This window comes from Neoarius graeffei, chromosome 2 (genome assembly GCF_027579695.1).
Source record: "Neoarius graeffei isolate fNeoGra1 chromosome 2, fNeoGra1.pri, whole genome shotgun sequence".
NCBI classification, from domain to species: Eukaryota; Metazoa; Chordata; class Actinopteri; order Siluriformes; family Ariidae; genus Neoarius; species Neoarius graeffei.
In genome coordinates, this window is record NC_083570.1 from 17,032,401 (window position 1) to 17,176,579 (window position 144,179).

The following is a 144,179-nucleotide window of genomic DNA, read 5'->3' on the forward strand; positions in this document are numbered from 1 at the left end:
TTATGATTTGCTATTTTATAAATGAAAGGAGTATCCCATAATTGACTTAGTATCTCATAATCATGAAATGAGAAAGTATCTCATAATTATTACTTGCTATATCAACTTGATATAATAATGAAATATGAGTATCTCATAGGGCGGCATGGTGGTGTAGTGGTTAGCGCTGTCGCCTCACAGCAAGAAGGTCCGGGTTCGAGCCCCGTGGCCGGCGAGGGCCTTTCTGTGTGGAGTTTGCATGTTCTCCCCGTGTCCGCGTGGGTTTCCTCCGGGTGCTCCGGTTTCCCCCACAGTCCAAAGACATGCAGGTTAGGTTAACTGGTGACTCTAAATTGACCATAGATGTGAATGGTTGTCTGTGTCTATGTGTCTGTGACTACTTTCGCCTGTAGTCAGCTGGGATAGGCTCCAGCTTGCCTGCGGCCCTGTAGAACAGGATAAAGCGGCTAGAGATAATGAGATGAGATAATTGAGATATTTCCTCATATGATTATGAGGTACTCGTTTCATTATTATATCAAGTTGAAGTAGCAAGTCATAATTATGAGATACGTTCTCATTTCACGATTTTGAGATACTACAGTGGTGCAGTATGTACAGTGGTGGTTGAAAGTTTGTGAACCCTTTAGAATTGTTTATATTTCTGCATAAATATGACCTAAAACAACATCAGATTTTCACACAAGTCCTAAAAGTAGATAAAGAGAACCCAGTTAAACAAACGAGACAAAAATATTATACTTGGTCATTTATTTATTTATTTAGGAAAATGATCCATTATTACATATCTGTGAGTGGCAAAAGTATGTGAACCTTTGCTTTCAGTATCTGGTGTGACCCCCTTGTGCAGCAATAACTGCAACTAAACGTTTGCGGTAACTGTTGATCAGTCCTGCACACCGGCTTGGAGGAATTTTAGCCCATTCCTCCGTACAGAACAGCTTCAACTCTGGGATGTTGGTGGGTTTCCTCACACGAACTGCTCGCTTCAGGTCCTTCCACAACATTTCGATTGGATTACGGTCAGGACTTTGACTTGGCCATTCCAAAACATTAACTTTATTCTTCTTTAACCATTCTTTGGTAGAACGACTTGTGTGCTTAGGGTCGTTGTCTTGCTGCATGACCCACCTTTTGAGATTCAGTTCATGGACAGATGTCCTGACATTTTCCTTTAGAATTTGCTGATATAATTCAGAATTCATTGTTCCATCAATGATGCCAAGCCGTCCTGGCCCAGATGCAGCAAAACAGGCCCAAACCATGATACTACCACCACCATGTTTCACAGATGGGATAAGGTTCTTATGCTGGAATGTAGTGTTTTCCTTTCTCCAAACATAACGCTTCTCATTTAAACCAAAATGTTCTATTTTGGTCTCATCCGTCCACAAAACATTTTTCCAATAGCCTTCTGGCTTGTCCATGTGATCTTTAGCAAACTGCAGATGAGCAGCAATGTTCTTTTTGAAGCGCAGTGGCTTTCTCCTTGCAACCCTGCCATGCACACCATTGTTGTTCAGCATTCTCCTGATGGTGGACTCATGAACATTAGCCAATGTGAGAGAGGCCTTCAGTTGCTTAGAAGTTACCTTAGAGGTTCACATACTTTTGCCACTCACAGATATGTAATATCAGATCATTTTCCTCAATAAATAAATGATCAGGTATAATATTTCTGTCTCATTTGTTTAACTGGGTTCTCTTTATCTACTTTTTGGACTTGTGTGAAAATCTGATGATGTTTTAGGTCATATTTATGCAGAAATATAGAAAATTCTAAAGGGTTCGCAAACTTTCAAGCACCACTGTAAGTCAATTATAAGATGCTTTATATTTCAGTTTTATGAGCTAGAAAGTAAATTATGAGATACTAAATCATAATTGAGACACTAAGTCATAATTATGAGAAACTTCCTCATATTTCATTATTCTGAGATAGCAACCCATAATTGTGAGATCTGAAATGACAATGAGATACTTTCTCATATTTAATGAGTATGAGATAGCAAGTCTTCATTATGAGATACAAGTTTCTTTAACAGTTATTCCACAAAATTGAGTCGTACATGAGCTGATAGCCGACAAGGTGCATAGTGCCAAGTTGGCTGTTTTCAGACTTTATTTATAATGAGGGTAGCACTAAATAGCGATGCTAATGAACTTGTGGCCCTCCCTAAAATAAATGTATACAATATAAACTATAAAAACTATTTACACTAAATTACAATAAAAACAATACAAGAATCATATTAATAGATATAAATAAGAAACAAATAATTATAAAATTATATTACAAAATGATATAAAAGACACTGCTCAGAAAACGCCCGCTCTCTAAGAGATTCCTTAAAGGGCATAAGCTGTTCGATTCACCTTGTAGAGAGAGGGAGAGTATTCCAAAGGCGGGTAGCAGAAACAGAAAAAGTGCGCCCGCCTTCTGTCTCCCTTCTGTATTTCGGGCAGCGAAGATTAAGATCAGCATAGCGCGTGCATCTTTTATTGACGTAGCTATTTAGAACAAGTTGCTCACTTAAAAAGGTAGGAACGTTACCATAAATCCGCTTATGAACGAGAGCGCATTTGTTTATCTTAAACTGTTCGTGTACTGAAATCCATCCAAGTCTATTAAACAGTTCCACAGATGATGCTCGCGGTTCTGCGAAAAGAATAACTCTGGCAGCGCGCTTCTGTAATTTAAGAATTTGATTTAAACATTCTTTATCGCACTCAGACCATACTGCACTACCATAATTAATGATTGGTTGAATTAAAGCATTATAGTATTGTTTACGTTGTGCTAACGGCAAAAACGATCTTATTTTCCTTAGAATTGCAATACGGGAGGCCACTTTTTTACATATTTTTTCTACATGTTCTTGAAACGAAAGTTCACTATCTATATCAAGTCCAAGTAATGTTGCACTTGAGACATTATCTAGTGCTGTGGCGCTATTGCCCGCCTTAATGCACAGTTCTACACTTGTCTTCGAAGCAAGGCGCTTGCCCGTGATCGTCAGGACCTTTGTCGTCTTCTCATTTAGGAAGAGCTTGTTAGCATTAGCCCATGACTCGATCTCTCTTAATGACGTACTGAGGGAGTCATTCAGAAGGTGCAAATTGGTGACATCAGCTGCAGCAGAGAGAATGGTGTCGTCGGCATAAAGGTCCACTTGAGTCGAAACATGCACTGGCAAATCTCATCTCATCTCATTATCTCTAGCCGCTTTATCCTGTTCTACAGGGTCGCAGGCAAGCTGGAGCCTATCCCAGCTGACTACGGGCGAAAGGCGGGGTACACCCTGGACAAGTCACCAGGTCATCACAGGGCTGACACATAGACACAGACAACCATTCACACTCACATTCACACCTACGGTCAATTTAGAGTCACCAGTTAACCTAACCTGCATGTCTTTGGACTGTGGGGGAAACCGGAGCACCCGGAGGAAACCCACGCGGACACGGGGAGAACATGCAAACTCCACACAGAAAGGCCCTCGCCGGCCCCGGGGCTCGAACCCAGGACCTTCTTGCTGTGAGGCGACAGTGCTAACCACTACACCACCGTGCCGCCCCCACTGGCAAATCGTTTATGAATAATAAAAAGAATAGCGGCCCTAGTATAGATCCTTGAGGAACTCCGTAATCCATATGCATTTCCGAAGAAACTTCACCGTCCACTTGTACCACCTGTCGCCTGTTAAACAGATATGAACAACACCACGCCAGCTCTTTGTCAACATCCCCATACACCTTTAACTTCTGTAGCAGCAGTTCATGGTCCACCATATCAAATGCCTTGGTGTAGTCCACGAATACCAAACCCGACACCATATTATTGTCAAGATTACATAGGAGTTCGTCCACTATCTTGATTAGAGCTATTTCAGTACTATGATGTTTCCTAAAACCAGACTGCCTGGAGTAGAGAAGGTTGTTGTCATTGAGATAGGTATACAAAGAATCATGCATATACCGCTCAATGACCTTGGACAAGACAGGAAGAACCGAGATGGGACGGAAGTTGCTCAGATCAGTACGATCACCTTTCTTAAATAGTGGGGTAACCTTAGCTAATTTCCACCTTTGGGGGAATATTCCACTAGAAAATGATAGATTAATCAGCTTTGCTATACTCGGTGCAATAGCAGGAGCAGCAATTCGCAATACACGAGAACTGATTTTGTCAAAACCAGAGGCCTTGTTTGGATTGATCATTATTATACGGGCAACCTGTGTACTTGTTATAGCAGGAACCGAGAATAAAACATCCGGGTCTTTCCGTGATTTCACATAGCTCAGAAGTTTAGAAAGACAAAATGGCGCCTGAGCCATAGTACCTCTCAATGTGTCGGCGATCGTTGAGAAATACGCGTTGAACTGCTCCGAGATGTCCTTAGAATTTTCCACAGTACTCTCGCCAATTTCAAGCTTTATTACTCTTGCTAGCGCCTGTCAGAGTTTTAATACATTTCCAGATCGCACTCGTATTGTTCCTGTTTTCCTTGAATGATTTCGAATAGAACTCAGGCTTGGCTTCCCGTAAAGTGAATACTGCTTTGTTCCTGGCTAGACGATAATGCGCCCAATCATCTGGATTGTCCGTGCGCCGCGCCACCTTCAATAAATGATCCCTAGAGTGTAGCTCTTTTAGAACTGCCTTGGTAATCCAGAAGGGCTGCGTTTCACGCTTGACCCGTTTTTCGCGCCAAGGACAATGAGATTCAAGAACAGAGTTGAAGGTTTGTTCCCATACGTGAACTACATCATCAATATCTTCAAATACAAATGCAGCGTCCCAAGGGGCTTCTCGAATTGATTGTTTAAACTTTTCCTCATCAAGTCGCTTCATGTCACGGTAACATATTGTTTGAAAACTCTTGTATGGACTTGGATTTTTGCATGCATAATTATAATCAAAATAATAATTGCTGTCCTTGACTTGCAAGTGATGTCGGCCATGTTGGTGGAGATACAAATGCGGGGTCAAGCGACATTCCATACAAAACAGTCACGCGCGCACAACTCTCTTTGTTTTGTTCACTGCTTTAAGCGTTCTTTTAGCTATGCCATATCTTTGTGCTGTATTTTATAGTTGTGGTCACAACAGTACTTGTGACCGTGGCACGTTCCGATTTTTTAGATTCCGTCCATGATTCGGAAAGAGGGCAAGGAAACTCTGAGGCTTCGTATGGAGAGGAGACGAGGGGATCAGGACACTTTGTCCAATGACCATTTCATCCGATACTTAAGACATTCCGTCCAAAGCCTTTTTCAGATGCACTATCAATTATTGTATATTTCAGGTATTCCGGTGTTCATGAATGAAAGTCTTGTGAGAGCGCTGTCCACGCCTAAAGATTTAACCTGATGCAGCCGGCTTTAAAAATTAATAACACGGCCAACGGAGCTCACAGCAATGCCAAATTTGACAGGCACCTCCCTCTAAGCCTCCCACTTGGAAAGAGCACAATCTCGGGTTGGTAGGACCGTGCCTCGGCCTGGGATTCATGAACGAAGCCCCCATGAGAGCACTGCTCGGCGCCTAAAGAGTTCATATAATCCATACTATGGCACTCATTTGCTTTACAAAAATGTGTTTTGCTTCGGTCAAATTCCATTGAGAATTCTTCCTTTTTTCAAACAAACAAATACCTGAAATATAAAATAACGGATAGCGCATATGAAAAAGGCTTTGGACGAAATGACCTGTATTCGTACTCGATGGTCGGTAGAAGCGTCTTATCTCCAGAAAAGTCTGACTTTTTTGAAATAATATGGGTCAAAACCACACATATCTATCTTCTCTCGATCGTTCAAATCTTGGTAATACTGAGAAAATTCAGTGTTGTTTACAGACACGCTTTCAGCAGCTGCCATCCTCGTCGCTTTATATATCCACCATCATGGCGGACGCTCATGACCGAGCACATTTTGATCACGTGGCTGCAAGTCATCTATACTCCGTGTACGATGAGACTGAGTAGAATAACTGTTTTATTCTATCCACATTCAGTGGATTTTGAGAAACGAAGCATTTTTTTTTTTTAATTTGCAAACTCGATCAATAAGAACTTTATACAAAACGTCCGACAAAATCATTTTCGCTTAGAATGTAAACAAACCGACGAAATGACGGGAGCAATTTGTGAAAAATGCGATAAAGTCTTATCTTGAAAAATTAAAAAAGGACACGCTCTTGCTGTCAAATACTTTTATTCTGTATTTTGTTGCTTTTTTTTGTATTTTTAACGGTTTTCTTCTTCATTAGTGCTTTTTTTTTGCGGTGGGCAAAACAACTTAAAGGTCATAGGTAATGGTCGGAGGTGGAACGTAGAATATCAACTTTACTGTCTTGAAGAACGGCCCAAAAAGCGAATTCAATCTTCCTGGTGTCTAATTTGCAGCCTAAAATTGAATAAAACGCTTAAAATATACTGGTTTGCGCAAGTTCCGAAGGTTTGTTTACATCTCACTTATGCGCACTTTCACCGCCGGGGGCGTCGTCATGACGTCATTTAAGCCAAACAGACTGGGAGCAGCTCTGTGTTGACTTGCGAACCGAGCACACGTGGACGGACTTTGGTCGTGAGAGGTTGTGTAAAATGTCTGAAAGCGAGAGCGATTTTGAAGTAGGAACTCTCCAAATTGAATATCGAGAGGGGAAACCATATATGTATGAACCTATGGCTGTTGCGAAGCAATCGGTGAATGTGGCTCACTGGTTTGACCGTGCTGCCTCGGAATCGGACAGCGACTCGGCCGACTCTGATCGCGGTGACCCCGGACCTCAACAAGACTCGCGCCCAAACGATTTATCCTGGTAGTTATGATAAATTCCTACTTTCGTCGTAATACTAAATAAGAGCCCTTTTGAAGAATAATTAAACCGCCCTCCCTAGCGGATATAGGGAACGATTACTGGACAGTGCGCCGGTAGGCCACATTAGCCTGCCATCCGCGGCATTATACTATTTATAGCCGACTCTAAGCGAGGAAATATCCCTTTGTCTCATTTCCACAATGATTGTACAGGATCCCTCAGGATTCTTGACTTGTCAATTGCAAGCAAAAGTAAAAATGTTTACCTCCAATCTTCTCCTTTTTTGCTTGAGTGTTGCTGCTCCGTTTCTTCTTTGCTTGATTTTGTGTTTGAATTTTGTCAGAACACACTGCAAAAAATAAAAATCTTAGGAAGTTTGTCTATTTTCAAGTCAAAACATCTAGCCACCCCTATTATAAGACATAATTGCCCAACAAGCAAAACCTCATTTAGCTAGAAAGGCTAGTTTTTAGACAGTCCATCTTGAAAATCTTGTATAGACACAATGTCTTGAAAAAGTCTTATTTGGAGCACCTTTGAAAATAAAACAAGTTTTTTTAAAAAAACAAGTTTGGACATTTGTCAAATGCGGTTCATCTTGTTTCAAGAAAAAAAAAGTATGCTTGTTTTGGGAATAAATGAACTTTACTGAGGGGCGGCACGGTGGTGTAGTGGTTAGCGCTGTCGCCTCACAGCAAGAAGGTCCGGGTTTGAGCCCCGTGGCTGGCAAGGGCCTTTCTGTGCGGAGTTTGCATGTTCTCCCTGTGTCCACGTGGGTTTCCTCCAGGTGCTCCGGTTTCCCCCACAGTCCAAAGACATGCAGGTTAGGTTAACTGGTGACTCTAAATTGACCGTAGGTGTGAATGTGAGTGTGAATGGTTGTCTGTGTCTATGTGTCAGCCCTGTGATGACCTGGCGACTTGTCCAGGGTGTACCCCGCCTTTCGCCCGTAGTCAGCTGGGATAGGCTCCAGCTTGCCTGCGACCCTGTAGAACAGGATATAGCGGCTACAGATAATGAGATGAGATGAATGAATGAACTTTACTGAAATCAGGCACCAAACAACAAAACAAACAAATAGTCAGTGCCCCCAAAATGCATTGTTGCTCTGGCGTTGTGTAAGCACTGTAAGTCAAAATGCGTAGACGTTTGGGTCACCTTTCATATCCTAAATTTACTGCGACTGTTTTCTCAGTCATTCAGATTGAGCTCCTTCTAGACGCTGTACAGACTCTAGACCAGACAAGTGCCTTCAAAGAGGCTATGAGTGAGTGGAGGGCGTTTTAGTGAGGGCTTTTTGGAATGCTGTGAGTTAAGTTCAGTGTTTTGTTTTTTTTGTTTGTTTGGTTTTTTTTGTGCCTGATCTTATAAACCCCTTGTACACATGAATAGTCAGTGCTCCCAAAATGCACTGTTGCTTTGGCGTTGTGTAAGCACTGTAAGTCAAAATGCGTAGACTTTTATTTATTTATTTATTTTTGGTGCCTGAGGTCCTGGGGAAGTGCATACATGTCAACCTTTGGTCAATCAAACCTGTATAACCAACCTCCAAAATCCGTATTTCCCTTATAAAATCCGTATAAGATGCAAATTAAAATAATTTACCTAAAATTTGAATGATAATTAACAATGATATTATCCCAGTTACTTTTTATTCAATATTAATAACAATAAACCTTCAGAATGAATACAAAGCTCCAATGTTTGACAAAAACACAAAGTGTTATCAGCGTAGTTACGAAGGAAATACTTCGTTGTTTGGAGACAGGTTTCACCGAGCGGCTATTATGCGCGAGACTTCATATTAGCCACAAAGTCAGGAAAATTCTTTTCGTAAAATTACGTTATAATGACCAAATACAATGAAAAGTATTTTTCCAGTCTCACCTGTGAAAGGTAATCCCATGTGATCTCGTTTGGACGGTAAACCTGTTGGTACAGTTAAACGCAGCACATGAATGAGGCATCTTTATTCTCGGCTACTGTCTAGACGCTTTACCAGAGACGGCTGAAGAATCTCCACTTTGCCACATCCAATATGGCGGCGAGGATGACATATGATTCTACGCAGAAGGCGGCGTCTATGTTTATATGTCTATGACTTCACGGTTGGCGGGATTCTCGCAATGCGGTGTGCGCATGATCAAAAGTGTAACGAAGTCTCGCTACCACAAGATAACGCACGATTTCATAAGACTCTTTACTGGCTGTCTGTGGTGTACAGTACGGTTGTAAATGTTATGCGCTCTTTTATCATCATGGGAATTGATTATAGCTCTAAATAAATATTGAAGTTTTTTTAAAGAATCCGTATAACTTTATTTATACGCCCGTATACTACGTTTATTGAATCAAATCTGTATAAAATACGGACATTCCGTATAGGTTGACATGTATGGAAGTGGAATCTTAAGAGATGTTTTAATGTTTGAATGTTGAAATGGGAAAAAAATAAACTTGTTGCAATGCTACATGTGTCGTCAACTTGATTCAAGATAGTCTCTGGTCTCATATCTAGAGTATTTTACTAATTACAGGTCACAAAAGGAGAATCTTTTAAGCTGGCAATGCTTAGTTGTAGAATTTAACAATCCTAATATTAGTATATTTATCTTAAATTCAGTTTTTACTGCTAAGACTTTGTCATGAATTTAAGTGAAATACCCTTAAAATGAAATAAATAAGAATGACTTGAATGGCTAAATGTAAGAAGTACGATCTTGTTATAAGAGCTATTTTGATTATTTTGAGTTAATCAGATCTCGCATAATAAGTTCCCCAATCTTATTTTGGAATTATTTCATCTAAAAACAGGTTAGATTTTTCATCTTACTTTAAGAAATCTTACCAAGTCAAATTTGACTAGTTCCACTGGCAGATTTTTTCACCTGATTCAAGCAAATATGCTTTGTTTTAATCTTTTATTTCTTATTTTTGAAAGGCCATTTTTTGCAGTGCAGTGTCAGGTTTGAGCCTTCTCTGTCCGACACTGACATCTAAACTCTCCAACAGATGGGGATTCTTCAAAAAGTGATCGGCGCACAGAGCAGCGTATTTACCCGGCTGCCAACCCTTTCGCTTCACACACACAATCCACTCTCTCTGCCTCTTCTCCTCTCTCGGAAAAAGGTAAAAACTTCTTCCTGAACTGGTCCCGTTGTTAAAGTTCACTGCACAACAATAAGGCATGGGGGTTTTTCTTTGGAAATTCCCAAACGCACGTCTGCACTCAAGCTGAACGGCAATGCAAATAAACGGAAGTGGACTCAACTCAAGCGGTTTGTTTGCCGTGAATGACGTCGCACGCCGAGTGGTCACGAAAATCGCCGAGCAGAAATTCACCGCGATCCGCACTAACTTATTCTAATTTTTACTTATTAACAATACTTCTTGGGACCAGAAGAAAATTACAGAGGGTTTTTTAACATACAGTGCTCAGTGTAAACAAGTGCACCCCCTTTGAAAAGTAACATTTTCAACAATATCTCAATGAACAGGGCGGCACGGTGGTGTAGTGGTTAGCACTGTTGCCTCACAGCAAGAAGGTTCAGGTTCGAGCCCCGTGGCCGGTGAGGGCCTTTCTGTGCGGAGTTTGCATGTTCTCCTCGTGTCCGCGTGGGTTTCCTCCGGGTGCTCCGGTTTCCCCCACAGTCCAAAGACATGCAGGTTAGGTTAACTGGTGACTCTAAATTGACCGTAGGTGTGAATGTGAGTGTGAATGGTTGTCTGTGTCTATGTGTCAGCCCTGTGATGACCTGGCGACTTGTCCAGGGTGTACCCCGCCTTTCGCCTGTAGTCAGCTGGGATAGGCTCCAGCTTGCCTGCGACCCTGTAGAAGGATAAAGCGGCTAGAGATAATGAGATGAGATGAGATCTCAATGAACACAAACAATTTCACAAGACAAAGTTTAATATAACATCTGTTTAACTTATAACGTGAAAGTAAGGTTAATAATATAACTTAGATTACACATTTTTCAATTTTACTCAAATTAGGGTGGTGCAAAAATGAGTGCACCCCACAACAAAAACTACTACATCTAGTACTTTGTATGGCGTCCATGATTTTTAATGACAGCACCAAGTCTTCTAGGCATGGAATGAACAAGTTGGCGACATTTTGCAACATCCATCTTTTTCCATTCTTCAACAATCTCTTTTAGTGACTGGATGCTGGATGGAGAGTGATGCTCAACTTGTCTCTTCAGAATTCCCCAAAGAAAATAATTTCTTTCCACCACAAAGGTGAAGGATACAAGAAGATCAGCAAAGCTTTACTTATCAGTCAGAATACTGTAGCAAAAGTGGTACAAAAATTTAAGAAAGCTGGAACTGCAACCATCTCACAGAGACGTCCAGGTCATCCACGGAAGTTAACACCTTGACAGGAACGTCTTCTGATGAGAAGGGTTGAAGAAAATCGGCATGCAAGTTCACTGCAGTTATCTAAAGAAGTAGAAAGCCAAACTGGGGTGACTATTTCCCGTGACACAATATGGCGTACACTGCAGAGGAATGGCATGCATGGAAAGAAGCCTCTCCTAAAGCCCAGGCACAAAAAAGCCCGCCTAGAGTTTGCCAGGGCCCATGCTGACAAAGATGAAGACTACTGGGACTCTATACTCTGGAGTGATGAGACCAAGATAAATGTTTTTGGAACTGATGGCTTCAAAACTGTATGGCGTCGCAAAGGTGAGGAATACAAAGAAAAATGCCTGGTGCCTACAGTGAAGCATGGTGGTGGCAGTGTCCTTATGTGGGGCTGCATGAGTGCTGCTGGTGTCGGGGAGCTGCATTTCATTGATGGCATCATGAATTCACAGACGTATCGCTCTATACTGAAAGAGAAGATGCTACCATCACTCCGTGCCGTTGATCGTCGTGCACTTTTCCAACACGCATCTAAGGCCACTGTTAGATTTCTGAAGAAGAACAGGGTGAAAGTGATTCAGTGGCCGAGTACGTCTCCTGATCTGAACCCAATCGAACACCTATGGGGAATTCTGAAGAGACAAGTTGAGCATCACTCTCCATCCAGCATCCAGCCACTAAAAGAGGTCGTTGTTGAAGAATGGAAAAAGATTGATGTTGCAAAATGTCGCCAACTTGTTCATTCCATGCCTAGAAGACTTGGTGCTGTCATTAAATATCATGGAGGCCATACAAAGTACTAGATGTAGTAGTTTTTGTTGTGGGGTGCACTCATTTTTGCACCACCCTAATTTGAGTAAAACTGAAAAATGTGTAATCTAAGTTATATTATTAAACTTACTTTCACGTTATAAGTTAAACAGATGTTATATTAAACTTTGTCTTGTGAAATTGTTTGTGTTCATTGAGATATTGTTGAAAATGTTACTTTTCAAAGCGGGTGGACTCGTTTACGCTCAGCACTGTATAAAAGTTTCAAATGTGCATAAATTGAAAACCTTTGCCTATGAACTTTAAAGGTGCGTTACCGCCACCAACTGGGCTGCAACGTGGAACAGGAGAAATTGGGAGAGAAAAAACAAGACTAGGGCGGCACGGTGGTGTAGTGGTTAGCGCTGTCGCCTCACAGCAAGAAGGTCCAGGTTCGAGCCCCGTGGCCGACAAGGGCCTTTCTGTGCGGAGTTTCTGTCCGCGTGGGTTTCCTCCGGGTGCTCCGGTTTCCCCCACAGTCCAAAGACATGCAGGTTAGGTTAACTGGTGACTCTAAATTGACCGTAGGTGTGAATGTGAGTGTGAATGGTTGTCTGTGTCTATGTGTCAGCCCTGTGATGACCTGGCGACTTGTCCAGGGTGTACCCCGCCTTTCGCCCGTAGTCAGCTGGGATAGGCTCCAGCTTGCCTGCGACCCTGTAGAACAGGATAAAGCGGCTAGAGATAATGAGATGAGAAAACAAGACTACATTCTTGTAGCGTTGTCCGTTTCTTTTAAATATTCGATAATTTGGCGGGCTTTGTTTTTGAGTTTTTATTTCGTCCTCGGTTGGTTCAGTACCACGCTCTGCCATTTTGTTTTTATATCCTAGTAGCTGAGTAGCCAATCGGAGCACGCGATTGCTCATATCCAGTGAATGTGGAGAGAATATAAATTGTTATTTTGAGAAAGCGAGTCATAATTATGAGGAACCTCGTCATTTTTATGGTGCCCGGAAAAACAGGCTTCCGTACGAAACCAGAGGTGGACGGTAACAAAGTACATTTACTGAGTACTGTACTTACAGTACACTTTTTGAGAATCTGTACTTTATTTTTTTTTGGAAACTTTAACTTCACGACATTTGAAAGGCAAATATTGTACTTTTCACTCCACTACATTTCTATCAAGCTCCTTGTTACTATAAAGCTTTGAAAATGGATTTTTTTCTTTTCTTTTTTAAAACGTGATTGTTTTTTTTTTGCAGGTGACCCTGAGACAGCCGATCAGTAATCACTACGGTCACGTCACATCCACAGACTGAATAAAATCAAGTTCAGTGATTTCTCAGCAGCGTTATCTTTAACTCGATCGGTTGATGGCTGAATGGAAGGAGGCGGTTCTTCTGGAGAACGCACGCACTCATGGCCCATGAACCCATGTTTCAGTTTTCTGAAAGGATTAAAGATTCATTTTGTTTTAAACGTTTGCTTTGTTTGCCAAAAACAAACCACGTCATGGCCTACAGAAACTCGCCATCCAACCTGCGGAAGCATATTGACGGATATAAATGTTTTCTTCCAAGAGAAAGCTTGCAATGAAGTTGTCTGTGCTTTTAGAGCTAGCGATAACGTTGCAATAGCTATGCAGTCTGGTTAGTCAAATGACTTTCTATGGATTTGCCCACCAAGTTGCCGTAGCCTTGTCCACAGCTAACGTTAGCGCATAGCTAGTTAGCTTGGACACTGTTAGTTAGCATGTAAAAACGGAGTTACGCTAACATGAATAACGTCAACGTATCTGAAGTCCTTTCAGAAATTTGTTTTTGCATAATCTTGCCAAATCAACAAAATGTAGAAATCTTTATTTTCGAGTTCGAAAAGTTTGCTAGCATGTCAGGTGGAGCTTCACTGACTAGCTAGCTGAACGTTAAACCACCATGATGGCACAGCATGCGTTCATTTTGTGAATTAGCATTTCCCTTTGGTAACTGCGTTAGGTTTTGTAAGTGTTGTGGTGATAATACGATACGTTGACAGAAAAGGTACTTTCAATACTTAAGTATTTTTAAAAGCAAGTACTTCATTACTTTAAAGTGCATATCCTGGACCAATTTTTTTAATATGAAAGTATGTCTCTTTGGGCGGCACGGTGGTGTAGTGGTTAGCGCTGTCGCCTCACAGCAAGAAGGTCTGGGTTCGAGCCCCGGGGCCAGCGAGGGCCTTTCTGTGCGGAGTTTGCATGTTCTCCCCGTGTCCGCATGGGTTTCCTCCGGGTGCTCCGGTTTCCCCCACAGTCCAAAGACATGCAGGTTAGGTTAACTGGCGACTCTAAATTGACCGTAGGTGTGAATGTGAGTGTGAATGGTTGTCTGTGTCTATGTGTCAGCCCTGTGATGACCTGGCGACTTGTCCAGGGTGTACCCCGCCTTTCGCCCGTAGTCAGCTGGGATAGGCTCCAGCTCGCCTGCGACCCTGTAGAACAGGATAAAGCAGCTACAGATAATGAGATGAGATCTGTACTTTGATTTAAGTAACGAAGTTTGGTACTTTATCCACCTCTGTATAAAACTGACAGGAATTCCAGTTCTTTCTGAATTCAATGAATCAGATCATTTGATTCAATTCGTTCAGAAGTGTCGAGTCTGACACTTTTTCCTAAACCGGACAAGTTTGCGATGTTATGAGTGATACTACTACTATTTTTTTTTAAAACGTTATTTTTCCTGATCTCTTAAAAAAAAAAAAAAGCTCATGTATGCGAGTCGGCTCTCTCCGATCACCTAAAAGAACCGAATCGAAGAGTCAACTTGGTCACAAATGAGTTTGAAAAAAGACTCAGTGAAGGAGACGAAATGTAGTCGTGGTCCGAGACCTCATAAATACATTATTTAACACAGGTCACATGAGTGCAATACATGATCATGACACGATACAAGGCATAAATGACAGGTAGTGTATCAAAAAGTCTAGAAAACCACTGTAGTGTAAAAGTCGCTCAGCTTCCTCCTTTCAATAAACTACTATCTAAAGCATCACAGCACGAGTACTCTGGTCTAAATAAGGAATAAAAAGGAAAAGAAGTTACACAGAGAGAGAGAGAGAGAAAGGCACAACGTCAGAATAGCCTCATGACAGTATTTATCTAAAATGCTAACATGCCGGCAAGCTAATGCAGTCTAGTTAGCATCTCGCACACCTTTTTTGAAGTCACCTTTTCCTTAAGCACCTTATCCTGTCCAGACCCATCATTACCCATGTGTTATTGCTGTATCGCGAATACATTCATGTTTCTCTGCTCAGTTTGGCGACTGGATTTAACGCTACAATCAGTACGATGCATTATTTCCGATATGTTTTATTTACTGACATGACTGGAGGCACGATTATATTCTTGGGCACGGATTTCCTCCAGTTAATAAACAATTCGGTGTCTGAAGTTAGCTTGTGTAGGTTATAGCTACCACTTTAGCATCGTCGTCACATATACACACACGGTTTAAAAGGTATGATCATAGATTTTAGTATAAATACGGAAGCGATTATAGAAATTCGTGCGCTGATTGGTCGAGAAAGTCAGACTATTTCTCGATAAATCACAGCGAACGACTTGGCAGCCAAGTCGCTTTGAAAGAAAGTGCTGTTCTTAAAAGCACTAAAGATGCTACGAAGTTTGGTCTAGAACTATTTAAACAAAGTGGAATGATTTATTTTGTCTACGCCGAGTCTGTACACGTTACGTTTAAATAATCGCCTGTGTATTTGTTCGAAAACAATTATCCGCCTCAGGCTCTGTGAATAATTCTTAAATATAATAAATCAGGATTTTATGGAATCAATTTTGTGCCAAAATGTTCATACAATACTTTTGAAATATCAAACAAAAACGACAAATCAAAATACAAAAAAAGTCAAATTTTTTTTTTTAGACTGGCAAACAAATTATTCGTGTAATCGTGCAAAATCTGAGTCTATTACTCTTCAGAAACCTTTTATTTTTGTTCCGCGTCTTTCTCGGTTTTGTTTGACGTAATGTATTTTGGTTGCGATTCCAGCTTTCTCGTTTGCGCTCCCTGACTTTTTGCTTGCAGTTTTGGCACAAACTTCACGTGTGGGTGGGCTGTCCAGGAATGCATTCCTATTGGGTAACTTGTGTTTGACTGACAGCTACGCTCAGCCATTCCCTACTCGGATTCTGGCGGACTGTTTGACGAGTGACCGATCCGTTGACGGTAAACAAGGATTGAGTGGCGACTATGATATTGAATTTACACTTTGTTGAATTAATTCAGTATCATAGTCGCCACTGAAGTCCACTCGATCCTTGTTTACCGTCAATGGATCGGTCACTCGTCAAACAGTCCGCCAGAATCCAAGTAGGGAATGGCTGAGCGGAGCTGTCAGTCAAACACAAGTTAGCCAATGGGAATGCATTCCTGGACAGCCCACCCACACGTGAAGTTTGTGCCAAAACTGCAAGCAAAAAGTCAGGGAGCGCAAACGAGAAAGCTGGAATCGCAACCAAAATAAATTACGTCAAACAAAACCGAGAAAGACAACTGACAACTCAACTCATCTCATTATCTCTAGCCGCTTTATCCTGTTCTACAGGGTCGCAGGCAAGCTGGAGCCTATCCCAGCTGACTACGGGCGAAAGGCGGGGTACACCCTGGACAAGTTGCCAGGTCATCACAGGGCTGACACACAGACAACCATTCACACTCACATTCACACCTACGGTCAATTTAGAGTCACCAGTTAACCTAACCTGCATGTCTTTGGACTGTGGGGGAAACCGGAGCACCCGGAGGAAACCCACGCGGACACGGGGAGAACATGCAAACTCCACACAGAAAGGCCCTCGCCGGCCACAGGGCTCGAACCCGGACCTTCTTGCTGTGAGGCGACAGCGCTAACCACTACACCACCGTGCCGCCCCACTGAGAAAGATGCGGAACAAAAATAAAAGGTTTCTGAAGAGTAATAGACTGATATTTTGCACGATTACATGAATAATTTGTTTGCCAGTCTAAAAAAAAATTGACTTTTGTTTTTTTGTATTTTGATTTGCCGTTTTTGTTTGATATTTCAAAAGTATTGTATGAACATTTTGGCACAAAATTGATTCCATAGGATTTGTGATAATCTGGTCGCTATACGCTTCCATATGAAAGCGAAAGCAAACTTCGGGCACCGAATGTGTCTTTGTTCCTTAAAATAGAGCAACACTGATTAGTTTGCATGCAGCAGTTCAGCTCTAGGATATACTAATTGTAGCTTTATGAAAGATGTGGGTTTATCTAGAACGGCATTGTTGTTGTTGTTTGTGTGTGATGGAGGAAGGATGGTCATCCAGATGCTTGAGGTCACGTCCGGTCCAGATGTTACCAGTTGTCCAAGAAGTCGAAGCCAGTCTTCAGGATGGCGCTGCTCGTATTGTACTGCAATACAGATCAATAAAGAAAAAGAAAACGTTTAAGTCGTGGCGTTCTCAAATACATTTTTACTTCTATAGAATGACGGAGAGTATGTTTCAGGATGCGCTGTTACAATGCACTAGGCCATTATTAAAAAATGTTCGGTTTCCGGTCCACCGGCCGGGTGAGTGCCGTTTGTGCGGTTGAAATTTTTTTTTTTTTAACGCCGGTTTTGACATTTTTTCGGGTTCGTAAATCTAAACTGGAACCTGACATTTGCGCATTCCCAGGGCTTTCCACTAAGGCTCGTACTAGCCAGCCATGACAAATAAGTAGCCAGCCGGGGGGGAGTAAACACAAAATAAACTCCTGTGCACGCAGTTCCCAGGATTAAATGTATTTTCCACAGACCATTTATTTATTCACTTTACTCAAATACAAAGTAAAATGGCAGTAAATCTTCTTTCTTTTCTCGCGTATTGCATCATGAGGCGTTCCTGGCTTGTAAATCTCTTATTTTCGGTGCATGACACATTCACGCAGCTGAGCATGCTATGAATTAACAACGACAACGGTCTGCAGTGGGGCGACACAATCAAACACTCAGCCAACATTTCTCCATTTGTGTATGAAAATCCACTCCAACCACTCAGTTTGGGTTCATTTACAACCAACGGCGTCTTTTGATGCCAGCACGTAATTGAACGAGAGAAGACTGGTTTACCGGAGACAAAATAAGCGTCATCTCTGCTTCTGTTCCCTCCGACACACTACTGCCTCCGCCGAGTGCGCGCGCACACACCGCATGTCGGGGCCGCGGATGAGTTACTCTCCCCTGATCAACGAAGCCTGCGGGGAATTTGTGGTTATTATCGGTACAAACAGCGCGAATCACAACTTAAATGAGTGCGGTTCAGTTTGACATTATTGTCAGTCCGTTAGATAAACATTTAATTTTATTAAAATCGAAAATGAATACTTTGAGCCTGTGGGCTACAAAAATAATATAGTCATTAAAGTAGCCGGCTGGACTTAATTGTGTAGTCGGCTGTCTGGCTTGTGGAAAGCCCTGTCGAATCAGCTCTGCGCATGCGCCGTGCGGCACAAAAAAATGGCAGCCACCATGAAGGAAGGAGATCCGGAGTTTTCAAACATTTGCTTAAGTGTGAAATCGCAAAATGGTATTCTAGCGAACACCAAAATAGTAAAGATTCAGAAAAACAGATCATTCAGTGATCATTTTAATAGTGTAATTTCATCCGAACTCGGCCTAACGCTCGATTTAGAACTACAAAAAGTCCGTGTGTCGGACATTTTGGCCGAATCCCATTTCACCCCTTGGACCAACCCCTTGGCCCTTCCCCTCCATTTTGCACGTTCACGTGAAGGGGTAGGGGTATCCCAATCCCAGTTAACGCGGAGGGGTAGGGGAAGGGGTAGGGCTTCTGTACCCCTCCAAACGGAGATTTTCCTGGAGCAGACTCCGAACGAAGGGGTTTGAGTGATTTCCCACAATGCCATGCGGATTTCAGCGAGATTTCATGCGGATTTCAGAAAGATGGCGGTTCCCGCGGCGAAAGATTGTCATAAATGTATTTTCTCCATTATTTACGTGTTTTAAGTTGTTATCCAGAGGAAACACGCCGCTTGATTCGCTTTCGAGCTGAGAATGAGCAGCGATTTCTGAAATCCAAGCTGCTGCTAAAAAGCTTTGGGAGTGAGTATTGTTTTCGGTTGCTTGACTGCGTACGTTTTGTTCTGTTATTCTCGCTTTTATTGTTTACATGAGTGTTCTGACACCTCATTCTGTCGGATGTGGTGCACGAAGCGCCAAAGATATCCCATTCAGTGGTGTTAGTTAACAAATCACACCCTGCCAGCAGAGATTTCTGTTCTGGCTCTGACTGTAGCGGCTGGTCGCAGCCAATGACGCATTTGGTCGCGTTTTGCTAACGTAAACGCTGACGGAGGTACGCGATGACGTATGCGATCGTTGAAGGGCTATCCCAATACGTAAGGGTTGAATTTCAAGCCCTATCCCTTGTAGCTCAATTTCAAGGGGAAGGGCCAAGGGGAAGGCGGAGGGGAAGGGGGAGGGGTAGAAATTAGAATTGGGATTGGGCCTTTAAGTACCTTTTGTAAAAGTTTTGCAAATGTTGCAGTTAGCGTTTAAAATGCTAACTTAAAGTTTTTGTACAAGTTTCAGTTGATTAAACTGTCATTTTATTAAATGTGTCTGCTTTTGTAATAAAAAAGTACTGAAAGAAAAAGCAAACACAGCATTGCGATTTCTCATCCATCCATATATAATAAAAAAAAAAAAAATCCCTCCCTCCCGACTGAAAATTTTTTTGCTCACCCGGTGGACAGGAAACGAATTTTTTTTTAAGGATGCCCCTAGCTTGTAAAATGTGTTACTTGTGAAAAGGTGGGACTTCCAGCTGTCACGTTATCGTCCTTCTCTTTGTCTTTCGTCGGCTCCGACGGCGTTTTGGTGCCCAAGCCGGGACTGAACACATCATCCTCGAGTGCGCTGCTGACGGCCGGGAGCGTGCTCTGAGCTCTCTCCCAGCCTCCTTGCGGTGCAGCGGGTGCCGTAACACTCAGAGGTGTCTGAGTCAAGCTGATCGGGGCAGGAGGAGGAGGAGCCGGCGGTTTCGACACTCTCGGTTTGACAGGACGCGGTGCCGCAGGTTCCTGCGCTTCCTTGGATCCAGAGTCGGACCTCAGGTACGAAGGCAGCGGCTTCTCACCTTTCTCCAGAGACTTTATCTGGCTGGGCGTGAATGACTGGAAATCCGCCTTCTCGCCCTCCAGGCGTGACCTCTCGGCGCTTAGCTTCCAGAAAGATGACTCCTCGTCACGCCGCACCGATCCCGAGCCCTCGATCCCAGGCAGCTTGCTGCTTTGAGATGTTCTGGGTTTGGATTCGGACACCTGAGACGAGATGGGCTCCTGAGGGCCGGTGATCACACTGAATTCCAGCTGACTCTATGTTGAGGAAGAGAGAGAGAGAGACAGAGAAAAAAAATCATCATGTTGGTTAGTTAGTATGTGGGCCAGATGATTATTTTTAGTCACTGCGGCCTACATACTTTGGTCTCCCAAGAAAAGGGCGCAGAATGTTCATCCTGCCAAGTTAGATCCTAGAAAAGAAAGAAAAGTTATTCCTCAAGAATATAATTTTAAGCACATTATTATCATTGGCGGCAGCATGGTGGTGTAGTGGTTAGCGCTGTCGCCTCACAGCAAGAAGGTCCGGGTTCCAGCCCCGTGGCCGGCGAGGGCTTTTCTGTGCGGAGTTTGCATGGTGTCCGCGTGGGTTTCCTCCGGGTGCTCCGGTTTCCCCCACAGTCCAAAGACATGCAGGTTAGGTTAACTGGTGACTCTAAATTGACCGTATGTGAGTGGTTGTCTATGTGTCCGCCTTTCGCCCGTAGTCAGCTGGGATAGGCTCCAGCTCGCCTGCGACCCTGTAGAACAGGATAAAGCGGCTAGAGATAATGAGATGAATGAGATTATCATCGTCGGCGGTGTAGTGGTTAGCGCTGTCGCCTCACAGCAAGAAGGTCCAGGTTCGAGCCCTGTGGCTAGCGAGGGCCTTTCTGTGCGGAGTTTCCATGTTCTCCCTGTGTCCGCTAGAAGGGAATAGAACACGTTTTTATTCCATGGAAAAAGCGTCCTGTGTGTATAATAATAATTCCCGATATTTCACTCCGGTGACGTCACTCCCAGTGTTTTCCTGCTGACTTGGCAAACCGGTTCAAAATTTAAAAATTCTTTTGATTAATTTGCATGTATATTTTTTTGGGGGGGGGATGTGTCCATATAATATAAAGAATTTTACACGGTGGCATGAAGATATGAAGTTTATCTTTTCATATTGAAAGATCTACAGTCCTGTGCAAAAGTCTTTGACCCCTATTTATTTTTTCCCCCCCCCCATACAAACTTTGTTAAGGGCAGCACGGTGGTGTAGTGGTTAGCGCTGTCGCCTCACAGCAAGTAGGTCCGGGTTCGAGCCCCGTGGCCGGCGAGGGCCTTTCTGTGCGGAGTTTGCATGTTCTCCCCGTGTCCGCGTGGGTTTCCTCCGGGTGCTCCGGTTTCCCCCGCAGTCCAAAGACATGCAGGTTAGGTTAACTGGTGACTCTAAATTGACCGTAGGTGTGAATGTGAGTGTGAATGGTTGTCTGTGTCTATGTGTCAGCCCTGTGATGACCTGGCGACTTGTCCAGGGTGTACCCCGCCTTTCACCCGTAGTCAGCTGGGATAGGCTCCAGTTCGCCTGTGACCCTGTAGAACAGGATAAAGCGGCTAGAGATAATGAGATGAGATGAGGTTTAAATAACAATGCCGCCATTTTGAAAATGATTAACAGTACAGCAAAGCAAAAAAAAAAAAAAATCAATACTTTGAAACAGTGATGTGTTGTGCTGTGCTTAGCGTATGGTTCAATCCCAAATACCTCCAACCACACTACGTAGGTGCCCTATATAGTACACAGGAAGAATAAATACTCCGCCCTACATAGTGCACTCGTTATCCAGCACTAAGGCATTTGAGATACAGCCAAGCTGTCAAAACCCGCAAAAGCAAACTTGACACACGAGTAAACAAACAAATAAACAAACCGAACATAAAGTAAGAGTAACACCGACCTCCTCTCCGAAATGGACGATTTTCTGGCCGGTCTGGATCAGCATTTTGGGATAACACACGGCTTCTTCACGGTCCATCCGGTGCATAGCGTAGCGCGCGCGGATCCTGGGCTCCATCATGCCGTCGTCGATAGCCGTGTCCTGCTCGGCCGGAGACATGTCCTCCCACGCCGAGCCGTACTTCTCCTTAATCTTCTCTCGTTCCTGCATTATCTTCCTCGCCATGGAGTTGATGGAGCTGAAATACTCGTACTTTTTCGACTCGGTGAGCCGCGAATCAACCGCAGCGCCGTCCATCGCCGTGGCGGCCATTTTCTCCTCAGCTGGAGGATGAGGGGCGGGGCAACCCAAAACAACACTCAGTGACGTCAATACCAAGCTCAGGAGGCGGGGCTACGGCTGAAATCCACGCATGGCAACCACGCCCAGATTCCTCTTCCCACTTCCTGTTTTCAGGTCTTCCGGGACGGGATATGACTCAGCGGAAATTAATCAACAGTAAAGCCCCGTCTACACGAGCATACATTTGTCCATGGACATCGTCATACAAATGTATAATCGTGTGGACGGTTTTCCCAACAAACTTGAACAACGTCATACTTGTATGACGTTGTTCAAATTTTTAGAATCGTGTTTCTACTTTCCAACAAATGTTCACAACATCTTACAACATTTTGGGTCATCCACCAATCAGATTGTTAATTCGGGTCATGTGACATACAAAAATGTATGATCGTGTGGACGGGGCTTAAGGGTGTTTTCACACCTGGTCCCCTTTAAAGGAACCAGACTCAGTCCTCTTTAAGGGTGTATTCAGACCAGGATAGTTCGATAGTTCACTTGCTTTGGTCCGAACCAAATTTTTTTTTTCATTTTGGTGCAGTTCGCTTTCACACTGTACATTTTAGTAAGCGGACCAAAATCTGTCAACTTATGGCCCTTTTCCACTACCCTTTTTCAGCTCACTTCAGCTCACTTCAGCCCGACACGGCTCGCGTTTCGACTACTTCAGAACAGCACGACTCAGCTCGCTTCAGCCCTGCTTAGCACCCAAAACTCGCACGGTTTTGGAGTGGGGCTGAAGCGAGCCAAACCGAGCTGAGTGAGGCTGGGGGCGTGAGCAGACACTCCCCTGTGCACTGATTGGTGAGGAGGAGTGTCCTCACATGCCCACACACGCCCCGCGAGCACGCTGGGATCTGTAAACACCGTAAACCCGGAAGAAGAAGAATTACGAATTACGAGAATTTCTGAAGCCTTATGCGCCTCGCCTCATCTATACGCTCTTGCCAGTATCTGTTGGCGTTGTCGGTGACAACAAGCCACAGCACCAAGACCAGCAACACTAACGACTCCATGTCCTCCATGTTTATTGTTTACTATCCGGGTCGTGAGACTACCGCTTAAAAGATCACTGATGTCACTGTTTGCGCCGCTTAATGACATCACGTGACGTCCACCCACTTTCGCTAACTCCACCCAATGTGTCCACCCACTTCCAGCCAGCACAGTTCAGCGCGGTTGTAGTCGAAATGCAACTCCAACAGCCCCGCTCAGCTCGACTCAGCCCAACTCAGCCGCGTTGGTAATGGAAAAGCGGCAAAAGCCACGCGCCCTGAGGTCGTTCAGCTATTGGTCAGAGACGACATGCGCACAAAGCGTTAAGTTCAAAAGTAGTCACGGAGGATAGCGCTGATGAGCGCACATCATGTTGTGACAGTTCTGGCTCTTCACGCAAGTCGCTAGTACTGCCCTTTTTGAAAGAATGTCCCTGATTTTAATGTAGGTCTGACGGAGTTTCTTCACTTTTAGCCGACATTGTTCTGGGGAGCGCGTGAACCCCTTCTCCTTCATTTTCTCACTGAATACAGCAAACACGTCGGCATTTTTGTGTGTTCTCTCCAAAAGCTCAGATATGTGGACATCTGCCCAGATATCCACAAGGGTACGCGTTTCTTCCTCGGCCCACGTTTGCCCCCTACTCATTTTTTGTACTCTGTAGTCCAGCCTACCACTGGTCTGAATGACTGAACGACTGTTGTAAGGTTCCCTTGACAACCGAAACAGTGTTTGCACTTTGCAGTGGAGTGTCAAGACTCTGTTTCCCATAATGCTCGACAAACGACGGAAGCTCCCGAGGTACAAAAAAGCAAAACTGTCAGATTAGGTCCGGTCTGCTTTCACACCTCCAAAAGGTCCGCACCAGGGTTCCTTTGGTCCGGACCGAGTCCGACCTTGCAGCTCGGTCTCGGTCCGCTTGTTTGGTCCGGACCAGAGTTCGGTGGTTTGTATTCAGACCAACCCAAAAGGTCCAGACCAACCCAAAAGGTCCGGACCAAGGGAAATTTGGTTCGTTTGGTCGTTTGGTCCGGACCAAACAACGTAGGTGTGAATACGCCCTAACGCTACGTTCACACTGCAAGGCTTAATGCTCAATTCCGATTTTTTTGTGAAATCCGATTTTTTTGTGAGGTCGTTCACATTAACAAATATATGCGACTTGTATGTGATCCTCAGTATGAACGAAAAGTGACCTAAAAGTGTTCCGCATGCGCACTGCAGGATACGACGACGTCACACGCAGTGAGCATGGCCAGTGTTTACGGAAGTAAAACCGCCCGGTTGCGGTATGACCCATCCAATCTAGCTTGAATAGCTGTATCCCCCCAAATGGAAATCAGCTCCCTAACCTCTGCGTCCTTCCATTGAGAAGATTCAGAACCTTCACAGCCCGAAGCGTCCCTCGCATTGATGTCATGCGCAGGGGCACAGATATGTTTTTTGAACTAGGGGGGACAAAGCTGCCAGCAAACCAACCCCGATATGCCTGTCAAACTTGTTGTTAGTAACCATAGCAACCAAGCTCGAGCTCGCAACCTGTGCAGTCTGCGCAGCTCAACCAACCGAATATCAGTCTTTGTTTTGTTTTATGTGAGTTGTTGCAACTATATGTAGGCTATACACTGCTGTGCACCTCAATAAACCGAATGGTAATTAGTCTTTTGATTTTTCCGTGAGGTTTGCCTTATGCAAAGAAAGACAGCATAGACGTTTTTTCCTCCCTATAAGTAGGGGGGACCGAACGAGGTGAATTTAAATATGACTCGTCCCACCCTCTATCTGCGCCCGTGATTATGCGCCATGTTGTTGTAACTTTTTTGAGAGACCCACCGCCTACTTCAGCGCAGAATAGTGACGTTTGTGGCTTGTTGATGACGTGTAAGTCAGATGAATGCGACCTGGCGGTTCAGACTGAAGTCGCATATGAAAAGAGCGGATAGGAATCGGAATTAGCACCACATATCCAAACGGCCTGGGTCGGATTTGAAAAAATCGGATCTGTGTCGTTCATATTGTCAATAAAAGATCGGATACAGGTCACATATGGGCGAAAAGATCGGATTTGAGTCACTTCAGCCTGCAGTGTGAACGTAGCCTTAGTGGACCAAAAAGTGGACCAACAGAAAAAGAACTCAGTTCTTTTTGTGTTCACACTGTGAATTTATTACAAAGAGGACTGGGTTCTCTTTCTGGTCCAGTTAAGCTTTGATGGGGCCTCAGTCCTCTTTCTGTTCACACCAGGTCCTCTAGAGCCCTCAGACCCCCAGTGCACGGAATTCTGGGTAATTTTCTCTTGAATCAAAATGTCTGCTGCCATGCTTGCCCTGCTGTATTCTTTGATCAAAATAGTGCGGATTAAGGAAAATAAATGTATTATATTATTTATTTATTTATTTATTTATAATCGTCTCGTCTCGTCTTCTTCCGCTTTATCCGGGACCGGGTCGCGGAGGCAGCAGTCTATGCAGGGAAGCCCAAACTTCCCTTTCCCCAGACACCTCGGCCAGCTTTTCGGGAAGAACACCGAGGCGTTCCCAGGCCAGCCGAGAGACATAGTCCCTCCAGCGTGTCCTGGGTCTTCCCCGGGGCCTCCTCCCGGGGGGACATGCCTGGAACACCTCCCCAGGGAGGCGTCCAGGAGGCATCCGAAAAAGATGCCCGAGCCACCTCAGCTGATTCCTCTCGATGTGGAGCAGCAGCGGCTCTACTCCGAGCTCCTCCCGAGTGACTGTGCTTCTCACCCTATCTCTAAGGGAGCGCCCAGCCACCCTGCGAAGGAAACTCATTTCGGCCGCTTGTATCCGCGATCTTGTCCTTTCGGTCATTACCCAAAGCTCATGACCATAGGTGAGAGTCGGAACGTAGATCGACCGGTAAATTGAGAGCTTCACCTTTTGGCTCAGCTCCTTCTTCACCACAACGGACCGGTAAAGCGACCGCATCACTGCGGAGGCTGCACCGATCCGCCTGTCGATCTCACGCTCCATCCTTCCCTCACTCGTGAACAAGATCCCGAGATACTTAAACTCCTCCACTTGAGGCAGAACTTCTCCACCAACCTGGAGAGGGCAAGCCACCCTTTTCCGGTCGAGAACCATGGCCTCGGACTTGGAGGTGCTGATTCTCATCCCAGCCGCTTCACACTCGACTGCAAACCGCCCCAGTGCATGCTGAAGGTCCTGGTTTGAAGGAGCCAACAGGACAACATCATCCGCAAAAAGCAGAGATGAAATCCTGTGGTTCCCAAACAGGATTCCTTCTGGCCCCTGGCTGCGCCTAGAAATTCTGTCCATAAAAATTATGAACAGAACCGGTGACAAAGGGCAGCCCTGCCGGAGTCCAACATGCACTGGGAACAGGTCTGACTTACTGCCGGCAATGCGAACCAGACTCCTGCTCCGTTCGTACAGGGACCGGACAGCCCTTAGCAAAGAGCCCCGAACCCCATACTCCCGAAGCACCCCCCACAGAATACTACGGGGGACACGGTCGAATGCCTTCTCCAGATCCACAAAGCACATGTGGACTGGTTGGGCAAACTCCCATGAACCCTCGAGCACCCTATGAAGGGTATAGAGCTGGTCCAGTGTTCCGCGACCAGGACGAAAACCGCATTGTTCCTCCTGGATCCGAGGTTCGACTATTGGTCGAATTCTCCTCTCCAGTACCCTGGAGTAAACCTTCCCTGGGAGGCTGAGAAGTGTGATTCCCCTATAATTGGGGCACACTCTCCGGTCCCCTTTCTTAAAAAGAGGGACCACCACCCCAGTCTGCCACTCCAGAGGCACTGTCCCTGACCGCCACGCGATGTTGCAGAGGCGTGTCAACCAAGACAGCCCCACAACATCCAGAGACTTGAGATACTCAGGGCGGATCTCATCCACCCCCGGTGCCTTGCCACCGAGGAGCTTGCAAACCACCTCAGTGACTTCGGCTTGGGTAATGGACGAGTCCACCTCTGAGTCATCAGCCTCAGTCTCCTCAGTGGAAGACATGACGGTGGGATTGAGGAGATCCTCAAAGTATTCCTTCCACCGCCCGACAATGTCCCCAGTCGAGGTCAACAGCTCCCCACCCGCACTGTAAACAGTGTTGGCAGAGTACTGCTTCCCCCTCCTGAGGCGCCGGACGGTTTGCCAGAATTTCTTCGAGGCCGACCGATAGTCCTTCTCCATGGCCTCCCCGAACTCCTCCCAGTTCCGAGTTTTTGCCTCCGCAACTGCCCGAGCTGCAGCACGCCTGGCCTGCCGATACCCGTCAGCTGCCTCGGGAGTCCTGGAGGTTAACATGGCCCGATAGGACTCCTTCTTCAGCTTGACGGCATCCCTACTTCTGGTGTCCACCACCGGGTTCGGGGATTGCCGCCACGACAGGCACCGGAGACCTTGCGGCCACAGCTCCGAACAGCTGCGTCCACAATGGAGGTAGAGAACATGGTCCACTCAGACTCAATGTCCCCCGCCTCCCTCGGAAGCTGGGAAAAGCTCTCCCGGAGGTGGGAGTTAAAGACCTCCCCGACAGAGTGCTCGGCCAGACGTTCCCAGCAGACCCTCACCATACGTTTGGGCCTGCCAGGTCTGTCCAGCTTCCTCCTCCGCCAGCGGATCCAACTCACCACCAGGTGGTGATCAGTTGACAGCTCAGCCCCTCTCTTCACCCGAGTGTCCAAGACATAGGGCCGGAGATCAGATGAAACGACTACAAAGTCTATCATTGACCTCCGACCTAAGGTGTCCTGGTGCCACGTGCACTTATGGACACCCCTATGCTCGAACATGGTGTTCGTTATGGACAAACCGTGACTAGCACAGAAGTCCAATAACAAAACACCACTCGGGTTCAGATCGGGGAGGCCGTTCCTCCCAACCACGCCCCTCCAGGTGTCACTGTCATCTCCCACGTGAGCATTGAAGTCCCCCAGTAACACAATGGAGTCCCCAGTCTGAGCACTCCTCAGTACCTCTCCCAGGGACTCCAAGAAGGCCGGATACTCTATACTGCTATTTGGGCCATAGGCACAAACAACAGCAAGAGCCCTCTCCCCAATCCGAAGGCGCAGCGAGGCGACCCTCTCGTTCACTGGGGTAAACTCCAACACATGGCGGCTGAGCTGGGGAGCTATAAGCAAGCCCACACCAGCCCGCCGCCGCTCACCACGGGCGACTCCAGAGAAGTGGAGAGTCCAGCCCCTCTCGAGGAGCTGGGTTCCAGAGCCCAAGCTGTGCGTGGAGGTGAGCCCGACTATCTCTAGCCGGTACCTCTCAACCTCCCGCACAAGCTCAGGCTCTTTCCCCCCCAGCGAAGTGACATTCCATGTCCCAACAGCCAGCCGCTGTGTCCGGGGATCAGGTCGTCGAGGCCCCTGCCTTCGACTGCCACCCAATCCACATTGCACCAGTCCCCTACTGCTACCTCTGTGGGTGGTGAACCCACAGGAGGTCGGGCCCACGTCACCTCTTCGGGCTGAGCCCGGCCGGGCCCCATGGGCAAAGGCCCGGCCACCAAGCGCTCGCATATGAGCCCCAACCCCGGGCCTGGCTCCAGGGTGGGGCCCCGGCTGCGTCATCCCGGGCGACGTCACGGTCCTCGGATTTTTCTCCATAGGGGTTTTGGTGAACTGCTCTTAGTCTGGCCTGTCACCTAGGACCTGTCTGCCTTGGGAAACCCTGACAGGGGCATAATGCCCCCGACAACATAGCTCCTAGGATCATTCAAGCACACAAACCCCTCCACCACAATAAGGTGGCAGTTCAAGGAGGGGTTTATTTATAATATAGTTATATTATTGTGGCTGACTCGTCAGTCAGTAAGTTCAGAGAACTGTAAAGCGGCTGTGGTAAGTTCCAAAAGGAAGTTGAGTTTCCCTGCTACAGTCACGTGACCAACTACGGCAAACAAAGAAGGTTAAACTACAGTGAAAAAGGCGAAGTGAACCCGGTGCGCTTTTTGTTCACAATGCGCAGATTAGGCGAACCGTACTGAGACCACCTCCTGAGGTGGTCTCAGTTTGGTTCGCTTTAAAGGGGTCTGGGTACGGTTGGAGTGTTCACATATGCGCAAAAAATGCTGAGTCATCGATCTGAGTTCGGTTAGATGGCTGAAAGGGACCAAGTGTGAAAACACCCTAAAACAATGTTATATCAAGCAGAGTCACTGTTATCACTGATTATTTACATCATACCGACAGGCGTTAAGTGGAATATCAGATATATTCCATTCAGCTAGCAGGATATTGAAGACAAGTAGCTGAATGGAATATAGAAGAAGAAGAACTCAGAATGAAAATTCTTTGTATATTCGAAGTGCATTCGAGCCCATTCTTGTGGCCGGCCCAAATGTTTTATCGAACGGCATTCAAAGTGCATTCTAAATATTCTTACGGCACTCCAACAGCATTTGAAACATTCTGATCACGTTCAAGGGAAAAATCAAAATGGCAAGCCACTTCAAATCCTGCCAGAATGTCCCGAATGAGCCGGAATGCCGTCGGAATGAAAATTCTTCGTATATTCCAGGATATTCGAAGTGCATTCTAAAAATTCTGACTGCATTCCAAACATTCGAGCCCATTCTTGTGGTCGGCCCGAATGTTTTACTCATGCTCAAAACATTCGAAGTGCATTTGAAGAGGAGAAATATCGAACGGCATTCTGACTGCACTCTAAATATTCTTACGGCATTCGAAACATTCTGATTGCATTCGAGGGAAAAATAAAAATGGCGAGCCACTTCAGATCCTGCCAGAATGTCCTGAATGTGCCTCGAATGAGACGGAATGCCGTCGGAATGAAAATTTTTCGTATATTCGAAGTGGGCGGCACGGTGGTGTAGTGGTTAGCGCTGTCGCCTCACAGCAAGAAGGTCCTGGGTTCGAGCCCCGGGGCCGGCAAGGGCCTTTCTGTGTGGAGTTTGCATGTTCTCCCCGTGTCCGCGTGGGTTTCCTCCGGGTGCTCCGGTTTCCCCCACAGTCCAAAGACATGCAGGTTAGGTTAACTGGTGACTCTAAATTGAGCGTAGGTGTGAATGTGAGTGTGAATGGTTGTCTGTGTCTATGTGTCAGCCCTGTGATGACCTGGCGACTTGTCCAGGGTGTACCCCGCCTTTCGCCCGTAGTCAGCTGGGATAGGCTCCAGCTTGCCTGCGACCCTGTAGAAGGATAAAGCGGCTAGAGATAATGAGATGAGATGAGATGAGATATTCGAAGTGCATTCTAAAAATCCTGAGGGCATTCGAGCCCATTCTTGTGGCCGGCCCGAATGTTTTATCGAACGGCATTCAAAGTGCATTCTAAATATTCTTACAGCATTCCAACAGCATTCGAAACATTCTGATTGCATTCAAGGGAAAAATCAAAATGGCAAGCCACTTCAAATCCTGCCAGAATGTCTCGAATGAGCCGGAATGCCGTCGGAATGAAAATTCTTCGTATGTTCCGGGATATTCGAAGTGCATTCTAAAAATTCTGACTGCATTCGGGCAATTCCATGTAAATGTCAACCTCACCATGCAAAAATAAAGCAACATGTAATACATCAAAACCACTCCCAGAGATCTCACCTAGGCCTGTATTTTACAGATGTGAATAAGTTGAACCAATTTGTAACCAACCTAATATGTCACTGTCAGTCTTTCTTTCTTATAATGTAAAACCCAAGCTAAAATCAACTTTGATCATGTACAATTCTATATTATTGCCACAAGCCACAGAAATGTATGCTAAAATCCACAAAACAGCAAAACAATAGCCATCCTAAATATTATTTAAGAACTTTGATAGTTTTAGCTGATGTTTAGAGAGTTTTTCAAAGGGTTATGGTGGTTAAATTGCTGATTTTCTAAACATATGCCATGTCTATTTCAGACGTGTCACATCCATAACGGAATTTCGTCACATCCATAACGCTGACTTTTCCTTCCGAAACTCTGCATGAAATACAAAATATTTTAAACAAAGATTTTTTAATATTCACCTTGGACCCCTCTATCAAATGGATATCTCCATTTCGACATTAGGTTTACAATTTCACAGAGTTTGATAAAAATGTACAGTCACCCAAGAAAAGTGATACTTTTTCTGTCACGTCCATAACGCATCTTTTATTGGCATTTTCTGGCATGCCCTAGATGTACTATGGGAATTGTTCTTGTTCTATCACTTCTCCAGTATGGTACAGCCTTAAAATATGCAACACCTGTTTAAATACTGGGAGACAATAAAACATGCACTGGGTCATTTGTTGCCATTTTGAGTTCAAGTGTCGCGTCCATAACGCTGGAATTGCTCATTCCAAACATTCGGGCCCATTCTTGTGGCCGGCCCGAATGTTTTGCTCATGCTCAAAACATTTGAGGTGCATTCGAAGAGGAGAAATATCGAACGGCATTCAAAGTGCATTCTAAATATTCTTACGGCATTCCAACAGCATTCGAAACATTCTGATCGTGTTCGAGGGAAAAATCGAAATGGCAAGCCACTTCAGATCCTGCCAGAATGTCCCGAATGAGCCGGAATGCCGTTGGAATGAAAATTCTTCATATATTCTGGGATATTCAAAGTGCATTCTAAAAATTCTGACTGCATTCCAAACATTCGAGCCCATTCTTGTGGCCGGCCCAAATGTTTCGCTCATGCTCAAAACGTTTGAGGTGCATTCGAAGAGGAGAAATATCGAACGGCATTCTGACTGCATTCTAAATATTCTTACGGCATTCCAACAGCATTCGAAACATTCTGATCACGTTCGAGGGAAAAATCGAAATGGCAAGCCACTTCAGATCCTGCCAGAATGTCCCGAATGAGCCGGAATGCCATCGGAATGAAAATTCTTTGTATATTCCGAGATTTTCAAACATGCAACATGTTTAATCACAAATTCCCTGAGCTGAGAAAGCATTAAAAACCCCTGTCATCTTTTATAAACAGAAAAACATTCATAAAGCATTGCTTACGGTTGTCATGTGATGTGTTTTATGTGTAAAAAAAATTTGTCAGAACATGCAAACTCCACACAGAAAGGCCCTCACCGGCCACGGGGCTCGAACCCGGACCTTCTTGCTGTGAGGCGACAGCGCTAACCACTACACCACCGTGCTGCCCAGGCCAGCCAATATTATTATTATTATACATACATGTTCCTTTCAGGTGTTCACCGTGTCTTTCTCTTTCAAAATCCTCTCAAAATCTTCTATATTTAATGAAGCAAACCTGGCAGCCATGTTCGTTTACAAATTGTCACACTCGCTCACTAGCACCGAAGTTTTACGTCTCCGACATGCCACGTCATGTTGTCTTGATAACCATGCCATATCGTAAACCATATTCAACGCTCATTGTCCATTGGATAGAGTGACGTAATACATGTAGGATAAGCGATATGCTGACAATATTGCATGCGATCAAACCAAATGCATGAAACCCACTAGAATGGAACAGAACACGTTTTTATTCCATCGAGAAAATGTCCTGTACTGTATGTATAATAATTTCCCTCAAGGGTTTTATTCCTCTTCCTTATTCCTAACAGCAGTGAGTCAATGATGACAACCTTTAACGTATTAATAATAAATGGCATGGCATACATTTTATCCATTTATCATTATGTTGAATGCTGTGAAACATCTCCAAAACCAGTTAGAACCTAGTTGTATAGCTGCTGACTGTACAGTATGTGTGCTCATTGCTCACTTGTGTGTGTTCACTGCTTCAGATGGGTCTAATAAATCTTCTTCTTCTCACTTATGTTATTCCAGCTATACACGGTCATTTCTTTGCCAGCCTCTTGTTTTCTCTTTCTCTCTTCTCCACCAAGGCTGGTGCCTCATCTCGAACCATCCATCCATTATCTGTAGCCACTTATCCTGTTCTACAGGGTCTATGGGCGAGAGGCGGGGTACACCCTGGACAAGTCGCCAGGTTATCGCAGGGCTGACACAGAGACAAACAACCATTCACACTCACATTCACACCTACGGTCAATTTAGAGTCACCAATTAACCTAACCTGCATGTCTTTGGACTGTGCGGGAAACCAGAGCACCCGGAGAAAACCCACACAGACACGGTGAGAACATGCAAACTCCGCACAGAAAGGCCACTCGCCGGTCGAACCCAGGACCTTCTTGCTGTGAGGTGACAATGCTAACCACTACACCACTGTGCCGCCCCCATCTCGAACCAGTTCTTTACATTTCGACAGCCAAAGAACTGGCTCTCAGATAGGAAAACTGGTTTGAGAACGGCAGCAACACTTTGCTGGTCGAGAACCAAGAACTGCATGCATGGGATTAGAACTGCTTTCATGGGCTGGGGATGGGATTAACATGACCAACAAGACCAGCAAATACTCCAGTAGTCTGCTATTGGTTTTGTTGTGCTTGGTGGAAGCGTTGCTAGGAAAGTGGAGACGTATACTGTATAGATGATGACATAATGATGTGGCTCAATGGTGGCTTTCTAGCCCGTGGAAAAGAAAACCGGTTTTTAGAAAGTTCTCAAGTTGAACCAACTCCAAACAGGCACTAGCATCATCCAATAATAATAATACAAAATCATGTGGATGTGCGACTCACTAAAGGTGTTAGAGAATGAGAGGAATATGAAGCTCAATAGCTGGATTAAACACTCTGTGTCATGCTGTTATCAGAAAATAATCAACAACAGTGTGGTGTGATGAAGTGGAATCACTGTAACCACCATGGAGTTGATTAGTTTCTTAGACTCTGACAGACCTTGACAAACCTTGACAGACTCTGACAGACATTGACAGATGCTGACAGACCTTGACAGACTCTGACAGATTCTGACAGACCTTGACAGACTCTGACAGACCTTGACAGACGTTGACAGACTCTGACAGACCTCGACACTACCTTAACAGACTCTGATAGACCTTGACAGACCTTGACAGACTCTGACAGAACTTGACAGACCTTGACAGACAATTACAGACCTTGACAGATGCTGACAGACCTTGACAGACTCTGCCAGACCTTGACAGACGTTGACAGACTCTGCCAGACCTTGACACTACCTTAACAGACTCTGATAGACCTTGACAGACTCTGACAGACCTTGACAGACTCTGACAGACCCTGACAGACCTTGACAGACTCTGACAGACCTTGACAGACTCTGACAGACTCTGACAGACCTTGACACTACCTTAACAGACTCTGACAGACCTAGACAGACCTTGACAGACTCTGACAGACCTTAACAGACTCTGACAGACCTTGACAGACTCTGACAGACCTTGACAGACTCTGACAGACCTTGACACTACCTTAACAGACTCTGACAGACCTTGACAGACTCTGACATACCTTGACAGACAATTACAGACCTTGACAGACAATTACAGACCTTGACAGATGATGACAGACCTTGACAGATGATGACAGACCTTAACAGACTCTGACAGACCTTGACAGACTCTGACAGATGTTGACAGACCTTGACACTACCTTAACAGACTCTGATAGACCTTGACAGACCTTGACAGACTCTGACAGACCTTGACAGACATTGACAGACTCTGACAGACCTTGACACTACCTTAACAGATTGACAGACCTTGACAGACTCTGACAGACCTAGACAGACCTTGATAGACTCTGACAGACCTTGACAGACTCTGACAGATCTTGACAGACTCTGACTGACCTTGACACTACCTTAACAGACTCTGACAGACCTAGACAGACGTTGACAGACTCTGACAGACCTTGACAGACCTTGACAGACTCTGACAGACCTTGACAGACCTTAACAGACTCTGACAGACCTTGACAGACAATTACAGACCTTGACAGATGCTGACAGACTCTGACAGACCTTGACAGATGTTGACAGACTCTGGCAGATGTTGACAGACTCTGACAGACCTTGACAGACGTTGACAGACTCTGACAGAACAGCGCGTCATGAAGTGTTTTATTCCTCTTAAACCACAGCAAACTGTAATGAATACAATTTGCTATTCATTAAAGAATGACATCAGTGCCGTAACTTTTATCCATTTATTGTTCCATAATAAAACATACTATAAACACTCCCTACTTTCGGATTCTCTCTCAGATCTTCATGTAAAGAAGTTACAGAAAAAACCCCATATTGAATATGTTTATTATTAGTCCTAGACTGAAGGAAATGCCAGTTAGTCATGGTGTCTGATGGCAGAAAGTCCCAGCGCATTAATATAAAGCTTCCAGCCGGAACTACTTTCAGAGCTGGCGTGAAAGAAAACCTGACCAATGAGAGCAGAGAATTCAAGGAGTAGCAGAATATCAGGAATATAAATGAACTAAAATGTTAAATAAATAAATAAATAAATATAAAGTGTATATGTAGTATACGCGTTTAACATAAATAAAGAAAATATCTCAGGTGTCAGAATAAATCAATTCAAATTCATTCCCACGTTATTTCTTTGTCGAGAGACTACAGTTTTGAAATCTCGCGAGATTTCCGGATTTCCGCCTGGATTTTTCGAGCGTTCATTGTCAGCAGGTGACGTGAGGCTGGTTTGTTGCGGGCTGGTGGCGATGTCTTATTCAGGATGATATCGCAGAGGGAAAGAGGCGAACTGGCTCGATTTTACACCGTTACAGACCCGAAAAAGCATAAAAAAGGATACACGGTTTATAAAGTCACAGCCAGGGTGAGTCCCGCCCTCTGTTCCACTGGAGCTGCTGAGACAATCTAGCACTAACACAGAATAATCGAGAAGGAATATTCTGCTTCTTTTTTTAAAAGCAGAGTCAGTAATTGAGCAGACATATTTTGGATTATTGATTAGTTTAGAAAAAAATATCGGTTGATTTTTATTATATTGTTTTATTTCTTGAAGCTGTAATATTATTTTCCTGTCGTTTTCTAACAAATCCCGCCTTCTGCTCGGTGATTGGTTAGTAGTATCCTTGTTCTGGATTAGGATTGGCTGGTCGTGTGTGAGTACGGTTGGGAGCCAATCGCAACGCAGAGGGCGGGATTTCTCTGAATCTAGATAAACATTTTGACATGGTTATTAAAGCTGATTGTTTACTTTAATGTTGCTCTTATTTCATAAAGATATGTTGGGAGTTGCTTCTAAATGTTTAATTTGTGGTAATAAATTAATGTGATTTTGTCCTATCTATCTATCTATCTATCTATCTATCTATCTATCTATCTATCTATCTATCTATCTATCTATCTATCTCTCTCACACACACACACACACACACATATATACAACCCCGATTCCAAAAAAGTTGGGACAAAGTACAAATTGTAAATAAAAACGGAATGCAATAATTTACAAATCTCAAAAACTGATATTGTATTCACAATAGAACATAGACAACATATCAAATGTCGAAAGTGAGACATTTTGAAATTTCATGCCAAATATTGGCTCATTTGAAATTTCATGACAGCAACACATCTCAAAAAAGTTGGGACAGGGGCAATAAGAGGCTGGAAAAGTTAAAGGTACAAAAAAGGAACAGCTGGAGGACCAAATTGCAACTCATTAGGTCAATTGGCAGTAGGTCATTAACATGACTGGGTATAAAAAGAGCATCTTGGAGTGGCAGCAGCTCTCAGAAGTAAAGATGGGAAGAGGATCACCAATCCCCCTAATTCTGCGCCGACAAATAGTGGAGCAATATCAGAAAGGAGTTCGACAGTGTAAAATTGCAAAGGGTTTGAACATATCATCATCTACAGTGCATAATATCATCAAAAGATTCAGAGAATCTGGAAGAATCTCTGTGCGTAAGGGTCGAGGCCGTTAAAGCATACTGGGTGCCCATGATCTTTGGGCCCTTAGACGGCACTGCATCACATACAGGCATGCTTCTGTATTGGAAATCACAAAATGGGCTCAGGAATATTTCCAGAGAACATTATCTGTGAACACAATTCACCGTGCCATCCGCCGTTGCCAGCTAAAACTCTATAGTTCAAAGAAGAAGCCGTATCTAAACATGATCCAGATGCGCAGACGTCTTCTCTGGGTCAAGGCTCATTTAAAATGGACTGTGGCAAAGTGGAAAACTGTTCTGTGGTCAGACGAATCAAAATTTGAAGTTCTTTATGGAAATCAGGGACGCTGTGTGGGCGGCACGGTGGTGTAGTGGTTAGCGCTGTCGCCTCACAGCAAGAAGGTCCTGGGTTCGAGCCCCAGGGCCGGCGAGGGCCTTTCTGTGTGGAGTTTGCATGGTGTCCGCGTGGGTTTCCTCCGGGTGCTCCGGTTTCCCCCACAGTCCAAAGACATGCTGGTTAGGTTAACTGGTGTGGCATGGGCAGCTTACACATCTGGAAAGACACCATCAATGCTGAAAGGTATATCCAGGTTCTAGAGCAACATATGCTCCCATCCAGACGATGTCTCTTTCAGGGAAGACCTTGCATTTTCCAACATGACAATGCCAAACCACATACTGCATCAATTACAGCATCATGGCTGCGTAGAAGAAGGGTCCGGGTACTGAACTGGCCAGCCTGCAGTCCAGATCTTTCACCCATAGAAAACATTTGGCGCATCATAAAACGGAAGATACGACAAAAAAGACCCAAGACAGTTGAGCAACTAGAATCCTACATTAGACAAGAATGGGTTAACATTCCTATCCCTAAACTTGAGCAACTTGTCTCCTCAGTCCCCAGATGTTTACAGACTGTTGTAAAGAGAAAAGGGGATGTCTCACATGGCCTTGTCCCAACTTTTTTGGAATCGGGGTTGTACATACACACACACACTGATATATACACGTTATATGTATATAGGTGTGTGTGTGTATAATGGTCTAATCAGAGTCAGTGGATCAGTCCATATTAACGGGAAATAGAAATCCAGTATTAAAGTGTTAAATCAGTTTTGATCTCAGAGAGGAATCATGTAGCCTGAGTGCAAAACTGAAAAAGCTCTGGAGGATTTTTTTTGAAATGATCCGGAAAACATCCATGATGCTGAATTTGAGAAATGATGTTTAATCACAAATTCCCTGAGCTGAGAAAGCATTAAAACCCCGTCATCTTTTATAAACAGAAAAACATTCATAAAGCATTGCTTACGGTTGTCATGTGATGTGTTTTATGTGTAAAAAAAAAAATTTGTCAGATTTAATTTTGTTCTTGTCGAACATCCTCCTAGAAATCGTCCTTATTGAGCTGCTTTTCTGCTCACCACGGATGCGCAGAGTGATGACTTGAGTCCCTGAAACCTTTTTGTTATACTGGAGGAAAAAAAAAAAGTCTGGCTGTCCTTATAAAGCATGACCCTCAGATTATGACTCTTTGCTTTTGCATCACCTTTTGAGAGAACGGTGATGCTCTTTTTTTTTTTTTAAATGAACTCAATTTTTTTTTCTGTATCTAAAGGTCGGTGTGATGGAAATTTGAACCCAACTAAGAGGTACCATGTTATTAGACAACTTGCGTTTTTGTTTGTTACGTTTGTCACGTACGAATGTCTGCAATAATTCATTCTGGTTCTGGAGCAGACCTTCAGGTGTGTGCTTATGAGCGAGCAGGTTTCACTCACTCGCCTTCGGAGATTTGCATGTTGTTGTCTTGTAAGGAACCTGTTCACGTGACCCACTCAAAGTCGAAGGACGTGATAACAACAAGAAGAAGAACGAAAAACAGTAAACACATCACATGACTAATAAATAAATGACATCATAAGGGAAACATGATGTCATCGGTGTTTGTATGGTATAGCAAAACAGGTTACGTGAACAAGACAAATCCGAACTGGTTCTGTATTTGTGTGTTTGGACACCCTGGATTTAATGTTTTAGTGAAGGATTGTGATTGAGAATTTTTATTATTAATTTTTTTTAAGACTTATGATTAGAAATGAAGTTTATTTCTGAATAAGTGAATGGCTTAGTAATAAATATCATCATCTGTCATCCGGCAAGCCGGTGACTTGGTAAGATATCCTATCCCAGACCCGCCGGTCGAGCATAGCTGCTCTGAGTTGTTCTTCCTTCAACCCCGTTTCTCGTTCGAGGACTGTTTTCAGGGTGGTACGTGGTCGACCGACTTTGCGCTTCGCCTCAGGCTCCCACAAGAGAACTTGTGCGGCAGGTTGATCGTGACGAAACACATGGCCGCACAATGCCAGACGGCGTTTGGCGATTATGGTCGAGAGGCGTGGTAGGGAACCGTACAGGCGGTCGTTTGTCCAATGGTCCTGCCAGTTGACGTTGAACACTCTGCGGAGCATGCGGGTGTACGTGGCATCCAAGGATTGCTCTTGTGCTCTCGTTAGAGACCAAGACTCGGATCCGTAGAGAAGAATAGATTCGACTGAGGCCTTGAACACACTGACCTTTGTGTCTCTAGACAGCGGGGCAGCCCACACCTTGATTAGAGAATTTAGGGCGCCCCAGGCTTTGGCCTTTCTGGAGTTGATGTCATGAGCAGTGTTCATCTAACTGCCAAGGTATTTGAAGTCGTCCACCTTCTCGATAGTAGAGTTGTCAAGCGCGTGGAGAGATTGGTCCGTAGAGGGATTTATATGCATCCATTTGGTTTTGCATGCGTTCAACTGAAGGCCAACTGATTTAGCAGCCAGTTCTACTCGGTGGAGAAGATCCTCGCCCGAATTCACAGAGTCCTCAAGAAGAGCAATGTCATCAGCGAAGTCGAGATCGGATAGATGGACAGCAGGGTGGCGAGAACTTCTACGGCGTTTAAGAGTGAGCCCATCATCCATGCGAAGGGCTAAACGCAAGGCGTAATCAAGAACAATGATGAAGAGCAGAGGAGCTAGGTTTATCAACAAATAAATTAATATGTTTAAAAATTTAAAAATGGTGAATATATACCGTATATATATTTTTTCATCCCTAATTTAAATATAAAATATTTTCAGTTTTTCCTCAAAAGTGTGCAAAAGTCTTCACACACATCGACCAAAAATGGCTTAAAAAATAATGAAATGAAATGTTTCAACGTTAAAAAAAATGCAGTAAGCCATAATAAATGACACAAAGTCAATATTTGGTGTGAGACGACCCTTTGCTTTAAAAAAAAAAAAAGTCTCTGGTACAGTGAGTGCAGTTTGATAAGGAAATGAGCTGCAGGCTTTACTGAGCATCCTGCAGAACCAGACACAGTTCTTCTGGACACTTTGCTTCTTAATTTTGCACCAAAACCCAGTCGTCTTCGTTCTGTTTTCTTTTTTAATCGGAAAAGCGGTCGTTTAGAGCTCTACAATGTTTTTGTCATGTTTTGACTCGATGATGTAGAAGTCATAAAATAGAAATCTAATAAAGTTTGTATGAAGGGAAAAAAAATAGGGGGGTGAAGACTTTTGCACAGTCCTGTATATGTATAGACCCATCTCTATGTACAGAACAGTACTTGATTCACTGAAGTGTGTGTGTGTGTGTGTGTGATCTCCATCTCTGCCAATGTGTATAAAGTCATCATTGTTCAGTTCCTCGTCTACCCTTCCCACTTTGACACACGCACACGGAGCACTAGGCTAATCTTCCTGCCCGAGACTCAAACGTATGGCCGCTCACTTCTAATAAATCTTTTCCTTTATCCATCACAAACGATATTTTATTCCGGAAAGTACTTTTGAAGATAATTTTGCCAGAATTTGTCTGGTTGACATTGGGACAGATCTTGGAATGACTTTCGAGAGCACTCTTCATCTCCAGACCTTCCTTCCTGAATTAATTCGCTGTTCTTTTTCCAGATCATCTCCAGGAAGAATCCCGAAGACGTACAGGAGGTGAGACCATTTATACTTTTTCAAAAAAAGAAAAATATAATTATAAGACAAAATGATATCAATGTGTGACTCGCTGAAGGTCTTCGAGAGTGAAAGGAATGTCAGTATAACTGATAACTGGATTAAACACTGTGTGTCATGCTGTTGGAGGAAAATAATCAACGACAACAGTGTGGTGTGGTGAAGCGGAGACGCTGTAACCACCACGACAGTTACAGCAAGTGTTTTATTTCTCTTCAGATTGCAAGGTCGCTGTGAATTAAAGAATGATGTCAGTGTCACATTTTTATCCGTTTATCGATCCATAATAAAATTCAAGTTAGATGGGTTGCGTTGGTGTACAGTGGTCTTCAAGTTATGCCACAGATTCTCAACTGGATTGAGGTCTGGGCTTTGACTCGGCCATTCCAAGACATTTAAACATTTCCCTTTAACCCACTCCAGTGTAGCTTTAGCAGTATATTTAGGGTCATTGTCCTGCTGGAACGTGAACCTTCATCCCAGTCTCAAACCTCTGGCTGACTCCTCCAGAATTACCCTGGGTTTAGGGCCATCCATCTTTCCTTCAGTCCTGACCAGCTTTCCTGCCCCTGCAGATGAAAAACATCCCCACAGCATGATGCTGCCACCACCATGCTTCACTGTAGGAATGGTGTTCTCAGGGTGTTGGGTTTGTGCCACACATCGTGGCATTTCCCATGATGGCCAGAAAGATCATTTGACCGGAGAACCTTCTTCCATGTGTTTGGGGAGTCTGCCACATGCTGTTGGGCAAACTCCAAATGTGTTTTCTTAAGCAGTGGCTTTTTTCTGGCCACTCTTCCATAAAGCCCCGTCCACTCTGTGGAGTGTACGGCTTCAAGTGGTCCTATGGACAGATACTCCCATCTCCGCTGTGGATCTTTGCAGCTCCTACAGTGTGATCTTTGGTGTTTTTGTTGGATCTCTGATCAATGCCCTCCTTGCCCGGTCTGAGAGTTTTGGTGGGTGGCCTGCTCTTGTCAGGTTTGTCGTGGTGCCATATTCTTTCTATTTTGCTATAATAGATTTAATGGTGCTCACTGGGATATTTTTTATAACCCAACCCTGATCTATACTTCTCCACAACTTTGTCTCTGACCTGTTTGGAGGCTCCTTGGTCCTCATGTTGCTTGCTTAGTAGTGTTGCAGAGTCAGGGTCCTTCCAGAACAGGTTAATTTATATATACAGACATCATGTGACAGATCATGTGACACTTTGCTTGCACACAGGTGGCTCTTAATCAACTAATTATGTGACTTATGAAGTGAATTGGTTGGACCAGCTCTTATTTAGGGGTTTCATACGAAAGGGGGTGAATACCTACAGTGGTGCTTGAAAGTTTGTGAACCCTTTAGAATTTTCTATATTTCTGCATAAATATGACCTAAAACATCAGATTTTCACACAAGTCCTAAAAGTAGATAAAGAGAACCCAGTTAAACAAATGAGACAAAAATATGATACTTGGTCATTTATTTATTGAGGAAATTGATCCAATATTACACATTTGTGAGTGACAAAAGTATGTGAACCTTTGCTTTCAGTATCTGGTGTGACCCCCTTGTGCAGCAATAACTGCAACTAAACGTTTCCGGTAACTGTTGATCAGTCCTGCACACCGGCTTGGAGGAATTTTAGCCCATTCTTCTGTACAAAACAGCTTCAACTCTGGGATGTTGGTGGGTTTCCTCACATGAACTGCTCGCTTCAGGTCCTTCCACAACATTTCCATTGGATTAAGGTCAGGACTTTAACTTGGCCATTCCAAAACATTAACTTTATTCTTCTTTAACCATTCTTTGGTAGAACGACTTGTGTGCTTAGGGTCGTTGTCTTGCTGCATGACCCACCTTCTCTTGAGATTCAGTTCATGGACAGATGTCCTGACATTTTCCTTTAGAATTTGCTGGTATAATTCAGAATTCATTGTTCCATCAATGATGGCAAGCCGTCCTGGCCCAGATGCAGCAAAACAGACCCAAACCATGATACTACCTCCACCATGTTTCACAGATGGGATAAGGTTCTTATGCTGGAATGCAGTGTTTTCCTTTCTCCAAACATACCACTTTTCATTTAAACCAAAAAGTTCTATTTTGGTCTCATCCATCCACAAAATATTTTTCCAATAGCCTTCTGGCTTGTCCACGTGATCTTTAGCAAACTGCAGATGAGCAGCAATGTTGTTTTTGGAGGGCAGTGGCTTTCTCCTTTCAATCCTGCCATGCACACCATTGTTGTTCAGTGTTCTCCTGATGGTGGACTCATGAACATTAACATTAGCCAATGTGAGAGAGGCCTTCAGTTGCTTATAGGTTACCCTGGGGTCCTTTGTGACCTCGCCAACTATTACACGCCTTGCTCTTGGAGTGATCTTTGTTGGTCACCCACTCCTGGGGAGGGTAACAATGGTCTTGAATTTCCTCCATTTGTACGCAATCTGTCTGACTGTGGATTGGTGGAGTCCAAACTCTTTAGAGATGGTTTTGTAACATTTTCCAGCCTGATGAGCATCAACAACGCTTTTTCTGAGGTCCTCAGAAATCTCCTTTGTTCATGCCATGATACACTTCCACAAACGTGTTGTGAAGATCAGACTTTGATAGATCCCTGTTCTTTAAATAAAACAGGGTGCCCACTCACACCTGATTGAAAACACCGGACTCTAATTTCCCCTTCAAATTAAGTGCTAATCCTAGAGGTTCACATACTTTTGCCACTCGCAGATATGTAATATTGGATCATTTTCCTCAATAAATAAATGACCAAGTATAATATTTTTGTCTCATTTGTTTAACTGGGTTCTCTTTATCTACTTTTAGGACTTGTGTGAAAATCTGATCATGTTTTCGGTCACATTTCTGCAAAATTATAGAAAATTCTAAAGGGTTCACAAACTTTCAAGCACCACTGTATGCACACTCCAAATTTCTGTTTTTTCATCTTAATTATTCTTTGTGCCACAAACAATTATTTTCACCTTTAAAGTGTTCGGCTTGTTGTGTAAATCAAATGGTGCTAACCCTCCAAAAATCCATTTTAATTCCAGCTTGTAATGCGACAAAACGGGACAAACACCAAGGGGGATGAATACTTTTGCAAGACACTGTAATAATGGTGTACCAGTGATCAGGAATCCAAACACCTTTTTAGATTTTGATGTCATAGTAAACTGTTTTAACATTGTTTTGCTCATATATACAGGACTGTGAAAAAGTCTTGGCACACCACCCCCTATTTTTTTATTTTTATTTTTTCCCCCCATGCAAACTTTCATAGGGTTTTTATTTATTTATTGAGTCAGTTTCACAAATCTTCAGCTGTGGAAACTGTGTTTTAATTAAAAAAACAAAAAAAAAAAACCTGCATCCAGCCCAAAACTTACTTCTTATCTCGGAGTCATTCTTGAAATGATCATCTTGGAAAGTCCATGAATGTACACACACGCGCACACGTCCTAATGTGGCAGGCATGATCTCATTTAGTGCCTTAATGCAGCCTGAATAAGGAACAGCGCCCACACAAACACACAGAACTCCGCCAGAGTGTGAGCTCTGAGTGTGTGATTTGTTGATTTATTGTATTTGATTGCTTGAACCTCTACCTTTCTGTTAATCCTGCTCTCGGTCAGTATTGCATTATGGAGGAACTAAGCTGCATTTGATTGGCTCTCGGGAACGAGGAGGAAGCGGGATAATGGGGGTTTACGTCCACGATGAAGGAAAGGAGAACGTAAGACGAGTTGTCTTGTGTCTTGCGTGCGCTTATCTCTGCCTGTCTGTCTTCGTCTAGATCACGGTGTGGAAGCGCTACAGTGATTTTAAGAAGCTGCACAAAGATCTGTGGCAGATCCACAAAAACCTCTACAGACAGTCCGAGCTCTTCCCTCCGTTCGCCAAGTCCAAAGTCTTCGGTAAGGTCTTTTACATTTTTTACATTTTCAATCAATAAGCATGTTTACTCATGTTCTGTAACAAATGAATGCAAACCGTCAAGAGAAAATGACACAAAAATGATCGATTATGAAGTAATTTGTACCAAGACATTTTGAGAAGACGGAGGAGCTTTATAACGTGTGACAAAAAACAAGCAAATAAACCACACACACAGCAAGCTGAGCATATGGAAGATTGTAAGAGTGAGCGATTTAAAACAAATCTCTCACGATGCCTGATACGTATTACAGTGGGGCAAAAAAGTATTTAGTCAGTCACCAATTGTGCAAGTTCTCCCACTTAAAAAGATGAGAGAGGCCTGTAATTTTCATCATAGGTACACTTCAACTATGAGAGACAAAATGAGGAAAAAAAAATCCAGAAAATCACATTGTCTGATTTTTAAAGAATTTATTTGCAAATTATGGTGGAAAATAAGTATTTGGTCAATAACAAAAGTTCATCTCAATACTTTGTTATAAACCCTTTGTTGGCAATGACAGAGGTCAAACGTTTTCTGTAAGTCTTCACAAGGTTTTCACACACTGTTGCTGGTATTTTGGCCCATTCCTCCATGCAGATCTCTAGAGCAGTGATGTTTTGGGGCTGTCGCTGGGCAACATGGACTTTCAACTCCCTCCAAAGATTTTCTATGGGGTTGAGATCTGGAGACTGGCTAGGCCACTCCAGGACCTTGAAATGCTTCTTACGAAGCCACTCCTTCATTGCCCGGGCAGTGTGTTTGGGATCATTGTCATGCTGAAAGACCCAGCCACGTTTCATCTTCAATGCTCTTGCTGATGGAAGGAGGTTTTCACTCAAAATCTCATGATACATGGCCCCATTCATTCTTTCCTTTACACGGATCAGTCGTCCTGGTCCCTTTGCAGAAAAACAGCCCCAAAGCATGATGTTTCCACCCCCATGCTTCACAGTAGGTATGGTGTTCTTTGGATGCAACTCAGCATTCTTTCTCCTCCAAACACGACAAGTTGAGTTTTTACCAAAAAGTTCTATTTTGGTTTCATCTGACCATATGACATTCTCCCAATCCTCTTCTGGATCATCCCAATGCTCTCTAGCAAACTTCAGATGGGCCTGGACATGTACTGGCTTAAGCAGGGGGACACGTCTGGCACTGCAGGATTTGAGTCCCTGGCGGCGTAGTGTGTTACTGATGGTAGCCTTTGTTACTTTGGTCCCAGCTCTCTGCAGGTCATTCACTAGGTCCCCCCGTGTGGTTCTGGGATTTTTGCTCACCGTTCTTGTGATCATTTTGACCCCATGGGGTGAGATCTTGAATGAATGAATGAACCCTTTGTCACTGTTACCAGTGAAATTGACCATTGCCTGTCCTTACAGAGGGGGAACAGGACAGGAAGACAGGGATAAAAGAAAAGAAACACAGTAGTAACATGAGGAAAAAAAGAACACCCCCCTCCCACTATGCTCCTATCAGGAGTACAGTGTGGGAGCATTTAAAAAACCTCTGCACAAGCACACAATAACACAAGTACACTTTAAAACATGAGACTTGAGGGGGGGAAAGGGGGGTAGGAGAGGAGGGGAGGGGAGGAGGTAGAGGTAACTCAGCGCAAGCAAGCAGCCGTCTGCTCCTGCAGTCATGCAAGCAGCACTGGTCACGCACCCGCTTGTCACACTGGGGGTGAAAAACGGCGACCGCGGAAAATTGGGGAAGGAATGCGAAGAATGCGAGAGTGTCTCCCAGCAGTGACCTTCTGGGGGAAATGTTGCCCCAGCAACAGCCTTGATCAAGGCCAGTGCTGTTCAGGGAGCCGAATGTCGATAAGATAGAGATTGTTTGGTCTTTCGAACAGACGCAGTCTTTACACGTCCACACCACTCGTCCATATCTGTCCATTTCTGTTCAATTCAATTCCATTTGGTCTCCGAAATACTTATTCCTTGCAAAGCCGAAAGCGTCTCCAGATGACAACCATGTTGTGGTTCAAGTTCTATAGCCACAGTCTGAGTGCCGACAGCTTTGCCCACCACTTCAATCATATCGGGCAGCTTTGTGGGGCTTCGAACAGCTGTCACCGTTGTCTGATTTCCTCGATATACCAGGGCTATGCCTAATCCAATCAGCAAAAGTCTGGTAATCATGGTTCTGAATAGGTAAATATCTCCAATGTCCTCCACAGACGTTCCGGCAGGACAGGTGGGTTCCCCCGAACCCAGAAACTGTGTCAATTTCGTTAGGAGACCAGTTTATCAAATCCATGCTTTTTTAGTTTAGAAATTCAATGTAGAGAGAGTCCCTCAAAAAAAAGTATAGGCAGACGAGACGAAACAAAGAGCACAAGCAGGAAAAAAAGGAGAGGAGAGCAGAGAAATGCGACCGCCTTCCGTGAGAGCACGGAGAAGAAAAAAAAATCTTGCGTGGAGCCCCAGATCGAGGGAGATTATCAGTGGTCTTGTATGTCTTCCATTTTCTAATAATTGCTCCCACAGTTGATTTCTTCACACCAAGCTGCTTACCTATTGCAGATTCAGTCTTCCCAGCCTGGTGCAGGTCTACAATTTTGTTTCTGGTGTCCTTTGACAGCTCTTTGGTCTTGGCCATAGTGGAGTTTGGAGTGTGACTGTTTGAGGTTGTGGACAGGTGTCTTTTATACTGATAACGAGTTCAAACAGGTGCCATTAATACAGGTAACGAGTGGAGGACAGAGGAGCCTCTTAAAGAAGTTACAGGTCTGTGAGAGCCAGAAATCTTGCTTGTTTGTAGGTGACCAAATACTTATTTTACCGAGGAATTTACCAATTAATTCATTAAAAATCCTACAATGTGATTTCCTGGATTCTTTCCCCCCATTCTGTCTCACATAGTTGAAGTGTACCTATGATGAAAATTACAGGCCTCTCTCATCTTTTTAAGTGGGAGAACTTGCACAATTGGTGACTGACTAAATACTTTTTTGCCCCACTGTATGTTATGGGATGGAATCATATGATATCGGTTTATGAACACTGAAGTTTACTGTAGCAATACTGTCTCGTGTTGCCTTTAAAATAAAAGCTTGTTCGATGCCGCTTTATTTAACGTTTAGAAATAAATACATCGGTAACGCAAAAACAAACTGGTGACAATTCGAAAAGGTCATGTCCAAAGTTTTAACACTGCATCCGTGGCTTTGTGACGATTTCTCATTCTGAACAAAGTTGCGAGGAAGATAGATGCAATCACGATATCCACGATCTCTGAGAAAAGCGTACTGTGGCATCATTTATCAAGATATGTCAATTTTTGTCTCGTCGTATTGGGTTTGTCGCACGCGCTGCTTGTTTTGTACGTTTGACTTGATGAATGTGCAAATTGATTCGAAAGTGCAGTTCACAGGGCTGGCTTTTAATTCTACAGTGTTTTATTTTAAGTACGGTAATGCTATTATTATTATTATTATTATTATTATTATATGGACGCAAGTGTTTTACTGGGAAATACGCCACTCATGTTTTTCATACGAGCTCCATCTGGGACATGGAGAACCAAAACCGTGATGTCTATATGTCACTCGTGAGGAAATCGCTGAATTGTTTTGATAATTTTGTGGACTTTTTTTGCGAATGTGTCGATTATAATAAACAGAAAATCACACGTTGGATTGAAGATATGAAGTTGATCATCTCGTGTTGAAAAACTCGCATTTTTCATACGAAATACTTTGCGGATCTGAGTGACGTATTTAAATAATATTGGCTGGCTTTGAGTGGTCTATCGTATAGATTCCATTCAGCTAGCATGATACGGAGCGAGTCGAAGACGAGTAGCTGAATGGAATATATCCGATATACCATGAAGGAAAGCCAGCCAATATTATTATTATTATTATTATACATACACACTTTCTTTATATCAGTGTATCAACATTCCCGAAGGCCAACGCTAGCTTGCCCATGACTCAGAGACGTTAGCGTGACAGTCCAGTTACCTTTCAGCCGGTGTAGTGTTAGCGAAGGCCAATGCTAGCGTGGTCAAGCCGAATATCATTATTATTATTATTATTATTTTCCCTGTGTAATTTACTTTATTACTTTTAAAATCAACATCGACACACAACGGAGTGACCTGGCAACCAAGGTTCTCTCAAAATCTTCCACTTTTAACGAAGCAAACCTGGCGGCCATGTTCATTTACAAACTGTCAGTCACTCGCCAGCGCAGAAGTTTTACATGTCCGATGTGTCTCTCTTTTCCAGCTTTTCGATGTCCATTGGTATGTTTTTCTCTTGTGAAGAGTATCTAAAGAAGTTTTGGGAGGCTTTCAGGTGTTCAGCGCGTCTTTAGTTTAAGTTTTCAGTTTATTTCTTTCGTGCTTAAACCTAGCACTGGATTCGCCTCGTCTTCTCTCTTTCCCGGCCGACAAAGAAATGATTCAGCGCATGCGCAGCAGAGAAGTTTTGTCATTGGAGCTTCGCTTGAGCTCTGACGTGTGATGTCATGTTGTCTTGACAACGTGCAACATGATGATGATATCGCATGCTCATTCTCCATTGGGCAGAATGGCGTAATACATAGAGGATAAGCGATATGATAACAATATTGCATGCCATCAGTAAACCCGCTAGAAGGGAATAGAACACGTTTTTATTCCATGGAAAAAGCGTCCTGTGTGTATAATAATTCCTGATATTTCACTCCGGTGACGTCACTCCCAGTGTTTTCCTGCTGACTTGGCAAACTGGTTCAAAATTTAAATTCTTTTGATTCATTTGCATATTTTCTTTTTTTTTATGGGGGGGGATGTGTCCATATAATATAAAGAACTTTACATGGTGGCATGAAGATATGAAGTTTATCTGCTCATGTTGAAAGATCTACAGTCCTGTGCAAAAGTCTTTGACACCTATTTTTTTTTTCTCCCATACAAACTTTGTTATAGATTTCTCTTTTATGACTTCTACATTGGGCGGCACGGTGGTGTAGTGGTTAGCGCTGTTGCCTCACAGCAAGAAGGTCCGGGTTCGAGCCCCGTGGCCAGCGAGGGCCTTTCTGTGCGGAGTTTGCATGTTCTCCCCGTGTCCGCGTGGGTTTCCTCCGGGTGCTCTGGTTCCCCCACAGTCCAAAGACATGCAGGTTAGGTTAACTGGTGACTCTAAATTGACCGTAGGTGTGAATGTGAGTGTGAATGGTTGTCTGTGTCTATGTGTCAGCCCTGTGATGACCTGGCGACTTGTCCAGGGTGTACCCCGCCTTTGGCCCGTAGTCAGCTGGGATAGGCTCCAGCTTGCCTGCGACCCTGTAAAAAAGAAAATTTTGCACCAAAACCTAAGACGTGAGTGTGACAGTCAAGGTGTCCAGAAGAACTGTGGCTGGTTCTGTAAGATGCTCAGTAAAGCCTACAGCTCATTTCCGCATAAAACTGCACTCATTGGACCTGAGACTACTATTTTTTTTATTTTTATGCCTCTGCCACCGGAAGGTGTAGGAGGCATTATGTTTTCAGGTTGTCCGTCTGTCTGTGCGTGCGTGCGTCCATCCCGAAACCTTGTGAACGCGATATCTCAAAGGCTAATGAAAGGAATTTCACCAAACTTTCACCATTTGTGCGCTTTGGGACAGACATGAACTGATTAGATTTTGAGATCAAAAGATCTAAGGTCAAGGCCACTGTGAGGTCAAATGTCTGTCCGAAAACCTTGTGAACTCAATATCTCCAAGGCTGATACAAGTAATTTCACCAGGTCAAGATTACTGTGAGGTCAAATGTCCATCCCCAAATCACAACTTAATAAGGCATGCAGTCTACCGGGCGGAGGCATCCCCATCGGCACCGTTGGCGTCGAGTTCTGTCTAGTTTTTTAAAGTAAAGGGTCGTCTCACACTAAATATTGACTTTTTCTTTTTCATTTATTATGGCTTACTGTTTTTATAGTTTTTTTTTTTTAATGTTGAACCATGAAAATTCATTATTTTTTCAGCCATTTTTGATCTCTAGCATTTCTTTACACATGCCTAAGGCTTTCGCACAGCACTGTATATATGACTCAAATGTTTTCTGCTTGTCATATAAAGCTTCATGAAAGGGGGTGTAAACTTTTGCACGCCGCTGTCGAAGACTGCCAAAACAGACTTCTGTGCTTCCCAAACGTTATGGCTAAATGACCATCGTTTCACTTGATGTTAAATAAATAAATAAATAAATATATCTGTGTGTATATGTTATTTACCAGCTGGGAGGTCCGTATGGTGAAATACCGTGACAGAGGTCTTGAAAGTACTGAGCGAGGCCCTCTGGGCCGAGGTCACGGTATTTCATCATACGGACCGACCTTAAGCCTAGGTCACAACCGGCTGTACGTGCTCCTACGGCCAGTCTACGTGCAAAAAACGCAAGAAACGCACGGAGGGCGTGTGTGTGACGTGCTGATTTTCGAGACGTAGACTGGCCGCAGAGGTTCTTTGTCATGTCAAACAAACTCTGCGGGCACTTACGTTTTTTTCAGGTTGCAAGACAAACTTAAGCCTAGGTCACAACCAGACGTGCGATTTTTGGCGTTTCCCAAATCGCTGTTTTTTTTTTTTTGTTCGTGGAGAAAGACGCATGTTGGCCGTAAGTTTGTCTTGCAACCTGAAAAAAACGTAAGCGCCCGTAGAGTTTGTTTGACATGACAAAGAACCTCTGCGGCCGGTCTGCGGCCAGTCTACAGCTCGAAAATCAGCACGTCACATGCGCGCCCTCCGTGCGTTTCACGCGCGCCCTCCGTGTGTTTCTTGCGTTTTTTGCACGTAGACCGGCCGTAGGAGCACGTGCGGCTGGTTGTGACCTAGGCTTTACGGTCAACATGCGTCTTTTTCCACGAACAAAAAAAACGCAGCGATTTGGGAAATGCTAAAAATCGCACGGCCAAAAAAATCGTACGTCCGGTTGTGACCTAGGCTTTAAGCTGGTAAATTTATTTTTTTTTTTCGTTACCAAATTCTAACAGAAAACGAGAGCGCCCGAAAGGGAAAACCGAGCCGAGCCGCCATTTTGAATCCTCATTCAAGGCTGTAATGCAAATGGCTTCCTCCTCGGTATACAAGTGCACTTCCATGGCAGGAAAAAAAACCCTACATTTTGCCGCCTATGTAGTCCCCTATTTATACAAATAGGAGTCATTCAGGATTCAGCCATGTTTTTGCTCAGCGTTAGCAACAGTGACAGGTTTTCAGCTTTCTCCTGAAATGTTTTCTTTCATTTCTTCTTCCTCAGGGTAGTAAAACTCGCTTTCGCTGTGAACACTGTCGTTATCGCTATCCATGCTGTAAAATTAATGCTATTCTCCTGAGAAATGCGAAAATAAATGTTAATGGTAGTAATAATAATAATAATTGCCATTTGTTTTTATTATAGTTTAGTCATGTTAAGCACAAATTATGTGCTGTAATCGTCATTGGTAATTTAATTTCCAACATTTTTCTGGCTGAATCTTTGGTGGGGGGTGCACATTGTGTCCCATTTTGTCCTACCCTATGTAGTGAGCACGTGTAGTGAACAGGAAGCCATTTTGGATTCGATGTAACTGTAGAGTGTGTGTTTAAAAAAAAAAAAAGCTAAAAAATCAGTCAAATGATGATGATTGATGTTGTGTGCAAATAAATAAAAAGCAAGATAAAAACCTTTTTTTTTTCCGAAAATGATATTGATTTCTTTCTTTGCTTAAGAAATACACATTGATTGATATGTATATATTTTAAAGGAGTTTACTGTTTAGTGCTTTCTGGTTTTTGCTCTTTTTTTTTTTCTTTTCCGAGTGTCCACGTGAAAATGAAGGTAATTAGAGGGACTGAAACATGTTTACTCGTACTGTTAGAAAGAAAACTCCGTACACACTATTAAGAGTGCGTTTTTTGTGCACGTGTGTGTGTTTGTGTGTCCAGGCAGGTTTGATGAGTCTGTGATTGAAGAGAGAAGGCAGTGTTCTGAGGATCTGCTACAGTTCAGCGCTAATATTCCAGCTCTTTATGCTAGCCAGTACATACAGGACTTCTTTAAGGTACAACAGACACACACACACACACATATTTTATGCCGGCGGTTTGCTGTTATGTGACCACACACACATGAACTTGCTCACGGACCAGTTACGCAGGATTCATTTGTTCCACTCGTGAACTTCTTGAAGATACACACCCTTACGGACATAGCAAGATTAGGTACATGCGCATGGTTTCTCTGTCTCTCTCTCTCTCACACACACACACACACACACGCGTGCGCGCACGCTCTCACACACACACACACACACACACACGATCATGCTTCACTGACTTCCTGTATTCTAGTTTCTGTTACACGCACTCTTTGGGCTTTCACAATAAACATAGTAGGTGATTTTGCAACACCAGTGTGTAGTTTTGTGTGTGTGTGTTTTCCAGGACGGAGAGGTGCAGGACGGTTCCGAGCTCATCGGGCCAGCAGAACCTTTTTCTGATTTCTTAGCCGATAGCCAATCAGACAGCAGCTCTGAAGGTGTGTACAGTGCTTTAATGTGGTTGAGATTGACCAGTCCTTGTCATTTATTACAAGGAAGAGTGACCACCTGAGGGCGCTCTGATGCCACGCTGAAGAAAAGGAAAGAAAAGAACATGAGAAATGTGACCTGTGTAATGCAGCAGTGTTTATGGTCTGATACATACTCTTCCTCAAAGCACGATGGAGGACGTGAGGCAGCAGTAGGGGGTCTTTAGTCTGCTGAACGTTTTTCAAATCAGTTTTATTTTCTTGAACTTAAATTCTTTGATCCTTTGAAGGTGTTTGTGATTATGATCAGTTATGGAAAGCTTTAGGAGGTTTTGGATTCAAAATAAAGATTATATAGCTGTACATGTAAGGATGATTATTATTAAAGGGTCATGTGGCTAGCAGTCAGTGAAATTCGCATCTTACCTCAGCCTTTCTTCAGATCTTCAATACCAGGCAAAAATCGACTGGTACTGTACCTCAGACTTTATTCAGGTTTGCCTCCAATTAGATATACGTCAGATTTACCTCAAACCTACCTCAGATTTTCTTCAGAATTACTTCAGACTTGGCTCAAATGTACCTCAGCATTATCTCAGACTTTCCTCAAACTTACCTCAGATCTCCAATACCAGGCAAAAGTTTGGACACACTTGCTTCTGACTATGAATGAGTGTGTCCAAACTTTTGACTGGTACTATGCCTCAGATTTACCTCAGACATTCTTCAGGTTTACCTTAGATGTATCTTGGAGTCTTTCTTCAGAATTATCTCAGACTTGGCTCAAAGGTACCTCGGCATTTTCTCAGACTTTCCACAAACTTGCCTCAGGTTTATCTCAAGTCTACCTCTGATTTACTTCTGATATTCCTCAGGTTTACCTTCGATATACCTCAGATCTCCGCCAGACTTTCTTCAAATCTACTTGAGACTTACCTCAGACTTTCTTTATATCTACCACGGATTTTCTTCAGCATTATCTCAGACTTTCCTCAAACTTACCTCAGTCTTACCTCAGATCTCCAATACCAGGCAAAAGTTGGGACATACTTACTTACTTCTTACTATGAATGAGTGTGTCCAAACTTTTGACTGGTACTATACCTCAGACATTCCTCAGGTTTACCTTAGATGTATCTTGGAGTCTTTCTTCAGAATTATCTCAGACTTGGCTCAAAGGTACCTCGGCATTTTCTCAGACTTTCCACAAACGTGCCTCAGGTTTACCTCAAGTCTACCTCCGATTTACTTCTGATATTCCTCAGGTTTACCTTCGATATACCTCAGATCTCCGCCAGACTTTCTTCAAATCTACTTGAGGTTTACCTCAGACTTTCTTCACATCTACCACAGATTTTCTTCAGCATTATCTCAGACTTTCCTCAAACTTGCCTCAGTCTTACCTCAGATCTCCAATACCAGGCAAAAGTTTGGACACACTTACTTACTTATTTCTTACTATGAATGAGTGTGTCCAAACTTTTGACTGGTACTATGCCTCAGATTTACCTCAGACATTCCTCAGGTTTACCTTAGATGTATCTTGGAGTCTTTCTTCAGAATTATCTCAGACTTGGCTCAAAGGTACCTCGGCATTTTCTCAGACTTTCCACAAACGTGCCTCAGGTTTACCTCAAGTCTACCTCCGATTTACTTCTGATATTCCTCAGGTTTACCTTCGATATACCTCAGATCTCCGCCAGACTTTCTTCAAATCTACTTGAGGTTTACCTCAGACTTTCTTCACATCTACCACAGATTTTCTTCAGCATTATCTCAGACTTTCCTCAAACTTGCCTCAGTCTTACCTCAGATCTCCAATACCAGGCAAAAGTTTGGACACACTTACTTACTTATTTCTTACTATGAATGAGTGTGTCCAAACTTTTGACTGGTACTATGCCTCAGATTTACCTCAGACATTCCTCAGGTTTACCTTAGATGTACAACCCCGATTCCAAAAATTTGGGACAAAGTACAAATTGTAAATAAAAATGGAATGCAATGATGTGGAAGTTTCAAAATTCCATATTTTATTCAGAATAGAACATAGATGACATATCAAATGTTTAAACTGAGAAAATGTATCATTTAAAGATAAAAATGAGGTGATTTTAAATTTCATGACAACAACACATCTCAAAAAAGTTGGGACAAGGCCATGTTTACCACTGAGACATCCCCTTTTCTCTTTACAACAGTCTGTAAACGTCTGGGGACTGAGGAGACAAGTTGCTCAAGTTTAGGGATAGGAATGTTAACCCATTCTTGTCTAATGTAGGATTCTAGTTGCTCAACTGTCTTAGGTCTTTTTTGTCGTATCTTCCGTTTTATGATGCGCCAAATGTTTTCTATGGGTGAAAGATCTGGACTGCAGGCTGGCCAGTTCAGTACCCGGACCCTTCTTCTACGCAGCCATGATGCTGGAATTGATGCAGTATGTGGTTTGGCATTGTCATGTTGGAAAATGCAAGGTCTTCCCTGAAAGAGACGTCGTCTGGATGGGAGCATATGTTGCTCTAGAACCTGGATATACCTTTCAGCATTGATGGTGTCTTTCCAAATGTGTAAGCTGCCCATGCCACACGCACTAATGCAACCCCATACCATCAGAGATGCAGGCTTCTGAACTGAGCGCTGATAACAACTTGGGTCGTCCTTCTCCTCTTTAGTCCGAATGACACGGCGTCCCTGATTTCCATAAAGAACTTCAAATTTTGATTCGTCTGACCACAGAACAGTTTTCCACTTTGCCACAGTCCATTTTAAATGAGCCTTGGCCCAGAGAAGACGTCTGCGCTTCTGAATCATGTTTAGATACGGCTTCTTCTTTGAACTATAGAGTTTTAGCTGGCAACGGTGGATGGCACGGTGAATTGTGTTCACAGATAATGTTCTCTGGAAATATTCCTGAGCCCATTTTGTGATTTCCAATCCAGAAGCATGCCTGTATGTGATGCAGTGCCATCTAAGGGCCTGAAGATCACGGGCACGCAGTATGGTTTTCCGGCCTTGACCCTTATGCACAGAGATTCTTCCAGATTCTCTGAATCTTTTGATGATATTATGCACTGTAGATGATGATATGTTCAAACTCTTTGCAATTTTACACTGTCGAACTCCTTTCTGATATTGCTCCACTATTTGTCGGCGCAGAATTAGGGGGATTGGTGATCCTTTTCCCATCTTTACTTCTGAGAGCCGCTGCCACTCCAAGATGCTCTTTTTATACCCAGTCATGTTAATGACCTATTGCCAATTGACCTAATGAGTTGCAATTTGGTCCTCCAGCTGTTCCTTTTTTGTACCTTTAACTTTTCCAGCCTCTTATTGCCCCGTCCCAACTTTTTTGAGATGTGTTGCTGTCATGAAATTTCAAATGAGCCAATATTTGGCATGAAATTTCAAAATGTCTCACTTTCGACATTTGATATGTTGTCTATGTTCTATTGTGAATACAATATCAGTTTTTGAGATTTGTAAATTATTGCATTCCATTTTTATTTACAATTTGTACTTTGTCCCAAGTTTTTTGGAATTGGGGTTGTATCTCGGAGTCTTTCTTCAGATCTATTGCAGATTTTCTTCAGAATTATCTCAGACTTGGCTCAAAGGTACCTCGGCATTTTCTCAGACTTTCCACAAACTTGCCTCAGATTTACCTCAAGTCTACCTCCGATTTACTTCTGATATTCCTCAGATCTCCGTCAGACTTTCTTCGCATCTACCACAGATTTTCTTCAGCATTATCTCAGACTTTCCTCAAACGTGCCTCAGATTTACCTCAGGCTATTCTCAAATGTTCTGACTATACATTCTGGTGGTCAAAACAAAAAGACCCCGAGAAATACTGAAATTTGTAGTCAAAACCTGCTTTATTATTGTATTAGATTGTTTTAGTTTTTTTTTCTACTTTGTGTTCTTTATTCTGTACTGTAACTGTACAGCGAGCACCAAATGCTATTCTTTTTGTTCTCTCTACTTTTTGTCAGTTAAGAATTAAACTTACCTACCAACAACAACTAAAACAATGAGCATGCTAGCAAGCTGTTCAGATGTTGCTCATTGTCGGTTAGCATTAGCTGGTTTATACAGAGTATCCAAGCACGTTATTATATTTGTCTTTCAGTTTCCTGTAGCATTTAGAGGAAAACTATAACCCTGACTATGTTGAGGCTCTGGAATCATAAAGATTTCTCTCATGTTTGTGATTTTTAAGAGCTATATCCTATAGGTTATAAACTATAATATGCATTTTGAACACAGCCTTCTGTAGACATGTCCTGTTCTCAGTAACAGCTTGGCTTCTGTTCATTTGTCGTTCTTATGCGTTTTCACTTTCTCTTTTGCTTTCTCCTTGGTGCAGTTCATAAGAGCATTGGCGGCATAGATGATTCGACCCTAACCAGTCAGTCAGAGTATGGAGGTGAGTGTGGATCCACTGGATCTCCTCAGATCCTTCATTGTGATCATAGTATAGTACAAATATCATCTGTTTTTATCTGACCAGAGATGGAAATTCCATCACTTTTCAGGACTCCTTTTTACAAATTGACCATTTTTTGTTGGCATTAAAAACAAAACCAAAATAATAATACTTGTCATTTTTAGTATCTTGCATAATCATAGACCATCTAATCACAATATTGTTCGGTTTGTACTTTAACTTTGGATCTGGCGTTATTGGTGGTGCTTTACAGATTATTCATCAGCATCACAACTGTATATACTTTATTTTATATTAAGTTTATTCTTAACACATAACGTCACTGCATGAGTGAGTATCAGGTGTTAGTTGTTCATAGGTATTAGAAATGTGTGTTACTACTCATCTCATCTCATTATCTCTAGCCGCTTTATCCTGTTCCACAGGGTCGCAGGCAAGCTGGAGCCTATCCCAGCTGACTACGGGCGAAAGGCGGGGTACACCCTGGACAAGTCACCAGGTCATCACAGGGCTGACACATAGACACAGACAACCATTCACACTCACATTCACACTGACGGTCAATTTAGAGTCACCAGTTAACCTAACCTGCATGTCTTTGGACTGTGGGGTAAACCGGAGCACCCAGAGGAAACCCACGCAGACACGGGGAGAACATGCAAACTCCGCTCAGAAAGGCCCTCGCCGGCCACTGGGCTCGAACCCGGGCCTTCTTGCTGTGAGGCGACAGCGCTAACCACTACACCACCGTACCGCCCTGTGTTACTACTGTATTTGTTTATTAAAATCAGTAAATGGTGATCACTGGATATTCAGATATACTGTACATATTTCAGTCTAGACTCTGTTCTTGTGTTTCAGGTCCATCTAGTGAAGGTGATCTGATTTCTCTGCTGGTGGATGGAGACTCCCTGCCTGATTTGGATGATGGAATGGGCTCGGGCTGCAGTTCCCCAAACCAGCGGGCAGGAGGCAGTGGACGTTCCGTGTCCCCGAGCCGGACAGAGGTAGACCCGAGGCGGGCCATCAGGGCAGCGCTTTTGTCCTCCAGCCACCAGAAGAAAGATTATTTGGAGAAAGCCAGTGAGCAGATCAGCCTTGCTGTGCAGAAAGAGGTGGAGCAGGACTACGCTTCCGCCTTCTTCTACTACCGCAGCGGAGTGGATTTACTACTGCAGGGAGTCCAAGGTAAATCACACACACATCAGAAGCTAGAGAAGGACCAGAGAAGTCCACATATAGCAAATGGGCACACCACTGTAACTGCTGGAGTAGCAGGACTTTAAAATCAGATACGCAGACCAGTATCTGCTCTCAAGCAGCACCTCAACTGTAAAAAGAATACCAAGTTGGCAAACTACAGCAACTGCTGGAACATCACTTAGCAGTAAAAACAACAGCAAATGTGGAAAGTATTATAGCTGCTCGAAGTTCATGCATACCATAAAACCTGGAACAGAGGCACAAACTATTGTAACTGTGGGGGGGGAAGCATTCCTGCTACAAGAGCCCTAATAAATGGGCAAACTATGGTACCTGTTGGAGTAACGTGGAACAGCAAAAACAGCCTCAGATTATTGTAACTGCTTAAGTAAAACGTTCTCATAATGGGACATCTATTTTACAATAAAACAAAAGCAAGTTAGTAAACTACCACAACTCTTAGAGTAACATGCCTACCGTAAAAACCTCAACAAATGAACAGACTACCATAATTGCTGCAGTATCCCCCCCAACTGTAAAAACCTCAACAAATGGACAGACTACCATAATTGCTGCAGTAGTCCCCCCGACTGTAAAAACCCCAACAAATGAACAGACTACCATAATTGCTGCAGTAGCCCCCCCCCCCCGACTGTAAAAAAAAAAAAAAAAGGGAAAACTACCATAATTGTCAATCACGTCTACCATTTTTTTTAAAAGTAAATAAGTAAACTACTAAAACTGCTGGAGTAGCAGTAAAACAATAAGGAATAGCGCAAACTACCATAACTGCTGCAGTTATATACGGTACCTACAAATGAAGCAGCATGTCTACCGTAACAACCCTAAAGATTGGGCAAACTACCGCAGTTTATGGAGTTTTATGGCAGGTATATCACTGTACCAAATGGACAAACTACCATAACTGGAGTAGTACGCCTACCATAACAACCCTAACAAATGGACAGACTACCCTAACAACCCAAACAAATGGGCAAACTACCATAACTGCTGGAGTAGTACGCCTACCATAACAACCCTAACAAATGGACAGACTACCCTAACAACCCAAACAAATGGGCAAACTACCATAACTGCTGGAGTAGCACGCCTGCTGTAACAACCCAAACAAATAGGCAAACTACCATAACTGCTGGAGTAGCATGCCTGCTGTAACAACCCGAACAAATGGGCAAACTACCATGACTGGAGTAGCATGCCTGCTGTAACAACCCGAACAAATGGGCAAACTACCATGACTGCTGGAGTAGCATGCCTGCTGTAACAACTTGAATAAATGGGCAAACTACCATGACTGCTGGAGTAGCACGCCTGCTGTAACAACTTGAATAAATGGGCAAACTACCATAACTGCTGGAGTAGCATGCCTGCTGTAACAACTTGAATAAATGGGCAAACTTCCATAACTGCTGGAGTAGCACGCCTGCTGTAACAACCTGAACAAATGGGCAAACTACCATAACTGCTGGAGTAGCACGCCTGCTGTAACAACCCGAACAAATGGGCAAACTACCATAACTGCTGGAGTAGCACGCCTGCTGTAACAACCTGAACAAATGGGCAAATTTCCATAACTGCTGGAGTAGCACGCCTGCTGTAACAACCCGAACAAATGGGCAAACTACCATAACTGCTGGAGTAGCACGCCTGCTGTAAAAACTCTAACAATTGGGCAAACTACTGTAACTCCTGGAGTAATATACCTACCATGAAACAGTACCAGATGAGCAAACTACCATAACTGCTGAAGTAGCTGGCTGTCCTAACGACCCTAACAAACAGGCAAACTACCATAACTGCTGGAGTAATACGCCTACCATAACAACCCTAACAAATGGACAAACTACCGTAACCTACCATAAAACAGTACTGAATGGGCAAACTACTGTAACTCCTGGAGCAGCATGTCTACCGTAAACACCTTAACAAATAGGCAAACTGGTGTGAAAGTTTCAAGTGCACATGAGTCTTAAAATATAATAGCAAAGGGACATGTGATCAAAACCGCTGGAATAACGTACCTCAAGTTGAAGCAGAACAAAGGGATAACCGACTAAAACTGCTGGAATAACACATGGACCGTAAAACCCTGAACAAAATAGGAAAATTGAGTTTAGCGAAATGTATTAATGTTGTTGTTTTTGTATTTATTTTGCTGTGAAGTCTTCACCTAATGAACAGCATTGTGGTGTCGGAGCTGAGACTGTGTCTTTAGGCCATCAGGGCGGCACCGTAGCTGCTATTACACTCTGCCTGATGGCCTTTCTGGCATCATTCTCACACACACGCCTTATTGTTCTTAAACCAGCGCAGCGATCTAAATGCCTTGGCTTGTTTGTCTGCGCTTGTTTACTCGTTAATGTGTTTGCATTTGTTTACGGATGGGTGACGACTCCTGGTGTTGTTGACAATGAAACGGCGCTGAGCGTTTTTTGTGAAGGGCGTCGGTCCAAGCTTTTAGTACCTGCCAGGATTCTTTAGCTCTGTGTATGGCAGAAAGAGATAATGAGCGGAGAGCGAGGAGAGATGGAGGAAAGGAGGGGCAGATGATGGAGGAGAAAGAGAATTTTTAAAAAAAAAATCTTTTTGTTTTGTTGCGAGTGTGCTGCCTTTGGCACGTCCTGATTTTTACAAGTTCAGAAGTTACATTTTAAACTTGATCAGGCGGCATCACGAAGTATCATGGAGTAGCACGCTTTCTGCAAAGGCATTAGGAAAGAAACAAACTAACAGGAAAGAAGCACCGTAACTGCTGGAGGTGCTGCATACCTACCTTTAAAAACCTTAAACGGGTAAACTATGTAGCTGGAGTAGCATGCCTGCTGTAAAGACAGTGATAACTAGGCACGTTATGAAAATTAACTATTAAGGAGTTAAATTTGATCAAATAACTTCTGTCCAAATAGCTTAGTAACCTTACTAACTAACCAAAGCTAGCAATCTATAACGCCAGTTCCAAAAAAGTTGGGAATCGGTATAAGTGGTGCCTTTATGATGGTATCAGAGGGTATTAGTGCACATGACATGGGTAGCTGGCCTATTGGGAAGGCACCATTTAATATTGAATGATATCTAGAGGTTTTGGAGTAACATGCTGCCTTCCAGATTAAATCTTTTTCACAGAAGGCCTTCCTTCTTTCAGCAGGACAATGCCAAACTGCTTTCTACACACATTAAAACTGCAGGGCTCTGTAGTAAGAGTCTAGGTGCTAAACTGGCCTGCCTGCAGTCCAGACCTGTTACTCCATTTGGAGCATTATGAAGCGCAAAATACAGCAAAGGACACCCCAAGCTGTTGTGCAACCGAAATTGTCTCATCTCATTATCTCTAGCCGCTTTATCCTGTTCTACAGGGTCGCAGGCAAGCTGGAGCCTGTCCCAGCTGACTACGGGCGAAAGGCGGGGTACACCCTGGACAAGTCGCCAGGTCATCACAGGGCTGACACATAGACACAGACAACCATTCACACTCACATTCACACCTACGGTCAATTTAGAGTCACCAGTTAACCTAACCTGCATGTCTTTGGACTGTGGGGGAAACCGGAGCACCCGGAGGAAACCCATGCGGACACGGGAAGAACATGCAAACTCCGCACAGAAAGGCCCTTGTCGGCCACGGGGCTCGAACCCGGACCTTCTTGCTGTGAGGCAACAGCGCTAACTACTACACCACCGTGCCGCCAACCGAAATTGTATATTGGGCAATAATGGGACAATATTAGACTTCAAATTAGACTTCAAATGGTGCATTCTGGTGGCGTCTAATGCTGATTTAGGCACAATTCAACATTATTAAATTTGCTGTTTTTTACCTTGTCAAGTATGCAAGGGGCAAAATTAAATTTGAAATGAAAACACTCGAAACGGTCAATTCAGAGAAATACTTAATTTTATTGCACAAAAAAAAGCATAATATTGAACAATATCGCAGCTGAAATTAGAATATTAGCAATACGGCCGTCAACTACAGACCTGCAACCCAACAGGCAAAAGTCACACACAAAAGCCTGCAGTGTAGTCCCAGGAACAGAATCGAGGTCAAATCACGCAACAGCGCCATCTAGTGACTAGCGCGTAGAATGCAGTTTTATGTATGGTTGAAAATGGCAGTCGGTGCACGCGACGAAACCCTTTATCTTCACTTTTGGGTTGAGTACCAGGATAGTCTAGACTTGTATATTACAGTATCTTTCTATAGATAGTTTTCACATGACGTCACAGAGTCGGGGATTCCCTAGTGGCAGCCATCTTGGAGGTCCAGCTTACCGTACGGGTGACTGAGCACACATTGTAACGCCCGAGTACAAAGTCTTCAAAAGAACCCAAGCAGGCTATTTAAAGCTAGCAATGGTGCACACCTGTTGTATTCACGGCTGTCATAATAGGCCAGATGATGACATCAAGCAGAGCTTTTATGAAATTCCAACTGTACGGGAGCACGAAGGCGAGCAAACAAAGAAACTCGGCATACAAAGGAGAAATCTATGGCTTGCGAGAATCAACCGCAAGGATTATCAGCCTTCCAGACACAGCAAAGTCTGCTCCGATCATTTTATAAGTGGTAAGTTGTTTAAATAAACAATCAATTGTGTTTAAGTTTGTTTTTGGAAACCAAAACATCATGTAAACAATCTCTGGAGAATGCCTAACTGGAACTGCTGAGTGTACGTTTACATTGTAATGTACACTTAATATCGCTCGTTTGTCACGTTTCTATTTGAAACTTGTCACTTCACTCACGCAAGGGTCATTTTTGAAAAACATTTTAGGTCTATTCTGTATGAGGGCAATTCCATGTAAATGTCAACCTCACCATGCAAAAATAAAGCAACATGTAATACATCAAAACCACTCCCAGAGATATCACCTAGGCCTGTATTTTACAGATGTGAATAAGTTGAACCAATTTGTAACCAACCTAATGTGTCACTGTCAGTCTTTCTTTCTTATAATGTAAACCCCAAGCTAAAATCAACTTTGATCATGTACAATTCTATATTATTGCCACAAGCCACAGAAATGTATGCTAAAATCCACAAAACAGCAAAACAATAGCCATCCTAAATATTATTTAAGAACTTTGATAGTTTTAGCTGATATTTAGAGAGTTTTTCAAAGGGTTATGGTGGTTAAATTGCTGATTTTCTAAACTTATGCCATGTCTATTTCAGACGCGTCACATCCATAACGGAATTTCGTCACATCCATAACGCTGACTTTTCCTTCCGAAACTCTGCATGAAATACAAAATATTTTAAACAAAGATTTTTTAATATTCACCTTGGACCCCTCTATCAAATGGACATCTCCATTTCGACATTAGGTTTACAATTTCACAGAGTTTGATAAAAATGTACAGTCACCCAAGAAAAGTGATACTTTTTCTGTCACGTCCATAACGCATCTTTTATTGGCGTTTTCTGGCATGCCCTAGATGTACTATGGGAATTGTTCTTGTTCTATCACTTCTCCAGTATGGTACAGCCTTAAAATATGCAACACCTGTTTAAATACTGGGAGACAATAAAACATGCACTGGGTCATTTGTTGCCATTTTGAGTTCAAGTGTCACGTCCATAACGCTGGAATTGCTCATGATTTGATTTGTTTTTGGGATGCAAACAGCGGGCCTTTTGGTAGATGAATCGCGCAGATCCGTTTTTTTTGGGGGGGGGGCGTTGGAGTGTCTGATTATAATTTCAAAGTAAATTCTGTATTAAAATTGCTAAATAAGCAAATCCGTTACAGTCCATGAAACAGGAAGTATAAGGATGAGAAAAAAACAGTTTAAATCGGAAAGCTGCGCACATTTGCGCAGCCCGAGCGGTGTGCAGGACTGCGCAAATGTGCGTAGCTTTCCAATTTAAACTTTTTTTCTCATCCTTATACTTCCTGTTTCATGGACTGTAACGGATTTGCTTATTTAGTAATTTTAATACAGAATTTACTTTGAAATTACAATCAGACACTCCAACGCCCCCCCCCCCAAAAAAAACCCGGATCTGCGCGATTCAGGCAGCATCCGACAAAAGGCGCGCTGTGAATATATAAAGTTGTATATATCAGACAGCCTTTAAAGTTTGATGAAGTCAGTTTCAGGCTTTGGCAGCCCTGCATAGTCATTTGAAAATGCATCTTTGTCCACTTCGTAGGGGTCAATTCCCCCAATCAAGGCCAGTTTGGCTGCATACCGTTGTCGTGAGATGTCGTCTAATGTATCTATATACTTCTGTTTGCTTGATTTTGCCGACATTGATCTTTATTTTAGAAAACTGACTATATAACTTCATAAATTCGTCCGAGATAACGTAGCCGGTAGTGGTGATGGTCCGTTTTGTTTGCCCTCCAAGATGGCAGCTGGGGGGCATTCCCCGGAATGCCGTGATGTCAGTGAAAACTATCTATAGTTATTACTCATTTTCAGAGGGGAATAGGAGATATTTAGGTGCAGAAAGCACTCTGCATTGTTCAGTTTATGGTATTAATTTTTTTTTTGGGGGGGGGGCGTGCAAGTGACAGCGCGGCGCTGACATCGCACAGCGTGGCGTATCCACGCTTTGGAGAAAGCCCTGGAGGTGATGCAACACAGTGCCCCTGTCCCAACTTTTTTTGAAGTGTGTTGCTGACATCAAATTTCAAAATGAGCATATATATATTATTTTAAATAAAACAATAACGTTTCAACATTTATGTTGTCTTTGTAATATTTTCAATGAAATATGCAGAATCCATAATTTGCAAGTCATTGCATTCTGTTTTTATTTACATTTTACACAGTGTCCCAACTTTTTTGGAATTGGGGTTGCATGTGCGTGCGTGCTTGCTTGCTTGCTAACTAGCTAGCTAACTAAGCTAGACAGCAATGTAGCCATATGAAAGTACTGAGCGAGGCCCTGTGGGCCGAGGTCAGTATTCAAGGCCAAGGTCACGGTATTTCACCATACGGACCGACTTTAAGCTGGTAAATAATATATATATTTTTTTTCTTTACCAAATTCTAACAGAAAACGAGAGCACCTGAAAGGGAAAACCGAGCCGAGCCGCCATTTTGAATCCTCATTCACAGCTGTAATGCAAATGGCTTCCTCCTCGGTATACAAGTGCACTTCCATGGCAGGGAAAAAAATACATTTTGCCGCCTATGTAGTCCCCTATTTATACAAAACTGAGTCATTCAGGATTCAGCCATGTTTTTGCTCGGCGTTAGCAACAGTTAAAGGTTTTTAGCTTTCTCCTGAAATGTTTTCTTTTATTTCTTCTTCCTCAGGGTAGTAAAACTCGCTTTCGCTGTGAACGCTGTCGTTATCGCTATCCATGCTGTAAAATTAATGCTGTTCTCCTGAGAAATGCGAAAATGTTGACAAAAAATTGTGACTATGTTTGTTGTTGTGAACGAGCGAGTCGCCGGAGGTCCGTAACTGGGGTCCGTGTCGTAGGATACAGACCCGCTCGCCAGCCAATCAGAGCGCAGGATTTGGTGGAAAAAATAACTACAGTTATTAAAACAAGCTAGGTAATGCTAAGGAGTTATTTTCTTGAACGATGAAAACCAAGGGCTGTTTTGTGAGCAAGTTTAGGCTGTCCGATTGTGTGATTAAAACCTGAACCTGCTTGCAAGCTTGTATTCTGTTGTAGTTTTTTTTTTTTAAATTCATTTAGATTTAATTGACTAAAACTGAGTTTACGCGAAGCACTAAGTCGAGCCATGAAATGGAAAAGCAAGGCGAATAGTTTTGTCACATGGTTGTGATTTATGTGTATTTGCGCGTCAGGTGAAGTGAGTCCGCGCAAGAGGGAAGCCGTGAAGAAGAAGACAGCCGAGTATCTGATGCGAGCCGAGCTCATCGCTAACACGTATCTGAAAGACAGCATGGGCCAGAACTCCACTCAGAACCGGGTGAGTGGAACTGAAATTGTTTATGTGGTATAATGATGATGATCGTAATTTAAAAATAATCCTGATTATTTAGTAATAGTCATTTGATTTAATGAGATTAATGAGGATTAGCCTTACTTTGGCTTTAAGTCTTGAATCTAATCATCAGTATTTAAGAGAAGACTGGTCACAGCTGGCTTTGACCTTTAACCTTTGTGTGTGTGTTTAGACTCTGGCTGCTCAGTGCTGTAAGGGGTCATGGGGTCAGCAGAGTCAGTCTGATGAATTGCACAACTACAGAGTGTTGGGGGTCATCGACAAGGTGAGCTAAGGGCAAAGGTTACTCATCTCTGAGGTAACTCGCTCTTTATACTCCGCTGTGTGTGTGTGTGTGTGTGTGTGTGAGGACTCGGTGCTCCATTCATATCCATTAAGGGCTGCACCTGTTCTGGTTTCTCAAGGGGTGTGCGCACACCGACGTGTGTGTGTTTGAGACCTAGAAATGGAGCCATCAAATAATACAGATATATAGCCAGCCATGAAAACGAAACTGCTGCAGTTTGCGCCGCAGGTCGCCTCACGGTTTAATCATAGTTTAACTTTTTAAAATCAAAGTTATTTATACATTAGGAAATGCACAAACTACCGTAAATGCTGGAGTAGCAGCACACTTTCTTGATCACTTGGCATTAGGTGCCTTTTTTTTCCCTCCCCCTTTCTTTTTCCCCAAAATTGCTTATATAGCCATAGCTGGTGTTATCATTCACTTTCACTTTCCAAAAAAAAAAAGAGATGCTTCTTGACAAAAATCGCAGTCACTCGAAAAACTACCGTAATTACCGTTGTACGGCACTTTCTGTAAACACAATAGCCACTGGAGAAAGTCCCATAATTGCTTGCTCTAAAACATTAGAAAATGGGTCAAACGTCGCAACGGATGGAGTAGAACATTTCCCCATCAAAACAATCGCAAACTACCGTATATACTGGAATAAAACCCCGACAAGAAGGCGGAAGCAAAGAACAGGACCATAACGGCCTCGTTTGTACATCGACTGTAAAAATAATAGCAAATGAGCTCCTAACAAATGGTGGTTAAAAAAAAAGTAGCATGCTTTCTGTGTGTGTGTTGGGAGGGGACATTCAGAAATGGGTCAAGTACCATAACTGTTGGAGGAACACTCCTACCGTAAAGACTGTAACAAACGGGCATTGTATTCTTAAAAAATAGCTTTTTTTTTGTGTTCTATATATTTTTATTTATTTATTTATTTTCGACAAATTGTCCAGTTCTCTACTTAACTTGTTATCTGTATATACAGTTGTGCTCATAAGTTTACATACCCTGGCAGAATCTATGATCCTTTGACCATTTTTCAGAGAATATGAATGATAACACAAAAACATCTTTTCCACTCATGCTTAGTGGTCGGGTGAAACCATTTATTGTCAAACGACTGTTTTCTCTTTTTAAATCATATTGACAACAGAAACTACCCAAATAACCCTGATCAAAAGTTCACATACCCTGGTGATTTTGGTCTGATAACATGCACAGAAGTTGACACAAATGGGTTTGAATGGCTACTAAAGGTAACGTCCTCACCTGTGATCTGTTTGCTTGTAATCAGTGTGTGTGCATAAAAGCTGAGTGAGTTTCTGGGATCCAGACAGACTCTTGCATCTTTCATCCAGCCACTGACGTTTCTGGATTCTGAGTCATGGGGAAAGCAAAATAATTGTCAACGGATCTACGGGAAAAGGTAGTTGAACTGTATAAAACAGGAAAGGGATACAAAAAGATATCCAGGGAATTGATAATGCCAGTCAGCAGTGTTCAAACTGTGATTAACAAATGGAAAATCAGGGGCTCTGTTAAAACCAAACCACGGTCAGGTAGCCCAACAAAAATTTACGCCAAACAGCACAGAGACGAGCCTCAAAACTTCTGGAACAGGGTAATTTGGAGTGATGAGACCAAAATTGAACATTTTGGCCACAACCATAAACGTTACATTTGGAGAGGTGTCAACAAGGCCTATGATGAAAGGAACACCATTCCTACTGTAAAGCACGGAGGTGGGTCGCTGATGTTTTGGGGATGTGTGAGCTACACAGGAAACTTGGTCAAAGTTGAAGGAAAGATGAATGCAGCACGTTTATCAGCAAATACTGGAGGCAAATTTGCACTCATCAGCCCGGAAGCTGCGCATGGGATGTACTTGGACGTTCCAACATGACAACGATCCAAAACACAAGGCCAAGTCGACCTGTCATTGGCTACAGCAGAACAAAGTGAAGGTTCTGGAGTGGCCATCTCAGTCTCCTGACCTCAATATCATTGAGCCACTCTGGGGAGATCTCAAGCGTGCAGTTCATGCAAGACAGCCCAGGAATTTACAGGAACTGGAGGCTTTTTGCCAAGAAGAATGGGCAGCTTTACCATCTGAGAAAATAAAGAGCCTCATCCACAACTACCACAAAAGACTTCAGGCTGTCATTGATGTTCGAGGGGGCAATACACGGTATTAAGAACTGGGGCATGTAAACTTTTGATCAGGGTCATTTGGATGTTTTTTGTTGTCATTATGATTTAAAAATAGAAAACACGGTTGTTTATCAATAAATGGCTTCACCCGACCACTAGCCATGAGTGGGGGAAAAAGTTTTTGTGTTATCATTCATATTCTCTGAAAAAAGGCCAAGAAAGCAAAAATTCTGCCAGGGGTATGTAAACTTATGAGCACAACTGTAGTTCGGATACAGCTATGCCACGCCCGCTAGAGAGACACAGGAAGTGACATCAGTGATTTTCCTGATAGTGAGTGTTGCTCAAGCTGCTGTGTTTCTTCATGTCATGTGCAGGTGCTGCTGGTGATGGATAAGAGGACACAGGAGATGTTCGTCCTCAAGGTGAGCAGGCGTGTGTGTGTGTGTGTGTGTGTGTGCTAATAGCATGAAGGGTTTTGATTGAGGTGTGATGATGGTGTGGTCATGGTGGATAATCTGGTGCATTAGCGAGTGCAGAGGAGACGCACGGCTCTGGATAGAAGTGGGTGTGTGGGAGGTGCCGTTATTTGTGGTGTCCTCCACTTAGAACAGGCTCCAGATGCCAGATGATGGCACAGGCACAGATGATGCTGATGAGACAAACACAGAGCTCTGGCCTTTGACAGAAGAGTAACTTAGACAGATAAGAAGGCGTGCGCGTGTGTGTGTGTGTGTGTGTGTGTGTGTGTGTGTCAGGTTCTATATGGTATTAATGATCATTATTAGTCAGTGAGGCTTATTTTACATGTGATGCGTATTGTCCAGGGACTGAGGAAGAGCAGTGAGTGTGGACGTGTGAAGAAGACCGTCGTCCCCCACACGGTGCCCAACATGGTACGTCTCAGGAAGTTCATCATCTCTGAGGACTCCATTTTCCTGTTGCTGCAGTACGCCGAGGGTGCGTCTCACAAATGACCCTGTGTACACACGCACGCACGCACGTGCTTACATTTCTTCATTCGACAGATGCTTTAATCCAAAGCCATTTACGAATGTGGCAGAATACGAGCCAAAACACGGAGCGAAACTTGAGCGCCATGAAAGTTTCTTTTTGCTTTGTTTTGGTCGTACTTCCGTTCCTTCATCCATTACCTCGCCTTCTCGCACACGTTTGTACCGTACTCCTCCTGCATTTTAATAATAATAATAATACATCTGTTTTGTATAGCGCTTTTCATGGTACTCAGACACTTTACAGGAGGTTCAAACATACACACATATATACACAAACACACAGACAACAGATAACAGGGCAATTCCAGCGTTATGGACGTGACACTTGAACTCAAAATGGCAACAAATGACCCAGTGCATGTTTTATTGTCTCCCAGTATTTAAACAGGTGTTGCATATTTTAAGGCTGTACCATACTGGAGAAGTGATAGAACAAGAACAATTCCCATAGTACATCTAGGGCATGCCAGAAAACGCCAATAAAAGATGCGTTATGGATGTGACAGAAAAAGTATCACTTTTCTTGGGTGACTGTACATTTTTATCAAACTCTGTGAAATTGTAAACCTAATGTCGAAATGGAGATATCCATTTGATAGAGGGGTCCAAGGTGAATATTAAAAAATCTTTGTTTAAAATATTTTGTATTTCATGCAGTTTCAGAAGGAAAAGTCAGCGTTATGGATGTGACGAAATTCCGTTATGGATGTGACGCGTCTGAAATAGACATGGCATATGTTTAGAAAATCAGCAATTTAACCACCATAACCCTTTGAAAAACTCTCTAAATATCAGCTAAAACTATCAAAGTTCTTAAATAATATTTAGGATGGCTATTGTTTTGCTGTTTTGTGGATTTTAGCATACATTTCTGTGGCTTGTGGCAATAATATAGAATTGTACATGATCAAAGTTGATTTTAGCTTGGGTTTTACATTATAAGAAAGAAAGACTGACAGTGACATATTAGGTTGGTTACAAATTGGTTCAACTTATTCACATCTGTAAAATACAGGCCTAGGTGAGATCTCTGGGAGTGGTTTTGATGTATTACATGTTGCTTTATTTTTGCATGGTGAGGTTGACATTTACATGGAATTGCCCAATAATAGACAAAGAAAGAAAAAATAAAAATATAATAAAAAATAAATAAATAAAAATAAAAAGTCCACCAAGTAGGGGTCAGGATGTAATTCCCGTGGTGTAGCAGCCACAGTCCCACCAAAAGGCGCACGAAAACAGGTCCCACATCTCCAGCGCCGCCGCCGTGACGCCGTCAGCAACATCGCTCGAACACCACGCCATGAATCCACAATGCGAGCAGAGAAGCTCCGCCACGCAGAGTGCTAGTGTGTCCCAAACCGCCTGCACAGCCGCCGCGACACCACCGAGCAACATCGCCCGGAACATCACGCCGAGCATTAAAGCGCAGAGCGCTGGACAACCACGATGTAAAATGAGCAACGAGCTCACTGCAGTCCATAGCTGGGAGCGCAGGCATCACCCACGGCAAACCAAGGCCTGGAGGGAACCGACGCCCAAAACTGGGTCCGGAGCTACACCACAACCGGCAGACAAAACACTCAAACAAACATCAAACCACACAAACACACAGGAAAAAAAATAGAAAAAGAAATAAAATAAAACAAAAAAGCTCCGGTGAGAAGCGGCAGCCAGAACACACACGATGTACTCTCAACCGGAAACGGAAAAAAATATATATTAGATAATATTTAGATAATATTTACACTACCGTTCAAAAGTTTGGGGTCACCCAGACAATTTTGTGCGTTTTCCATGAAAAGTCACACTTTTATTTACCGCCATAAGTTGTAAAATGAATAGAAAATATAGTCGAGACATTTTTCTGGCCATTTTGAGCATTTAATCGACCCCACAAATGTGATGCTCCAGAAACTCAATCTGCTCAAAGGAAGGTCAGTTTTATAGCTTCTCTAAAGAGCTAAACTGTTTTCAGCTGTGCTAACATGATTGTACAAGGGTTTTCTAATCATCCATTAGCCTTCTGAGGCAATGAGCAAACAAATGCTGTGTTCACACTTATACCGGTACGAAAGTGGTATAACTGTATCGATACAAAGTATACTGGTACGGTTTAGTGCATCTGTCCACACTAGCGAGAAATGTTTGTGGTTTTCTTTCACGGTAGTTGAAATGCGCGTGTGCGAAATGTTTCCGTGGTTACCGAGTAACTGCCTTCCGAGAATATGGCGGATGAAACGACGTGTGTGTGCTTTTTGTTGTCAATGTACAGTCTGTATTTCTGGTGGTCATTTATTCAGTCGAATCGTATAAAACGCGCGAGGCAGTTGAGAAAGAAACAAAGAAAATGAATCTCACTTTCTCCCTCTTCCCTTCTCTTCCTCTCCCTTTCTTTGCTCCATGTAGCTCCACGGTCGTTTTGAGCCATTTTGACATTTTATTTACAGCTGGAAAGCACGTGCGTATTGTATTGTATGAATAACCCGGAAAACGTAGGAATGGTTCATTGCGCTTGCGCGTTATATTTGTATCGATACAGAACCGCTTCATCTGTCCACACTACAGCGAAGCGCTACAGTACCGATACTGTACCGGTACAAAACCCATACATTTGTGGGTTTCGTACCGATACAGTTATACCGCTACAGTACCGGTATAGTTGCTAGTGTGGACAGGTGTTGCGGTACGAAAGTAGTTTCGTATCGGTACAAAATCCCTAGTGTGGACAGGGTAACATTGTACCATTAGAACACTGGAGTGAGAGTTGCTGGAAATGGGCCTCTGTACACCCATATATTCATTGAAAAGAACAGTGCTTTTCTTTCAAAAATAAGGACATTTCAAAGTGACCCCAGACTTTTGAACGGTAGTGTATGTTTGCTTTCCGATTGGAAATCGGCTTCATGTCGATAAGACGTTAATATAAAACTCAAAAGCGTCACACGCTCACTCGATGTCTCTCGACCGTTTTCTGTGATCGTGGTTATTTCTCAAATGCTTTTTCTCTGGCTTGTCATGGTAAGTCCTTTCTTCTGCTTACACACGTGCGCACACTCATTCAGACACACACTCACAACCCCTTGCTCGTCTCTCTCTGTCCTTGTTAAGCTTGTGTCACAGGTCATTATCTATGGTAGCAGGTGCTGCTCCGGATCATTAACTAAGCTAACACCTGCGTCTCCTTATTCTCTGCCGGCTGTATGTGTGTGGGTGTGTGCATACACACACACACACACACACGGACGCACACACGTGAGCCTGTAAGTGTGTGTCAGTGCACACATCTGTGTTCAGGAGCGTGTTTATATTGGAATGAATAAACCACTTAATCTCCGAGCAGTCGTTTGGACAAAATCATGCGCCCGTGTTAATAAGTTGCCTCAAACCTCTCAAGTAGCCTAAAGCGCCGTTTCGTTTCACAACAGGCTCAGCTACCGGAGCGAGCGCTACGACTTGCAGTAACAGTTTAAACATCCCGACTTACCATCAAGAACTGGCCTCATGTGTTGCTACAACACGAGGTAATGACTATGACTTGCCAGTTTAATAAGTATCCTAATGTCGGAACTGGCAACCTGGAGTTTATTAGAGCTGTCGAAGCTATAAAACCTGCATCTGAACTTTTCGTTTTTGAAAAAATGTACCTACGTTTCTTATGCTGAACTCATCTTCACGCGCACAGAGGTAAGTGAATCTCCAATGGCCGCCAGGCTACATCGGGTGTAACTGAATTCTGATCTAAAACATGACATGGCCCTGCTTACGGCACAGCTTTCTGACAATCGCTTAAAACTGAATATAATAATGTACCAAGTACAGCTATAATAAGTCAATCCTAACAAAAATGCACTCGATTTGCTTTATTTCAGTACCTTTTCCCAATCCACTTCTAATATCCCATCCACCATTTTGTGCTTCTTTAACATCTACTGTATCTCTTGTGCACCTAGTGAGGTCATTTGTCCAAGAAAGACTGATTTTGCCTTCGATTGTATCTACATTTTTAATACACACTGACCGCACTAGTGTGTACGCATCAAGTTTTAAAGGAAAACACCGGTAAAATTACACCCTTCTAAAGCCAACAGTAATTTACGCCTGGCGCCTAGCTCGCCAGTAAATGTATTACTGATGCACTAAGGTTCCCAGTCTTTCATGCAGAAAATAATCTCTCCCAAACAAACGTAGATATCAGACAGGAAGTTTGGCCTGACCCGAGTGACATTGCCGGAGTGTGATTGGCTGATTCTTGTTTGTTTGTTTGCTTTGTTCGTGGACTGGAATCATTTGGCTGCAACGGTGTCATTATCTTAGCGGTGAAGAGCCAATTCATTCTGTTAACGCAGCAGATGTTACCCTCCAATCACTCACAACACAGCTGTGCAAGTGTGTGTGTATGCACTTAGGCTTTCAATCTGTTAGGAAGGAGATGATACCATTTAAAATCCTGGCTTTTTACATTGCAGTGACCTTTTAGCTCAGATTTATTCATATCATCCAAGTTGTACAGGAAAGCTACACATTTTAACTCGGTTATGGGTTTCTCTTGTATCTAAATGAATTCGTTTGGCAAAAAAAAAGTTCATTTCAAGTGGTTTACAAATGAAGCGCAATCTAATTCTTCATTGAGCTGAGCAGTTACTGGTCTTGCTCAAGGGCCTAACAGTAGCCTTCTGGTTATCCTTGGATTTGAACTCAGAACATTAACGTCCAGGGCGGCACGGTGGTGTAATGGTTAGCACTATCGCCTCACAGCAAGAAGGTTCTGGGTTTGAGCCCAGTGGCTGATGGGGGGGGGCTTTCTGTGTGGAGTTTGCATGTTCTCCCTGTGTCTGCATAGGTTTCCTCTGGGTGCTCTGGTTTCCCCCACAGTCCAGAGACATGCAGGTTAGGTTAATTGGTGACTCTAAATTGATCGTGAGTGTGAGTGGTTGTTTGTCTCAGTGTGTCAGCCCTGCGATGACCTGGCGACTTGTTCAGGGTGTACCCCGCCTCTCGCCCATAGTCAGCTGGGATAGGCTCCAGCTTGCCCATGGCCCTGCACAGGATAAGCAGTTATGGATAATGGATGGCCATTAACGTCCAAGTTAGCACTTCTGTGGAAATTTGGATGAGACTCCATGTTTTTCTTCTTCTTCTCTACTTGTCCTCCATTGATCCAGAGTCAACGCTATCTTGGAGATTTCCTGCCTTGAACTCTGTTTACGAAGGCATCGGTAATTGAGAAAAATGAGAAGACAGGGTCTCCATGATTGGGACTGACAATCGCCCTCATCAGCTTCAGTAACTAAATCCATATTTGAAGCTGTCTGATGATCCAGGACTCATTGATGACTCTAATGCCGCTTTTCCACTACAAACGCGGCTGAGTCGGGCTGAGCCGTGCCGTGCTGAGTCGGGCTGAGCGGGGCTGTTGGAGTTGCATTTCGACTACAACCGTGCTGAACCGTGCTGGCTGGAAGTGGGTGGACACATTGGGTGGAGTTAGCGAAAGTGGGTGGACGTCAGGTGATGTCGTTAAGCAGCGCAAACAGTGACATCAGTGAGCTTTTAAGGGGTAGTCTCACGACCCGGATAGTAAACAATAAACATGGAGAACATGGAGTCGTTAGTGTTGCTGGTCTTGGTGCTGTGGCTTGTTGTCACCGACAATGCGGACAGATACTGGCAAGAGTGTATAGATGAGGCGAGGCGCATAAGGCTTCAGAAATTCTCGTAATTCGTAATTCTTCTCCTTCCGGGTTTGCGGTGTTTACAGATCCCAGCGTGCTCGCGGGGCGTGTGTGGGCATGTGAGGACACTCCTCCTCACCAATCAGTGCACAGGGGAGTGTCTGCTCACGCCCCCAACCTCACTCGGCACGGTTTGGCTCGCTTCAGCCCCACTCCAAAACCGTGCGAGTTTTAGGGGCTAAGCAGGGCTGAAGCGAGCTGAATCGTGCTGGTTTTTGGTAGTCGAAACGCGAGCCGTGTCGGGCTGAAGTGAGCTGAAGCGAGCTGAAGTGAGCTGAAAAAGGGTAGTGGAAAAGGGCCATATGGTTCATTGGTAAAAGATTGTTCTTAGCACCCTAAAGGGTTCTTTGGTTTGCACCCTTTATATGTTGACAGAACTCTCTAATATTTTATGTAGGATCCTACAAGAGAGCAGTTTTTTTTTCTTTTCAACATTCCCAAGTTAAACACCAATCCTTCAAAGAACTACAAAAGATAAACATATGAAGAACCCATGAGAAACATTTATTTATTTATTTATTTATTTAAGTATGCTAAAGTAAGACCATCTGAGGTCTTACTTTGCAAAGTCCTTTTCCAGTGGAAAGACTTTGCTGAAGTGTTTTAAGATGTTTTGAATATGCACTGCAAATTCAAAACCAAGTACTGGTCCCATCCCCGGTCACATCCTGTGCACCATTATATTCAGTGAGGAAGTACCCAAAATGATAGATCTTGTGATATTGGACTGAAAGATTTCTGGCAATGTGGAAAAAGACCCTCAGTTGCTAGCATAGCTTTCACTGTTATCTCAAACCATAGGGACTATTCTGAAGGGGTTGCTTGCTTGCTTTTTTTTTTAATGCAAGTTTTCAGTCTAAATATCTCTCCATCCCTTTTTTCCACTCTAGGGGGTAAATTGTGGTCCCACATCACCAAGTACCTGCATGAAGGAAGTCAAGAAGACAGCTTTGACATCCCCTTCATCCAGAAGTCCCACACAACGACAGTTCACTGCACCGATGCCTTGATCAGCTCTGAGAGCAGCGGCTCACGGCCCAGCGTTGAGCTCAAGGAAGACCAGGAGGACGACGAGTCCCAGACGAATCTCGCAGTCCCGAGCAAGCGCAGCTCACAAGCCCCCCTGTCTGTCTCTTCAGAGGAAGAAGAGTGCACCAGCAGCTACCTGACGCTCTGCCATGAGTACGAGCAGGATAAGGTGGAGCCTGAGGCTCTGGGCGAGGAAGATGAAGACGCAAAAGAGGTCGAGGAAGATTCTGGCGGTCTCAGAGGTGAAGGCTCTGGTGCAGAGGCGTTACCGAGGTCATATCGAGGCTCGGTAATAAGCAACGATAGTTTGTGTTCTCCAGGTGGTGGCCATGAGCTGTGCTTCTTCACCGAGGAAAACGAGGAGCTTGTTGACGAGCCTATTCTTGATTCTCTGGACCAGTTGAAACGTTCACCCATGGAGTTGTTTCGAATTGACAGCAAGGACAGTGGTGACGCATCCCGAATGCTGTTCTCCACCTCAGACCTTGGCTCGGAGGTAACAGAGGTCACTGAGGATCCTTTGGAGATCGGTGGAGTAGTGGAGGTTAAAGGTCACCTGACCGATCTATGGCGGTTCGATAGTGATCAGGGTTCTAATGAATCTGTGCCTGTGATTTCTTTCAAAGAGGCCATGGTGGAAGACACAAGCACATCTTGTGCTGATGAGGGACAACCTCCGGATCTTTTAGTCAACCTTCCAGGGGTCACGGGCAGTGATCTCGAGGAGGAGCTTGCAGCAACAGGTGTGGCTTTTGCTGTAGAAGCCAAGCCCTCACCTCAACTTGGCAAACCAGATGTACTCCAGCTGGGAGAGGAAGCAGGCCTGGAACTAAACGTTGAGGACCGTGTCTCTGTTTTACGTAGCCAGTCGAACCCAGAACCGTCTGAACAGAAAGACCATGCCTGTTCCATAAACCGCAACACAGAATATCGGACACTTTCCCTTCCCTTTGATTCTCTCACTCTCAGGACTGAAATTGACCCCATCCTCCCACCACCCTCTGCAGGGTCAGAGGTCACAGAGAAGAGGGAGGGCAGGAGTGTGTCTGAGATATTCCGAGAGCTGGACGAGTTAGCCGAGGTGGCGCTGCACACACACCTGCCCGAGGCACTGGTGAGGAGTTGGGCGGTGGACATGTTGCTTGCCCTTGACGCACTGCATCAAGAAGGAATCATCTGCAGAGATCTTAACCCCAACAACATCCTGTTGAATTACAGAGGTACCCACACACACACCAGTGTACCTGTGGAACACACATTTAATACACGTGTGTAAACGTTCCCACACTGGCTTCTCCTTTTCTTTCTCTTGAAGTTAACACAATAAAAATCCACAGCTTATGTTAACGAATGTAAAATCCTCTCTCCGGAAAACTTTCCAGCGCTGACACTGGAGACTCCTTCCATAAGTGTTAAAGAAATCCATATCATTCAGCATGGTTATTATGGTTCATTATTAAAGTGCCTGGCAGGTTTGTTCTGACCAATCAGAGTCAAGAATTCACTAGCACTGTGGTGTGAAACTCCTTTAAAAACAAACAAACAAAAAAACCCCACAGACGTTTTTTTTTTTTTTAGCTGTTATCATACAGACCCGAAATGATAATTGTCTATTTCTCCGACTCGCATAAACACCAGAAACGGCAATATAAATAAAAAAAACGAGCCACTTGTATTTCTAAGTACTCACCACGTAATGCTAAAAAGTCAATAGCATGACCTCTCGCATTGCCGAACTCTTAAACAGGAGTTATTAGTGCCCTAAAGGTTGTTTGGTGGGCGTTCGAAATAGCATTATGCTTATAATGACAGTTTTGCTATAGAACATTTATAGAGACATTATCATGATTTCGAGTGATGCTGAGAAGTCTGTCGAAACGTAATGTCTAATTTTCTCTCTCGCGCGCACACCATCAAGCACTGTTTAATACTAAAAAAATAAATATGCCTTATAATAAATTAAACCAGATCAATACTGTATATAAGCCTGTGTAGCATGTTTAACACGGCCTTAACCTTCTTAACAGGTAATATGGGAATAGTTTTGTCTCCCATTGTGCAATGGATTTTGTATTCCTGCTGTTTCCTGCTGTTCCGTTGTTCCTCTGTGCATCTGTTTGTTTTCGGGTTGTTTGAGTCGGGCGATTTGTCTGGCCCTTCTCTCTGAGGCTTAGGCCCCCTGCTCAGCGATCACAGCTCTAATAGGCTCTAATGGTTAATAACAGCATTACTGCCAATGACACAGTGCCAGCACTCAAAGCACAGCAATTACCGCTCCCTCGTTCACAGATGAGTGTGTGTATGTGAGAGAAAGAGAGAGGGAGCGGAAGAAAAGGGCACATTCGTTTCATTTTGGGTGAACATTGTAATTTCGTCAGACTGTTTTAGTGGAGAGGTGGAGTTGCTTTCAGTTTAATTAGCCACCCCATTTTCTCTCTCTGTTTGCTCTCTGTTTTGCTCTGCTTTTTTTTTCTTTTTTTTGCCTCCTTCCCATCCTTCTGTCTTTTCTTTCTCTCTTTTTGGTCACACTTCTTTTCAGGTCATATCGAGCTGACTTACTTCTGTAGCTGGACCGAAGTGGAGGAATCCTGCGATCCAACTGCTGTCACCAAGATGTACTGTGCACCAGGTTAGTCACATCTCAAGCTGAACACATTATTTAAGTCAGGTTTCTTTGTATAAAACCCAAAAGTTAAAACAAAAATGTGAGTCACAGTGGGGTTTAAAGGCCTTTAACAACTGAGAACCTACAAGATACATCCCTAAAAAAACAAACAAACAAAAACATTCAGGAAAAAGATTTTGGGAAAAATTGAAGAAACTGCTAAGTTGTACTAAAAGTAAAATTTCATTAAAGATGGAAGGGTGTGGGGGGATATGTTGGGGGGATGGATGGGGATATGTTGGGGATGGATGGGTGGACATGGAGGGATGGATGGGTGGACATGTGGATATGTTGGGGGGGATGGATGGGTGGACATGTGGGGTGGACATGGAGGGATGGATGGGTGGACATGTGGATATGTTGGAGGGATGGATGGGTGGACATGTGGATATGTTGGGGGGATGGATGGGTGGACATGTGGATATGTTGGGGGGATGGATGGGTGGACATGTGGATATGTTGGGGGGATGGATGGGTGGACGTGGGGTGGACATGGAGGGATGGATGGGTGGACATGGAGGGATGGATGGGTGGACATGTGGGGTGGACATGGAGGGATGGATGGGTGGACATGTGGATATGTTGGGGGGATGGATATGTAGGGGAATGGATGGGGGATGGATCTATATGGGGCTGGGCGATTTCTCAGAGACAACAAGGGAAGCCGAGCTTCCCCTAAAATTCTCTCCCCAAACTGCGGCGTCTACGACGTTGAATTCTCATTAAAACAATAACTTGCATAACATAAAATATGCCCAAGATTGTATTTATGTTCATAACTATCCTGTAACTTATTTGAGTGATGTCTGACGAACTTGCAGTTCGCTACGAGAATCACCTTTGGTGCCAGGCTGTAACCTTTCTTATTTCAATGGGCTCTATGGACTGGCAGCAGTGTTGCCAGATTGGGCGGTTTTAAGTGCATTTTGGCGGGTTTTGAACATATTTTGGGATGGAAAACGTCAGCAGTATCTGGCAACACTGACTGGCAGCCGGGTATCCGTTGCAGTCTACGAGACAGCTCTGAACAGCTAATTTCGGCTAGTTGTTATTGGTTAAAATCAACAAAATCGTCACTTCCAGGGAAGCCGGGCTTCTCTGGGACTAAACGAGACAGTGGGAGGGACAAGAAGCCGGGCTGATAAAGGATTATTGGAGGTAGTGTTTGAAAGACATGAGGGCGGTACTTCGGCGAGGAACACGGAAGCATGATCAGTCAGTCCCTAGCAGATGTCGAGAAAGTGTAGTCGTGTGCCAAAGTGCTGTCCGAATTTCTTTTCATATAAACGTTTCTTCTCATTGATGTCTCTGTACATTACTCTATAAATAAATGTAAATATTACTCGTTGTGCTCCGTTAACTTTCATCCATTCTATCAGTTTGATCATTCGTGAATTCACTCGTTTATTTCATTTGTAGTTCAATCTGGTTGTAGGCTAGCTTGAGCCTTATTGGGATCTGCAGTGCTAGCTGCTAACAGAAATTGGTGAAGTCTCTGGAAAGCACAACCAGCTGGTATGACAGGGTCACAGACCATTTTCTGGAAAAGGAGCGGAGGGCAGAATTTGTGTATAAATAGTGTTCATGTTCATGAATCTGAAGTATATACACACTTCAGTAATGTTAAGAGAATGGTGGGCTCTGTGTTATAGGTTATACCTGGGTATAATATTCAAGGTTCTGTGTGTTGCATAGCCTACCTGGTTATGAATTTCCAGACTGTGTTGCAGAAGATGTTCAAGGATGTGTTGCACAGCTGGGTGTTGTGTTAAAGACTCTGTGTTGCATATCAGGGTATGATGTTCAAGGCTCTTCGTTGAATAGCCAGTGATTTTTGGATGTTTGATATTTTTGATTAAGGATATGAGGCACTAGCCTTGCAAGCCAGACTATAACATGAAATGTACATGCAAAAATACTTTCTGCCACTAGGTAGGGTTGTCTAGTTCACTATGCTAATGGGGCACACCTTTCTATGCTTTGATATCCGGCCTACAGGTTTTACGATGAATGCGTAAAATGGGCTTCCCCTGTTTTAAAAACCAGTAGCCGCCACTGATATGGGGGATATGTTGGGTGGATATGGAGGGATGGATATGTGGATATGTTGGGGGATGGATGTGTGGATATGTTGGGTGTATATATGGGGTGGACATGGAGGGATGATATGTTGAGGGATGGACGTGTGGATATATTTGGGAGGATATGTTGTGGGGATGGATGGGTGGATATATTGGGGGACATGATGGAGGGATGGGTGGATATATGGGGTGGACATGGAGGGATGGGTGGGTGGATATATTGGGGAGCATATGTTGGGGGATGGATGGGGGGATATGTGGATATATTGGGGAGGATATGGATGGATGGATGGATGGGGGACATGTGGAGGGAGTATATGGGGTGGACATGTGGATATGTTGGGGGATGGATGGGGATATGTTGGGGGAATGGATAGGGGGATATGTGGATATATTGGGGAGGATATGTTGGGGGATGGATGGATGGGGACATGTTGGGGGATGTATGGGTGGATATGTGGATATATTGGGGGGACATGTTGGGGGGGATGGATTGGTGGATATGTTGGGGGGATGGATATGTGGATATGTTGGGGGGACATGGGGGGGATGTATGGATGGGTGGATATGTTGCAGAGATGGAGGGATGGGTGGATATGTTGCAGAGATGGAGGGATGGGTGGGTGGATGTATGGGGTGGATGTGGGTGGATATATGGGATGGACATGGAGGGACATGATGGGGGATATGTGGATATATTGGGGAGGATATGTTGGGGGTGGATGGATGGGGATATGTGGATATATTGGGGGACATGTTGGGGGGGGATGGATGGATGGATGGATGGATATGTGGATATATTGGGGGGACATGTTGGGGGGATGGATGGGTGGATATGTTGCAGAGATGGAGGGATGGGTGGGTGGATATATGGGGTGGACATGGAGGGACATGGGGGAATGGATGGGGGATATGTGGATATATTGGGGAGGATATGTTGGGGGTGGATGGATGGGGGATATGTGGATATATTGGGGGGGATGTATGGATGGGTGGATATGTTGCGGAGATGGAGGAATGGATGGATATGTTGCGGAGATGGAGGGATGGGTGGGTGGATATATGGGGTGGACGTGGAGGGAGGGATGGATGGGGATGGATGGACATGTTGGGGGATGGATGGTGGATATGTCGGGAGGATGGATGGATGGGTGGACATTTTGGGGATGGATTTGGGGATATGTGGGTATATTGGGGAGGACATGTTAGGATGGATGGATGGATGGATGGATGGGTGGACAGGTTGGGGGATGGATGAATGGATATGTTGGGTGGACATGTTGGGGGGATGGATGGATATGTTGGCTGGACATGGGGGATGGATGGATGGATGGATGGATGGATGGATGGATGGATGGATATGTTGGCTGGACATGGGGGGATGGATGGATATGTTGGCTGGACATGGATGGATGGATATGTTGGCTCGACATGGGGGGACGGATGTTTTGGGTGGACACGTTGGGGGGACGGATGTTTTGGGTGGACACGTTTGGGGGACGGATGTGTTGGGTGGACACGTTTGGGGGACGGATGTGTTGGGTGGACACGTTTGGGGGACGGATGTGTTGGGTGGACACGTTTGGGGGACGGATGTGTTGGGTGGACACGTTTGGGGGACGGATGTGTTGGGTGGACACGTTTGGGGGACGGATGTGTTGGGTGGACACGTTTGGGGGACGGATGTGTTGGGTGGACACGTTTGGGGGACGGATGTGTTGGGTGGACACGTTTGGGGGACGGATGTGTTGGGTGGACACGTTTGGGGGACGGATGTGTTGGGTGGACACGTTTGGGGGACGGATGTGTTGGGTGGACACGTTTGGGGGACGGATGTGTTGGGTGGACACGTTTGGGGGACGGATGTGTTGGGTGGACACGTTTGGGGGACGGATGTGTTGGGTGGACACGTTTGGGGGACGGATGTGTTGGGTGGACACGTTTGGGGGACGGATGTGTTGGGTGGACACGTTTGGGGGACGGATGTGTTGGGTGGGCACGTTTGGGGGACGGATGTGTTGGGTGGGCACGTTTGGGGGACGGATGTTTTGGGTGGGCACGTTTGGGGGACGGATGTGTTGGGTGGGCACGTTTGGGGGACGGATGTTTTGGGTGGGCACGTTTGGGGGACGGATGTTTTGGGTGGGCACGTTTGGGGGACGGATGTGTTGGGTGGGCACGTTTGGGGGACGGATGTTTTGGGTGGGCACGTTTGGGGGACGGATGCTTTGGGTGGGCACGTTTGGGGGACGGATGCTTTGGGTGGACACGTTTTGGGGACGGATGCGTTGGGTGGACACGTTTTGGGGACGGATGCGTTGGGTGGACACGTTTTGGGGACGGATGCGTTGGGTGGACACGTTTGGGGGACGGATGCGTTGGGTGGACACGTTTGGGGGACGGATGCGTTGGGTGGACACGTTTGGGGGGATGGATGGGGATATGTGGGTATATTGGGGAGGATATGTTGGGATGGGGGATGGATGGATATGTTGGGTGGACATGTTGGGGGATGGATGGATATGTTGGGTGGACACATTGAGGGGGATGGATGGATGGACGGACTTGTAGACATGGCGGGATGGATAGGTGGACATGTGGATATGTTGAGGGGGATGGGTGGGTGGACATGTGGATATGTTGGGGGATGGATATGGGGGGATATGTTGGGTATATTGGGGAGGATGGAGTATATGTGGATATATTGGGGAGAATATGTTGGGATGGATGGATGGGTGATATGGTGGGGGATGGATCGGGGATATGTGGGTATATTGGGGAGGACATCGGGGATATGCTGGGCATATTGGGGAGGATATGGGGGATATGTGGGTATATTGGGGAGGACATGGGGGATATGCTGGGCATATTGGGGAGGATATGGGGGGATATGTTGGGATGGGTGGACATGTGGATATGTTGGGGGATGGATGGGGGATATGCTGGGCATATTGGGGAGGATATGTTGGGATGGATGTGTGGATATGTTGGGGATGGATGGGTGGATATGGTGGGGGGCTGGATGGGGGGATATGTAGATATATTGGGGAGGATATGTTGGGATGGATAGATTGGTGGGCATGTTGGGGGATGGATGGATGGATGCGTGGATATGTTGGGGCGGATGGATGGGTATATCAATGGATGGATAGATTCCCCCTCCTCCAAAAAAGATGATTTTTAGAAAATGTATAATTGGTGATGAACTCCATGAATGGGTGCCAGAATTCACTGTGCTTGTTTCAGAAAGTGAGGTTTTTCTTTAAGTGGCGGTTGTTGTTTTTTTGTTTTTGTTGTTGTTGTTGTTGTTTTAAATAAGTTTGGTGTAGTTTGATTGGATTAAGTTACAATTTGGATAAATAAAACTAAGATGTTTCCAAATTATTAATCCCAACCTTGATAATTATTAACACCTAAATGATAAATTCATTCATAAATTAGTAATTTAATTCGTAATTAAACTTAGTTTGCAGTTTTCTTAATATATTCCAGTCTCTTGAATGTTTTTTTTTATTTTGATCCTTTGTAACTTTTTTAATTATATATGGTACGATTAATGTTAATGCTTTATTTACATTTATTTTTTGTGTTGTATGAGTTAAAAAAAACCCACCCTACCCCCACCACTTTAACATGATAAAGTTTCATGTAAACTTTAATTACTAAATAAGTTTTGTAGTCACTTTATTAAATGGTCCGTAGCATGTTTGACGTAATGTCCGCTAGAGGGCGCCACATGACTAAATAGCTGCACTCTTCTCACCTTGTCTCTAAACTGTCTCTCTTCACGCTGGATTTACTCTTTGTGTAGAGTTCTCTTTCCCCACTCTTGCTCTCTTTTTGGAAAAGTTGCGCTGAATTTTTCAACAGAATTAATTTAAAAAATGAAGCTTTTCTGAATTTGTCTTCTGTATGGTGATATTTTGTTTGTAAGTGCAGGACAGATTTAGTTTTTGTGGTCTGTTGACAGGTTTATGATGCTTACACACCCACAGCATCTTTTCCCTTCACACACATGAGCGCTAAAGGGACGTTTTGGTGTTTCTCGGACGAAAACGAAATAACCTGTTCTCACGTAGTACAACCCCAATTCCAAAAAAGTTGGGACAAAGTACAAATTGGAAATAAAAATGGAATGCAATAATTTACAAATCTCAAAAACTGATATTGTATTCACAATAGAACATAGACAACATATCAAATGTCGAAAGTGAGACATTTTGAAATTTCATGCCAAATATTGGCTCATTTTGAAATTTCATGACAGCAACACATCTCAAAAAAGTTGGGACAGGGGCAATAAGAGGCTGGAAAAGTTAAAGGTACAAAAAAGGAACAGCTGGAGGATCAAATTGCAACTCATTAGGTCAATTGGCAATAGGCCATTAACATGACTGGGTATAAAAAGAGCATCTTGGAGTGGCAGCAGCTCTCAGAAGTAAAGATGGGAAGAGGATCACCAATCCCCCTAATTCTGCGCCGACAAATAGTGGAGCAATATCAGAAAGGAGTTCGACAGTGTAAAATTGCAAAGAGTTTGAACATATCATCATCTACAGTGCATAATATCATCAAAAGATTCAGAGAATCTGGAAGAATCTCTGTGCGTAAGGGTCAAGGCCGGAAAACCATACTGGGTGCCCGTGATCTTCGGGCCCTTAGACGGCACTGCATCACATACAGGCATGCTTCTGTATTGGAAATCACAAAATGGGCTCAGGAATATTTCCAGAGAACATTATCTGTGAACACAATTCACCGCGCCATCCGCCGTTGCCAGCTAAAACTCGATAGTTCAAAGAAGAAGCCATATCTAAACATGATCCAGAAGCGCAGACGTCTTCTCTGGGCCAAGGCTCATTTAAAATGGACTGTGGCAAAGTGGAAAACTGTTCTGTGGTCAGACGAATCAAAATTTGAAGTTCTTTATGGAAATCAGGGATGCCGTGTCATTCGGACTAAAGAGGAGAAGGACGACTCAAGTTGTTATCAGCGCTCAGTTCAGAAGCCTGCATCTCTGATGGTATGGGGTTGCATTAGTGCGTGTGGCATGGGCAGCTTACACATCTGGAAAGACACCATCAATGCTGAAAGGTATATCCAGGTTCTAGAGCAACATGTGCTCCCATCCAGACGACATCTCTTTCAGGGAAGACCTTGCATTTTCCAACATGACAATGCCAAACCACATACTGCATCAATTACAGCATCATGGCTGCGTAGAAGAAGGGTCCGGGTACTGAACTGGCCAGCCTGCAGTCCAGATCTTTCACCCATAGAAAACATTTGGCGCATCATAAAACGGAAGATACGACAAAAAAGACCTAAGACAGTTGAGCAACTAGAATCCTACATTAGACAAGAATGGGTTAACATTCCTATCCCTAAACTTGAGCAACTTGTCTCCTCAGTCCCCAGACGTTTACAGACTGTTGTAAAGAGAAAAGGGGATGTCTCACAGTGGTAAACATGGCCTTGTCCCAACTTTTTTGAGATGTGGTGTTGTCATGAAATTTAAAATCGCCTAATTTTTCTCTTTAAATGATACATTTTCTCAGTTTAAACATTTGATATGTCATCTATGTCCCATTCTGAATAAAATACGGAATTTTGAAACTTCCACATCATTGCATTCCGTTTTTATTTACAATTTGTACTTTGTCCCAACTTTTTTGGAATCGGGGTTGTAGTTTATTACTTTAAATGATGAGAGATACATTGGGTTTAGATGTTTAGTTATAATGATATTTACAGTATGTGTTCTCATAGTAATCTAATAGCGACATCGAGCATGTTCTTTGATACAATTTGCGTGCGTAAGTCTTTTTAAAAACTTCTTGCTGAATGGGTAAATTCTAGATATGAACGAGGCTAGCGAAGTTTTATTGACTTGCTTATCTATGTTGCATTTTTTTATTAATAATTTCTCGCTGCTGCCATATTGGCTCCTGATTTAAGCTAGTTAACGAGCTAGCTAGCTAGCTAGCTATTTAGACTTCATTAAAATAGCCATAATCGAATAATTTTTTTTTTTAAGTTTTAAAAGTCCAAGAAACTATTAAAATGGCAGTAAGAACATCTTTTCAGCTTTAATGCCATAAAACAGCAACAAATCTATATTAAAAAAAAAAAAGTAAATAAGTATTAAGAAGCTAGCTTGGCTAGTACGTGTTGTAAAACTAGCTGGATGTTTTGAGACAGATAATGAGGTCTGAAACATTTGCATGTTAAAAAAAAAAAGCTTTGAGTTTAATTTTAATAGTTCATTCTAGAAAGCTGTTTGATAGCTAGCTAGATACTTGAGCCTAGCTTGATTTAGCCCTTATTAGCAAGCTAGAATGAGCTAGCTAATGGCTAAGAAGTATTTTTCAGTACATGAAATGTACTTGTGACACTGTATCTTGTAAGATGGCCATGTGGCTGATTCAGAACCAGTAACTGAACAATTGAGTTTGTGTGTGTGTGTTTTTTTTTGCCTGAGGGAGTGTGTTTATTTGCATGTGTGTGTGTCTTGAGGCACTTCTGCTGTGGTTTTTTCCCGCCGTTAACTGCTTCCTCACGGCTACAATGGAGCGGTTCTTTAGGGAAGTGAGACAGCTCACCTGTTCCTCCACTCGCCTCTGTCTGAGGAGACCAGCACTTCCCTCTCAGGCGCCCGAAACAGAACGAAGTGGCTTTCGGTGACACTCAGGACCGTTACGGCAAAACGCCTCACAAACACACACGCACACTAGCCGAGGATGTACAAGTGAAATATAGGAACTTGCTCCTTCTCACTCACAATTGACTGAATAAACAACGGCACTGTGTGTGTGTGTGTGTATACACTTATTCAAAGACGTAGACTGGATTCAACTCTAAACCAATGTACATAAAGCAGGAGCTGTGAAAGTGATGGGCAGCAGACTGATAAAAGCAAAAAACAAGCCTCGGGATCATTTCAGCTCCTTACGCTTCTATATAATTTTAATGAAGTGTTTCTATAGCTTGCGTTGTTACATATCATATCATGCCCACTTCCTGCTTTTAAAACATTATATTATTAATATAAGTTTCGTCCATCACTAACGTGTAACCCTTTTGAGCCGTCATGACAAATTTCACTCATACTTTCATCAAACGTACATCACATGTGCAGTCCTAGCACAGTCCATTTCTGAAGTCTTTGACATTTCTATAGACTAATAATCAATTATAAAAAACAAACCAGCAAAGTAACGTCCTTAAAGTCATGTCATTAAAGTAGTAGTAAGTGCCCTTGGTTATAGTATGTGTCCTGATAGTAATAATACATGTCATTAATGTAGTAGTAGTCGTGTCCTAAAACTAGTAAGTGACATTAAAGGAGTAATAAATATTAAGAGGACATGCCCAAAAAGTCATAAGTGTTAAATTAATATAATATTAAAGTAATAAAAAGTAATGTCCTTAAAGTAATAACTGGTGTCATAAGTGCTAAAGTAGTAATAAGTGTCCTTTAAAGACATGTACTATAACTTTGTTCTAATGTTCGATGTGCCCTTAAAGAAGTAATAAATGTTCTTAAATTAATAGCAAGTGTGCTTAAAGTAGTAATGTGTGCGTATAGTATTAACTAGTGTCAAGTGTGTAAAGCGGTAGTAAGTGCGCGTGTAATATTAACTAGTGTCATAATAGTGCGTAAAATAGTCGTCAGTATGCGTATAGTAAGTGCACATAAAGTAGTATGTGTGCGTAAAGTAGTAACTAGTGTCATCACAAGTGCATAAAGTAGTAGCAAGTGTGCATAAAGTTGTAACTAGTGTCATAAGTGTGCATAGTAGTAACTGGTATGTATGCGTAAAGTAGTAGTAAGTGCACATAAAGTAGTAATTAGTGTCATAAGTGCGTGAAGTAGTAACTAGTGTCATGTGCGTAAAGTAGTATGTGTGCATGAAGTAGTAACTAGTGTCATCACAAGTGCATAAAGTAGTAGCAAGTGTGCATATAGTAAGTGCACAAAGTTGTAACTAGTGTCATAAGTGTGTAAAGTAGTAGCAAGTGTGCATATAGTAAGTGCACAAAGTTGTAACTAGTGTCATAAGTGCATAAAGTAGTAAGTGCACATATAGTAGTAACTAGTATGTGTGCGTAAAGTAGTAGTCAGTGCGCATAAAGTTGTAACTAGTGTCATAAGTACTAAAGTAGTAGTAAGTGCACATAGTAGTAACTAGTGTCACAAGTGCGTAAAGTAGTAAGTGCACATAGTAGTAACTGGCATGTGTGCGTAAAGTAGTAAGTGCACATAGTAGTAACTAGTGTCATAAGTGCTAGAGTAGTAGTAAGTGCACATAGTAGTAACTAGTGTCATAAGTGCGTAAAGTAGTAAGTGCACATAGTAGTAACTGGCATGTGTGCGTAAAGTAGTAAGTGCACATAGTAGTAACTAGTGTCATAAGTGCGTAAAGTAGTAAGTGCACATAGTAGTAACTAGTGTCATAAGTGCTAGAGTAGTAGTAAGTGCACATAGTAGTAACTAGTGTCATAAGTGCTAGAGTAGTAGTAAGTGCACATAGTAGTAACTAGTGTCACAAGTGCGTAAAGTAGTAAGTGCACATAGTAGTAACTAGTGTCACAAGTGCGTAAAGTAGTAAGTGCACATAGTAACTAGTGTCACAAGTGCGTAAAGTAGTAAGTGCACATAGTAGTAACTGGCATGTGTGCGTAAAGTAGTAAGTGCACATAGTAGTAACTAGTGTCATAAGTGCGTAAAGTAGTAAGTGCACATAGTAGTAACTAGTGTCATAAGTGCTAGAGTAGTAGTAAGTGCACATAGTAGTAACTAGTGTCATAAGTGCGTAAAGTAGTAAGTGCACATAGTAGTAACTAGTGTCACAAGTGCGTAAAGTAGTAAGTGCACATAGTAGTAACTAGTGTCACAAGTGCGTAAAGTAGTAAGTGCACATAGTAGTAACTAGTGTCACAAGTGCGTAAAGTAGTAAGTGCACATAGTAGTAACTGGCATGTGTGCGTAAAGTAGTAAGTGCACATAGTAGTAACTAGTGTCATAAGTGCGTAAAGTAGTAAGTGCACATAGTAGTAACTAGTGTCATAAGTGCTAGAGTAGTAGTAAGTGCACATAGTAGTAACTAGTGTCATAAGTGCGTAAAGTAGTAAGTGCACATAGTAGTAACTAGTGTCACAAGTGCGTAAAGTAGTAAGTGCACATAGTAGTAACTAGTGTCACAAGTGCGTAAAGTAGTAAGTGCACATAGTAGTAACTAGTGTCATAAGTGCGTAAAGTAGTAAGTGCACATAGTAGTAACTAGTGTCACAAGTGCGTAAAGTAGTAAGTGCACATAGTAGTAACTAGTGTCACAAGTGCGTAAAGTAGTAAGTGCACATAGTAGTAACTAGTGTCACAAGTGCGTAAAGTAGTAAGTGCACATAGTAGTAACTAGTGTCACAAGTGCGTAAAGTAGTAAGTGCACATAGTAGTAACTAGTGTCATAAGTGCGTAAAGTAGTAAGTGCACATAGTAGTAACTGGCATGTGTGCGTAAAGTAGTAAGTGCACATAGTAGTAACTAGTGTCATAAGTGCTAGAGTAGTAGTAAGTGCACATAGTAGTAACTAGTGTCATAAGTGCTAGAGTAGTAGTAAGTGCACATAGTAGTAACTAGTGTCATAAGTGCGTAAAGTAGTAAGTGCACATAGTAGTAACTAGTGTCACAAGTGCGTAAAGTAGTAAGTGCACATAGTAGTAACTAGTGTCACAAGTGCGTAAAGTAGTAAGTGCACATAGTAACTAGTGTCACAAGTGCGTAAAGTAGTAAGTGCACATAGTAGTAACTAGTGTCACAAGTGCGTAAAGTAGTAAGTGCACATAGTAGTAAGTGCACATAGTAGTAACTAGTGTCACAAGTGCGTAAAGTAGTAAGTGCACATAGTAGTAACTAGTGTCATAAGTGCGTAAAGTAGTAAGTGCACATAGTAGTAACTGGCATGTGTGCGTAAAGTAGTAAGTGCACATAGTAGTAACTAGTGTCATAAGTGCTAGAGTAGTAGTAAGTGCACATAGTAGTAACTAGTGTCATAAGTGCGTAAAGTAGTAAGTGCACATAGTAGTAACTAGTGTCACAAGTGCGTAAAGTAGTAAGTGCACATAGTAGTAACTAGTGTCACAAGTGCGTAAAGTAGTAAGTGCACATAGTAGTAACTAGTGTCACAAGTGCGTAAAGTAGTAAGTGCACATAGTAGTAACTAGTGTCACAAGTGCGTAAAGTAGTAAGTGCACATAGTAACTAGTGTCACAAGTGCGTAAAGTAGTAAGTGCACATAGTAGTAACTAGTGTCACAAGTGCGTAAAGTAGTAAGTGCACATAGTAACTAGTGTCACAAGTGCGTAAAGTAGTAAGTGCACATAGTAGTAACTAGTGTCATAAGTGCGTAAAGTAGTAAGTGCACATAGTAGTAACTAGTGTCATAAGTGCGTAAAGTAGTAAGTGCACATAGTAGTAACTGGCATGTGTGCGTAAAGTAGTAAGTGCACATAGTAGTAACTAGTGTCATAAGTGCGTAAAGTAGTAAGTGCACATAGTAGTAACTAGTGTCATAAGTGCTAGAGTAGTAGTAAGTGCACATAGTAGTAACTAGTGTCCTAAGTGCGTAAAGTAGTAAGTGCACATAGTAGTAACTAGTGTCACAAGTGCGTAAAGTAGTAAGTGCACATAGTAGTAACTAGTGTCACAAGTGCGTAAAGTAGTAAGTGCACATAGTAACTAGTGTCACAAGTGCGTAAAGTAGTAAGTGCACATAGTAGTAACTAGTGTCATAAGTGCGTAAAGTAGTAAGTGCACATAGTAGTAACTAGTGTCATAAGTGCTAGAGTAGTAGTAAGTGCACATAGTAGTAACTAGTGTCATAAGTGCTAGAGTAGTAGTAAGTGCACATAGTAGTAACTAGTGTCACAAGTGCGTAAAGTAGTAAGTGCACATAGTAGTAACTAGTGTCACAAGTGCGTAAAGTAGTAAGTGCACATAGTAACTAGTGTCACAAGTGCGTAAAGTAGTAAGTGCACATAGTAGTAACTAGTGTCACAAGTGCGTAAAGTAGTAAGTGCACATAGTAGTAACTAGTGTCACAAGTGCGTAAAGTAGTAAGTGCACATAGTAGTAACTGGCATGTGTGCGTAAAGTAGTAAGTGCACATAGTAGTAACTAGTGTCACAAGTGCGTAAAGTAGTAAGTGCACATAGTAGTAACTGGCATGTGTGCGTAAAGTAGTAAGTGCACATAGTAGTAACTAGTGTCACAAGTGCGTAAAGTAGTAAGTGCACATAGTAGTAACTAGTGTCACAAGTGCGTAAAGTAGTAAGTGCACATAGTAGTAACTAGTGTCACAAGTGCGTAAAGTAGTAAGTGCACATAGTAGTAACTAGTGTCACAAGTGCGTAAAGTAGTAAGTGCACATAGTAGTAACTAGTGTCATAAGTGCGTAAAGTAGTAAGTGCACATAGTAGTAACTAGTGTCATAAGTGCTAGAGTAGTAGTAAGTGCACATAGTAGTAACTAGTGTCATAAGTGCGTAAAGTAGTAAGTGCACATAGTAGTAACTAGTGTCACAAGTGCGTAAAGTAGTAAGTGCACATAGTAGTAACTGGCATGTGTGCGTAAAGTAGTAAGTGCACATAGTAGTAACTAGTGTCATAAGTGCTAGAGTAGTAGTAAGTGCACATAGTAGTAACTAGTGTCATAAGTGCGTAAAGTAGTAAGTGCACATAGTAGTAACTAGTGTCACAAGTGCGTAAAGTAGTAAGTGCACATAGTAACTAGTGTCACAAGTGCGTAAAGTAGTAAGTGCACATAGTAGTAACTAGTGTCACAAGTGCGTAAAGTAGTAAGTGCACATAGTAGTAACTGGCATGTGTGCGTAAAGTAGTAAGTGCACATAGTAGTAACTAGTGTCACAAGTGCGTAAAGTAGTAAGTGCACATAGTAGTAACTAGTGTCACAAGTGCGTAAAGTAGTAAGTGCACATAGTAGTCATAAGTGCGTAAAGTAGTAAGTGCACATAGTAGTAACTGGCATGTGTGCGTAAAGTAGTAAGTGCACATAGTAGTAACTAGGTGTCACAAGTGCGTAAAGTAGTAAGTGCACATAGTAGTAACTGGCATGTGTGCGTAAAGTAGTAAGTGCACATAGTAGTAACTGGCATGTGTGCGTAAAGTAGTAAGTGCACATAGTAGTAACTGGCATGTGTGCGTAAAGTAGTAGTCAGTGCACGTATAGTAGTGACTAGTGTCATAAGTGCGTAAAGTAGTAACTAGTGTTGCAAGTGTATATAAGTAGCAAGTGTGCGTGTAGTAACTAGTGTCTTAAGTAAGTGCTAAAGTAGTTGTGTGTGTGTGTGTAAAGTAATAGGAAGTGCGCATATAGTAGTAATTAGTGTTGTAAGCGCGCATAAAGTAGTAATATGTGTCTTTCAAGGACACTTAACTTTAAGTTCTAGTTTGTGCCCTTAAAGTAACAGTAAGTGTGGAGTTAATAGTGAATAAACTAAATGCACCCCGTGGATCCTGAGGGAAACGGGATTTCACTGCACTGTCCACTTGCAGATGGATGTACTGACAGTAAAGCTCTCTTGAATCGTGAGCTGTAAGTGCCTTTAGAGTAGGAACAAGTATGTTTAGAGGAATGAACGTTTACAGTAATCTTAGATTACATATAATTGTGATCGGAGGGATTACTGGAACTCGGGTCTGTTATAAATAGTGATTTGTTTTTATTCATATCGCTGTCTTTATATCAGCTCTCTCTCTCGCTGTTCATCAGCTCTGACTTCACTTACTTTCTCTTGCTCACTCTCTGTCCTTTTCCTTTCACTGCTGTCTGTCCTGTGTCCAGATCTGTCTATCCTCTTCTCTCACTCCTTCCTGACAACTTTTTCTTTCCTTCGCATTTGTTTTTCCTTTGCTTGCTCATTCTCTCTCTCGCTCCCTTCCTTCGCTTACGCTTTCTCCTTCTTTGTTATTGATTTTTCTATTTACTCCTTTCTATTTCTACTTACTTTTCTCTGTTTCGTTCTTTTTTGTTTCTTCCTGTTTTGATTTTTCTATCTGCCCATCTGTCCTCCTATGGTCTCTCTCTCTCTCTCATCTTGTCTTGTTTGTCCTGTGCTATAATGCTTTCCTTCCCTGGAGTCTCGTAGACATTAATCCTTTGTGATGACACTCGACCTTGCTGAAAGACTTCTGCGCGTGTGTGTGTGATATCACCCTGAGCTACCCCTCATCTCTCTCTCTCTCTCTCTCTCTCTCTCTCTCTCTCTCTCACACACACACACAGGTACAGCCTGGCTCGTTTTGACGATGATCATGTACATCGCGCTGTCACAACATCTCGAGTGTGAAGCCGTGCTGCTCAGTTGCAACCGGAGCCTGCGGGGGAACCGAGCTCTCGTCGTGCCTTTAACTCTGACTGCAAGAGAGCAGTGAAGCCCCGCCTACAGCTGGAGGCGGAGCTTATGTAGCTCCAGGCTATGGCTCTACTAGACTCATTGCTCGAGGGGCTCATGGGCCATCTGGTGTCCCCACTGAAGCCCTAAAGGCTTAGAACTGACCCCCAACGACAGGCAGAGAGACACAGACCCACTAAACCCGGAAACACACAAGTCAAGGACAAGCACATTGACATCACACAGCAGGAGCGAAAAGTTGGAGGAATTAAAAAAAAACCAAATAAATAAAAAAGTAAATAATGTTTCAACAAACAAACCAAAAAGCTATTTTAAAGGTGGATGACGAGGTCAAAGTTCATCGTTTAAATTTCACGTTGCATTTGATGAGCCACGTTTTACCGAAGGGAAAAAAAACCCCAAACCTCGGAGTCTTTATGTAAATCGCGTTCGTGCAGTCGCAGCGCGTCCACGTCATGTCACACTGACAGCAAATTGTAAGAAGAGTCGTTTCCATGGAGACGCACCCAACACCTCAACGTCTCTTCAGAGAGAAAGTATGCGAAACTATTCTCTCCTGTTTCTAAAGTCCTGACGTTCCACTGCTCGCTGCCTCGACCTGGGAACGCCGCTGTCATTTATCCCTCAGGGGAGTTCTCCCCCCAGCTGCTAATGATCAGGTTGATAAAGACGTAAAGCCCGTAATTACAGTGATTTCCACTTGACATGAATGCAGCATCGTTTACAAAGTGAAGATATCACACACACGCAAACTTAGGGGTTTTATTTTAAAGGACTATTTGATTATTAAGTGCAACAAGCGAGAGAAGGAATTAATTTCAGAAGTGTGTCGCAGTGCATCAGTGATGAATTCATTAGAGAGAGAGAGGAGTGTGTGCGCTTCATTCTCTTTTCTTTGTTCCTTTTGTTTTCTTTTTGCTCTTTTCTTTCTTCATCTGTCTGTTTCATTTGTTTGTTCCATTCATTAAACCATTTTCTTTCTTTCTTTCTTTCTTTCTTTCTTTCTTTCTTTCTTTCTTTCTTTCTTTCTTTCTCTTATTTTTGTTCCATTCGGTCTGTCTTTCTTTACATCCACCTTTCTTCCTTTCTTTCTTTCTTTCTCTCTTTCTTTCTTTCATCTCATCTCTGGGATTTCTTTTCATTCACCATTCTTTACTCCTTTAATTTTTCTTTTTTTTGCGCTCTCTCTCTCTCTCTCTCTCTCTCTCTCTCTCTCTCATATATCTCTTTGGGCTTTCTTTTTTTGTTCTCTCTCGTATATCTCTTTGGGCTTTCTTTCTTTGCTCCTTTAATATTTCTCTCTCTCTCTCTCTCTCTCTCTCTCTCTCTCTCTCTCATATCTCTTTGGGCTTTCTTTCTTTGCTCCTTTAATTTCTTTCTCTTTTTGCTCTCTCTCTCTCTCTCTCTCTCATATCTCTTTGGGCTTTCTTTCTTTGCTCCTTTCATTTCTTTCTTTTTTCCTCTCTCATCTCTTTGGGCATTCTTTCTCATTTATTTGTTCTTTCATTCCCCCTCCCCCATTTCTATGGGATTTCTTTTCATTCACCATTCTTTGCTCCTTTTCATTTCTTTCTTTTTTTGCTCTCTCTCTCTCTCTCTCTCTCATCTCTTCGGGCTTTCTTTCTCATTTATTTGTTCTTTCTTTCTTTCTTTCTTTCTTTCTTTCTTTCTTTCTTTCTTTCATTTTTTGCTCTCTCATATCTCTTTGGGCTTTCTTTCTTTGCTCTTTTAATTTCTTTCTTTTTTGCGCTCTCTCTCTCTCTCTCTCTCTCATATCTCTTTGGGCATTCTCTCATTTATTTGTTCTTTCATTCCTCCCCCCATTTCTATGGGTTTTTTTTTCATTCACCATTCTTTGCTCCTTTTCATTTCTTTCTTTTTTGCTCTCTCTCATCTCTTCGGGCTTTCTTTCTCATTTATTTGTTCTTTCTTTCTTTCTTTCTGAAGTCCTCCATGGATTTAATTTAAACTTAAAGAAGTTTAAAAAACTTTAAATTAAAACAATAATTACTTCTAAGTTGAGTGAGTGTTGATTTTTATAATATAAACTGATGTTCTATTCATTTGCTCCTTTCCAGATGTTGTGCAGTCATAGCACAGTGTGCTCACCCCCACATTGAGCTCCATAGAGGAGGTGGAGGAGTTTATTATTATTATCATTATTATTATTATTATTTATTATATCTAGTGGGAACTGCAGTGAGTGCTAATCGAAGCCCACTGGGCCAGGAATCCTGCTGCCCCATGCTCAGGGGAGAAGCCGTGTGCAGGACAGTTAATGACAGGGTTGCCAGGTTGTGGGTTTTTCTGCCAAACCGGCCACAAAGATCTTGCATTTTAGCGCAAATAACCAGAATGGAATGTCATCGGTTTCTGCAAACGACGGTAGAGCGGAAGTGTGGACAGTGTGTCTGATGGACCAAAGCATCTCTGTTGTAAGATATGAGGAGAAGGAGCTCCGTATTGTACCGGTCCTAATTCCGGAACCAGTTACAGGTATTTTTGGTGGTTGATGTATGAGGTCAAATCTCAACTGCTGTAAATTACGGGGTGAGTTCTGTGTAAACTAGTGAACGGTGTATTTATGGTTAGGAAGTGCATATATTTATTTTAATAATTCTATTGTGTGTTTGGCCTCAAGTCTGGAATCGCTGAACCGCGTGTGTGTGTGTGTGTGTGTGTGTGTGTGTGGGAGAGGGAGTGTGTAAGGATTACCTGTTCATGCCGAACTACTCTTGGAGGGAAGCCGAGTCTGTCTGTGTAGTACTGTTTGTCCAGTTACGGTTGTACACTCGCTGTGTGCCTGAGTGCTCAAAACTGATATGCATATATCTGGCCGTGTGTGTGTGGGGTAGGAGTTGTTGGCCGTTTTATTATGTAAATCACCTGCTTTAGAAAAACAGCCCTTCTGTTCCTCTTTGTCTCTGTGTGTGTGTGTGTGAGAGCACACGCACAACCAATACACTTAATTTACATGTTGCTTCCTTGAGAAGAAACAAACACACTCGAAAAGAAAAACGAGTTTCCATTTCAATAAAGCTCTCAAGTACAAGTCCTGTCTGTCTGTCTGTCTCTCCATCTGTCTGTTATTGAGATGACTAACAAAGGTATGTGTGTGAATATTAAAACAATCAGTAATAATTCCAGTCGTAACAGATAATTCTCAACCTCTCACGCTGTACCTGTCAATCATGCAGAAGTGGGCGGGATATCGGAGGAGACGGCGGCGTGTGATTGGTGGAGTTTCGGAGCACTTCTCTTTGAGCTTCTAACAGGAAAGGTACGAGTGTTCTCAATCAGGTCCTCTTCTGCATTCTGTAGTGTTTCCTACAACACCGATGTCTTGCTTTTTAATTTTCTTTTCTCTTTTTCCTTTGCCTTCATGTCCTGCACTCTTTCTTTTCTCTCTCTCTCTCTCTCACACACACACACACACACACACACACACACACACAGCGCGTGCATCTCAGACATGCAGAGGAAACAAAATGTTTTTCGTTAATGTACGTAATGTAATATATTACGGTTTGCTCATTGTCTGAGTCCATATATGGTCATGACAATAAGATTGGACATAGAGAACGTTGGGTAAAACGGAATATTTGTAACATTATGAACTTAGTTGCTAATATGCTGTGGGGTTTTTTTCCCATTACATTTGCATACATTAATTATAATTATTTTATTTATATATTAATAGCTCACCACTTTCTTGGTAATCCTGTCAGAAATCTTGCCAGGTTAGCTTCTGCTAGCTAGCTGCTTAGCATTAGCAGTTAATATTGAGCATTTACAAAAATTATTTTATTAATCCAGTCAGAAATCCTGTCAGGTTAGCTGGTAGTTTAGCATTAGCAGTAAATATTGAGCATTTACAAAAATCCTGTCAGGTTAGCTTATGTTAGCTAGCTGGTTAGCATTAGCAGTAAATATTGAGCATTTACAAAAATCCTTTTAATAATCCAGTCAGAAATCTTCTCAGAAATCTTGTCAGGTTAGCTGGTAGTTTAGCATTAGCAGTGAAGATTGAGCATTTACAAAAATCCTGTCAGGTTAGCTTATGTTAGCTAGCTGGTTAGCATTAGCAATAAATATTGAACGTTTATAAAAATCCTCTCAGAAATCTTGTCAGGTTAACTTTTATGTTAGGTAGTTGTTTAGCATTAGCAGTGAATATTGAGCATTTACAAAATCCTCTTAGTAATCCTGTCAGGCTAGCTGGTTGTTTCGCATTAGCAGTGAAGATTGAGCATTTACAGTCATCTTGTCAGGTTAGCTTATGTTACCTAGCTGGCTAGCATTATCAATAAATATTGAACATTCACAAAAACCCTCTCAGAAATCCTGTCAGGTTAGCTTATGTTAGTTAGCTGGTTAGCATTAGCAATAAATATTGAACGTTTTATAAAAATCCTGTCAGGAATCCTCTCAGAAATCTTATCAGGTTAGCTTCTGTTAGCTGGTTGTTTAGCATTATCAGTGAAGATTGAGCATTTACAAAAATCCTATCAGGTTAACTTCTGCTAGCTAGCTGCTTAGCATTAGCAGTTAATATTGAGCATTTACAAAAATCCTTTTTTTAATCCAGTCAGAAATCCTGTCAGGTTAGCTGTTAGTTTAGCATTAGCAGTAAATATTGAGCATTTACAAAAATCCTGTCAGGTTAGCTTATGTTAGCTAGCTGCTTAGTATTAGCAGTAAATATTGAGCATTTACAAAAATCCTGTCAGGTTAGCTTCTGCTAGCTAGCTGCTTAGCATTAGCAGTTAATATTGAGCATTTACAAAAATCCTTTTTTTAATCCAGTCAGAAATCCTGTCAGGTTAGCTGGTAGTTTAGCATTAGCAGTAAATATTGAGCATTTACAAAAATCCTGTCAGGTTAGCTTATGTTAGCTAGCTGGTTAGCATTAGCAGTAAATATTGAGCATTTACAAAAATCCTTTTAATAATCCAGTCAGAAATCTTCTCAGAAATCTTGTCAGGTTAGCTGGTAGTTTAGCATTAGCAGTGAAGATTGAGCATTTACAAAAATCCTGTCAGGTTAGCTTATGTTAGCTAGCTGGTTAGCATTAGCAATAAATATTGAACGTTTATAAAAATCCTCTCAGAAATCTTGTCAGGTTAACTTTTATGTTAGGTAGTTGTTTAGCATTAGCAGTGAATATTGAGCATTTACAAAATCCTCTTAGTAATCCTGTCAGGCTAGCTGGTTGTTTCGCATTAGCAGTGAAGATTGAGCATTTACAGTCATCTTGTCAGGTTAGCTTATGTTACCTAGCTGGCTAGCATTATCAATAAATATTGAACATTCACAAAAACCCTCTCAGAAATCCTGTCAGGTTAGCTTATGTTAGTTAGCTGGTTAGCATTAGCAATAAATATTGAACGTTTTATAAAAATCCTGTCAGGAATCCTCTCAGAAATCTTATCAGGTTAGCTTCTGTTAGCTGGTTGTTTAGCATTATCAGTGAAGATTGAGCATTTACAAAAATCCTATCAGGTTAACTTCTGCTAGCTAGCTGCTTAGCATTAGCAGTTAATATTGAGCATTTACAAAAATCCTTTTTTTAATCCAGTCAGAAATCCTGTCAGGTTAGCTGTTAGTTTAGCATTAGCAGTAAATATTGAGCATTTACAAAAATCCTGTCAGGTTAGCTTATGTTAGCTAGCTGCTTAGTATTAGCAGTAAATATTGAGCATTTACAAAAATCCTGTCAGGTTAGCTTCTGCTAGCTAGCTGCTTAGCATTAGCAGTTAATATTGAGCATTTACAAAAATCCTTTTTTTAATCCAGTCAGAAATCCTGTCAGGTTAGCTGGTAGTTTAGCATTAGCAGTAAATATTGAGCATTTACAAAAATCCTGTCAGGTTAGCTTATGTTAGCTAGCTGGTTAGCATTAGCAGTAAATATTGAGCATTTACAAAAATCCTTTTAATAATCCAGTCAGAAATCTTCTCAGAAATCCTGTCAGGTTAGCTGATAGTTTAGCATTAACAGTGAAGATTGAGCATTTATAAAAATCCTGTCAGGTTAACTTATGTTAGCTAGCTGGTTAGCATTAGCAATAAATATTGAACATTTTATAAAAATCCTCTCAGAAATCTTGTCAGGTTAACTTTTATGTTAGGTGGTTGTTTAGCATTAGCAGTGAATATTGAGCATTTACAAAATCCTCTTAGTAATCCTGTCAGGTTAGCTGGTTGTTTCGCATTAGCGGTGAAGATTGAGCATTTACACTCATCTTGTCAGGTTAGCTTATGTTACCTAGCTGGCTAGCATGATCAATAAATATTGAGCATTCACAAAAACCCTCTCAGAAATCCTGTCAGGTTAGCTTATGTTAGTTAGCTGGTTAGCATTAGCAATAAATATTAAACGTTTATAAAAATCCTGTCAGGAATCCTCTCAGAAATCTTACCAGGTTAGCTTCTGTTAGCTGGTTGTTTAGCATTATCAGTGAAGACTGAGCATTTACAAAAATCCTGTCAGGTTAGCGTATGTTACCTAGCTGGTTAGAATTAGCAGTAAATATTGAGCATTCACAAAAACCCTCTCAGAAATCCTGTCAGGTTAGCTTATGTTAGCTAGCTGGTTAGCATTAGCAATAAATATTAAACGTTTATAAAAATCCTGTCAGGAATTCTCTCAGAAATCTTACCAGGTTAGCTTCTGTTAGCTGGTTGTTTAGCATTAGCAGTGAAGATTGAGCATTTACAGTCATCCTGTCAGGTTAGCGTATTAGTTAAAACTAAACTCATTAGGTTAATTGCGAACAGGTCAGTCACATGACTGGGTATGAAAGAGCCTCCCAGAGAGGTGGAGTCTCTCAGAAGTAAAAATGGGGCGGAGTTTAGCACTGTGTGAAAGAAACAAGTTGCTGGCATTAAATTCAAAATGAACATATATATATATATATATACACACACACACACAGAGTGGCATGCAAAAGTTTGGGCACCCTTGCTGAAAATGTCTGTTACTGTGAATAGTTAAGTGAGCAGATGATGAACTGATCATCTAAAGGCAAAGACGAGACATTTCTTTTCAGTGTTTTCTGCAAGATGTGTGTATTTATTTTTGTTTTGTATAATTGGAGAGTGAAAAAAGAAAAGGAAGACCATGTGAAAGTTTGGGCACCCCAATACATTTGAGTTCTCAGGTAACTTTTACCAAGCTTCCAGACCTTAATTAGCTTCTTGAGCTGTGGCTTGTTCAAATTCTCCGTTAGGAAAGGTCAGATGATGCAGATTTCAAAGCTGAATAAATTCTCTGACTTCTCAAACTTGTCCCTAAAATCAACAGCCATGGACTCCTCCAAGCAACTCCCTCGCATTCTGAATAATAAAATAATTGACGTTCACAAAGCAGGAGAAGGCTACAAGAACGTAGCAAAGTGTTTTCAGGTAGCTGTTTCCTCAGATTGTAATGTTATTAAGAAATGGCAGTTAACAGAAACAGTGGGGATCAAGGTGAGGTCTGGAAGATGAAGAAAACTTTCTGAAAGAACTGCTCGTTGGATTGCTCGAAAGGCGAATAAAAACCCCTGTTTGACTGCAAAAAACCTTCAGAAAGATTTAGCAGACCCTGGAGTGGTGGTGCACTGTTCTGCTATGCAGCGACACCTGAACAAATATGACCTTCATGGAAGAGTCATCAAAAGAAAATTGTTCCTGCGTCCTAGCCACAAAATTCAGCATCTGAAGTTTGCAAATGAACATCTAAATAAGCCTGATGCATTTTGGAAACAAGTCCTGTGGACTGATGAAATCAAAATAGAACTTTTTGGCCACAATGAACACCTCTCCAACTCTGAAGCATGGGTGTGGATCGATCATGCTTTGGGGTTGTGTTGCAGCCAGTGGCACAGGGCACATTTCATTAGTCGAGGGAAACATGGATTCGAATAAATACCAGAAAATTCTGGAAGCAAACATCACACCATCTGTAAAAAAAAAAAAGTTGAAGTTAAAAAGAGGATGGGTCCTACAATAAGACGATGATCCGAAACACACCTCAAAATCTACAATGGAATACCTCAAGAGGCACAAACTGAAGGTTTTGCCCTGGTCCTCACAGTCCCCTGGCCTAAACATCATTGAAAATCTGTGGATAGATCTCAAAAGAGCAGCGCATGCAAGACAGTCCAAGAAACTTGTAGAACTGGAAGCCTTTTGCAAGGACGAATGTATGAAAATCCCCCAGGTAAGAACTGAAAAATTATTAGCTGGCTACAAAAAGTGTTTACAAGCTGTGATACTTGCCAAAGGGGGTGTTACTAAGTACTGACCATGTCAGGTGCCCAAACTTTTGCTTTCAGGTCCTTTTCATTTTTTGGTATTTTACACCTGTAAATGATGGAAAGAAAAATGTCTCATCTCATCTCATCATCTCTAGCCGCTTTATCCTTCTACAGGGTCACAGGCGAGCTGGAGCCTATCCCAGCTGACTACGGGCGAAAGGCGGGGTACACCCTGGACAAGTCGCCAGGTCATCACAGGGCCGACACACAGACAACCATTCACACTCACATTCACACCTACGGTCAATTTAGAGTCACCAGTTAACCTAACCTGCATGTCTTTGGACTGTGGGGGAAACCGGAGCACCCGGAGGAAACCCACGCGGACACAGGGAGAACATACAAACTCCACACAGAAAGGCCCTCGCCGGCCACGGGGCTCGAACCCGGACCTACTTGCTGTGAGGCGACGGCGCTAACCACTACACCACCGTACCGCCCAAGAAAAATGTCATCTTGCGGAAAATATTAAAGAAATGTGTCGTCTTTACCTTTGTGCCTTTTGGTGATCAGTTCATCTTCTGCTCACTTAACTATTCAAAGTAACAGACATTTTCAGCAAGAGTGCCCAAACTTTTGCATGCCACTGTATGTGTATGTATGTGTATATATAAACAGTAAAATTTCTCACATATGTTGTCATTGTACTATTTTCAGTGAAGTCCAGGGTTTCTATGATTTTGCAGGTCATCACACTCCGTTTTTATTTCCAGTTTACACACAGTCCTGACTTTTATGGAAACAGGGTTGTGTGAAAATACACTCATGAAGTCCGACACCTTTCATCAGCTGATGATGAATTTTAGATTCATTTTTGTGTGTGTGTGTGTGTGTGTAGTCCCTTCAGCAGTGCCACCCCGCTGGAATCAGCAGACACACATCGCTGAATATTCCAGACTTTGTGTCAGAAGAGGCCAGGTCCCTGCTGGAACAGGTGTGTGTGTGTGTTTACAGCAGAAATGTTGGCTGTGTGAAAAATGAAATGATGATAAATCAGTGTTTATATTTCTGTATTGGAAATATGATTAGTTCAATGTATTTTGATTATTCTTTCTTTTGTTTGACCTTTCGTTATTTCTTTTTCTCTTTTCTTTGTCATTGCCTTTCTTTCTTTCTTTCTTTCTTTCTTTCTTTCTTTCTTTCTTTCTTTCTTTCTTTCTTTCTTTCTTTCTTTCTTTCTTTCTTTCTTTCTGATATTTCTCTCCTTTTGCTTTCTCTTTATCTCTTGATCTTTTCTATCTTCATTTATTTATTTGGATTTATTTTCCTGATTTTGTCCTCAATGTAAATGATGGTTGGCGTTGATTGATTGATTTGATTTATTTTCATTTTCTACTTTATATATTGCTTTCTTGTTTGCCTTTTTTCTACTTTACTTGTCTTTCTCTCTCCCTTCTTCCTTCCTTCTGAATTCACACTGTATGTTAGGTGAATGGTGTATGTACATACATACATTTTTGTGTGTGTGTGTTTTTCCAGTTGCTGCAGTATAACCCTGTAGAACGACTTGGTGCGGGTGTCGGAGGAGTGGAGGATATCAAATCACATCCCTTCTTTGCTCATGTGAACTGGCCTAACTGAATTGGCCAGAGGCCAAAGGTCACCCGTGTTACTGACTGAACTGAGAGCTGAATTGCTGCAAAACACTCTCCCTCCCACCTATCTATCTAGTTAGCTAGCTAGCTATCTTGTGTGTGTGTGTGTGTGTGTGTGTGTGTGTGTGTGTGTGTATCCTGAGAGAAAGAAGCTAATCAAATCAACTGTCTTCTCACTGCACTGAAGACTCATCCTACACTGTCGTTCCTAAACACGCTGATATCCAGGATAAAGAGTAACTTTCCCATCATGCACTACGAGTCCCTGTGACACGTTTTACTGCACCATTCATTCATTCATCTTCATGACATGATACAGTGGTGCAGAATGATGATCCTGTTTCAAATGGTTGTGCTGTTAAAAGAAACGTTCAGTGTCTACAGTTTCGCACTGGAGCTGAGAGTAACTAAAGGAATGGTGCTAATAACTAATGGAAGCTTATCCATCTTTATTATTATTATTATCATCATCATTGCGTAAACTGCCTAAATGTCACGTGATTATTAAAAAGTCGTACTACATAAAGTTAAGTTTGTTTTTAAACTTTATACCTTATCGATACATGACACCCGCTTGAATTTCCGACGACTGGTGTAACTTTAGCTAAATATCATTTTAGTTAGCACTTTTCGAGCTACTTCGGAAGCTAGCGAGTTAGCAAGCTAGCATGTTAGGTTGCAACATAGCAAGTCATTATGTCGAAGGAAATGAGTGCAAACCAACAAGGGAATTGTAGATGAGCAGGTTTCTATAAACCAAAACACTCTTTGTGCTGCTAACGAAACAACACTCAACTAGCGACAAGCTTCCCTTAATTGCTAGCTGCATAGCTTTAGTACAAATCTAAAAACGAAAACGTAAGTGGAAATCGGAAATGTTCTGACATAAAAATGAACGTTTCACTCAAGTAGGATTTTAGTCGAAGTAGGAAGTAATGTACGTTTGTCATTTTCCTGCTTGGAAACATTTTTTATATCAGGTTTTGTGTGTGTGTGTGTGTGTGTGTGTGTGTGTGTGTGTGTGTGTGTGTGTGTTGGAACATTTAAAAAAAAAAAGGCCTGAAGTCAGAGATCAAATACCCTCCCTTTCTTTTTTTTACCCTCTATTTATTTCACATTTGCTCCAGAACCCAACTTGTGCAGTATTACATTACATTAAATATCACTTAAGTAGATCATAGCCAATTTGAGTTATTATTTTTATCATTAATATTGTTATTATTAAATGTGCATTTTTATTTTGCACTTGACCAAGGTCAACTTGTGAACAAGTCCTAATTTTGGGTGTAATTATATAAACTAGATGATGAATATTGAAGACTATTTAACATGCCCTGCTCACGTGACCCTTTATTAGCTTCCACTTTGCACTTGGAGTAGAAAAAAGGGGTCAAGGGGTCCGAAATTTGAATAAAATTTCAAAGCATTCAGTTCCAAAGATCACTGAAACCACCCTTAAATAAATAAATAATAAACCACAGATATATGACGAGGTCTGGTTGGACGGTGAAGGAGAGCTGAGCTGAAATCTGAACACGCACTTCATATGGAAATACTACTACTACTACTACTACTACTAATACATTTTAAAATACAGTACAACAGGGTTGTAAAGTCTGAGTCATATGTTAAATCCAGCATGAATACACAATTTATTATTTTATAATTATCGAGTGAAGTTCTCATATTTCCTTTTCACACACTATTAGCTTAACTTTTTTTAATCGTTACAGTATTCTGCAAAAGTCCTGTAAAATTCCTAAGGTGAAAATGCTTTCAAAAAAGAATGGGAAGAGTTTATGAATATGAACAACCTTTAAAAAGAGTCGAATCAAGTTTGCTGTCATTTTGCCTTTTCTCTCAAACTGCATCAGTTAAAAAAATTTAACAAGGCAGACTTTTGGAAAAATTATTTGCTTTTTTTTTAAGTAAAAAATGATTTTTCAAAAGACAGTTTTTGCAGAAAAGCTAAGTTGAAATGTATAAAATGTTTCTGATGTGTATAATTATGCAAATATATTATGTACAGTGTGTATAATTATACAGTATAAAACAATTTGTTTTTTTTTTTTCTGTTTTTTTTTTTTTTTTTTAATTAAATGAACTGACTCAGATTTTGGGACTCTTGTGTAGATCAGTGTTCTATGGTTTACATTTGTAACTATATATGAGCATGCAGAAAGTGTGTGTATGTGAGAGAGATGAATTTGCTCAGATGGGTTGTGTGTGTGGTGTGAAATATAAAAGACAAAAAACTGAAATACTGTAAAATAAAAGAATTCCTGATACCAAGGCATTAAAAAAGTGAATGTTGAATAAACGTCCAGTTCATGAATTCTGCGTAATCATTATCTTTCCACATACTATGCATACGTTCTTGATATTTTTGCAAATATGTTGTTTACCAAACTCTCTTTTGCACTTTTTTTTTTAAAACCATGAGTTATTTATCAATAATTTATAATTAAAGTTATAGCATGACAAGACATGATGTGCATGGTGTGACGGAGCGCGACTATAGCTGGATTAATTGTGCTAGTTTTCCCATTGGTTTGATTTTCATTGTTAACTTTTTTTTTTAAACTTTGAAGCTGTGTATTTTTCTAAATCAGTAAAAAATAATTTTTTTTAATGTTAACTTACAAATTTCTATGCTGAAATTGGACCATAAGTATCCACCGACTCCATTTACTCATGATGTAATGTTGCAAATTTTAAGGAAATTAAATTCTTCTTGTTCTTGCCTGCAAATGAGCTGAAAGTATTTTGAGACTAGTTTACAAGTCACTGAAACTAGTGACATCACATCATATATTTTAGCATATTTATTTATTTAGTAGGCTTTATATCATATAACGTATAATATAAAAATATAAGATGAGACAGAACTGAGGATCAGAATATAAATAAACCCCTGTCTCTCAACCCCTGTCAGGCTCCATAAATATTTAATATTTTAATATTTTATCTTTACTGAAGATTTTACAAGTAACTCACACGGTTAAAATTTTAAAACGTCACTTCTCTCGTTTTCTTCTTTTTGTGTGTATGGGATAGATTTCAATTTCCATTGTTTTCAATCTTTTAAAAGATTTATTCCTTTTAAGCCACGTTATTTTGCCAATAATTACAATTTCTTTATTTAGTGAAGAACGCCACATTGTCATTTAGATCATTACCCAACACTGTCTTTGTTAAAACTTGTGATCCCCCGCCCTTTATGTTCCCTCGTGCTCTGGATTTCCAGTAAATAATTAATTACCCACCTGATGTGAGTGTTTGGTGAGATGTTTTTAAATCTGGGCCCAGTGGTTGTATGGTGTTTTAGTCAAACTGGTGTGTGTGTGTGTGTGTGAGAGAGAGAGAGAGAGATGCCCAGGGCGGCTCAGCTGCCTTTTATCAGCCTGTGTATGAGCCTAACACTCTATAACAGCAGCTCTTAAGGAATGTCATCACTCCTTACAATTGAAGAAAACTGACACACACGTGTGTGTAAAGTGAAGAGAGGAGACCCAAGGGTTTGTGAAAACATTTCACGCTCTTCTCTTCCACCATGGATCCATCCCTCAGGTACGAAGTTGGTGATGTTTCTACATCACACGATATGAATCATGCTACCGTTTTATTTCATTGAGATTTTAGTGCTATTTTTAAAAAAATTATATATATATATATATATATATATATATATATATATATATATATATATATGTATATATGGGGTGGCACGGTGGTGTAGTGGTTAGCGCTGTCGCCTCACAGCAAGAAGGTCCGAGCCCCGTGGCCGACGAGGGCCTTTCTGTGCAGAGTTTGCATGTTCTCCCCGTGTCCACGTGGGTTTCCTCTGGGTGCTCCGGTTTCCCCCACAGTCCAAAGACATGCAGGTTAGGTTAACTGGTGACTCTAAATTGACCGTAGGTGTGAATGGTTGTCTGTGTCTATGTGTCAGCCCTGTGATGACCTGGTGACTTGTCTAGGGTGTACCCCGCCTTTCGCCCGTAGTCAGCTGGGATAGGCTCCAGCTTGCCTGCGACCCTGTAGAACAGGATAAAGTGGCTAGAGATAATGAGATGAGATGAATATACACAATATTGTTTACAAAACTAGTAAGTGCACTAATTAACCACTGGGGGGGAAAGTAGCCCAATTATCCCAAAAAGAATTCTGTAATACCAACACTCCTTTCATGGTTCTTTGGTTCAATGTTGAACCCAACAAGAGTGTTCTACAGAGAACCCTATTAGGAGGACATGTATGCTTAAGCCATTTTTAAAGAAAGCTCAAAGTAACAGGCCAGTTTTGATGATAATGTAATTGACCGGTTCTTATTTTTTTTTAATATATAAGCGACTTTTTGTTTGTTTGTCTTGAGCTAACGTTGTCATTTCTTGACGGATTTTCACCAAATTTGGCAAGTAGGTCGGGGGATGACCCGGAATTTTGCAGATATCAACAAAATTCATGGAGGTCCCTGGGGGGCACAACATCCACCCACCCACCCTCCCTCCCTCAATGCTTTTCATGTTACATTTATCGACACACACTCTTGACAGATCTTCACTAAACTTGGCACGCAGGTACAGGAGAGAGCCACAATTTGGCAGAACTCAGAAATTCCATATTTGGGTCCCCGGTGGGCCCCTGGGTGGTGGATGTTTGGATTTTTGTTTGTCTTGGGTTAACATCACTTCTTGACAGATCTTCAACAAATTTGACATGGAAGTCTGGGGGCAACCTAGAATTACCTGCTAGTACTGTATAATAATAAATTGCTGTTTGTACCAAACACGCATGCATGTAGGATTCTTCGAGTGTTCTTTCTTCAAGGATTCGCTCATTTTCTGCTCAATTTGGTTTTGTTGATTCACATCCATGAGCTAACTCTTCGCCATGGACCTGGTGAGGGCAAACAAGTGCTTCCTCTGAGACACGTCAAGCTAACCTTGGCATCGTTTTGAACTTCTCATTAACACACTTGTACTACTTCTTGAACCGGTTCCGTTCAGGATTCTTTGAACCTTGGTGCCAGTTCGTGAACCGGCCCACGTTTTTACCAGATTCAAGTGGAACCGTTGTAATCAAGAATGCATCATGAACAGACAGTGTTGCACAATTCACAAGAGGAGTAAAAAAAAAAAGTCAAAGTCCCTCTCACGTCAGAATCTGGTCTTCCCAGGCAGTCTCCTGTCCCAGTACTAACCAGCGTATGGGTGCAGCGCCAGTCTCCATTTCGATAGCCCTCGGCCTCTCGCCTGTAGAGCTAGGGTTACAGTGTGGGGCTAGTCCTCTGGTAACTGCAAGAGTTTGACTTCCCCACTCGCATCTGTAGGCAGGATGCCTTGCCAGATGGTAGTAGGTACCATTTTTATGATGGTCTTTGGTATGACCCAACTAGAACAGTAGAACTCGCGATCTCCCGGTCAAGAGGCAAACACGCTAACCACTAGGCCAACTCGCAGTCACAGTAGGAGTAAATGGTACCAACATTCGCAAGATGGCGGTGTGCATTGATTACCTGCGAGCTTTTGTTCTGTTATTGCAGATAGTTGTTCTCGGTCCATTTTTTTTCTGAAGATGTACCATTTCCATTGTGTTCTCCATTGCTGCGCTCTGCTTCCTCTCCGAATGAATGACACCCACTGATGTCATAATGGTTTGCACTTGAAAAACCAGCTGTCTTTTGGTTCCAGCTGGGAACCAACTTTTCAGGTTCCAAACTGATTTACTTTTAGTCAAAATGCTCTGAACGGTTGAATATTTGGTGCATGAACAAGAACAGAACCCGTTCCCTGTTGGTGGAAAAGGAGTATTGGAAGAAAGCGCTATCTACAGTCTTCTGCATACAGTGGTGCTTGAAAGTTTGTGAACCCTTTAGAATTTTCTATATTTCTGCATAAATATGGCTGAAAACATCATCAGATTTTCACACAAGTCCTAAAAGTAGATAAAGAGAACCCAGTTAAACAAATGAGACAAACATATTATACTTGGTCATTTATTTATTGAGGAAAATGATCCAATATTACATATGTGAGTGGCAAAAAGTTTGTGAACCTCTAGGATTAGCAGTTAATTTGAAGGTGAAATTAGAGTCAGGTGTTTTCAATCAATGGGATGACAATCAGGTGTGAGTGGGCACCCTGTTTTATTTAAAGAACAGGGATCTATTAAAGTCTGATCTTCACAACACGTTTGTGGAAGTGTATCATGGCACCAACAAAGGAGATTTCTGAGGACCTCAGCAAAAGCGTTGTTGATGCTCATCAGGCTGGAAAAGGTTACAAAACCATCTCTAGAGTTTGGACTCCACCAATCCACAGTCAGACAGATTGTGTACAAATGGAGGAAATTCAAGACAATTGTTACCCTCCCCAGGAGTGGTCGACCAACAAAGATGAGACCAAAAGATGAGACCAACTGGATGAGACCAAAATAGAACTTTTTGGTTGAAATGAGAAGCGTTATGTTTGGAGAAAGGAAAACACTGCATTCCAGCATAAGAACCTTATCCCATCTGTGAAACATGGTGGTGGTAGTATCATGGTTTGGGCCTGTTTTGCTGCATCTGGGCCAGGACAGCTTGCCATCATTGATGGAACAATGGATTCTGAATTATACCAGCGAATTCTAAAGGAAAATGTCAGGACATCTGACCATGAACTGAATCTCAAGAGAAGGTGGGTCATACAGCAAGACAACGACCCTAAGCACACAAGTGGTTGTACCGAAGAATGGTTAAAGAAGAATAAAGTTAATGTTTTGGAATGGCCAAGTCAAAGTCCTGACCTTAATCCAATCGAAATGTTGTGGAAGGACCTGAAGCGAGCAGTTCATGTGAGGAAACCCACCAACATCCCAGAGTTGAAGCTGTTCTGTATGGAGGAATGGGCTAAAATTCCTCCAAGCTGGTGTGCAGGACTGATCAACAGTTACCACAAACGTTTAGTTGCAGTTATTGCTGAACAAGGGGGTCACACCAGATACTGAAAGCAAAGGTTCACATACTTTTGCCACTCACAGATATGTAATATTGGATCATTTTCCTCAATATATAAATAAGCAAGTATAATATTTTTGTCTCATTTGTTTAACTGGGTTCTCTTTATCTACTTTTAGGACTTGTGTGAAAATCTGATGTTTTTGGTCATATTTATGCAGAAATACAGAAAATTCTAAAGGGTTCACAAACTTTCAAGCACCACTGTGCATAAGCTTACTGAAGCTACGATTAGTTATTGTCAGTCTAACTGATTGATTGACATGGTAGAGAGACCATGCCCCTCCCACTCTCAGCAATGGATAGCTGTGGCATCATCAGAAAAATAATACCTTTTGTAAAATACTTGAATCAGGAAGTGACCTGAAACAGGAAGTAACCTGATCTTGGGAACAAATCGCATTCGCACACAGCGTGATTGTCATTTTGAACTAGGTCAGAGATCGGTTTTCATCATATATCAAAATCTTGATGCATAAAAACACTAAAAAGCTCTTAGACCAATTATTGACACACATTATCCACTTTACTCTGCTGAGATGGAGAGATGACTCATAAATTCAGATGCTGGATGTATTTATGCATTCAAAGCAAAGAAAAGTTCTAATATACACTCACTGGCCACTTTAATAGGAACTTGTTCTTGATTCTAATATTCCTGTTCTTGGCTGCAGGAGTGGAATCCAATGTGGTCTTCTGCTGTTGCATGCTGAGATGCTTTTCTGCTCACCATGGTTGTACAGAGTTGCTATAAGTTACTATATCCTTCTTGGCAGCTTGAACCAACCTCTGACCTCTCTCATCAACAAGATGCTTGTTTCCATCCACAGAACTGTCACTCACTCGATGTTTGTTTTTTGTTTTTCGCACCATTCTGTCTTTGTAAACTCTCGAGACGGTTGTGTGTGAAAACCCCAGGAGATCAGCAGTTTCTGAAATACTCAAATGAGTCTATCTGGTTCAAACCAACACCCATGCCACAGTGAAAGAAAGTCACACTTTGAGATCACAATTTTTCCCATTCTGATGTTTGAAGTGAACATTTAACTGAAGCTCTTGATTTGTATCTGCATGATTTAATGCATTGTGCTGCTGTCACGAAATCGGCTGATTTAGAAAGCTGCATCAAACAGCAGATGGATGGGTGTACAATAAGAGTCAAACATGTTTGTGTGTGTGAGAGAGAGAGATAAAATAGCATCAAGGATCTTTAATAAGGATCATTACATATTAAAGATTTATTCGACCTGAATGAAAGTCATTTCTTTGTAAATCATCTCCGAGACACTAGCACAAGAGTCAAGTGTGTCGGGTGAAAGGTGTGTATGCAGGCTGCACCATGTGAAACTTAGAGAAATGTAAAAATGGTAATGTGTAAGTGCATCCATATGGTATACAGTGGGGCAAAAAAGTATTTAGTCAGCCACCAATTGTGCAAGTTCTCCCACTTAAAAAGATGAGAGAGGCCTGTAATTTTCATCATAGGTACACTTCAACTATGAGAGACAGAATGGGGGGAAAGAATCCAGGAAATCACATTGTAGGATTTTTAATGAATTAATTGGTAAATTCCTCGGTAAAATAAGTATTTGGTCACCTACAAACAAGCAAGATTTCTGGCTCTCACAGACCTGTAACTTCTTCTTTAAGAGGCTCCTCTGTCCTCCACTCATTACCTGTATTAATGGCACCTGTTTGAACTCGTTATCAGTATAAAAGACACCTGTCCACAACCTCAAACAGTCACACTCCAAACTCCACTATGGCCAAGACCAAAGAGCTGTCAAAGGACACCAGAAACAAAATTGTAGACCTGCACCAGGCTGGGAAGACTGAATCTGCAATAGGTAAGCAGCTTGGTGTGAAGAAATCAACTGTGGGAGCAATTATTAGAAAATGGAAGACATACAACACCACTGATAATCTCCCTCGATCTGGAGCTCCATGCAAGATCTCACCCCATGGGGTCAAAATGATCACAAGAATGGTGAGCAAAAATCCCAGAACCACACGGGGGGACCTAGTGAATGACCTGCAGAGAGCTGGGACCAAAGTAACAAAGGCTACCATCAGTAACACACTACGCCGCCAGGGACTCAAATCCTGCAGTGCCAGACGTGTCCCCCTGCTTAAGCCAGTACATGTCCAGGCCCGTCTGAAGTTTGCTAGAGAGCATTTGGATGATCCAGAAGAGGATTGGGAGAATGTCATATGGTCAGATGAAACCAAAATAGAACTTTTTGGTAAAAACTCAACTTGTCGTGTTTGGAGGAGAAAGAATGCTGAGTTGCATCCAAAGAACACCATACCTACTGTGAAGCATGGGGGTGGAAACATCATGCTTTGGGGCTGTTTTTCTGCAAAGGGACCAGGACGACTGATCCGTGTAAAGGAAATAATGAATGGGACCATGTATCATGAGATTTTGAGTGAAAACCTCCTTCCATCAGCAAGAGCATTGAAGATGAAACATGGCTGGGTCTTTCAGCATGACAATGATCCCAAACACACCACTCGGGCAACGAAGGAGTGGCTTCGTAAGAAGCATTTCAAGGTCCTGGAGTGGCCTAGCCAGTCTCCAGATCTCAACCCCATAGAAAATCTTTGGAGGGAGTTGAAAGTCCGTGTTGCCCAGCGACAGCCCCAAAACATCACTGCTCTAGAGGAGATCTGCATGGAGGAATGGGCCAAAATACCAGCAACAGTGTGTGAAAACCTTGTGAAGACTTACAGAAAATGTTTGACCTCTGTTATTGCCAACAAAGGGTATATAACAAAGTATTGAGATGAACTTTTGTTATTGACCAAATACTTATTTTCCACCATAATTTGCAAATAAATTCTTTAAAAATCAGACAATGTGATTTTCTGAATTTTTTTTTTCTCATTTTGTCTCTCATAGTTGAAGTGTACCTATGATGAAAATTACAGGCCTCTCTCATCTTTTTAAGTGGGAGAACTTGCACAATTGGTGACTGACTAAATACTTTTTTGCCCCACTGTATGTAAGTGACCCACACATTATGTTCTCTGACTCTGGTTCAATACCAGTGCTGTCATTAGCCTCCAGGAGTTAAAGGTAAGCTGTCAATCACGGTGTGTGTGCCAGAGGTTGTTCATTATTACTCTGAACACACTGCCTTCAAAGATGTGCTTGGAGGTGAATCATGTTTTCACGAACAAACTATTTTATGCAACCCTTCACATTACATTTACGACTTCGCACTCTATGTCTAGCGGCATTTTTCCCCCCAGCAAAACAATTGTAAAAATCACTGAAAAGTCTATCAAATCTATCAAAATATGATGACAAACGAGCTTCCCTAGGTGGGCGTGTGAATAAGAGATGGAGGAAAAGCTAAAACCACCTTTCACCTGTAGGTTTATAGAAATCAGTCCCTTTCATTTCATTCTTACTCCTGACCTGAATGTTCAAACTGGGTCATGTTCGCTTTCTTAACGAGAAATTTCCATTAAAAAGCCTGCTTGATTGATATTCACCACTTAGGATGTAGGAAGTTTTCGCTAGCTCTGCTTCAAGTGTGCCATTTCACTTCAGTTAATGGTCTAGTGGTGTCATTTGAGTTTTCTCTGAATAATTTCTTGACAGGTTTGTTTCATTTTTACTCTTGCTGTATCTTTACGTTGTCTAGATAAAAGAAGTTCAACTTCAGGTTAGCTAGCCAAGTCATTACTTCAGCGGTTAGCTCAGGTATATAGTTTTGATTTTTAATTTTGTCTTCTCTGAGTAATTTAACCAATGCTTCTGAGGAAATTGTTAATTTTTGTGATACTTTTGTTTCATTTCTACTGTCACTGTACCTTTTTATATTGTTTGCATAATATATTTAATCACGTCATGTTAGCTAGCTAAGCCATTACCTCCGCAATTAGCGAATGCATATGCTTTTGATTTCTAATTTTAGTGTTTTCTGAGTAACCAACACTTCTGAGGAAATTGTTGATTTGTGGGATACTTGTTTAGATACTTGACTGATTGTTTGTATAATATATTTAATCGCTTCATGTTAGCTAGTTAAGCAATTGCCATAATTTAACCAACACTTCTGAGGAAATTATTGATTTTTGGGACACTTTTCTTTCATTTCTACTGTCACTGTGCCTTGACATTGTATAAAAGATTTAATAGCTTGATGTTAGTTAGCGAGTAATTACCTCAGCCATTATTTTGTTCATGCTTTTCTTCATAATATACCCACGCATCTGAGCAAAATGTTGATATTCCTGATAGTTTTGTCTCATGTTTACTCACTGTATCTTTGCATTGTCTGTATAAAAGCCTTCAGCTTCATGCTAGTTAGCATGAAGGCTAGTTTACCTCAGCCATTAGCTAGCTGGTGTTTGTTTTAGGAATCTACCAACACATCTAAGGAAAATGTTTATATCCCCAACAATTTTGTCTGATTTCTACTATTATTGTGTTTGCACACTGTATAGAAGACTTATTTTGTGCTAGCTAGCTACAGTGGTGCTTGAAAGTTTGTGAACCCTTTAGAATTTTCTATATTTCTGCATACAGTAAATATGACCTAAAACATCATCAGATTTTCACACAAGTCCTAAAAGTAGATAAAGAGAAGCCAGTTAAATAAACGAGACAAAAAATATTATACTTGGTCATTTATTTATTGAGGAAAATGATCCAATATTACATATTTGTGAGTGGCAAAAGTATGTGAACCTCTAGGATTAGCAGTTAATTTGAAGGTGAAATTAGAGTCAGGTGTTTTCAATCAATGGGATGACAATCAGGTGTGAGTGGGCACCCTGTTTTATTTAAAGAACAGGGATCTATCAAAGTCTGATCTTCACAACACATGTTTGTGGAAGTGTATCATGGCACGAACAAAGGAGATTTCTGAGGACCTCAGAAAAAGCGTTGTTGATGCTCATCAGGCTGGAAAAGGTTACAAAACCATCTCTAAAGAGTTTGGACTCCACCAATCCACAGTCAGACAGATTGTGTACAAATGGAGGAAATTCAAGACCATTGTTACCCTCCCCAGGAGTGGGCGACCAACAAAGATCACTCCAAGAGCAAGGCGTGTAATAGTCGGCGAGGTCACAAAGGACCCCAGGGTAACTTTGAAGCAACTGAAAGCCTGTCTCACATTGGCTAATGTTCATGAGTCCACCATCAGGAGAACACTGAACAACAACGGTGTGCATGGCAGGGTTGAAAGGAGAAAGCCACTCATCTCCAAAAAGAACATTGCTGCTTGTCTGCAATTTGCTAAAGATCATGTGGACAAGCCAGAAGGCTATTGGAAAAATGTTTTGTGGACGGATGAGACCAAAATAAAACTTTTTGGTTTAAATGAGAAGCGTTATGTTTGGAGAAAGGAAAACACTGCATTCCAGCATAAGAACCTTATCCAATCTATGAAACATAGTGGTGGTAGTATCATGGTTTGGGCCTGTTTTGCTGCATCTGGGCCAGGACTGCTTGCCATCATTGATGGAACAATGAATTCTGAATTATACCAGTGAATTCTAAAGGAAAACATCAGGACATCTGTCCATGAACTGAATCTCAAGAGAAGGTGGGTCATACAGCAAGACAACGACCCTAAGCACACAAGTGGTTGTACCGAAGAATGGTTAAAGAAGAATAAAGTTAATGTTTTGGAATGGCCAAGTCAAAGTCCTGACCTTAATCCAATCGAAATGTTGTGGAAGGACCTGAAGCGAGCAGTTCATGTGCGGAAACCCACCAACATCCCAGAGTTGAAGCTGTTCTGTACAGAGGAACGGGCTAAAATTCCTCCAAGCTGGTGTGCAGGACTGATCAACAGTTACCGCAAACGTTTAGTTGCAGTTATTGCTGCACAAGGGGGTCACACCAGATACTGAAAGCAAAGGTTCACGTACTTTTGCCACTCACAGATATGTAACATTGGATCATTTTCCTCAATAAATAAATGAGCAAGTATAATATTTTTGTCTCATTTGTTTAATTGGGTTCTTTTATCTACTTTTAAGACTTGTGTGAAAATCTGATGTTTTTGGTCATATTTATGCAGAAATATAGAAAATTCTAAAGGGTTCACAAACTTTCAAGTACTGAGTCGCTGAGTAGCTGAGTCGTTACTTCAGTCATTAGCGAGCTAACGCTTTTCTTAGTCATTTATCCACTTTTCTGAGAAAATGCTAACATTTCTGACAGTTTTGTCATTTTTACTCTCACGGTTTCTACGTTGTGTCAAAGACTTCAGCTTTGTGTAAGGCATTACTTCAGTCATTAGCGAGCCTGTGTGCTGCATTATAATTTTAGTCACACAGGTTTGTCTTTTCTAATTAATTTAGCAACACTTCAGAGGAAAATGTTTGTTCCTGTCAGTTTTGTCATTTTTACTCTCATGATGTGTCCTTTGCATTGCCTGTATAAAAAAAAAACCTTCAGTTTCATGCTACTTAGCTAAGTCATTACCTCAGCTATTAGCTAGCTGTTGTTTGTCTTAGTGATCTATCAACATTTCTGAGGAAAATGTTGATTTTCCTGATGGTTTTGTCTCATTTTTGTCATTGCACTTTTTAAAAAAAAGACTTCAAATTCATTCTAGCTAGCTAAGAAATTACCTCCGTAATTAACAAACACATGGTCTGAATTGTAATTTTAATCATCCACAGTCTTTTCTGAGCATTCTACCAACACGTCTGTGGAAAATATTCATATTATCAATAGTTTTTCTGTCATTTTTACTGTCAGTATGTCATTAAATTCTCTGTCCGTGACTTAACAGCTTTTTGCTAGCTAGTTAAGTCACTATATAACTCGTTAGCCAGCTAATCCTTTCTTAGTATTATTTTACCAACACTTTTGAAGAAAATATTGATTTTCCTGACAATTTTGTCATTATCTTATCTCCATTAAATTACCTCAGCATGGTGTTAGCTAAGTCATGACTAGCTAAAACTTTGCATTGAAGTTCTATCCAGACAGCTTCTTTTTTTATGAGTACCAGCATAATTTACTAACACATTTGAGAAAATGTTGATATTTGAGAGTTTTGTCTTTTATTTTACTGTAACCGTCTCTACATTGTCTAACATCTTGCTAGCTTGCTAAATCATTACCTCAGTCATTAGCTAGCCTATCCACTATAATTTAAGTCATACAGTCCCTGACAAAAGTCTTGTCGCTTGGGTACAAGTTGACCTTAAAGATCTGATGACACGTTTTTGACATCTTTGGCGATGTTTTATAACATAAAAAGTAATTCCCGATGATCCATATATTAATTCACGAAGGCGCCTATTTTACAAGTTATGATAAAAAACGCGGCTATTTGGGCAAATTTGACGGGGCTGCAGCACCCAGGAGACGAATGAGGAGGAGGAGCTATATGACGTCATCGAAAGAATCTTCCTCCTCACTTACCAGTTTGTTGTTGATGTGACAGGTATTCAGTTTATCATTATTAGTATTATTATTATACATTATTATACATTATATAGTTATTATGCCTTCGCGTTGTGTTGCCGGCTTTTGCTCCAAAACCCACAAGGATGGGGTAAGTTTATTCAAGTTTCCCAGAGATCCCGAGCTGCATGCGAAGTGGGTGAAGCAAGTCAGGCGCACTTGTGACAAGTGGGAGCCCTCACCAACATCCGTCCTGTGCTCTGAACACTTCGATTTGGATTGTTTTGACACCCTTCCCAGCTTAAAAGAATCTCTTGGGTGTGCAGTTCAGCACAAACGTGTGTTACTACCATCAGCAGTGCCTACAGTATTTACAGTGTTCATCACAAATATACAGATACAAAATACAGATCTTTCAATAACAGTGTTATGTATTCACGGTAGGCACTGTCTTCGATGGTGTTGGATGGTTTGTTTACGTCTTCTTAGTACTAATACAAAAAAAACTGATCTATGGGTATGGGCATCATATCGCCTAGTCTTCCTCCTCACTTGCTGGTTTGTTGATGTGACAGATTTGTAGTAGCAGTTGTAGTATTTTGCCTTTGCATTGTGGTCTCTTATTGCCAAGTTGAAAGAATTTGTTTCTCAAAGCAAACACTGAGGGAAAGCTAACTTAGCCAGACAAGTAGGCTACAAATTGTCATTTGCTTACGCTGATGTAGGTTATCAAATATTTTGCTTCATTCAAGGATAAAACTAAGAAGCCATAAACTAGAAGACGTGCCTGCCAATATTATCCTAAATGTATCACGGATCAGGCATAGTCGTAAGCTTATTATGTTAGCCGTTTGCATGCTCCATTAGGAACTATGTATTCAGTGTAGCATACGGCTTACATGATATAAGCAGTGTTTACACATGCAAGACAACAATACACAATATTAAAATATTGATTCCGTAACATTTTGAACAAATACGGGTTGACCTACCAATCCTTGTTATCCAACCTTGTGGTGTTCGTCAATGCTGGGCTGTCTGCCTGTCCGCTGTCCATCTCGGAGTCGGAGTCGCTCTCAGATTGGTGCACAGTAACAGGTTCAAACCTGTACGGTTGGATGCACCTGTGTTCGTCATCACTAGATTCTTCCGATCTATCCCACTCACAACACAATTCTAGACTCCCAGAAGAGGAAGAGCTAGCACTAGAGAGTTCACCGGCGTTTTCATGCGCCATTTCCATTGAGTAGAACCAGAGTAGAACAGCCAGTGAACCGCAACGTGTTCTTCCGCTGACGTCACAGCATGGCTGCGAGCCACGGACCCAGTTTTCTTGCGCTGTGCAATTAAAAGTTGGATATTCGCGTAACAACAGCTTCTTTTCACGTAATTATAACAGAAATCTAACATGTTTGCCATGTTGTATAGTTTATTTAAGAAATTGCATAGAGTCATGTTCGTGTTATCAGATATTTAAGTGCCCCTCAAATATATGTCTAATCAATTTTTTTTACAAGAAATGGCTAATTTCAATACCAACAGCTTTTGAAATAATGTTTTGGTGCCGAACGAAACTGCTGAAAAGCATTCTAACGTTCACAGCTTGGTAAAGCCCACTGAGTCAGTTTTTGCAAAGACAAAAGTCTTGTCGCCTTGTCATATGATGCACCCAATCCTAGATTACAGCCTCACCGGTGATCAATAATTGATCAATCAATTAGTGGGTGTGTATAAAAAGAACCCCAGCACACCAGACCTTCACATCAACTGCAACTTGACCTCTGACAACATGCCTAAGATTCACCCTGAGACCAAAGCGTTGATTATCAAGAGGCTGAAGACCAGATCCACTGCTGAGGTGGCTGACACCTTCAATGTGTCTCAGCGTCAAGTACAAAGAATAAGAAAAAGATTTGAAGAGACTGGAGATGTTTTTGACAAGCCCAGGTCCGGCAGACCCTGCAAGACAACTGCTCGGGAGGACTGTTTGTTGGCTCGAAAATCCAAGGCCAGCCTCTTTTTCACTGCAGCAGAGCTCCACCAGGCCTGGTCACCTCAAGTCCCCGTGTCAACCAGAACAGTTTGTAGAATTCTGTCTTGAAATGGCCTCCATGGTCGAATCAGTGCCCAGAAACCAGCACTAAACAAAAGGCAATTAAGAAAACATGGCATTTGCCAAGGCCCATAGCCTGCTAAAAGGATGGACGCTGGAAAAGTGGCAGAAGGTGGATTTCTCAGATGAATCTTCGGTTGAATTACATCACAGCCGCCGCAAACATTGCAGGAGACCTACTGGAGCCCGCATGGATCCGAGATTCACCCAGAAAACAGTTAAGTTTGGTGGCGGAAAAATCATGGTCTGGGGTTACATCCAGTATGGAGGTGTGCGAGAGATTTGCAGGGTGGAAGGCAATATCAATAGCCTAAAATATCAAGAAGTATTAGCTACCTCTTACATTCCCAACCATAAAAGGGGTCAAATTTTGCAGCAGGATGGTGCTCCATCACATACTTCCATCTCTACATCAAAGTTCCTCAAGGCGAAGAAGATCAAGGTGCTCCAGGACTGGCCAGCCCAGTCACCAGACATGAACATCATTGAGCATGTCTGGGGTAGAATGAAAGAGGAAGCATGGAAGATGAAACCAAAGAATCTTGATGAACTCTGGGAGGCATGTAAGACTGCTTTCTTTGCTATTCCTGATGACTTCATCAATAAATTGTATGAATGATTGTCGAACCGCATGGATGCAGTCCTTCAAGCTCATGGAAGTCAGACAAGATATTAAATATGGATCTCACAGCACCACTACTTAATTCACTGATGTTATGCAACATATTTTTGTATTTGAAGTAAATTATTTGTTCAATTTTCGCATTACCCTCTGTAGGCGACAAAACTTTTGTCTTGCCAAAATCTGACCTTTCTGTGTTCATTAAATGATCGATCTTTCTTCAGTGAAGCAAATTTATTTTAGTGTATTAAACATAATTTGGGAGGGTTTTAGCTTTCATATGAGCCATTTCTAAAACCAATGGATTAATTAAAAGTCAGGTTATAAGCTGTTGTTTCTACAAAATGGATAAGTGACAAGACTCTTGTCAGGGACTGTAGAAAGTCTTTTGTGAGTAGTTCACCAACACATCTGAGGAAAATGTTTGTCTCCCGAACAATTTTATCTGTTTTCTTTTTTACTATTATTGAGTCTTCACATTGATTCTAGTGCTAGCTCGCTAAGACATTACTTCAGTCATTAGCTAGTTAACGTTCTTCTTTGTCATTTATCCACTTTTCAGAGAAAATGCTAATATTTGACAGTTGTGCGTCATTTTTACTCTCACTGTCTCTACATTGTGTAAAAGGCTTCAACTTTGTCCTAGCTATTAGCTAAAGCTAGCTTCAGTCATTAGCTAGCCTATATGTTGCATTAGAATTCTGGTCACACAGTCTTTTTCTGATTAATTTACCAACAGTTTAGAGGTAAACGTTGATATTCCTGTCAATTTGGTGTCATTTTTATGATCGGCGTCTCTCTATATAAAAAGTTTCAGCCTTGATGCGAACTGGGACGATCATTACCTTAGCCATTATCTACACCCACTGTTTTCCAGTTGCCTAGCAACTCAAAACTATAATAAAATAATTATGACATATCAAACATGAGGGTGGCACAGTGGTGTAGTGGTTAGCGCTGTCGCCTCACAGCAAGAAGGTCCGGGTTCGAGCCCCGTGGCCGGCGAGGGCCTTTCTGTGTGGAGTTTGCATGTTCTCCCCGTGTCCGCGTGGGTTTCCTCCGGGTGCTCCAGTTTCCCCCACAGTCCAAAGACATGCAGGTTAGGTTAACTGGTGACTCTAAATTGACCGTAGGTGTGAATGTGAGTGTGAATGGTTGTCTGTGTCTATGGTGGGGTTTACATTAGACCGTATCAGCGAATCATCAGATTAACGTTTTTAAAACGATTAGTGTGCACACAGCAACACCAATACACGATTTGCGTGCACACAGCAATACCAATACACGGATACGCTCGGCTCCGCAGGCATCCTGCGCTCCAAATCACTCCGCCCTGAACAGCGAGTGCCCTCTGGAGGGTGCGCACTCCGGCCCTGCGCAGCTCGCAGAGCGCGCGAGTGAAGTGCACAAGCAGTGATTCGGGACTGAGCCGCTGTGTGTGTGATCCCAGCGCATATCACTTACCACTTGCAAGTGGAAGGATGGCAAGCCTAAAGACAATCATAACTACACAATGGGCAGTATTTGCATCAGTATTTGCAGTATTTTCATACTTTTATACTCTTTAATGAAAGGTGATACAAGGCGGAAGTCCGCGCCGTTTTTCAGCAGTCGCGTCACATGACCAACGCCAGCGAATCAGGAAGGTGGATGTCACAGTGACGTTGTCCAATGACGACGCCAGCTAGAGCTCAGCACAGCGTATCCGCGTATCTCAATGTTTACACAGCACCGGACCAGACACGATCTGGATTGAATACGTGGACCCTGGCGGATTCCCGTTTCCCGGCGTTTCCAGGCGTTTTAATGTAAACGGACAGTGCATCCGTGAAGAAAACGAGACAGATACGGTCTAATGTAAACTTGGCCTATGTGTCAGCCCTGTGATGACCTGGTGACTTGTCCAGGGTGTACCCCGCCTTTCGCCCGTAGTCAGCTGGGATAGGCTCCAGCTTGCCTGCGACCCTGTAGAACAGGATAAAGCGGCTAGAGATAATGAGATGAGATATCAAAAATGATGTTTTTGACTCATTAAAGAGATTGAGATGAGCACGGAAAGTCTTGCATTGAACTGCGAAGCCTGTCAGGTAGCTAAATTTGCACCTTAGGCGGTGTTTCACCTGCATCATCAGTGTCGCTTACACTCGCGCGCGCAAACATTACACGCATTACCACTGCAGGTGTCTCAGGCCACATCTGTCCACATTTTGTGTGTGTGTGTGTTTGTTTGGGCATGCCTCAGGCCTTGGAATAATTACATTAGTTCTCTAGTCATATCAATGTGCTTGGTCTGTCTGAGGCTTTTCTTTACGCTACGCTACACACATCTTGTTCAAACGTGTGTGTCCTTTCCTTACCCCTTACAGTTGTGTTAGATCACTCGCAGCCTGCAGAGAGGAAAACAAGTGTGTGAGTGTGTGTGTGTGTGAGAGAGAGAGAGATATGCCTGAGGTGTATTGGACTCCTCAAGAACGTGGTGGTAATCTTAGCTTTGGCAGCAAGCAGAGATGTTGTGTGTGTGTGTGTGTGTGAGAATCCTGTGGATCGCAGCATTAGTTTCAGCCCTCACAGCATCTTCAGCCCTGGCACAGACGAGGAGTACTGTGTTTGCATGAGTGTCTTTGGCTAAGTGTGTAAGAAATTTTCAGCACACTGTGTGACAGATTACCTAATGAGAGTGTGTGTACACTTCAAATAGGATTTAGAAACATCGCCAACAAACCGCACCATGGAAAATCAAAAACTGGACAATATTTCTGAGTCATCCGTTCAGATGATTCACCACGAGCTTATTCAGCTTGACATACTTAAGTTAGCCAGCTATTATGACCTTTCCAGCAATAGTTCGTGAACAACCTAGCTAATGTTAGGCTAATGATTATGTTCTGTAATTAAAAGCAGCTTCCTGGCAAACATTTGGATTTTATTAGCAGTGACACCATTACCTGATGTTCACACCAAACATGGCGTGAGCAAAACGACCACAAGTTGCTCATTTTCTACGAGAACCTGGGTGTCTTTCTGGCGAGCAGCAGCGTGATCGTTGGCGGCGCATCTTGGGTGGTGTAGGTGTTCGAACAAAGGCCAACTTTATGGCAATGAGGCAACTAATCAGAATTTGGAAGTGGTCTGCTGTAAAGAATATTAGAGAACGGTCGTGTAAATTTTGATTCCGTTCAAACCATTCCCAAGTACAATGCAGGAGAAGTTAACAATTGCCATGGTGTGTTTCGCTGTCATTTACTGTATGATGTGTCCCTGTCTGCATACAGGGATATACAGCTCTGGGAAAAATTAACAAACCACTGCAAAATGATCAGTTTCTCTGGTTTTACCATTTTATAGGTGTGTGTCTGTGGAACATGGACATTTTTGTTTTATTCCATAAACTTCTGACATTTCCTCCAAATTCCACATAAAAATATTGTCACTTAGAGAATTTAATTGCAGAAAATGACAACGGGTCAAAATAACAAAAAAGATAGTGTTTTCCGACCTTGAATAATGCATAGAAATCAAGATCGTATTAAATTTTGAACAACACAATACTAATGTTTGAACTTAGGATGAGTTCAGAAACCAATATTTGGTGGAATAACCCTGACATTTAGTCACAGCTTTCATGTGTCTTAGCGTGCTCTCCACCAGTCTTTCACTTTGCTCTTGGGTGACTTTATGCCACTCCTGGTGCAAAAATTCAATCAGCTCAGCTTTGTTTGATGGCTTATGACCATCCATCTTCCTCTTGATCACATTCCAGAGGTTTTCAATGAGGTTCAGGTCTGGAGATTTGGCTGGGCATGACAGGGTCTTGATCTTGTGGTCCTCCATCCACACCTTGATTGACCTGGCTGTGTGGCCTGGAGCACTGTCCTGCTGGAAAACCCAGTCCCCAGAGTTAGGGAACATTTGTCAGAGCAGAAGGATGCAGGTTTTCTTCCAGGATAACCTTGTACATGGCTTGATTCATGTGTCCTTCACAAACAAAAATCTGCCCTGTTCCTGCCTTGCTGAAGCACCCACAGATCATCATTGATCCTCCACCAAATTTCACACTTGGTGCGAGCCATTGTGGCTTGTAGGCCTCTCCAGGTCTCCGTCTAACCATGACCAGGTGATGGGAAAAGCTGAAAATTGGACTCATCAGAGAAGATGGCCTTACTCCAGTCCTCTACAGTCCAATCCTTATGGTCTTTCGCAAACCTCAGCCTGGCTCTTCTTTGCTTCTCGTTGATGATGGGCTTTTGTCTAGCTTTGTATGACTTCAGCTCATCTGGAGGAGCCTGTTTCAAACCGTCCTTGTCGTACATTTAACCCCAGCTGCCATTTACCATTCTTTTTGTAGGTCACTCGATGTCATCCTACAGTTGTGGAGTGACATTCAAAAGAGGTGATGATCATCCCAGTCAGTGGCGAGTCGTTTTCACCCTCTTTACCAGTCTGTAACTTTTTGTTGTCCCCAATGTCTACTGGTTGACCTTGTTCTTATGAGTTGTCGTCTTTTGAAATTTTGAGGATGGAAGCTACCTGACACTCATATCCCTCTGTCAGTAAAGCCAGAATTGAACCTTTTTTTTTCTCACTCAAAATTTTTGTTTTAACTCCTTTGGCATGATGAATGGATATTTTTGTATTCCAATTAAATTTGGAACTACTACTAGCACTGTTTTTGCCATCCAAACTAGTCCTACTGCAAAAGGATAGTGATGACCACAGCAGTGATTTTTATACTTCTCCTCATTAAATAAGATTTGGTTCCTAATCAGTACCTCATTAAGTAAAATGAGGTGTGCTTGTGTTGGAATTCCAGCACAGACATTGGAATGAAATGGCTCTATGCCATCCCTAGAGATGCTGTTTTAAGAAAAAAAAATTGAAGCAGTCTCATTATTTCCAGACCTGTTTTAAAAAAATGGATAAACTGCATGTTAAAATTTGACTTGTCATCAACACAAGACACCACCCAACTAGCTTTAAATTAAGGCCCGGTCCCACTGCACTTACGGATGCAAAGAGGATGTAAAACGTAAAAAAATCTTTGCCATCCGTTGGAAAATGCTATGCATCTGTTGTGTACTCATTACATACGTGCTTCATACGCTCTATCCATCGAGCATCCGTCCACTGTGATTTCATCCGCGCAAAAAGTTTTGAGCTGCACAAAACTTTTAGAATGGATGAACTTTCCGCCGTGTACGATGTAAATCCACGACATATACGAGCAACAAACGTTCTATGTCCGTTATCATCCGCTAAACGTCTGCTGTATCCTCTCTGCATCCTCTGGGCATCCTCGCAACTCACATCCGCTGCAGCTGAAAACGGAAAGAGGGAGGAAAGATAAGGTACATGAAACGTCTATTCGTCGTTAGTAGCACGGAAATAGAAAGGATGTAAGCGTATGCATCTCGTATATAAAGTATTCAAAACGGACAAAGCGTTTATATCTGGGATGTATCTCATATATTTAGGATGTCTGGAGTATGTCTAGAGTATGTAGAAGGACACCTAGCGCAGTGAACGGTCTGCATCCGATATACATCCGCGCAACATCCCCTTTGTTTCCGTTAGGCGTACGTGATGCATCCCCTTCATCCGCTATGCATCCGCTCTTTCTGCTATGCGTCCGCTTCTCAGTTATCACCGGTAACCCCTTCGGAGCTGTCATCCACTTCCATCCGCTTTCATCCGCTAGGCTTCCTATGAACATGCGTTTAACATCCCCGCTATATACTACCCATGACCGTTCTTTTCCGTTCTGTTTTCACAAATTTTCGCCAATTTTGTCCATTTCTGGAGCGGATGAAAACGGATAGAGCCACCCCCGAAATTTTGCTCGTCCGCTGTGTCCTTTTTGCATACGTTTTGTGTCCATCGGCCAGTGGGACCGGGCCTTTAGCTAGTTTATGTCCATCCATCCATGATCTGTAGCCGCTTATCATGTCCTACAGGGTCGCAGGCAAGCTGGAGCCCATCCCAGCTGACTATGGGCGAGAGGTGGGGTACACCCTGGACAAGTCGCCAGGTCATCGCAGGGCCGACACATAGACACAGACAACCATTCACACTCACATTCACACCTACGGTCAATTTAGAGTCACCAGTTAACCTAACCTGCATGTTTTTGGACTGTGGGGGAAACCGGAGCACCCAGAGGAAACCCACGCGGACACGGCGAGAGCATGCAAACTCCATACAGAAAGGCCCTCGCCGGCCGCTGGGCTCGAACCCAGGACCTTCTTGTTGTGAGGCAACAGTGCTAACCACTACACCACCGTGCTGCCTGCTAGTTTATGTCATTAGTTTATTTTCAATCATAATTGTTCATTATTCTCCTTCATCGATCGATTTCTTATTAAAGAGTTCATGAGGTGAACTTGTACCCGACTTGTCGTATCAATAGGATGTTCTTTAGGAAATTATCATATTTAACTACAGCTGTTCTCACTGCACAGGATTCGTCACATTTGTAGCTTACAATATTAGCACGAATAAAGTCAGTAAATACTAGCTAATGTATGAAATTGAGGGTCACGGAACACTGACCATTCTGTGGATTACTGCATTGAGAGTCAGGGCTTCAATATGATGCTGTTTCAGTGAATTTTATTCACATTTTGTACTTGATGTCCTTTCTCCCTCTGTCTTTCTCTCTCTCTCATTTTTTCTCTAGTGTGAGTGAATGCTGTGTGTTTTGTGCCAAATGGCAGACACTCGCCATTCTAATAGCCAGATGTGCAGGCACTGATTTTTGATTGTGTGTCCATCCTTTTGGAAGTGTCCTTCTCTAATTATGTCTGTCTCCCTCTCCGTCACACACAGACCTCTGAACCATGATCACAATCCTGTAGCATTGTTAATATGCACTGCTTAGCTTGAAAATGAGCTTCCATGTTGGGATGAGTACGATACAGATACAAGAATATCATGATCTCAGAAATGGCTGCGGCAGATCTTTCTAGCTACGATACGAAATAAAAAAAGGTCTTTATTTGCCATCACAAAACTCCATGTACTAAGAAATTCAGATTCAATGGAGATACAAAAATGGAAACATCACAATATTTTCTTTACTCTTCTGTAATTTGCATATCAAGCATGATTGGCTCTTATGTTTTATGATGCCGTTCAGTTTTCAGTGATTTTTTACTCCTACATTATTGTTGCTGTAGTAACAACGCATTCAGCAAGGACTTGGATGCTAAACTTTGCACAAAATCTCAAATAAAAAATGCACAGATATGCTAAAAATGTGCTATGCTTTAACAAAGAAAAACACATAACCATCAATACGATTTTGATTGCAAGCAAGAGTGAAAGGGAACGTGTACAAGACAGTAGCTTGTACATAGAGCAGCGATGTTGGATGGTTTGGAGACCGTGACAATGACAAAAAGACAGGAGGCTGAATGAACTGGAAGTCACAGAGTTGAAGATGTTGAGATTCTCATTAGGAGGGACAAAGTTGGACAGGATTAGAAATGAGAATATTAGAGGGACAGGACATGTAGGACAGTTTGGAGACAAAGTGAAAGAGGCGAGATTGAGATGGTTTGGACACGGACTGTACAGAGAAGGGATCCAGGGTACAGTGGTGCTTGAAAGTCTGTGAACCCTTTAGAATTTTCTATATTTCTGCATAAATATGACCTAAAACATCATCCGATTTTCACACAAGTCCTAAAAGTAGATAAAGAGAACCCAGTTAAACAAATGAGACAAAAATATTATACTTGGCCATTTATTTATTGAGGAAAATGATCCGATATTACATATCTGTGAGTGGCAAAAGTATGTGAATCTTTGCTTTCAGTATCTGGTGTGACCCCCTTGTTCAGCAATAACTGCAACTAAACGTTTCCGGTAACTGTTGATCAGTCCTGCACACCGGCTTGGAGGAATTTTAGCCCATTCCTCCATACAGAACAGCTTCAACTCTGGGATGTTGGTGGGTTTCCTCACATGAACTGCTCGCTTCAGGTCCTTCCACAACATTTCGATTGGATTAAGGTCAGGACTTTGACTTGGCCATTCCAAAACATTAACTTTATTCTTCTTTAACCATTCTTTGGTAGAACGACTTGTGTGCTTAGGGTCGTTGTCTTGCTGCATGACCCACCTTCTCTTGAGATTCAGTTCATGGACAGATGTCCTGACATTTTCCTTTAGAATACGCTGGTATAATTCAGAATCCATTGTTCCATCAATGATGGCAAGCCATCCTGGCCCAGATGCAGCAAAACAGGCCCAAACCATGATACTACCACCACCATGTTTCACAGATGGGATAAGGTTCTTACGCTGGAATGCAGTGTTTTCCTTTCTCCAAACATAACACTTCTCATTTAAACCAAAAAGTTCTATTTTGGTCTCATCCATCCACAAAACATTTTTCCAATAGCCTTCTGGCTTGTCCATGTGATCTTTAGCAAACTGCAGATGAGCAGCAATGTTCTCTTTGGAGAGCAGTGGCTTTCTCCTTGCAACCCTGCCATGCACACCATTGTCGTTCAGTGTTCTCCTGATGGTGGACTCATGAACATTAACATTAGCCAATGTGAGAGAGGCCTTCAGTTGCTTAGAAGTTACCCTGGGGTCCTTTGTGACCTCACCGACTATTACACGCCTTGCTCTTGGAGTGATCTTTGTTGGTCGACCACTCCTGGGGAGGGTAACAATGGTCTTGAATTTCCTCCATTTGTACACAATCTGTCTGACTGTGGATTGGTGGAGTCCAAACTCTTTAGAGATGGTTTTGTAACCTTTTCCAGCCTGATGAGCATCAACAACGCTTTTGCTGAGGTCCTCAGAAATCTCCTTTTTTGGTGCCATGATACACTTCCACAAATGTGTTGTGAAGATCAGACTTTGATAGATCCCTGTTCTTTAAATAAAACAGGGTGCCCACTCACACCTGATTGTCATCCCATTGATTGAAAACACCTGACTCAAATTTCACCTTCAAATTAACTGCTAATCCTGAGGTTCACATACTTTTGCCACTCATAGATATGCAATATTGGATCATTTTCCTCAATAAATAAATGACCAAGTGTAATATTTTTGTCTCATTTGTTTAACTGGGTTCTCTTCATCTACTTTTAGGACTTGTGTGAAAATCTGATGATGTTTTAGGTCATATTTATGCAGAAATATCAAAAATTCAAAAGGGTTCACAAATTTTCAAGCACCACTGTATATCTGGATCTGTAACGATCCTTCGTTACCACAGAAGCGGGGACTTGAACTCACTGGTTTTTAATTTGATTGTCAGGACTGCAGGGGTTTTAAAAGGCCGGCCCCAACCTGCCGACGAGGCCAGTGGGCCAGACAAGCGCTTACAGTTTATCTGTGTGGCGTATTGTGTTGAAGCTCTTGTGCGTTGTTGACTTTGTACGGTGTGTTGGCAGTACTTTTGTTGTGTGTTATTCTGACTGCGTGGAGCGTTTACAGTGTGTGCCAGGGTCAGAATTGCTCCTGGTTTGGGAGAGCGTTTATTTGTTTTTTCTTCTGTTTCGGTTCTCTTTAGTTTTGGGCCGGTGTTTCGGCATCTTTTTCTTTGAACTTTTATTTTTGACATATAAACTGAAAGGTGGGCGGCACGGTGGTGTAGTGGTTAGCGCTGTCACCTCACAGCAAGAAGGTCCGGGTTCGAGCCCCGTGGCCGGCGAGGGCCTTTCTGTGCGGAGTTTGCATGTTCTCCCCGTGTCCGCGTGGGTTTCCTCCGGGTGCTCCGGTTTTCCCCACAGTCCAAAGACATGCAGGTTAGGTTAACTGGTGACTCTAAATTGACCGTAGGTGTGAATGTGAGTGTGAATGGTTGTCTGTGTCTATGTGTCAGCCCTGTGATGACCTGGCGACTTGTCCAGGGTGTACCCCGCCTTTCGCCCGTAGTCAGCTGGGATAGGCTCCAGCTTGCCTGCGACCCTGTAGAACAGAATAAAGCGGCTACAGATAATGAGATGAGAGAGAAACTGAAAGGTTTATTTTATATAGTACTTCCTTGTTTGCAATTTTTTTTTTCATTCTTTAGTTTAAACTGTGTTATGTTCTCTACAACCCCTAGACCTTTGATTTTGGGAGACGTAACAGCAAAGATGAGATTTATGGATGTGGTGAAGGAGGACATGAGGATGGCTGGTGTGACAAAAAAAGACACAGAGAACAGGAGGATATGGAGGAACATTACCCGCTGTGGCAACCCTTAACGGGAACAGCCGGAAGAAGAAGGTGATAATGATGATGATTGCTGGAAGGAGACTCCACTTTCAGTGGTTTGTAATAGTTAGCAAGACCGAAGACTTTGAGGTTTCCAGTTTCTCCATAATGTGTGTGTGTCTGTATGGAATCAATTTTGTGCCAAAATGTTCATACAATACTTTTGAAATATCAAACAAAAACGACAAATCAAAATACAAAAAAAACCAAAAAAAAAGTCAATTTTTTTAGACTGGCAAACAAATTATTCATGTAATCGTGCAAAATATCAGTCTATTACTCTTCAGAAACCTTTTATTTTTGTTCCGCGTCTTTCTCAGTTTTGTTTGACGTAATTTATTTTGGTTGCGATTCCAGCTTTCTCGTTTGCGCTCCCTGACTTTTTGCTTGCAGTTTTGGTACAAACTTCCCGTGTGGGTGGGCTGTCCAGGAATGCATTCCTATTGGGTAACTTGTGTTTGACTGACAGCTACGCTCAGCCATTCCCTACTCGGATTCTGGCGGACTGTTTGACGAGTGACCGATCCATTGACGGTAAACAAGGATCGAGTGGACTTCAGTGGCGACTATGATATTGAATTAATTCAACAAAGTGTAAGTGCGGGACAAATGACAAACACAAACTTACACAAATTTACACTTTGTTGAATTAATTCAATATCATAGTCGCCACTGAAGTCCACTCGATCCTTGTTTACCGTCAATGGATCGGTCACTCGTCAAACAGTCCGCCAGAATCCGAGTAGGGAATGGCTGAGCGTAGCTGTCAGTCAAACACAAGTTAGCCAATGGGAATGCATTCCTGGACAGCCCACCCACACGTGAAGTTTGTGCCAAAACTGCAAGCAAAAAGTCAGGGAGCGCAAACGAGAAAGCTGGAATCGCAACCAAAATAAATTACGTCAAACAAAACTGAGAAAGACGCGGAACAAAAATAAAAGGTTTCTGAAGAGTAATAGACTGATATTTTGCACGATTACACGAATAATTTGTTTGCCAGTCTAAAAAAATTGACTTTTTTTTTGTATTTTGATTTGTCGTTTTTGTTTGATATTTCAAAAGTATTGTATGAACATTTTGGCACAAAATTAATTCCATATGTCTGTGGTATTGATTTTGACAAAGAGAGGCTGGCGAGGAAGCAAATGTACTGTGGCACAAGTGATAAAAGGAATTAACTATAAATGGATTAAAAAATGAAATTTTGGTCATAAATGTGCAAATTTTCTGTTGTTGATTATTGTTCCATAACAGCACATCCTGGAATGATGTATTCCCTATATAAACTCTGTGTGTGTGTGTGCTTGACCCACTCTCCAGCTCCTTTATTCCTGTTGTATTTTTTTTATTTAGAAACCCATCACCAAAGTGGAGCTTCATGCTCCTTAAGCCCACTTTCTACTCCATCCTCCTGATCTAGCATGAACCGGAGCACGTCTGCCTCTTTGTCTCGTCCCAGACTATAGACAGCAGTAGCGATGCCACCCTAATGCGATCCACTTACACCCCCAGCAGAAGGCAGATGACTCCACGCTCTGGCATGTCGCCCAGGCGGCCAGGAAATCTGTGCCCTAATCGCAGATTTAACCCTCCCCTAGCTCGCCCACTTTCTCCTCTTTTTCTTTCTTATCTCAGTTGTGCAATCTTTTAAGCTTTTCTTTAAAAATTACTTATCTATCCCCAAAATGATTATCTCTCATTTATTGCTCCGTTATTAGGTCTGAGGAAAGTGTTTCACATACAATAGCTCAATCAGCCAATCGGACAAGGCTGTCTGATTCGGGGTCTCGGAGGACCAGCCAGTCTGGACACGATCCCAGATTGTTAGCTCTGGATCAGATCTCAGATTAGAAGATGGCTCTCGGCGTGTAATGCATTTCTTTTAATTGAAACGAGCACACCATTGCTCGTGCATTTTCAAAGGTTTGCGTTACTATTAGGCAGATAGCTAACATGAACTAACCTTGTCTGAAAAGTCATACTAAGAAGCATTCAGAGCTTTACTGCTAACTTGAGCTAGCTAACGTGAGCTAACTGGGCAACATACCTGAAGAGAGAATTTTAAATTCATATTCAGTTCAGTACAAGTTCAAGATTTATTATTAATGCTATTTAGCTCGATAATTAAGGTGAAGAATCCTGATTAGCACATCTGAGATGATTCTTAAGTCATATCAATAAACATTCAGAAAGCTTTACTAGCACTAGCAAGCTATTGTGAGCTAACCTGATTAACATATCTGAGAGGATTTTAAGTCCTATTTATACAAAAACAAAATAAAACAACTGCTAACACTAACTGGATAATTAATATGAACTAACCTGATAGGACTTAAAATCCTCTCAGAGATGTTATCAGGTTAGCTCATACAGTGGTATGCAAAAGTTTGGGCACCCTTGCTGAAAATGTCTCTTACTGTGCATAGTTAAGTGAGCAGAAGATGAACTGATCACCAAAAGGCATAAAGGCAAAGACGACACATTTCTTTTCAGCAAGATGTGTGTATTTATTTTTGTTTTGTACAACTGGAGAGTGGGCAGCACGGTGGTGTAGTGGTTAGCGCTGTCGCCTCACAGCAAGAAGGTCCTGGGTTCGAGCCCCAGGGCCGGCGAGGGCCTTTCTGTGTGGAGTTTGCATGTTCTCCCCGTGTCCGCGTGGGTTTTCTCCGGGTGCTCCGGTTTCCCCCACAGTCCAAAGACATGCAGATTAGGTTAACTGGTGACTCTAAATTGACTGTAGGTGTGAATGTGAGTGTGAATGGTTGTCTGTGTCTATGTGTCGGCCCTGTGATGACCTGGCGACTTGTCCAGGGTGTACCCCGCCTTTCGCCCGTAGTCAGCTGGGATAGGCTCCAGCTTGCCTGCGACCCTGTAGAAGGATAAAGCGGCTAGAGATAATGAGATGAGATGAGACAACTGGAGAGTGAAAAAAGAAAAGGAACACCATGTGAAAGTTTGGGCACCCCAATACATTTGAGTTCTCAGGTAACTTTTACCAAGCTTCCAGACCTTAATTAGCTTCTTGAGCTGTGGCTTGTTCAAATTCTTCATTAGGAAAGGTCAGATGATGCAGATTTCAAAGCTGTATAAATTCTCTGACTCCTCAAACTTGTCCCTAAAATCAACAGCCATGGGCTCCTCTAAGCAACTCCCTCGCATTCTGAATAATAAAATAATTGATACTCACAAAGCAGGAGAAGGCTACAAGAACGTAGCAAAGTGTTTTCAGGGAGCTGTTTCCTCAGATTGTAATGTTATTGAGAAATGGCAGTTAACAGAAACAAGTGAGGTCTGGAAGATGAAGAAAACTTTCTGAAAGAACTGCTCGTTGGATTGCTCGAAAGGCAAATAAAAACCCCTGTTTGACTGCAAAAGACCTTCAGAAAGATTTAGCAGACCCTGGAGTGGTGGTGCACTGTTCTACTATGCAGCGACACCTGAACAAATATTACTTTCATGGAAGAGTCATCAGAAGAAAACCTTTCCTGCATCCTAGCCACAAAATTCTGCGTCTGAAGTTTGAGAATGAACATCTAAATAAACCTGATGCACTTTGGAAACAAATCCTGTGGACTGATGAAATCAAAATGGAACTTTTTGGCCACAATGAACACCTCTCCAACTCTGAAGCATGGGTGTGGATCGATCATGCTTTGGGGTTGGGTTGCAGCCAGTGGCACAGGGCACATTTAATTGGTCAAGGGAAGCATGGATTCGAATAAATACCAGAAAATTCTGGAAACAAACATCACACCATCTGTAAAAAAGTTGAAGTTAAAAAGAAGACGGGTCCTACAATAAGACGATGATCCGAAACACACCTCAAAATCTACAATGGAATACCTCAAGAGGCCCAAGCTGAAGGTTTTGCCCTGGCCCTCACAGTCCCCTGGCCTAAACATCATTGAAAATCTGTGGATAGATCTCAAAAGAGGCGGCACGGTGGTGTAGTGGTTAGCGCTGTCGCCTCACAGCAAGAAGGTCCTGGGTTCGAGCCCCGGGGCCGGCGAGGGCCTTTCTGTGTGGAGTTTGCATGTTCTCCCCGTGTCCGCGTGGGTTTCCTCCGGGTGCTCCGGTTTCCCACACAGTCCAAAGACATGCAGTTTAGGTTAACTGGTGACCCTAAATTGACCGTAGGTGTGAATGTGAGTGTGAATGGTTGTCTATGTGTCAGCCCTGTGATGACCTGGCGACTTGTCCAGGGTGTACCCCGCCTTTCACCTGTAGTCAGCTGGGATAGGCTCCAGCTTGCCTGCGACCCTGTAGAAGGATAAAGCGGCTAGAGATAATGAGATGAGATGAGATCTCAAAAGAGCAGTGCATGCAAGACAGCCCAGGAAACTTGTAGAACTGGAAGCCTTTTGCAAGGACGAATGCACGAAAATCCCCCAGGTAAGAACTGAAAGATTATTAGCTGGCTACAAAAAGTGTTTCCAAGCTGTGATACTTGCCAAAGGGGATGTTACTAGGTACTAACCATGCAGGGTGCCCAAACTTTTGCTTCGGGCCCTTTTCCTTTTTTGTCATTTCGAAAATGTCTCATCTCATTATCTCTAGCCGCTTTATCCTGTTCTACAGGGTCCCAGGCAAGCTGGAGCCTATCCCAGCTGACTACGGGCGAAAGGCGGGGTACACCCTGGACAAGTCGCCAGGTCATCACAGGGCTGACACATAGACACAGACAACCATTCACACTCACATTCACACCTACGGTCAATTTAGAGTCACCAGTTAACCTAACCTGCATGTCTTTGGACTGTGGGGGAAACCGGAGCACCCAGAGGAAACCCACGCGGACACGGGGAGAACATGCAAACTCCACACAGAAAGGGCCTCGCCGGCCACGGGGCTCGAACCCGGACCTTCTTGCTGTGAGGCGACAGCGCTAACCACTACACCACTGTGCCGCCATTTAGAAAATGTAAAAGATGAAAATAAAAAATTGCTTTTGCTTAAAATATAAAGGGAATGAGTCATCTTTAACTTTATGCCTTTTGGAGATCATTTCATCTTTAACTTGCTTAACTGTTCACAGTAACAGCAATTTTGACCGGGGTGCCCAAACTTTTGCAAACTTTTGTATTGGCTATCTAGCTAGTGTTGGAGGTAAAGTGTTTTGGTTTTTTGTATAAATAGGACTTAAAAAACCTCTCAGATATGCTATTTATACAAAAACAAAACACTTTACTGCTGACACGAGCTGGATAGCTAAACGACACTAAACTTGATAGCATGTCAGAGGATTTTTAAGTCATATCAATGAACATTCAGACAGCTTTACTCGTGCTAGCAAGCTATTGTGAGCTAACCTGATTAGCATATTGGAAAGGATTTTAAGTCATATTTATACAAAAACAAAACATTTTACTGCTAGCACTAGCTGGATAGCTAAATGGCACTAAACTTTGGATCTCAGTGCTACCTTTCCATTCCCGGTTGAGAGTACGTCGTGTGCATTCTGGCTGCCGCTTCTCACCGGAGCTTTTTATTTTATCTTTTTAAAAAAAATTATTTATTTATTTATTTATTTTGTGCTTGTATAGTTTGACGTTTGTTTTTGTTTGAGTGTTTTTGTCCGCCGGTTATAGTGCAGCTCTGGACCCAGTTTTGGGCGTCGGTTCCCTCCAGGCCTTGGTTCGCCGTGGGTGATTCCTGTGGTCCTAGCTGTGGACTGCAGTGAGCTCGTTGTTCATTTTAAAATCGTGGTTGTGCAGCAGTCCTTTAGTGCTTGGCGTGATGTTTCGAGCGATGTTGCTCGGTGGCGTCGCGGCGGCTGTGCAGGCAGTTTGGGACATACCAGCGCTCTGCATGGTGGTGCGTCTGTGCTCACTTTGTGGATCCATGACGTGGTGTTCCGAGTGATGTTGCCCGGCGGCATCGCGGTGGCTGTGCTGGCAGTGTGGGACTTGTTTTCGTGCGCCTTTTGGTGGGACTGTGGCTGCTACAGCATTGGAATGACATCCTGACCTCTATTTGGTGGATTTTTTTTTCTTCCCTATAGTTATAAAGCGACCTTGGGTTTTGAGCAAGGCGCTATATAAATTCATCTCATTATCTCTAGCCGCTTTATCCTGTTCTACAGGGTCGCAGGCAAGCTGGAGCCTATCCCAGCTGACTACGGGCGAAAGGCGGGGTACACCCTGGACAAGTCGCCAGGTCATCGCAGGGCTGACACATAGACACAGACAACCATTCACACTCACATTCACACCTACGGTCAATTTAGAGCCACCAGTTAACCTAACCTGCATGTCTTTGGACTGTGGGGGAAACCGGAGCACCCGGAGGAAACCCACGCGGACACGGGGAGAACATGCAAACTCCACACAGAAAGGCCCTCGCCGGCCACGGGGCTCGAACCCGGACCTTCTTGCTGTGAGGCGACAGCGCTAACCACTACACCACCGTTATATAAATTGAACTTAATATTATTCGTAAACTGACAGCATGTCTGAGAGGATTTTTAAGTCGTATCAATAAACATTCAGCAAACTTTACGAGCACTAGCAAGCTATTGTGAGCTAACCTGATTAGCATCCGAGAGGATTTTAAAATCCGATTTATACAAAAACAAAACAAAAAATAAGCACAACTGCTAACACGAACTGGATAACTAATATAAACTAACCTGACAGGACTTAAAATCCTCCCAGATATGCGATTTATACAAAAACAAAAAACACTTTACTGCTAGCACTAGCTGGAAAAGGCGCTAAACTTATCGCATGTCTGAGAGGACTTTTAAGTCATGATAATAAATATTCAAATACTTTATACTTAATGCTCGCTAGCTAATGTGAGCAAACCTGACAGAACTTCTGAAAAGATTTTTAATGTTCAGAATTTTTTTTAACTGGCTAAGCTAGCTAGAAAAAAAAATTAAGCCATGAATAAAGGTTGATAAAGTTTATTTCTTGCACTAGCCTGACGATATAATATGCCATTCATAAAAACAAAAACAGAACTTTGTCTTCATGTTATGGATTTATAATTTGGACTTTTCTTCTATTCTTCTTTTCCCCCCTCACAAGTTGTTGCGCTAACTTGCTATATAAAATTAGCTGGCTATGCTAACTGTCTGCTTAGCATGCTGCTAGTTAAAATGGACCATTGCTGTTTTGGTTTAGTTTTTTAATCTCTTCAAATACATCCTCTGCTTATCGGCTCTCCAATCGTTAGCTTTTTAGTTCATGACACAGCTCTAATGTTTTAAGCTGGCTGAAAACAGGACTCAAATTGATTTGTATTTTAGTGCTAAAGCTTAGTAGTAGCCTCTTCAAACGTTTCCATCAGCTACCAACAGTTCTCGCACACTCCCCAAATCTGATCACCATCCGTAGTAGATTTTCGAGGCGTGCACTGGCACCACGTCAAATTCTGAGTGCGTCTTCACCCAAAGAGTCCCGAAACACACCTGTGAATTAGCATTGGCGTTAGCCTCTAGCATGCTAAAGGCTTCTTGGAAGTGAATATTAATGACCGCGCACCTGTAGGCTCATCAATGGCTGTAAGATTAGCATCATTTGTTTGTGTTGGGTCTTGAGGCGAAAGAAAGGAGAACAGGAAAGGGAAATGAGAACCACAAAAAAAGCAGGCACCTTTTTTTTTGGCGTCGTGACTGAAAACGGTCATTCATCGTCGCTCCTTGATCAACGAGGACATGGAGGGGAGTGGGGGGGGGAAGAAACATTCAGTGGAACAAAAAGCGTTTTTGGTTTCGAATAAACATGCATTATTCTCCCAAACAAACCATCCGTCGGGCGATGGAGTCTTCTGCAATGAAGACATGATGTGTCATGATAATTAGGAGGCCGGACAAAAGGCGCTCGTTAATGAGCACGCAAATTTATGCAAAACAACCCCCCACCCCACTTCTCAGTATTTCTGAAGCAGGCTGAGATGCGTAGAGCTTTTTTTTTTTTTCCCCTCTCTCTCCACTCCATTTTTTCCCTCTCTCCCTCACTAACTGTTCCATTTATCCTCATTGCTCCACGCTCTAAAGAGCTGGCAGATGAGTGCAGCCGCTAATGTAGGAGGCTACAGGTCGAGAGAGAGAGAGAGAGAGAGAGAGGGAGGGATTGAGAGAGAGAGAGAGAGAATGCATGATATACCTACAATGCATCCCTAAGCCTCATCATCCCCTGACACACAAAAACAAAGCTGATTGCACACCCCATCCCCCCCAATAATACACACACACACACACACACACACACACACACACACACACATACAAAGCCTCTATAGTAATTACTTCCAGATGCAGTCATAGGCTTTCAATGGGAGTGACAGGGGTCATGCTTGTATGAGTGTGTGCGCGTTTGTGTGGACATGTGGGTGATAATTACTGTGTGGAGGGTCGACGTCGGGGGGGAAGTGTGTGAATCTCGACGCTCGGGTTTGTGCGAGCACATATGGAGGGATAATGTGTCTGTGTGTGTGTATGTGTATGAGTGTACATGTACTTGACAGGGGCTGATGCAGTGGCTTGTGGGTAAGTTACCATCGTCAGGATTTGGGCTCTCTCCAAGCAGATGGCGTGTGTGAATTCCAGCCATATTGTGGTTTTTGGAACGAGACTAGAACTCAACGCTCGGAGCTTTCGTGCGTTTAAGAGGAAGAAAAGTTTCTTTCTGCAGCTACATGACTCCATTATATATTTCTCTTCCTCTGTCCCTGTCGTACATCCTCTTTCTCTTTGTCTCGCGCTTTCTCTAACTTCATTTCTGGACAATCTGGATACTTTCCTACACTTGCGCCATCATGTTAACTTTGTCTCTCTCTCTGCTTCAACCTAGCCAACTTCTTAAACTTCTTTAACATGGCAGGTGTGCTGCATTTATTCTCATTTCTGCTGAGCTGTCCATGTATCTCTCTCTTTTTTTTCTGCACTTGCTTTGCTTTATTTCTCACACAACTTCCAAACACAAAAAAAGGACTCGTATTTCAGTCTTTCAGGTTATTAAAAAAAAAAAAATCGTTCATTTCAAACCGAACTCTTGGACGTAAACGTACGGTAAAGAGAGAAGTAAAGGCAGAAAACAGAAGATGATCTTCCTTCGACTTCTCCTTTTTGTGCTCCTTCTTTCTCCTTTTTCTCTTCCCCTGGCATTTGACACTAAAGAGTAATGAGCGAAACGAAAAGAAAACAAGCGAGCACAAAAAACAAAAAAAACATTTCACAGCCATGAGCTTCATGGGACATCTTAATTTCAGCCCGAACTAAACACTAAAGTCAAGAAAGAACTACGCTTTTAAAAATAACGTTCCAGCTACAGTAGAACCTTTTTTTTTTTCTCGAACAAGTTTTGTCATTTTGGGAGAACCTTTGCGAAACTATCCAGAGCAGTGGTTCTCAAAGTGGGGTCTGTGAAGGGGTCCGTTTTTGGATAGTGGTGGAAATATACGGTAATACACGGTGTCATATAATTAAAATCATTACATTTAGGGGTCCAAGCACCAAAGTCAACTTGGATTGAATGGAAATGTCTATAAATGATGCAAAGTTCTCTGGCTCCAAAAAAAAAAAAAACAACTAATAATTTTCATGAAATAACTCTGTACTATGGTGGTATTTTACCATTTAAGAGGCCCCTGGTTGCAAAAAGTTTGACAAAGATCGATCTAGAACCTTAAAACAAGCAGGTTCCATTTCAGGTCACTAATTTTAAAAATGGTCCTAATTAACCGTTAACTTGTAAGGAACTACTGTATTATTCTACAAGTGTATGTCTTGTCTTCCTTCAATGTCTTCATGGTCTTTCTCTAATCTTTCTCCCAAGCATTTGGTAAAAAAAAAAAAAAAGAGAGAGAAAGAGCGAGAAAGAAAAAAGCAGAATGGCGCTTCAAAGATGTCTCCTTCAGAAGTCCATGGGACATGTCGATTTTGGCCAGAGGGAAAGTTAATAATATGTCTCTTTAGAGGATGTGGAAAATATTCAAGATGTCAAAATTGAAATGGATGTTTTTTTTTTTCTTCTTAAAAAAGGACGCAGTACGGTAGGGGACAGACCATGACATAAAATGGACTCGTCGCATCAACCCAATAATACACTACCGTTCAAAAGTTTGGGGTCACCCAGACAATTTTGTGTTTTCCATGAAAAGTCACACTTTTTTATTTACCACCATAAGTTGTAAAATAAATAGAAAATATAGTCGAGACATTTTTCTGGCCATTTTGAGCATTTAATCGACCCCACAAATGTGATGCTCCAGAAACTCAATCTGCTCAAAGGAAGGTCAGTTTTATAGCTTCTCTAAAGAGCTAAACTGTTTTCAGCTGTGCTAACATGATTGTACAAGGGTTTTCTAATCATCCATTAGCCTTCTGAGGCAATGAGCAAACACATTGTACCATTAGAACACTGGAGTGAGAGTTGCTGGAAATGGGCCTCTATACACCTATGGAGATATTGCACCAAAAACCAGACATTTGCAGCTAGAATAGTCATTTACCACATTAGCAATGTATAGAGTGGATTTCTGATTAGTTTAAAGTGATCTTCATTGAAAAGAACAGTGCTTTTCTTTCAAAAATAAGGACATTTCAAAGTGACCCCAAACTTTTGAACGGTAGTGTAAGTGTCCATGGTCATCTTTGGTCAGTTCATGTTCACTAGAGGACAAAAGGACATAAAAGGGTGGGTAGATATTAAATGAAGAAGAAGAAGAAGTAGAAGAAGAACAGCGAGAAGAAGAGAGATGTTTATGGTGTGTTACAGGACAGATGTGGAGCAACTGGTTGGCTGGAAATTCAAGAAAGGTTCGAGTTGCTTGTCCACCATCCTTTTGAGTCTGGATTTACTTGGAGGAAGAAGGAATAATTTGGGAAATGTTATCCTGAGAATGAACGTATTTATACACACACACACACACACCTGTAAAGCTTCAATCACAAAAAAAAAAAAAAGGCCTCCCGAATTTCTCTTTTCCACAGGTTCGCCGCACTGTACTACCGGCACCAAGGATTAATTGCTCTCAATTAATAATTAATTGTTCTCTCAGCAGCCTTTATGCGCGCGAGTGCGTGTTAATTCGCTCGCGTGAAGGCACAATAGGCGCGAGAATGAGATTATTGTGCATGAATGGCCGAGCTGTTTTGTCAGGTAGAGATTATTGTAGCGGTGAGACAATAAGACAAGCGTGACAACAAAGAGGCGCTTACATGCAGGCAAGCAAGCGCTTCCTCTCTGGCACATGGAGGGTTTTTTTTTTCCTTTTACAAATAAATGAGGTGAACGCCCTCTGAAATGCATGCGCGCCAATTTACTTTATTAGGATTCCATGTTTTCCATCATAATTAAAGCTTCTCACTTTTCTGCCACTTGAAGAAAAAGAAATGAGGCAAACAAAGCACTAATCTGTGATGCACGTCTGTTGAAAAAGGGAGAGGGGGAATGAGAGAGAGAGAGAGAGAGAGAGAGA

General features: G+C 42.4%; 2 protein-coding genes across 4 annotated transcripts; one reads left to right on the plus strand and one right to left on the minus strand.

Moving 5' to 3' along the window:
- Nucleotides 1-17,017: 17,017 nt before the first annotated feature.
- On the minus strand, nt 17,018-22,363 carry c2h1orf198 (chromosome 2 C1orf198 homolog). Its single transcript, XM_060913924.1, has 4 exons — nt 22,023-22,363; nt 20,460-20,510; nt 19,783-20,355; nt 17,018-17,388 (listed from the first exon to the last, which is right to left on the minus strand). Exons 1-4 carry the CDS (start codon nt 22,332-22,334, stop codon nt 17,332-17,334), a joined length of 993 nt encoding a protein of 330 aa, XP_060769907.1. The 5' UTR covers nt 22,335-22,363; the 3' UTR covers nt 17,018-17,331.
- Nucleotides 22,364-35,846: 13,483 nt separating this feature from the next.
- rps6kc1 (ribosomal protein S6 kinase polypeptide 1) lies at nt 35,847-107,753 on the plus strand. 3 transcript variants are annotated; one of them, XM_060913929.1, is made up of 16 exons: nt 35,847-36,021; nt 41,065-41,100; nt 44,915-45,035; nt 52,942-53,057; nt 53,440-53,533; nt 57,891-57,950; nt 58,833-59,159; nt 66,971-67,095; nt 67,304-67,396; nt 69,940-69,987; nt 70,390-70,522; nt 77,204-78,562; nt 79,882-79,971; nt 98,719-98,801; nt 104,662-104,757; nt 105,303-107,753. In XM_060913929.1, the coding sequence occupies exons 1-16, from the start codon at nt 35,920-35,922 to the stop codon at nt 105,402-105,404; spliced, it is 2,985 nt and encodes a 994-aa protein (XP_060769912.1). In that variant the 5' UTR covers nt 35,847-35,919; the 3' UTR covers nt 105,405-107,753. The 3 variants fall into 3 exon arrangements, with proteins under 3 accessions (XP_060769912.1, XP_060769914.1, XP_060769913.1); XM_060913931.1 differs by lacking the exon at nt 98,719-98,801 and having other exon boundaries at nt 105,303-105,398; XM_060913930.1 differs by lacking the exons at nt 98,719-98,801; nt 104,662-104,757; nt 105,303-107,753 and adding an exon at nt 95,392-96,504.
- Nucleotides 107,754-144,179: the final 36,426 nt, after the last annotated feature.

Coding starts and splice junctions, on each gene's coding strand:
- c2h1orf198 (XM_060913924.1), bottom strand. CDS start 22,334: ATGGCCGCCACGGCGATGGACGGCGCTGCGGTTGATTCGCGGCTCACC. Junction 20,511..22,022: donor TCGTCCATTTCGGAGAGGAG/GTCGGTGTTACT, acceptor TTTCTTTTCTAG/GATCTAACTTGGCAGGATGA. Junction 20,356..20,459: donor CCTTTTCTTGGGAGACCAAA/GTATGTAGGCCG, acceptor TCCTCAACATAG/AGTCAGCTGGAATTCAGTGT.
- rps6kc1 (XM_060913929.1), top strand. CDS start 35,920: ATGATATCGCAGAGGGAAAGAGGCGAACTGGCTCGATTTTACACCGTT. Junction 57,951..58,832: donor CAGTCAGTCAGAGTATGGAG/GTGAGTGTGGAT, acceptor CTTGTGTTTCAG/GTCCATCTAGTGAAGGTGAT. Junction 98,802..104,661: donor TTGAGCTTCTAACAGGAAAG/GTACGAGTGTTC, acceptor GTGTGTGTGTAG/TCCCTTCAGCAGTGCCACCC.